This window comes from Eublepharis macularius, chromosome 6 (assembly GCF_028583425.1).
Source record: "Eublepharis macularius isolate TG4126 chromosome 6, MPM_Emac_v1.0, whole genome shotgun sequence".
NCBI classification, from domain to species: domain Eukaryota; kingdom Metazoa; phylum Chordata; class Lepidosauria; order Squamata; family Eublepharidae; genus Eublepharis; species Eublepharis macularius.
This window is the reverse complement of record NC_072795.1, coordinates 11,021,408-11,133,767: the sequence shown is the minus strand read 5'-3', so window position 1 is coordinate 11,133,767 and position 112,360 is coordinate 11,021,408. Positions and strand designations below refer to the sequence as shown.

Sequence of the window (112,360 nt, the reverse complement as noted above, 5' to 3'; positions counted from 1 at the left end):
GATGTTTGTGCATACCTCTTTGCACATCCGCCTCCTTCTTCCCTCATTACGGAGGAAATGCAGACCCGCCAACGCCAGGGGTCCTATGCGGTGCCCATTGACAAGGAGAGCAGGAAGTTGGATTCCTTGGGCAAGAAGCTATACTCTTCTGCTGCCCTCACGCTGAAAATCTCTAACTATTCAGCCATCATGGGGGCGTATCAGATATTCCTTTGGAACCGCATGGCGGCCTTCCTGGAAAAACTCCCAGCAGACCAGAGAGTATTGGCGAAGGTGATCCTCGATGAGGCCCTGAGGCTTTCCCGGCAACAAAAAAATGCGGGCCGTGACACAGTTGACACCTCTGCGAGGGCATTGGCTTCTTCCATCGTCCTGCGCCGGCACTCGTGGCTCCGCACAACTGCGTTGCCAGTGGAGACACGCAATAAGGTGGAGAACCTGCCATTTGAGGGGCAATCCCTGTTTTCTACCAAAACAGATGACTACCTGTCGCAGAAGCGCAAGGATCGTATTACAGCCCGATCCTATGGCATTCTCCTGGCCAGACCACCCACCGAGAATCGTGGCCAGTATCGCCCTGCCCAGGGTTATCGTGGACGACAGCACCAGTACCAGCCGTATCCACGCTATGGTTCCTACCGGCCATTCCAACCACCAGGCTCTTACCAGCGCCGGAAGCCTACCTACCGCCCTCGTCGCGGCCCTCATGCCACCGATACCAAAGAGTCAGCTACGCAACCAAAGCAGTTCTGACTAGGGCTCGAACAGTCTGTCGTGTTTGGAAACAGATTGGCTCAGTTTGCCTCTGCATGGGCGGAGATTACGTCCGATAGTTGGGTTCTTAAAATCGTTACAGTTGGATATAAAATTCAGTTTGATGTTTACCCAGTGTTGTCTCTTCCTGACCACTCATTACAATCCTCTTCTGATAGCTTACAGGCTGAGGTTATAGCGCTATTGGAGAAAGGGGCTGTGAAGGAGGTACTCCCTCAGGACCCCCTCTTAGGTTTTTACTCCAGGATGTTCCTGGTAGACAAAAAGGATGGAGGTGTGCGACCCATCTTAGACCTCCGGGAACTGAATAAATTCGTTCTCGTCAAGCGGTTCAGGATGCTTACCTTGAACACAGTCCTCCAGTTAATGCCCGAGGACATGTGGTTCGCGGTCCTGGATCTCAAGGACGCGTATTTCCATATTGCCATCCATCCTGACCATAGGAAATACCTTAGGTTCCTGTGTAACAATAGGGCCTACCATTACCAGGTACTTCCCTTTGGCCTCTCAACAGCCCCATGAGTTTTTTCTAAATGTATGGCTGTGGTTGTGGCTTATTTAAGACAACGGGGTTGTACCATCTACCCCTATCTTGACGATTGGCTCCTTGCAGCACCCTCTGCTATTGCACTCCTGGCCCAGATTCATACCGTGATGCTCACCTGCTCCAGATTGGGACTTTTGGTTAACTTACAAAAGTCTAACCTTACCCCGTCCAGACGGATACTGTTTATCGGTATGGAACTGGACGGTGACGTAAACAGGGGTTTTCTGCCCAGGGAGCGTGCTTTAAAGATTGGCAGGATGGTGAACCTTCTTTCTAAGTGCAGGTTCCAATCCGTAACGGCTATCCAAAGGCTACTGGGCCTCATGGCCTCTTCTACGGCTGACACCCCTATGGCCCGGTTGCACATGCGACCTCTCCAGCTGTGGTTCCTATCGGTTCATGATTTTGAGCACGATTCCCAGAATAAACGGTATTCCATCCCCAGAGGGATTATCCGGGCCTTACGATGGTGGCTTGATGAGGCTAACCTCCTTGGGGGTGTTGCTTTTGGGTCCATCCAGACCGAGATCACGATCTCGACTGATGCCTCCACGGTAGGATGGGGAGCCCAGTGTGGTGCCCTGAGGGCACATGGGGTTTGGTCAGAGCAGGAAAGGGAAGATCACATTAACCTGCTAGAATTGAGAGCTGTCCGTTATGCCCTTATCGCTTTCGCAGACACACTGCAGCAGAAGGCGGTTCAGGTGCTCACAGACAATTGCACCACGATGTTCTACCTGAACAAGCAAGGGAGCACTACATCCAAGGCCCTCTGCGACGAGGCCGTTCGGATCTGGAACTGGGCCATGGACAGAGGCGTGTTCATTCAGGCGGTCCATATTCCCGGCACCACCGATGTGATCGCAGACAAACTGAGTCGGATGCGATTCGACAGCTACGAATGGACCGGAGCAGACAATTACCTGAACTCCATCTTTTTGGACTGGGGGTTTCCAGACGTAGACCTCTTTGCATCAGAAACCAACAAGAAGGCCCCACGGTTCTGCTCCAGGGGAGGGCTAGGTCACCGCTCCCTGGGGGACGCGTTCCAGATACGCTGGACAGGGCACCTGTTTTATGCCTTCCCTCCGTTCCCACTGCTGTCTCGGGTCGTCAGCAAAATCCAGAGGGATGGGCCACATTTAATTCTGGTGGCCCCCTTCTGGCCCAGACAAGCTTGGTTCCAACATGTCATGCAGCTTTCGCAGGGGTCATATTATCGGTTCGCTCTGAACCCGGACCTTCTGTCCGACAAAGGGGTTTGGTATCACGACCTACCCAAACTCAACCTCACTGCTTGGCACATTCGGGGACGGAGGGGATGTCTGACAGGGTAGCTGAAATTTTGCTGAATGCCCGTAGGGACACCACTCGCAGGTCATACGCAGCTAAATGGAAGCGTTTTGAGGCCTGGGCTGCTGACACCGCAGTTAATGTTTGGGATTGCCAGTTGTCTTCTGTGTTTGAGTTCCTCCTGTCCCTAAAGGATGGGGGACTCTCTAATTCCTCTATTAAAGTCTATTTGGCTGCCATTTCAGCCTTCCACCCTAAAATAGATGGGAAGACAGTGTTCTCTCACAGTTTGTCGAAGTCTTTTTTGAAGGGGTTGTATAATATGTTTCCACAAGTCAAGGAAATTGTTCCCCAATGGTCACTGCAGGTAGTACTGACAGGACTTATGAAATCACCCTTCGAACCACTGGCTACTTGTGATTTAAAATGGTTGTCCTGTAAAGTGGCCTTCCTGATTGCCATTACATCTGCCCGCAGGGTTAGCGAACTTGCTGCCCTGAGGTGGGATTCTCCCTTTTTGAAGGTCCATCAAAATAAGGTGGTTCTCAGGCCGGACCTTCGTTTTAGGCCCAAGGTGTCTACTCAATTTCACACCTCGCAGGACATTGTCCTACCTATCTTTTTTCCTGACCCTTCTGATACCTCTGAACGGGCTTTACATTCCTTGGATGTGAGAAGGGCTATTTTATTTTACCTCCAACGTACATCACAGTTTAAGAGTGCCATACAACTGTTTGTGTGCTATTTTGGGCCCAGGAAGGGAAAGGCTGCTACAGCCCAGTCGATTTCTCGCTGGGTTACTCAGACTGTTAGGGCCTGCTACTCGCATGCTCAGTTACCTTGCCCCTTGGAACTAAAAGCTCATTCCACCAGGGCACAGGCTGCTTCGGCGGCCTTCCTTAGAGGCGTGCCCTTGCAGGACATCTGCAGGGCTGCAACGTGGTCATCTTCTGACACGTTCGCTAAACATTACGCACTAGATGTGTGGGAAAGGAAAGAGGCTGCTGTTGGTAATGCTGTGCTTCAGTCTCTTTTTCGGTGAGAACACATGCCCGCCTCCTGGGTAAGTGGCTTGTGAGTCTCCCATGTGGGGCTGCACAGAAGACGGACAGTGAAAACAGAGTTGCGCTTACCGTAACTACTGTTCATTGACGTCTTCTGTGCAGACACACAACCCTCCCTCCTACCCCGCTGTGTTCTTCCAGATAATGTGAAGGCATTCGGCGGCAAAGGAGAAACTGAGGGGAAAGGGGGCGACGTCGCCCAATGTCGCTCGGGCGGGAAACGGCCACGCATGCGCATTGGGTCGGACGTGCGCCCCCTAGTGGACGTTTGCTAGAAAGAAAAATCCGGTCAGCAGGCCTGCGCAGGCGCAGTCCCATGTGTGTCTGCACAGAAGACGTCAATGAACAGTAGTTACGGTAAGCGCAACTCTGTTTTTTTGCTGCTCCACGTGTATTCCACGCACTCTTCTGTTTTATTTGGATCAGCCTCTGCAAATTGCTCAGTTTTAACAGCCTATGTCTTGGAATAGTTCTCTCTTCAGCCATGTGTCTAATTTTGTAATTTTATATTTACACATATACATATAAATCTACCAATATAGAATACACTTCTTACCCCTCATTAAGTGGGCTTCTGGTGAAGCTTAATGCCAACTGTAGCAAAGTTGCATTTACTGAAGGCTAAGTGTCAGATGTCCCACCAATACAATAATGATAAAACCCATTGCTTGAACAGTGTTTAGTATGCAATCAAAGTCACGTCTGATTATTTAGGGGAGGGAGTAGTTCTAACTTCAAATCTCAGACTTCATATGTGCTTTAACTAAGTCTAAACAAGATGTATTTTAAAACCACAAACAAGTTATAGTCACATATTTAAGCTAGAATATTGTTTGTTTTGATATAAACTGGGACAAAGACAGTTTTATAACTATTAAAACAAATCACAATGCATGTAAAGTGTGTGAGTGTATGGGGGATCACTCTTTCGCTACTTTGATAGATACTTGGGAAATACCAATTTGACACCCCCTCCTCTTTCAGTTCATAAGGTTCTACTTTTAAGCAGGTTTTAATTCTTCAGCCCGGGTAGGGATAATGAGACTTAAAAATGCGGGGAAGGAGCGGAACAAACACAGAAAAATTAGAAGGTGGGGGAAGAAAAGAATGAAGGCATACTAGGTTGGTTGATGGGTTCAGCAACATCTCATGTTTGCCTCAGCCTGGTAGTAGGAGAACTTTCTTTAAAAATTGCTGCTAAAACAAAAGAGGGAGGGGGAAGGAGGACAGCACCAGCAAGACAGAGCTGCTGCTCACTGCTCTGCCTTCCCTACACCCCTAGTGGCTGCAGAACTGCACTAAAAGCAAAATAAACTGGAATGCATTTGGTGAATGTAGCATGTGTCGTGTCTGTGTTCAGTCATGCCATGATTGTTTGTATGTTGTAACCACAATGCTCATTATTAACCTGGTGTATTCTCTCCTTAGTGCAAGTGTTATTTTTGAGACCCAGAGTGGGCCTTTTTGTTATCTTATGGAAATATGCTCCTCTAAGCTAGCACTGACCTTGGAGCACCCAGATGCCAGCTCTTGCTACTTTTCCCAGATGCTGGGATGTATGATTGTATACTGAATGTCTAGCCATAACTAAAAAGGGTTCTCACAGGACCCGTGTATACTGCACGCCAAAACCTTTACATTTATTTGAACGTGGGAAAATCAAGTATAATATAGAACTGCTTGCCTTGCCTTATCACTTCTACCAAGCTCCATGATAGAGTGCAGACCTGAACTGTCAAATCCTGAATAAAGCTTTTCTATTGGAACCAATGTGTGTTCACTGGAGAGGGGCTGAGGGATCTACCTGCCAGGAACTGACAGTGTGATTCCAGCTTCACCGGTCTTCAAGCTGACTTGCATTGCCAGAACTTTGTATTACCAGTCCCCCTCTCAGAGCCCCTGCCTTCACTCCCCATTTCTTACTTTCTCTACAACCATCAAAACATTCATTGATTTATTTCCTGTCTTTCTCATTGAGAGTCAAGGCAGATTACAGGATGTAAACAGTACAATCAAGACAGCATTAGATGACCAATGAACAATGCAACAGGATTAGGAATATAGGTGTACTATAAGTGTACTATAAACAATGCAGAGAGTAGATTACAAGACGATGCAGTAAAAGCAGGTGATACCTACAATAATAATTGCAGTGACTATACTCCTATTTCATTATAAAGCTGTTCCCTTGCACTGTTAATCCTTCAACAGATCTAATCTCTTTTTAAAGACATGGCCTCTTGAACATTACTGGTTTGCACATTCTGCAAAATGACAAAAGTGTGGAAACCTTCCTGGTCTCCTCGGGCAGGCTGTTCACTTCACCTGAGGGTTTGAACTCAGACCCTTCTTGCCACTTTGCCGCTTAAAAGTTTAGCCTGTTGCTGTATCTCCCTCTCCTTTTGCACTCAGGGCCAACCTACAAGTGACGAATGACACAGGTTGGCCACTTGTCGGCTTCCCTCAAGTTTTGATGGGAAATGTAGGCATCCTGATATTACACCTTGGCTCTCCAACTGCTGTCCAATGGACTTTTCAACTGTCACTTGTCCAACATTCCGCCAAGCTGCAAGATCAAGATGCCTACATTTCCCATCAAAACTTGAGGGAAGCTGACAAGTGTCCAACCTGTGTCATTTGTCACTTGTAGTTTGGCCCTTAGTCTCTACCAAGGGAAACAACACACTTAGTTGAGCACTCTAGGCATAGGGATTTAAAGTGGGTCACACACAGAGATCAGACTGACCACATTAGAAATGAAAAGAAGTTTAATAAGAAAATGAAAGGCACACACCAGATCTGCAAACATAACAGACCAAGCAAGAATAAAAGAGAAAGTGATAAATGCAAATCCTCTGATCCCTTTCTCTTACATATATCCCTGCAAGTGGTAATAAGAGACAGACTACTTAACCCTTGAAGGCGTTTACAAAAATCATCCATTACCTTGCTTTCAGTATCTGGAGTTTCCCCTCCCACCGGTGATCTTTGGACCAAACACTCATAGCTGGAGTAAAGATGGATTCCTTCCTTTTCCATACTGTGTATAAATACAGCTAACAGAGCTTCTTCAACATCCTCAGTGGTTTTATTTTTTCACCTTAGCATGCCCCTTGGGGGAGACTTTCTTCCCGTCTGTAATGATGTCCTCTGTGCACATTGGCCTCCTGAACCTTTATAGCTTAGGCTTGACGATGACTAAGGTAGGACTCTGGCTAGGGTCACCTGCATTTCTATGGTGCTGAAGCATTCTGTGCTTGGGAAGTAATTCATACTCATTTACCCCTCCTCTCCCCCACCCACCTCCCCGAAAGCAAGCAAAAGCACCAATATTTAATGCTACTATTACAGTCGGCTGTTGCCCCAAGAATTTTTATAAAACACATGGCATTGATAGTCACCAATCTGAAACTGAAGGAATACAGAGTTTTTCCATACCTCAACAACTAGTATGATAGATGAGGTTCTAAAGGAATACTTGGTAGTGGTTCTGTTCAGAATCTAGGTCTCCCCATTATTTCAGAGATTTCAAAGGGTGCTTCCACATAGAATTGATTTACCATGCATGTTGCCAGTGTGATTGTTGCTCCATTCACATTTGCAACAAATATTTTACATGGCACAGTTCATAGTTGCTTTACTTGCACTAGAAAAGGAGATCGGATATGTTTTGAATTTTCATAATTGAAGAACAGCACTGTGATGTAGGGGTGTGTGATCCAGGATTCATAATCTGGCTTTATAGTGGTATTTATGCTGATCCAGCATCTGGATATAAAGCCATATCTTATAAGAGAATCCTGCATTGGATCCAGGGAACTCGACTCTGCTGGGCTGGGATATTCAGTTGCAGGCAGCTATAGCAGAAATGGGCAGAACTAACTGACAGGAAGAGAGTGGTGCGAAGCTGGTAGGAAGGAGAGCAGTGTGAGGCTGGCATATAGGACAGCTAGTAGGTAGGAGGAGAGCAGAGCAAGGCTGGTGAGGCAGTGAAGGAGGCAGCACCCAGGAGTGACAGATCTGGGAGCCTATCATTGCACTTGGAGGCTTTTCCCTGACTGCCCACTGACTGTTCCAGGCTTGAAGGGTGGGGCTGACTGGCCTTCTCTGACTGACATGGGGCAGATGCCCTTTCTGCACTCTGTGTTGCAGCTGCACCCCAGTCTCTTGCTTAGCTGACACTGCCTGGAGCTTCTCCACAGCCCATCAGCTCTGGCTTTCCTCATTGGATGAGTCAGTGGACTCATCTGCAGCAGCTGGGTTTGCCCTTGCAGCGTGGAGGGGCCATTTGAGGTCACTGATCTAGCAGTCTTCAGGAGGCTGCTGCAGCATGGGCTCTTCCTCCCCTGCAGCCTGGCCTCCGCCATCTTTAATAGCTATTTAATATAGCTACCTGTGATATAATATCACAAGGCCCCTGAATTGAATGCAGTTTGGTTTGCAAACAGGGGAATTCCAGCTAGTAGTTGCTGAGTCCCACCCAGGAGACTCAGGCATGAATGGAATGCAGCATGTAAATGCAGAGTGACCAGTGGTGATTAGTTTACAGTCCTCTCAGCTCCAAATGGAATCCAGAACAAGAAAGGCCTCACAATGTCTTCCCACTTAGCACATTTCTCTCCCTCCTTCTGTGATGAGATCCCCAGCCCATGATTGAGGAGAAATCAATTCACATTATAATTATAAGTTCTTATAATTCATTCCTGGGAAAGGTACATTCCCCAACTAAATTCATCAACTTAGCTCTGGTGGAATCCATTAACAAATTGCCCCTTTGTGCAGTTCCAGGAGAGACTCTGCATTCTCTTTTACACACCCTGGCAACAAGTAATCAAGGTAATCAAACCTTTGTTATTCCCAAGAACTGACTATTGGAGTCTTTGTTTCAACGACTGGGAGGGCTCTCCCACCTCAGGGCGCGCTTTACCATATAAGAATAGTGACCTTGCCCCATTCAAATTGAGTAGAGCATGCTTATTGGAACTGAAGTGCTGTTCCCCTGAGGTTGCCCTAAGCCTCTTGCTCTCTTGGCTGAGGACGCTGGATGTTTGAAGCTACTCCCTTCCTCCGTGGACTGGACTACTGTCCAGGATAGGCAGCTATACTTCCCCTCCCTCCCTCTATTCCAACTTCTGGTTAACTTCCTAGGACTCTCTGTGTGTGTACCCATTTTATTATTTACTCCTGTGTGTGCATGTGTTTTTCTTCAATAAAATATTGCTCTTTGAACTTTTAACGCACCAGTCTCGTCTGCTATCTGGGAAGGGACTCCGTAAAAATTGGTGGAAAAGATTCTGTAGTTACTACCTCTCACACAGCTGTCTTCCTTGCTGCTAATTCCCCCACTCTCTTTTACTTGCAAGGAGACCAATTCAGGTAACACATCTACTGGGATGCAATTCACTTTGAAACAGTGCTGTCTTGGAGCACCAGTAAGTCCAGGGGCCTCCCTGACTTTCAAGCACATGACATAACTTTCTTTCCAGACCCATTAGAAACATTGGCCTGACAGCAACATGCAGGGAAAGACCATGTTGATTTTCTAGTTTAAAAAAGAAGCAGTGTTTTTAAGTGGAAAAATTGGGCTTTGCTCAGACTAGTGCAGCTGTCTTAATAGAGCATATCAGGACATGTGGTCACTGCAGGTGTGTGAATCAGTATACTGCAAAATTGTTTTGTCATAATGCTCAGTCCTCACAAGTAAAGCCAGAAAGGTTCCCCCCCCCCCCCAATGTTTAGAGAATTTAAATACATTCTGGTGGTGGCCGAATAAACAGATCTTGATAACAATGGTAACTTTAGGGAGTGCGCTCCATCAAATCACTTTAACAATAGATTCTTGTTTGGGAAGGATGAAGAGCACATTGCCAGGGGGTAGACAGTAAATAATTGTGGTTGCAGAGTGAATCAGAAGTGTTTTAACAAGGGAAAATAATAACAGTAGCTACTACTGTTGCAATACATTGCATAAGCGAACAAAGAGGAGTAACTTCTCATGTTCTATGCAAAAAAGCAACCATCATTTGGGAGTGGTATATTTTTCAGCAGTGTGTGATGCAAGACCTTTGGATGTGGAGCATTGCAGTGTTAATCACACATTCTTCAAGACAATTATATTTAATGTTGTAGGTTATGGCCCAGCATTTCAGATTACCAATAAGTCACTGATATCATAGCAAATACTCCAGTTGAGATGTGGCATTGGACTGTAAAAGAGATTTTTCCCTTCTCTCCGTCCCCAACTGTGGACTTTCCGTTGAAGGTTGTAGGGAATCTCTTGTGGCATCAAAAGGGGATAGAGGGAGAATGCATTCTCCCCTCCTGATTGGGAGGAACTTAAAACCATTGAAAGGGAATGGAAGATCATACAATATTTGAATGATCCCTGGAACTTTCGGCAGCTGGCCTATGCCTATGTCCAAGAACATTCAATGAACAGCAGTAAAAGATAAGTACAACCCTGCTTTTCTCATTTGCTCCCTTCAAGCAGGGTCTGCTTCATTTGCTGGTCATCGAGAAGGACTCCTTGGTGCAGAGGAGACTGGGCCAACAGCTCTCCTAGAAAGCATTTTGCTCTCACGGCACACACAACTGGCTGCTATCCCCAGGATATGTGTTTGAACTTCCACAGCACCTGACACTGATGACTTTGATGTCTCTCCATTTCTATTCCAACATCTGTATCAGCTTCTGCTTCCATCTAAGGAGCAACCTGTGCTTTAATCTGCCTTATCTATGTTAGTGGTGGGAGATAGAGTACTCCTTCTTCTGGCATTTATTTCACAGAGATGCCTATTTCACAGAGATGCTTTTAAGGTTCCACTGGAAAGTCAGCTGACATATTTATCACCTCACCTTCCTCTTCTAGCCCCAGAGGTCCACAAGAAATTGTCCAGTTGTTCATTAGTGGTCCAGACATTTATTATTCTATCCAGTGGCTTGACAATACTTTTTACTGTTTTAAACTGAATCTTTTCCGGCGCTTCTCAATCTAATTATAAAACCTCTAGGGGACTTTGACAAGTCAGAAACTCCAGCTGGTGCAAAATGCAGCCACCTGGCTATTGGCATGAGCAAGTGTGATATCGTTGTTAGAGCATTAGACTAGGATAAGGGCGACCCAGTTCTCTCTTTGAGGCAGATGACATCTTGTTGGGTGATTCCCACTCTCCATTCAGGGAGGCAGGAAAAAGTTTTCTACATCCTGTCTTCCTAGTAAGAGTCGCCCTATCTTTCAGTTTCATTCCTGCCTCGACAGGGAGAGCAACTTCATCCCAGTGCTGCCTTGCCTTTCAACTGTTTTTCTTCCTTTCCTTCCCTTCTACGTTCCAGAACCTGATTCTTGCTTTGTCTACACCTTTCTACACTACCTCCTCGTTATTCTCTTTCTCTCTGTGCACCTGCTAGAAGGCTTGCAGGGGAAGCTTTCCCCATCATTCCTTTGGCCGCAGTGGCCATTTCATTACAAGACAGAATCGTGGATCAGCAGAACGTGCTCTTCCATCACAATAGGATGGAAAATCGCAGGGGAAGTGATAGATTCCTCCCCAAAGGAGAATTGGAAGCCCCCCTCACCACTGTTCCCCAGCAATAACCCCGGAAACATTAGGGCATACCGCAAGGAAGCCGCAGCTGTGGCCACTCATATTATGAAGAGACCAGAAGCACAAAAGGCACCATTCCTCCCTGAGCAAAGGAAACACAGCAGCCTTTTCTGGCCTTGCCAATGAGGGCAACATTGTCAACCAGCAGGGAGGTAGCTGTGGAGTGGATTTATCCACATCTCTAAGCTAGTCTAGTAGGATTCCCAGGTGCCTGCTGGTGGCGGGCAAACTTCCAGAGATTTGCCCCCTTGTCTGCCAATCGGCCAGCGATCGGCAGGAGGGGGCAAACTCTCAGAGCTTGCACGCCACTGGCAAGCACCTCTGGAGTGTTCGCTGTGCACACGCTCCCACCCATTGTGCTGTGCGCATGCTCCCACCCATTGCACTGGCCACAGGAGCGTTCCTGTTAGACCTCAAACCGGTCGAATCTGAGCCATGCGGAGCGTGGGAGTGCTCCCGTGGCCAGCACGACAACATCACTTCCAGAAGTGACATCACCATGCACTCGGTGTGGTGATGTTACTTCCAGAAGAGAAAGGTAGAGAAAGAAGTATTTTTCTCCCTCTCTCACAATACAAGAACTCGTGAGCAGTCAATGAAATTGCTGAGCAGTCGGGTTAGAATGGATAAAAGGAAGTACTTCTTCACCCAAAGAGTGATTAACACATGGAATTCACTGCCACAGGAGGTGGTGGCAGCTTCAAGCATAGACATCTTCAAGAGGGGATTGGATAAACATATGGAGCAGAGGTCCATCAGTGGCTATTAGCCACAAGGTATAGATGGAACTCTGCCTAGGGCAGTGATGCTCTGTATCTAGTGTCCTTTCCCCACTTACAGACCTCCTGATGACACCTGTTTTTTTTGGCCACTGTGACACAGAGTGTTGGACTGGATGGGCCATTGGCCTGATCCAACATGGCTTCTTTTATGTTCTTATGTTCTCTTATGTTCTTATGTCTCAACCTGTCTGTCCACCATCTTGTTTTAAATGTGTTGTTTTTAATGAATGTGAATTTTTTATTGTATTTTAATTGTATTTTTAATATGTTGGTATCCGCCCTGAGCCCGCTTGTGGGGAGGGTGGAATACAAATTTGAAATAAATAAATAAATAAATTTGTTTTTGTTATCCTAACGAAGGCGTCAGCAAACTTTTATACTAAACAAAGTTATTATGTTTGGCTCAGCAATTTATTAATAAAGAGCCAGTATAAGAAAGCCTGTTTGCATAACTGCATATAAACAGCTTCAATATGACTGAAAATCATGTGTTCATTAATAAGCCATAAAGTTTCTGCTCCCAAACACTGGGTGTTGTGAGTCCTTTATTAGGAAGTGGCACACACGAGGTCTCAAAATAAGTGGTAAGTATACACAGGAGAACCATATATGATTATTTTAAGTGCACAGGCATAAATCTACTCATGAGTCACACTTAGATCATTCCTGGCAATTGTTCATCTCTATGATTTCCCTTTCTATAAAGCATCTCTAAGAAGCCCTTTAATCCCGTAAAAATCTTTTCCTTCCATTCCCTTCACATCCTGATTATTCTATCATCCCACTGCCCCTCCCCAATATAACTTCAAAATTTCACTTCCTTTTTAAAAGAGCCATATTTGGTTCTGTACTGAGCCACATTTGGTGCTAAAGCCATAGGTTGCAGATCCGTGTCCACATGAATGTAATAAATGGGCTTTTTTCATTTTACCTTTTTTCATTTGTTTTGGAAATAAATACATATCCCCTGTGTTTGCTCATTGTCTTTTGCATTGGATTAACTATTTAAAAAGAAGTACCTCAGCAAGAATATCAGGATGAAATCTGAATCCAGACCGCACTATTCTGACAGCCAGTAGAAGAAAGGGAGGGCCAGGAGGGTACTTCTTGCGTGACTGGAGTAGTTTCAGAAAGAGTAGAATCAGGAGACACACCGGCATAGCTATCAAGACTGCCCGTATCCACATAATTATCTTTCTTTCTCTGTCTTGGGTATCCTTCTAAGGCCTCTGGTGGCTCTTCTAATCCTTTGGTCTAAGCCTTCTAAGGTTCTTTGGTTGATGGCCTGTTGTTTTTCTCTCTTTCTATCACCCTTTTATACTCTCCACTTATCAAAATATGTGCATACACAACAGGTGTTCTGACAGCATACCCAAGCACTATAGGAATATGATCCTTCAGGCACATATTAAGTCAGCACACCCTATTGTCAACATAATTAATACTCGTCTGTAGTACTGAAGAAATAGAAGAACCTGCCTTAATGGCTTTGTTAGAAAATCCAGGTGTGTCTACTAATAAGGGAGAATTCCCTTAAAACACTGATATATAGTGTAATTCAACAAATAAAAGGGCATACTTTTGATCAATAGAACCACATGAACTATAGAACTAAAAAGCACAAGGAAACATGTCATAACAGCAGGACTCACAAGTAATAATTTATTGGGTGTGTTGCCAGGGCTCATTTTGAAGGGGAACGTGCCAGAATGCCGTTCCGGTAGTTCATCCAACAGGTCACATGTCAGGTGTCCACACCCACCTCACTTGGCCATTTTGGGCCATTTTGGTGTTGATTGGGGCTGAAACGGCCCGGATCAGGGCCGAAGTGGCCCAGATTGGGTTGGTGCCGAGCGAGGAAACCCTCCCCTGCCTGGCACCGACTTGATCCCGGCCGTTTGCCCCAATGGCCACTTTCGGCCATTTTGGGCCCATTTCTACCAGGATTGGGGCCGAAACAGCTGGGATCAGGTCAGTACCGGGTGGGGGAATGCTCCCTTGCCTGGCACCAACCGATCGACTATTTTGGACCCATTTCTGCCCGACCCGGGTCCTGGCTGTTTCAGCCCCGATCTGGGCCCAAAATGGCCCAGATTGGGGCCAAAATGACCCTGATTGGGTCACTGCCAGGTGGGGGAACATTCTTTCATCTGGTAGCAGCCGAATCCCTGCCATTTCGGGCCCGATCAAATCATTTATGCTAATGACACACTTCTGATTATGTCAAGGGGCATGGCATATGCTAATGAGTTATGCTATTGCGTTCCTGCAGCTCTTTTTCTATGAAATGACCCCTGTGTGTTGCTATCATAAAGAAGCAATTTTTTATTTCACTGCACTGTGGCTGGTTGGTGATGGAGTACTCTCCTATTTGCGTGCAGTGCCAGCACACTGTGCTGGCGCCACTTTGCCAGTAAGTTTCTCGCCATTGTATGTACCCACCAATACTTGTTTTCTTTGGGGTCTATTGTTGTATGAGTTTTCATGTGCTTGAGAAGAAATTCATTGAATCAATGAGTTTTTAGGTGATACAGTTTTTGGTTAAGCACAAATGGATCCTCATTTTTTCCGCTCCCCGCATTGAAAAGAACAGTGTGTGCGTGCATGCGCAGTGCACAGCTGCCCAACCCTCACCTTGATGAGTGCCTTCCACAAGCATTCCTTGGGTCCATAAACAAACAAAAACACATGCAATGGGTCAAAACTCATGAAAACGAAAAGAACCCAAACAAAACGAATCAGTTCAAAGCTTGCACCAGCCCATTAGGAAAAAACAGTAATGGGACAGAATTATTCTGGAACCTCCTGGAACTGAAACTGAAATGAAAATTTTCTTGGTGTACACCCCTAATATCCATACAGCTGCAATGGCTGAATTCTGGTAGCACTGCACCAATTTTCTAGAGTACATTTTGGGTCTTGTTTGAGATGCCCTGAGGATAGAGGAAAGAATGCATTCAGCAAAATTACCTATTTCTTTTTCAACTTTTCCTCTCATCTATTTATTTTTTCAGAAACAACTTATATCCCAATTTAACCTCATTTGCTCAAGTGCACATATATCTCCCCACTTTACAAACGCGTCCAGCTGCATGTTACCAGAAATGCTATCTAAATCTCCCCACATATATACCTGTAAATTACTTCTTCTGTGGCTGTTCACAGACTTCACAAGTACAAATGAGGTTTATGTAATGAAAATTTAGGCCTCAATAATCTGTTTCCTTTTGATGCCATAAAACTGGTTTTGGTTTTGCATATCCTAATTTCTCTAAACATTCTGTGTCCTTGATTTATCCCCTGAAAAAGCAATGGCAGAGGTGGGACAGCTTAAGATGGTGTTGCAGAGTGGCTAAAGATGATCCAGGAAGATCTTGGCGCAAATCTCTTATCTCCCAGGACTTTACCAGGTAGCCTTAGGCATGCAATGGCTCACCTCTCTCCCTCTCACCCTCAGCTTCCAATCTGTAACATAAGGATAATAATAGAAGTCTCTCTTAAGGATTGCAACAAGATAATGTGTGTGAAATGCTTTGAATGATATAAACGTGATATAAATGCTAAGTATTACTATTTTGCTTTTTTGATGTTTGCAGCGTGCAAATTATTCACCACACAGCTGGTTGTTTCACAATTTCTGTTCTATTGTATTGGCTTGCTTGGCTATATGAACACATGTGCAGTTTGAAAACATGTCTGAGTTATGGAAGCTACAGCTATGTACTCATGGATCAGGCCACATTGACATTTTGTATGGGGAATAGTAGTGACCCCTTTTTTTGGCATGTGGGTTCCTGACTTTTTTTTTTTGCGCTTAAGATGGCAACAAAGATGAAGAATTCAGGGTTCTATCTGCAAATAAACACCATTATAGAAAGTATCAGCTTTATAGGCTGAAAATATTTGCTTTGTGTTGACATGCAAATACAAAAATGTAAATATTTTTGAAGTTCCAAATGGAGAGGAAGTAAGTTGTGTTTAAACCCCATAGTACAAAGTTAGCATGGCAGTAATCTTAAGGAACCGTGTTTCCAGTGGAGTTTGGGGCAGAGCCTTCTAGCTCTACACAGTATGTCTGAGTGAGCTCCACATTTCTGCAGGTCCAATCCACTATCATCTGACTCTATTTCCTACTTAAGGTTGCCCACTCCAGCTTGGAAAATTCCTGGAAATTTGAAGAAGGGCAGAGTTTGGGGAGGAGAGGAAGCTCAGTGAGGATTTAATGGAGTGTAGTCCACCCTCCAAATCTGTCATTTTCTCCAGCTGTCATCTGACGAAGAGAGCTGTGGTTCTTGAAAACTTATGCTACAATAAGTTGGTTAGTCTTAAAGGTGCTGCTTAAAGGTGCTGCAACTACAGACTAACATGGCTAACGTCTCTGGGTCTGTTTTCTCCAGGACATCAGTTGTCATTCTGGGAGAACTCCAGGCCCCACATGGAGCAGGGCAGCCCCATTTCTACTGGATTGGTTCCAATTCAACAGCATTGTGTGTCTCACCAGCTTTGGCATGCTTCGATACTGCCTGGAGTCATTTCAAGCTGGCAGGAGGATGAAATAACAGCAAGAAGACCTCACCGGCTGCACAGGCCAAATCCAAAACCGCTGTCACAGCCAAGCTCTTAAAATGCCTTCAGATTCTGCTGCTCCTGAAATAGTCTGCTGTAGCTGCTGCTGATCCACTGATTGTGGACCTTTTAAGAAGGTTAAACAGAGAAGGTCCAACAGAGGCGCTTGGCTCAAAGGAACTTTCTGCTTCTGTTGGGGCATTCCCCAGCCTGGATCAGCTTAGGGAGCCAACTCCTGCCCTGCCTCCTGGCCTGCCTACTCCCACACCGGTATAGGGCTTTATGCTTGAAGTCTGCCACTGCCAGGCTGTGGCAGCCCCCTACTAGCATGGCTACCTGGCTGAATATAGCCTGAGAGCATTGCCAGTGTAAGTCAGGTTTACGACAACGTAAGTGCCAGGTATGTCAGTGTAGGGCCAAGTTGGCTCCCTGTGCATGTTTGTCGTCCCCCCCCTCCCCCGGATTGCACTGTCCGTCACCTAGCTCTGAGAGTGATACCTTTCGGTATTGTCAGATACCTGGAGCCAATGTTGTCTACATAGGCTCTGGAGATGCCCCCAAATCACACATTTTTGGGAAGATGCTATTGTTAGCGGTCAGACTTGCCCTCATGATATTAAGAAGGCTTATGATCATTGAATATCATAAACTCCTCTCCTCATGTGTTTAAAACAAAGACATGCTGCCCGAGCAGGCAGAAATATGGAAGCCGGATCCTGGCTGGGAGATGGAATGTGTTAGCATGTGAGATGACAGGTGAGGTCAGCTCAGCTCCCCCATACCCCGGGGATGTGCTAAGGATCCTGATGCAATAGGGCCTTCCCAGAGTTCCTGAATTAATCACCTCAACATACCCTATCATTCTCCCCTTAACCACTTTCCTATTCTTAGGCAACTGAGGGAGCTGATAGCCTCACCCATCCATACTTTGCAGATCGTCAATCATTATTGATAACTTTAGTTCTGCCTGGGAAGACCTAATCAAACCATCCCAGTTCATTGTCCCACTTCAGAGACAGTTCACCAGCCCTTTGTCTTGCACCAGAGACAACTTCTCAATCCTTTGTCCCACCCTGGGACAAAGGGAACAACCATTAAGTCTTTGTTTTGGGGGCAGAAGATGCAATCTTGCCCCTGAGTACGTTCTATGGTATAATTGGACTGCCCTCCTGCCATAACTGTGTGCATGCCTTTGGATCCAGCATCCACCCTTGAACCTCCGTTCGAGCTCTTCCACCTTGTTCTGCTGGTCACTCAATGCTGTCTCTCCTAGATGCTGTGTTCTGGATGATAAATATCACCCAATCCCTTAAACTCTCTCCACTGCTTTCTAGTTAGCTCTGAGTGTATGCTGTGTGTGTATTGTGTGCTGTTGATCTCTGTTATTTTCAAAAAAAATCCCCTTTTTGGTTGAAACCTCTTTCTGGTCATTGAAAGACACAGACACAGGTGGTGATCCCGATGTTACCCCCTCTCATTGCCTCTCCTTGCACACTAATTCCCCCAACTCAGAAGCAGACCTTCCTCATTGGGTAACAATTATGGTTTTCAAAGCAAGAGATAAATAGTGTCGGTTTGCCATTTCCTGCTCTTCTGTAGCAACCCTGGACTTCCATGGTTGTCTTCCATCCCAGGAACGTCTCCGAATAAGACACAAGACAACCAGAAATCATTAAATAACTGATGAACTTCACAATCTAATTTTATTTAATTTTATTTATATTTAATTTATATTCCGCCCTCCCCACATCAGCAGGCTTATGTCAGCAGGCTGCACTTGGGAGCTGCCCTTGGCTATTTTCATATTGGCAGAACCACTTAAGTTCCAAATGCAGCCAGGAAAAAATTGCTCGTGTTTGTTATTCTCCTGGCACAGGTCTTATACAGGTGAGGTGACAGGCTTCATTGTTCCCCCCTCCTGATCCCCGCACCCTGCTAAAACTAAGTTTTTGGTTGATGGTGCTATACTAAGCTGCCAGTATAGAGATCTCCAGGAATTACAACCAATCTCCAGAAAATGGCTGCTTTGGAGGGTGGACTATAGCATTATACCCTGTTGAGATCCCTTCCCAGGCTCTGCTTCCAAATCTCTTACACGGCGGAGATAAGTGTGTTCAAAGCAACATCATGTAAACACACGAAGCTGCCTCATCCTGAATCAGACCATTGGCCCCTGAAGGTTTCTCCATCCAGATCTCTCATGACCAATTAATAATAATAGCATTTGATTTATGGACTAATTAACGCCCTCTCAGAACAGTTTACAATGTTATTATCGTCACAACAATCATCCTGTGAGGTGGGTGGGTCTGACAGAGTTCTGGGAGAGTTGTGACTGACCCAAGGTCACTCAGTTGGCTTCAAGCAGAGGAGTGAGGAATCAAACCTGCTCTCCAAACTAGAGTCCTGCCGCTCTTAATCACTACACCAAACCACCTGGTCCTTTTAACTGGAGATGCTAGGGACTGAATAGATTGAAGCAGTTACTCTGCTACAGAGTCACAACTCCTCCTTTTCATCATAGCATTATGCCTCAGGGTGCCTGGCAATTCTCCCTACCTAATATGAGTAATCCACCCAACACCTGCCCAACTAGTTATGCTTGAGTCTCATTTGTGTCTCAGAAGGAGCCGGCACAACAATATCCCTGCCCATAATAGCCAGGAATGAATTTCCACCTAGATTGCTGGAGACCTTTCTTCGAGGCTTCATTGCTTTTTCCCATGTATATATTCAATATTCTTTGATTCAGTTTCAAAAAGATTTCTGCAGGCTGCTGAGATTTTCTCTTTCTGGCCAAATATACGTTCAATCCATTTCACAATGGCCAGTGATTGTTTGATTCTATTGGCATTTTTGTAGCATGTAATGGTCTCACTTGGAAAAACTGAAAGAGTGGTCCTCTGTCCAATCTTATCAGTGAGATCTTCACAATCAATATTGTATCTATTATTCAAAAATGTGTTGATTTCATAGAATCATAGTTGGAAGGGGCCTTACAGATCATCTAGTCCAACCCCCTGCCCAATACAGGAACAGCCTAAAGCATCTCTGACAACTATTTTTCCAGCTGCTCCTTGAAGACTGCCAATGAGAGGGAACCCGCCACATCCCTAAGCAGCCAATTCCACTGCTGAACTACTTTTAACATGAAGAAGTTTTTCCTAATATCCAGCTGGTTTCTTCCCTCCTGTAGTTTAAACCCTTTGTTTCTGCTGAAGTGCCACTGTGTGTGAATTCAATAAATGTTCAGTTGTCATGAGTGTATCAATTAAGTCTTATTAGAATTTGGTCCTCTTCCATCCGCTTCCAAGAGAGCAACAAATGCTCTCAGCATCCCTCTCCATCCCCTAGTTAGAAAGCTAGCTAGAATCATGATGGTTGTTGTGGGTTTTCCGGGCTGTATTGCCATGGTCTTGGCATTGTAGTTCCTAACGTTTTGCCAGCAGCTGTAGCTGGCATCTTCAGCTGCTGGCGAAATGTCAGGAACTACAATGCCAAAACCACGGCAATACAGCCCGGAAAACCCACAACAACCATCGTTCTCCGGCCGTGAAAGCCTTCGATAATACATCTAGCTAGAATCCCTGCTCTACCATTGTTGTCAAAATATGGATTTTTTTTAACAGTAAAAACAAGCCATCTATGACTTTTCTTAAATTACACACCATGTATGGATTTCATTCTACAAGCAGCTTCTTCCTTTTTCAGGCTCAGCACTGATTTATAGCTTATGTGTAAAACACCTTCAGTCCTCATTTATAAGTTCCTGAAACTGGAGTAATTTGCAAGTTTTATTAACCTTGCTACTGTTTCCTTCCCCAGGTTTCACATGTTATAAATAATTGCTGATAAACTGTTTCCCAAGAAACTCCACAGCTGATCCTCTCAGCAGGTAAATTTCCTTTTCAGTGTAATCCTGACATCACCACTTTTAACAACACACCATAAGACGAGAAGGCAGATATAACCCAATAATTTATTTAACAAGCAGGCTCCCCTTTGTCTTCAAAAGGCCTACTACTTTGATACCTTGCCAGAACTCTTTACAGAGCCCTTGTGCCTACACAAAAGATTAGGGAAAATGGTATTTCTTAGGGGATAGTGACTGATTTAGATCTGCCTGAATTCTTTCTCCGGGCATGTTGGCAGATAAACAGTAATGGGAAACAGGGAAACTCTGGGACAGCAAATTGAGCAAATTTTAGCAGAAAATTGGATGGAATTTAAATGAATGGAGAAAAGTTTTTTTTAAAGAAATAAGCTGCTCTAATTATTGTTATGGGTCATGAATTCCTGAGGCGAGAAATAGCACAGAGTTTATAATGGTGGGGAGGCATTGTCAACCCAAGCACAGGTTCTGTGTTGACTTCTTTCACTCCTTCTGGCAGCTTGAAGGTGAATGCTCTCAACAGGTTGGTGAGGAATATAAAGAGCTCCATCTTTGCCAACTCTTTCCCCAGACACACACGGGCTCCTGCAAAAGAAGTTAAAGCAAAGCCAGCAAGTGAGTGATACTTATTCCACATTATCTCCAGTACCCAGTATTCATAGCAGTCAATTATAAGTTTGGACTTCTGTATTTACCTGCACCAAAGAGCAAAAAATCTTCTTTATCCACATAATGTCCATCCTTGTCCAAAAAATGATTGGGGTTGAACTTTTGAGGGGTCTCCCATAGCTTGGGATCATAACAAACCGAGTGTATATCTGGAATAATAGTGGTGCCCTGCAAGGAAGAACCAGTACCATCTATGTCAGCAAATTTTGCTTCTGTCCCTCCTTGTCTCCGTACTTATGCTCTTGAAGTTCCCAGAATTCTCTTGGAACTCACTTCTTTAATAATAAAAACATACCATAAGAACATAAGAAGAGCCCTGCTAGATCAGACCCGTAGTCCACGTAGTCCTGTTTCACACAGCAGCCAAACAGCAGCCCTGGAGGGCAAACAGGACATAGAGGCCATGGGCTTCCCTCACTGTTGCCTCCTAGGCACTGACATTCAGAGGTTTGCTGCCCTTTACTTACTATTGCTAATAGCCACTGACAGACCTTTCCTCCGTGGACCTCCTTTTAAAGTCATTTGTGTTTGTGGCCATCACTACGTCCACTGTCAGTGAAGGGACAGGCATTCCCTCCTACTCTGCACCTGTGGGGGGGCATTGCTTCCTGCTCCGTGCCTGATCCAGGCTGGATGAAGGAGGGCAGGAATTGCCTCATGCTCCACTCCTGATCCCTGCCGGGTGAAGTTGGGAGCGGGCATTACCTCCTGCTCTGCGCCTGATCCAGGCTGGGCAAAGGGGGATGGGCATTGCTCTGCTCCTGATTCAGGCCTGGTGAAGGGGGTGGACATTGTCACTTGCTCCTTGCCTGATCCCAGCTGAGTGAAAGGGGGTGGACATTGCTACCTGCTTCGCTTCTGATCCCAGCTGGGTGAAGGGGTGGGTGGGCATTTCCTCCTGCTCCATGGCTGATTCCAGCCAGGTGAAGGGGGGCAGGCATTGCCCCTTGCTCCACTCCTGATCTCAGCTGGGAAAAGGGGGGAAGAGGGCATTGTCACCTGCTCCACATCTGATCCCAGCTGGGTGAAGGCGGGGGTGGGCATTGCCACCTGTCTGCTCCTGATCCCAGCTGGGTGAAGACGGGGAGCAAGGATTGCCACCTGCTTTGCTCCTGTCCCAGCTGGATGAAGGCAAGGAGCAGGCGTTGCCACCTACTCTGCTCCTGATCCCAGCTGAGTGCGGGTGCGGGGCAGGCATTGCTGCCTGCTCTGCGCCTGATTTCGGCCTGGGCTTCCTGTCATGGTCTCTGGAGGACTGGATGCCTCATCTGGGCAGTGAGTTATCTTGAATATGCTTAGCCTTTTATGTAGTAGGATTTTATTAAACTTCTATTGTGCCCTCCCCACAGACAGGCTCAGGGCGGATCACATCATTTAAAAACAATAAACAATTTCACAATATCCATAAAAATTTCATTAAAAACACATTTTTGCTCGATTTATGACAGTAATAAAAATGTTTCCAAGATGGCAGCAGTCACTTTTTTGCTATATTCATCAACAATTGAACAGTAAAAACAGGTTGGTAGGCAGGTCTGATGGGGGAATTTAAAAATCAGTCATTCACCTCCCCCTTCCTACAAGACCAGTGGAGGTCTAGCCCAGCCTCAACCATATACCTGGCAGAACATCTCTGTTTTACAAGCCCCGTGGAAAGATAACAATTTCTGCTGGGCTCTAGTTTTGGTGGACAGAGAGTTTGACCAGGTTGGGGCCAGGACTGAAAAGGCCCTGGCTGTGGTTGAGGCTAGGCAGGTTTCCCTGGAGCCAGGGACAACCAATAGTTGTTTTCCTACTGATTGGAGCATCCTCTGGGGGGTATATAGGGAGAGGTGGTCCCACAGATATGCTTGTCCTAATCTGCTTAGAGCTAATAGTAAGTGGTCATACTTGCCCTCACAATATTAAGGCTTATGAATATGATAATATCATATTCATAATATCAAATAATCTTTTTACACCTATAGTTCCTCCCAGGAAAACCTAATCAAATCTTCCTAGTTCATTGTCCCACCTTGGAGACAGTTCAGCAGCCTTATTGTCTCACCCTGGAGACAGTTTCCCAGTCCTTTGTTCCACCCTGGGAAGAACCATGAAGGCATTGTTTCAGGGCAGAGACTCTCAGTCCTGCCTCAGGGCATATGTTACACAGCATATATGACTGTCCTGCCATGTGCTCAGTGTGTGTGTGTGTCCTGGACCCTCCACACATCCTCAGATGGCATATCTGAGCCCTTCTCCCTCTTGCCATGAAGTACTGGTCACTGAAGCAGCTCTCCCTTGGTCACTCTCAATCTTCTGGACCTGGTAACTATGAAACCAACTCTGCAACTCTCTCCAACTTTCCTCCCTGTTTCTTTTCTAGTTAGCTGTGTGTGTGTGCTGTGTCTTTTATGTGCAATTGATCTGTAATATTCTAAATAAAAAAACCTTTTTGATTGCATATCTGCCTGTTTATTGAAAGGGTTGGCAGGGGAAGAGGCACAATAGGAATACTGTATTTTATTGTTTTCCTTGGTGTTCAGGGTGGTCTCCATTTCTTAAAATGATCCATTGGATTGTATTTGTTCTTGGAACACAGAATTGCAAATATAACAATAGTCTGTACCTTAGGAATGAAAGAACCAAGAATGTTCACGTCCTCCACAGATTCTCTAGGGTTGCCAGCTAATAAGACACATTTGAAACGCTGGATCTCATGAATTGTAGCAAACGTGTAGGGCACTTTCTTCCAATTTTGATAGCTGATTAATTGCGAGGTACCAAAAGCCTCTTCTATCTCCTTCTGGATTTTCTCTAGGGAAAATGTTGGAAAATATAAGCTTTATTTTGGACGGTTCATTTATCTGTGGAAATCATTGTGTGTATGTGTGTGTGTGGTGCCCTCAAGTCATAGCTGACTTATGGCAACCCCTGGTGGGGTTTTCATGGCAAGAAACTATCAGAGGTGGTTTGTCATTGCCTGCCTCTGCAACCCTGGTCTTCGTTGGAGGTCTCCCATCTAATTACTAACCAAGGCCAACCCTGCTTAGCTTCTGAGATCTGATGAGATCAGGCTCACCTGGGCTATCCAGGTCAGGGCATGGAAAGCATTAGGAGATATTTATTCCATGTGAAATTATTTCACGTGGTTACATTTGAAAAACTCAATATACCAGGGGTGGCCAAACTTGCTTAATGTAAGAGTCACATAGAATAAAGGGCAAATGTTTGAGACCTGCAAGACAAGATACACTGAAGTGACTTCAGAGGAAGAAGTGGATTTGGGGAAATGCCCTGAAAGTGACTTCACAAGAAGGGGTGGGGTTTTGGTGCAGTATGATGGAAGTGACATCATCAGAAGGGAGGGAACTTAGGAAGTGCCAACTCCTGACCTTTGACCTGGAAGTGACATCACAAGGGTGGAAAGAGAGAAGGAAGGAAAAAGGGAAAGGGAGGGAGGGAGGGAAAGACATGGAAAGAAAGAAAGCCCTGCACCATGCCTGCCCACCACTGGCCCAGCCGCCTGGCCAAGGGAAGGGGAAGGGATGTGCATGTGTGCCTCAGCAAGCCAGCCGTCTGGCTCCCTGGCTCACATCTTGTTGCAGCTTTTACTGCAGCCAGGTATGTGGGGTCTCTGGACATGAGATCCCTCACTGAGCTATGTGGCTGCGTGCTCTCCTGTCCTGCTCTCTCGTTTCTCCTGGAGACCTCTGGTGTTGAGGAGGAGCTTGCAGTCTTACCTATTTCCCCCTCCTTCCCCACAAAAATAAACTGTACAGCCATGACGATGCTCAGAGACCACCAGGAGCCACATGATATGTCTAGAAGAGCTGCATGTGGCTCTTGAGCTACAGTTTGGCCACACCTGCAATATACACTGACCAATAGCAGTGGATAGAGAATCTTGACCTCTTAAGAGAGACTCATTTGTTCTCTGCTAGCAGTACTCTAGAAGTAAGATAGAAATCTAGAAATAAATGCTGTGCAGATATGGCTAGTTTGCTAAAAGGCAGCAATTTCAACTATCTATTTCCTATACCATCTCTTACCAGTGTTTTGTTATTTCTAGGACTTAAACCTGGTAAGAGCTTTTTGCATTGCTATCCTCTTGTTATATATTGTGCAAGTGGATTTGTATTAGGTACTGTATTAAATTGTTGAGTCTGAGCATTTGCAGATAATATGTGCACAACTAGCAAGAAAGCCCATTGTGGGAAAAAAATTCAATGGGCTCTAGAAAACTGGGGCTGGGGAGGGCTATCAGATGGGGGGGCATGGAAGGGCTGGCAAACAGAGAGGGCATGGAAGGGCTGGCAGGCAGAGGGGACATGGCAGTCAGAGGGGGCATGGAAGGGCTGGCAGGCAGGGGGACATGGAAGGCCTGGCAGGCAGAGGGGAATCGGAAGGGCAGGCAGGGGGCATGGAAGGGCTGGTAGGCAGAGGGGACATGGAAGGGCTGGCAGGCAGAGGGGAATCGGAAGGGCAGGCAGAGGGGGCATGGAAGGGATGGCAGGCAGGGGGCATGGAAGGGCTGGTAGGCAGAGGGGACATGGAAGGGCTGGCAGGTAGAGGGGGCATGAAGGGGCTGGCAGGCAGGGGGCTGAGGAAGGCTGGCTGGAGGGTTCATCTTCCCTCCCCTTTCCCTGGCTCAAATGGGGTTGTAGATTGCAGGGGGCAGCTTGCCCTTCCCTCTCTGTCCCCAGCTCGAGTGGGGCTTTGGAGGGCAGTGGGTGGCTCGCCCTTCCATGGCTCAATTCTGGCTGAGGATCAGCAGGCAGGAAGAAAGCCTTCTCCCTGCCCACCTGCAGGGGGGATGGGTAGGTGCTCTGCCACAGCCCCCCCTCTCTCGCAGGCCAGCTGAGCCGTGGGCAAGGGAGGGGGCAGTGGCCTTCTTCTGCCTCTCCTCTGCCAAGCTGCCCCGCACCGCAACGGTGCAGCAGCCCTGCATTGCAACGTGCTGCCAGGCTGGGTTGCACTACAATGGGCTGGACGAGGCAGCACTGGCTTGCAACACACCGCTAGACCGAGCCATGCTGCAACGGGCAGGGCAGCCCCATGGTGCAGAGCACCGCCAGGCCAGGTAGCCCTATGCCTCAGCAGAAGGCGCCTTCAGGCCACCTTGCAGTGCTTCTCCATTGGCCTTCCAGCCCCTGAGAGGGCAGCCGCCGGCAGCTATCCATTTCAGCCCCATGTGGGCTGGATCAGCTGCAGAAGGCAGTGAGCATTGCTAGGAGCGACTCTCCCTTATCTCCGCTAGGGTCGCACTAATGCTCCTGTGCCTTGGGATCCCAGTGAGTCACAGAAACCCATTTACAGAATTATATAGTAGGATGAGGGGACTGTCAAGTAAAACTCAGTATTTTCCCCTCAACTCCCCAAAACGAATCCCCAAAGGTTATTCCTGCAGTCTGTGCATGCTACTGGGATGTCCTGCAGACTGATAAGTATTCAAAGGCAACAGAAATTGCATCTGAACTCTCCTTAGACTGGGCACTACTTTGGGTTGCTTTGGCAACCTGGCTCGATGTTGATGCCTCTGGCTCCTGTTGTTCTGCAGGATCTGGAATTTGGAACTCGGGGTGAGCAGTGTAGTAGCCAAATTTGCACATGACATGAAATTATTCAGATTGTGAAGAGCCTGCCTGAGGATCTCCCTAAAATGAGTAAGTGGGCAACAACATGGCAAAAGTATAAAGTGATGCATGCTGGACAAAAAAGAAAAAGTCGAAATTGAGATTGAAAGAGATCTTGGGGTTGTAGTGGAAAACTTGATGAAAATGTCTAGCCAGTGTATAGCAGCAGTGAAAAAGGCAAACTCCATGTTAGGAATTATTAGGAAAGGGACTGAAAATAAAACAGCCTATAATGTTATGCCCTTGTAAAAAGTTATGCTGCGGCCTCATTTGGAATACTGTGTACACTTCTGTTCAGTGTATCTCAAAAAGGATACTGCAGAGCTGGAAAACATTCAAAGATTATTAGGGACTGAAACACCTTTCCTATGAGGAAAGGTTGGAGAGTCTGGAAAAAAACAACTAAGAGGAGACAAGATAGAGGTTTGTAAAATTAAGCACAGAGTGGGAAAAGTGGATAGAGAGAGCTTTTGCTCCCTCTCCCATAATGCTAGAGTCAGGCACCCAATGGAATTGTTGAGAAATAGGATCAGAACAGACAAAAGGAAATATTTCTTTACTCAAAGAGTAACTAAACTGTGGAATTCACTGGTAGTGGAGACAGTGATGGCCACAAATATAGATTGCTTTAAAAAGTGACTGATCAGACAGTTTCATGGAGGAGAGGTCCATCAGCGGCTACTAGCCATGGCGGTTGAAGGGACCTTCTATCTTACAGAGGCAGCAAACCTCTGATTCCCAGGGCTGGGAGACAGCAATAGACGAGAGCATCATTTCTTTGCCTTCCAGTATAAATCGGTCGGCTGTTTTGTGAAACTAGAGGGACCGCTGGTCAGATCCAACAGGCTCTATTTATGTTATGTTCAGAGACAGTGCGCTCAATCAAGGACTGAGCAGCAGTTGGGATGCCTGACACTTGGCTGAGGGTGCCATACTCTGCCATCAAGCATGATTCTAGTTTCCAATCATGAAAGAAGAAAAGTAGGCTACCAGTAGACATGGGCACGATCCAAAAAATAATCCCGATTTCGCTGATCGTGATTCCGCGGCGCCGCCGAACCCAGGTACCCGAACTTCACCGTTCAAGTCCCGTTTCCGATACAGAATCGGGAATCGGGAAGGCTGATGCGGCAGGGCGCCCCACGGTTTCCAGCGCTAAAGGAATGGTGGGTGAGAAGGATGGCGGCCATTGGGCCCGGCAGGCCCGTGGAGGTGGTGGCGAGCCGCCTCCCCTCAGGGGGCGGGGGGGGTCTGTCCCCACAGGAGTGTGCCGGTACTGTCACGGGGGGGGAGTTGACATTTGCCCGGTGGGCGGCCTGATTCCCCCCGCTATCGGGGGACCACACCTGAAGAAAGAGAGAGGGAAGAGACTAGAGCCTTAGCCCACCCACCACCATCATCACTCCCCCAGACCAGAGTGACCAGGCACTAGAGTGTGTAATACTGTGTGAGCCCTCAGCCAAGGAGGTGCCCACTGAGCTTGGCCCCAGAGCTAGATGGCAGCCCTGGAAGCAGAGAGAGAGAATAGGAATAGAGCCCAACCCCAGCTGCAACACTCCCCCCCAGACCAGAGCCCTCAGCCGAGGTGCCCACCGAGCTTGGCCCCAGAGCTAGGCGGCAGCCCTGGAACCAGAGGAGATAGCTCCCTATTCCCTAATTCCCTATCCACTGAAGCCCAAAGCTAAAGGTCCCTCTCTCTCTCTCTCTCTTGTGCTTTCTCTCTCCAAAAACGGCAAGCGAGAGCTCGCCTCTGTCCCACTCCACCCGCGAGCGGAAAGTGAAACTTTGTTGCGCAGCATATGGCTGTTTATAAAGCCTGGGTCTGCTACACAGGAGGGCTGTGTTTGGCCGTAAGAGCTGCCTCTCAGGCTTTGCAGGGATGAGATTTGAGTGCCCATGGCTACAGAAGAACACCCCCTTCCCCTGCCCTCCCCTCTCTTCTCCTAAATGGATGAGACGGGCGCATGTTTTTCTGGCTGCTCTGTGGTTGGAAGGAAGCCCTGCTGATCAAGGGAAGCTGGGCTTCCATTCGTGTTTCCAAGGCGACAGAAGGAGGGCAAACAGCTCCGGCATTCCCCAGGCTCCATTTCCACGGGGCTCCATTCCCTCGGGAACAGATGGCTGGCGCCAGACTGTCTGCAGACTGCAATCCCGAACGTAAACCGATCGATCCGATCAAGACCCGATAGAGCGCCCCACCCGAGCGCTGAACCGGGAGCCGTGGACGGAACCGATCAGTCCGGTCCCAATGGCGCAAATGCCAAAATTGGGGCAATTTTCAGTCTGTAATTCTGATCGTGCCCATGTCTAGCTACCAGCATGCAAGATTTAGGTTTCTACATACTAAGGAGACTCCCCAAAATGCTTCTGTAAATTAACCAATATGAAAAGACCCTCTTCCCTAAAAGAGCCAGCAAAAATGAGGGAATGGAGTGGCAGTCTGTTCAATGGAGAATAGGTCTCCTTCTGATATGAGGTCTGTGTTATGGATATTTTTTAAGCTGTTTATGTCCAGTAGCTTGGTTTCCATGGTTTGTTGTTTTATACGCTTGTATTGTTTTTATTTTAAGTGGTGGTGTAGAAATATTCTAAATAAATAAATAAATTCAACCTCTAAGAGCTTATAGAAACCTGGAGGGGGAGATCTAGGTCTGTATGGGGAAATGTTCAAATAGTTTATCTTCTCACTGATTCTTCACAGTACCCAAGCTTGTGCTGATATATTAATTATCCCCTTGGTAGGGACTTTTTAAAGAATTGCTAAGAATAGCGTGACTGTTGTTTACACTGCGCAATTCTGGCTCACCTTGGATATCTGGATGAGTCACCATGAGAAGCAGTGCCCATCGCAGAGTGGCACTGGGTGTATCTGTCCCAGCAACAAGAAAGTCAGAAATACACTGAGCCAGGTTTTCCTCATCGTAAGTTGAAGTGGGGTCATTCTTGCTCTGTTATGGACAACAGGAAAAATGAAACGTTTTCTACAATGATTTTTTTGCTTTTATTCCCAATACACCATCCAAATACCCATAAATTGTTTCTAGAGAGACTGGAGAAAGATATAATGGGATGGACAGTCAGTACAGTTTAGATATACACTGGAGTCAGTACAGTTTACCAATCATTTGTTACCAATCATGCCTGAGTCGGGCCCAGCGGAATCCAAGGTAGTCCCGGACAGGGATCCTTTGTTTGATCCGTATGCGTCCCCCGACAGTCAAACAGTGCAACCCCAAGAATCTCATGTGCCAGCCGAGGCTGGAGCTTCGACGTCTACACCGCCTCTCATCGACCTCAGCAGTGAAGGGACAAGGCCGACGGCTACCGCTCTCCCCTTGATCTCGCTACCCACCCCGTCGGAGTGGGGAGCCAGACCCCGAGAAACGCGAGAGCGCAGGGCCGGAGGGCTTCATCCAAGAGTTTCGATGGACGGACGCCGAAGCCTAGAGACTGTCCCTGAGCTGGATAGCAGCCAACCGTGGCTGTTTTGGAACAGGACGGCCGAACAGACGGACGGGAACACATCTCGCCGCGGCGCCCTGAGTTGGGATTATTCGGAACTTGCCCCATGGAAAGAGTCAACGGAAGTTCCTGAACATAGTTGGGTGCAAATGCAAAGTCGCACCCATGCTGTAGATTCCGGCATCTCGGCAGTGACGGGCCTAGCCAAAGGAATTCTAGCAGCGAGATCACGAGTCGATCAAGGAGATCCTCCGCCTTGGGGGCCGTTTTCCCCGGTGAGTACAACCGAAGGAGGTTCCGTGATGGGGCAACCGGGTCCTAGCCGAATGCAACAGTTGGAAGCTAGGCTGATTGATATGGAGGAAAGTTTGGCTCATGCCATTCACCTAATCTCAGCGATGGGGGCAGGGGAGAGAATCTCACCTGAAGAAATGGCGGTACAAATCGCCACCCTCCAAAGTGTCATGTCCTATCCAGTGGAGGACGCCCCGCAGCAGCCGCTGCCTTCGGGAGAGGGGGAATACTATCCTGGAGAACCGGGAGAGTCGCCCGCGGAACTCCCTAGAAAAGACGAAACCCCGCCGCACGGGGATACTCCAGCTGAGGTACCTGGAGAGACTCCGACGGAAACCCCTAAATCGGACAGGGATCCATCTCCCAAGGAGACTCCAGCGGAGGAGCCTAGAGAGGAGGAAGAAGGGCCAACCCGTCCAACCGAAACGACGGTGATACCCCCCCCCGCTTCTCCAACGACAGTTCGGCCGGATCAGACGGAAGAGCCTCCGGCCCCTTCTGAGGAGGAATTACCGCAACGACCGCTAGAAGTGGTTCCCATTCAACAAACCCCGAGTGCCCCGACGCCACAAGACCAGCCTTTGCGTCCCAGAGACACGACGCCGAGAGGGGCAAGCCCGCGCGGCCCACCACCCATCAGGCCTTCGCCGCTGCGGCCCCTTCCGCTTCGACCGCAACTAACTCCTTCGCAGCAACCGATACGTTTGCCACTTGAGCAGCCCGTAATACCACCTCCGAACCAACCGGTGGGGCCTACACCACTACGACCCCACCAACCCGTCCCTCAGCGGCCGGTCATTACTCAGCCGCACCGGCCACCTCCACCTCAACCGCTACTGCCAGCACCTCCTGTATTGCCACCACCAGCCCGACCGAGATTGCAGCCGCCTGTCCGACCACGACTGCAGCCACCGGCCCAGCCGAGAGCACCACCGCCAGCCCAGCCGAGGCCGCCACCCCCGGCTCAACCGGTGATGCCGCCGCCAGCGCAACCAGCACCGCTACCACAACCGGGTCCCCCCATACCTCAAGTGCCATTGATGCTTCCGACGGACTTCTACCCAGCACCGGCTCCGAGGCAAGACCTCCCGATGGGTTGGGTGAAACTGGAAGCTACTTTTGATGGGGATCCCTCCAAACTGGGATTTTTCCTAGTGCAAGTCGTGCAATTCTTCAACCGGTGGGGACACCTCTTCGGCAGCGAGGCCAGTCAAATTGAACATCTCGGCTCCCGCTTACAAGGCAAAGCAGCGGACTGGTATGTAGGACTATACAATATCGGGGCCCCGGAACTTAATACTCTCCAGGGGTTGGTGGATGCTATTCAAGCGCAATATGAAGACCCCTTAGAGGAAACCAGGGCCCGAACAGAATTGCAAGCCATTAAACAGGGCAGCATGTCGGCGAGAGACTATATCACGAAATTCCGACAATTGGCCGCCAAATGCCCTAGGTGTGAGGAGTCCACCAAAATCATTCTGTTCAAGCAAGGACTAAACCCGAGACTTTTGGACAGAGCCCTCATGCAGGACAATCCCCCTACGTTGTTAGGTTGGATCCAACTTGCATGCGAAGTTGAGAATCGCATTTTGGAAGTCCGTTTGGTTGAACAACAACAACAAACGGGACAAAGAAGACCCTTGACTTTACAGAAGGGAGGACGGGGAGCTGGGTACGCCACCCGTGGAGCGAGAGATGCTAGATGGCAACAAGGGCTGTGTTTGCAATGCGGACAAGCCGGTCACTTTGCAGCACAATGCCCCTACCGGCCTGTGCAAAGACCTCCGCTTCAACTACGGCGCCCAACCCTTGCTCCATTTCCTACTCTCCAACGCCCGATTCCCGCGCCACGCGCGAACAGAGGCCGCGGCGCTTCCCAAAGGCCCGCCTCAGAGAGAGGACTGGAAGCGGAAGAAGTTATGGAATACGACCCCGCTTCCCCAAACGCAGAAGTCAATCCAGAAAGCCCCCAGTCGGGAAACGAGATGGATCTGTCGTAAAAGGGCCCAAACGACAGATCCGCCCCAAGCCCGTCCCTGCACGGAACCGGCCGCCTGGGTCCATCTTATTCATGCCAGTAACTCTAATCAACCCAGAGAGAAAAATGCACATCCGAGTGCAAGCCCTTATCGACTCGGGCTGTTCGAGAGACATCATCGCCCCAGCTCTAGTCAATGGACTAGTCTTACCAACTCGGGAATTACAAAATCCAGTAATCTTTGAACAAATGGATGGCACCAATATGAACCCTGTTACCACTGAGACCATCCCAGTGATCACAGGCATGGGACAACATTGGGAAAAGAGGTCTTTTGTCATCAGCTCCACTGCCAAATACCCGTTAATTCTAGGCAGCAAGTGGCTATGTGATCACAATCCCTACATAGACTGGGCACAAGGATGTATCACCTTCAGTCATGCCAACTGCAAAAATCACCGTTGGAACCAAAACTGGGGCAATGATCCAACTCATACTGAAAAGGCCCTTCTTACTCAAGAAGAAATCAATCAAATACCCGAACCGTATTGGCCTTTTCTAAACGCTTTTTCCGAGGAGGAAGCTGATACTCTACCCCCGCACCGACGAACGGACTGTGCGGTGGAAATTTTACCCGGAGCCTCACTGCCCAAAGGACGACTCTATCCCATGAGTCTCCATGAACGAGAAGAGCTCCGGAAATTCATCGACACCAACCTCCAACGAGGGTTCATCCGCCCAGCCAACAGCCCCCACGCCGCTCCGGTTCTCTTCGTGAAAAAGAAGGATGGGGGACTACGACTGTGCACGGACTTTTGAGGACTTAATGCAGTGTCCACCAACAACGCCTATCCTATACCACTCATCCGAGACCTTCTCAACGTCGTGGCCCAAGGTAAGATCTTTACAAAATTAGACTTAAAAGATGCTTACTTCCACGTCCGTATCAAGGCAGGGGATGAGTGGAAAACTGCATTTAATACGCCCCTCGGACAATATGAATACCTAGTTATGCCTTTTGGATTGACGGGAGCCCCGTCTGTATTTATGTCCATGATAAACGAAGTTCTGCACGAATTTCTGTACAAAGGGGTGGTGGTGTACCTTGATGATGTCTTAATTTATTCAAACACAGAGGAAGAACATATTCAAATGGTACAAAAGGTCCTGGCCACCTTGATGAATAATAAACTACCCATCAAGTTGTCCAAATGTGAATTCCATAAAACCGAACTCACTTACCTTGGGTATTGCATCTCCCAAGAGGGTTTAAAAATGGATCCAACCAAAATACAAGCGATTCAAGAATGGCAAACACCCACCACCCGTAAAGAACTACAATCCTTCCTGGGTTTTGCCAACTTCTATAGAGACTTTATAGCAAATTTCGCCCAAATCACGCTCCCCTTAACAGAATTGTTGAAAACAAAAGATAAAGGGGACCAAGCTAAAAAACCCTCCTCCAAACTACAATGGACCTCCGATTGCCAAACTGCTTTCGAATGCCTGAAAAGGCAATTTGTAACGGAACCCATCCTCTCCCACCCCAACGAACAGTCCCCTTTCGTAGTGCAAGTCGACGCCAGCGATACGGCAATAGGGGGAGTTTTACTGCAGAAGGGGGAGGATGGAAAGTTGCGGCCTTGTGCGTTCTTGTCTAGAAAATTTTCGGAGGCGGAAAGGAATTGGAATGTGTGGGAGAAGGAGGCTTTTGCAGTAAAAGCAGCCCTTACTAATTGGAGACATTGGCTGGAGGGGGCGCGATACCCCTTCGAGGTTTGGACAGATCATAAAAATCTGGAGGCCCTCCGAAGCCCACGCAGACTGAATGCCAAGCAATTGCGATGGGCGGAATTCTTTTCCAAATTCAACTTCACTCTAAATTATCTCCCGGGCAAGACTAACTTTTTGGCGGACGCCCTATCGCGCATGCCCCAACACAGGAGCAAATGGGAGGAGACTGTCGACACGGTCTTCTCGCCTACGCAACTTGGGGGCGTGGTGACTACTCGCAGTCAAGCCAAACAGCCCCTCCTGGCCAACCAGGAGTGGAAATCGAAACTTAAAACTGAGGTGGAAAAGGAGGGGGATAAGGCTCCGCGAAACAAACTGGTCCAATCCCCACAGGGGGATTGGCTAGCTGGGAGCAAGTTTTATGTCCCAGACAGCCTCCGGCTGGAGGTTTTGCAGCGCTGTCATGATGCTCCCACTGCTGGTCATTATGGGTATCTGAAAACATTGCATCTAATCCAAAGGCAGTTCTGGTGGCCGGGCATGCGCAAAGACATTTCCCAATATGTTAGTTCCTGCCCCGTTTGCCTCAGCGCCAAAACCAGAAAAGGAAAACCTCCGGGTCTCCTGCAACCATTGGAAACACCCAACAGACCTTGGGAAATAATATCTATGGACTTTATCACTGATCTACCTATTTCAAAAGGACATAATTGCATTTTAGTCGTGGTAGATCTGTTCTCCAAACAAGCTCATTTTATTCCCTGTACTGCTATACCCACCGCTCGAAAACTAGCAGATTTATTTTTAAAACACATCGTAAAATTACATTCTTTTCCGTCCAAGGTGATTTCGGATCGCGGCGGACAGTTCGTTGCCAACTTCTGGCGGGAGCTTTTGAGAATGTTGAATATTGAGCAAGGCATCAGCTCAAGCCACCACCCACAAACCGACGGACAATCCGAAAAAACAAACCAGATACTAGAACAGTTTCTTCGTTGCTACATTAATTTCCAACAAGATAATTGGGTAGACCTTCTCCCTCTGGCCGAATTCTCATATAACAACAGTGTACACGCTTCAACTGGAGAGGCCCCTTTCAAAATTGTCTATGGAGCTCACTTCAATCCCTTCCCGTTGGACGCTCCCCCTCTCCATTCCTCTAATTTGCCAGATGTATCTTCGTGGTGGGGGGAGGCGGCGCAACAATGGACTCTTATTAAGAAACATCTTGAAAAAGCCAAACTGGATTACAAAAAATACGCAGATCGCCATCGTGTGGCCGAATGGGATTTACAACCTGGAGATCATGTGTATATTTCCACAAAGAACCTGAAACTAGCTCAGACAAGCCGCAAACTCGCTCTGAAATTCCTGGGACCTTTCCCTGTGCGCAAAATAATAAATAAAGTGACTGTTGCTGTAACTTTGCCCAAGAACTTACGCCACGTACACGATACGTTCCATGTCAGTCTTTTAAAAAGAGCTCCTACCGATGACAAGTGGCACATCAAAGCTCCACCCATTCCAACTTTGATTGACGACCAAATACACTATGAGGTGCAACAAATTTTGGACTCTAAACTCAAACGAAATCAGCTTTTTTACCTCATTAGATGGAAGGACTTTGATTCTGGGTACGATGAGTGGGTGAACTCTGTACATGTTCATGCTCCTAGATTAACCAAAGCTTTTCATACTCGCTACCCATATAAACCAGGGGGGGATCTGTTTTAAGGGGGGGCAGAATGTCAGGTCCAGTGTATATCTAAACTGTACTGACTCCAGTGTATATCTAAACTGTACTGACTCCATTTTCTAATGCTTCTAGTGTTTAAGTGCTTTCTTCCCAGGTGCACCAGTTCCCAGGCAGCATTCCCACCGGAGGCGACTGTTTTGTCTAACACCGTTCCACCAAGCATTGGCCTTGAAGGAGAGCAGCTTCCCAGGACTGAGAGATGTTGTTTTGAGAACTGTGGGGGGAGGCAAATCCAGATGGGTATTGTTACTTTGTACCTCATGCTTTGCCCTTCATTGGTAACAATGACTGTGTACCATCCTGAGTCTCCTATTCAGGACAGTGGACTATAATGGACCTTTTCTGCAGTAAAGTTTCCTTGTTCAATCAATGGACTCCTGTTTGCTTTTGAAAGGGAACCTGTAGGAAGAGCCTTATCTAGCCACAAGCTGACAGGACATGATCATCTGAACAGTGAAATAGCTGTCAGCTGGCATTTCATCCATAGATATAAGGCTATATAAAAGCTACAGGAGAAGTATCAGAGCAGTACAGGCTAGTGGGGAAGTTAAAAGATCCATGAGGAAAGATGTCAGAGAAGATTTACTGTGTTCTCTTTTGAAAAGAGAATTGGATTGTGTGGCTATAGACAACATGTATGTGTGTTATATGCCATCAAGTTGCCTCTGACCTATGGCGACCCTATGAATGAAAGACCTCCTAAACATCCTATCATTAACAGACTTTCTCAGATCCTGAAAACTGGAGGACGTGGCTTCTTTTATTGAGTCAAGCCATCTTGTTTTAGGTCTTCCTCTTTTCCTACTGCCTTCTACTTTTCCTAGCATTATTGGCTTTTCCAGAGAATCTTGTCTTCTCATGATGTGACCAAAGTATGATAGCCTTAGTTTTGTTATTTTAGCTTTTAGGGAGAATTCAGGCTTGAGGCTTGATTTGATCCGGTATAGACATCATATATATTTTTAAAATTTTAATTGTGAATTCCTCTTAGCTATGGTGTCTCTGGTAGCGGCCACAGTCCGAATTGTTAGAGGATGGAAAAGGGGATGTTTGTTTCTAGCTTTTGAATCCTTGTATATTAGTGGGGTGGAGTTTTGAATTCACGTTTTGGTTAGGAGCATGGAATAAGAAGGTATCAATAATTCTAAAATTTTCACTATGGGGTGCAAAGAGGGGGTTGTGTCTGCAGTATTACATGCCATACAGTATGAAAAGATTATGAACTACATAGATTACTGTTAGAGATTAATAGTATTTTATATATTTAGTTTAGTAACTTAGCAGAGTATCATAGCAGAGTAATATAGTCAGAAGCATTTAACCCCTTACAAACGTGCATTAATTAATCCTCAGACAAAATTCATAGAAAGATAGAACTTACAGTTTATTGTAGCAGATTTCTCCATAGCAATATCTTCTGGTAATAACAAGGGAAAGATCCTATCTAAAGAGTTACATTCCCTAGGCTAATACCACGGCCTGAAACTAGGCTGCGAGGTTGTAGGTGCAGGTTTGTGGACAAAGAGGAGGGCTCCATGAGGAGCATGGTGGCTTTACATCTTTTCTCTTGGAAGAGCATGAGGGAAGGTGTGAAATCTCCCAAGAGGCATAGAGGCAAGAGAGGAGGAGTCAGTAGGCGTTCCCACCTTAGACAAGAGAGAGGCAGATTGCTAGACTTATACATTACATTCAAAGAGACATGCAGTGCCCCCCAGTGTCCAAAGGCAGGCTGAGTCGCCTATTCCAACACTCCCTCTCGACTCAGAATGTCGTCAGCATTCACAATGTTCAGGTCACTTCGTAGACCTTGGTACTTGTCTCTGGGCAGCGGCTTGCTAAAGATGTCCGCTGTCATTTCTTCAGTGGGACAGTAGTGCAGCTTAATAATTCCTTGTGCTTGAAGTTCCTTCACGAACTGCTGTCGTGTCCCAATATGTCTTGTGCGCGGAGTATTTCCTTCTAAAAGAAAAAGGGCTATACAACTCTGGTTATCTTCTAGCATTTTAACTGGTAAAGGTTCTATAATGCCAAAATCTTTAAGTAACATCAAAAGCATTTGTAAATCTTTGCATGCTTCTGAAGCTGACACAAGTTCTGCTTCAGTGGACGAAAGGGCCACAATTTCTTGTTTACGACTGGCCCAAGTTACAGGTCCATTCCCATAGAAAAACACATAACCAGTAGTGGATTTCCAGTCTGAATTATCTTTAGCCCAATCTGCATCAGCATATCCCAATAGTGTGGGATTTTTACTAGCTGGCAGCCTTAGTTTAGAATCTGCAGTACCCTTTAAATATCTCATTACTCTTTTTACTCCGGTCCAATCATTCACAGTGGGTTTACTTACCCTCCTGGATAGAATACCTACAGCTGTTGCAATGTCAGGTCTTGTTGTCATTCCTAGGTAAAGAAGCTTGCCTATGGCAGTTCTGTACCCGTTGTTCTCTGGTAGAGGCTCATTTGCTTCCTTTTCTTTCAGAAAACCTACTTCCATTGGTGTAGGCATTGGATTGGCATTTTCTAGTCCTAAAACTTTCCAGTAGTTCTAGTATCTTTTGTCTTTGGCTGAGAAGGTAACTGCCATCTGGTTCTCTCTCGATCTGGATCCCCAAATAAAAATTAGCATTGCCCAAGTGTTTCACCTCGACTTCCTTGTTTAGATGAGATATAATTTCAGCCCAATCACTTGAATTTTCATAACAAAGGATAAGATCACCAACATAAGACAAAATAAAAGTCCATCTCTCATTCTTGTATCTACTGTAAAGACAGAGGTCAGCTTTGCCTCGTTTAAAATCTAGATCAAGTAACATTTTGGTCAGTTTATCATTCCAAGATTTGGCAGCTTGCTTAAGACCATAAAGTCCTTTCTGAAGTTTGCATACTAAGTGTTTATTCTGTTCATCTATGAACCCTGGAGGTTGACTCATATACAATTCTTCCTCAATTTCGCCATGTAAAAATGCAGTCTTTATATCCAGGTGTTCTGTTTGCATGTTTCTAGAAGCTGCTATGCTTAAAAGCATCCTGATTGTGCAATATTTTACAACTGGTGCAAAAGTTTGATCATAATCAGTTCCATAAATCTGAGAATATCCTTTGGCTACTACTCTAGCTTTGTATCTCTCAACTGCACCATTCTAATTTTTCTTAGCTTTAAAAACCCATTTACATCCAATAACATTCTTACCCTTAGGTAGTTTTGTGAGAGTCCATGTTTTGTTCTTGTGTAGAGCATCTATTTCCTCTTGTGCTGCTTCCTTCCATTTCTTTGCTTCTGGTTCAGGCATTTGTTGAACCTTGGGCCATGAAGTTGGTTCTTGTTGTGGCGACGACCTTGCAAGGTAGGTCAGTCTCTCGGCTGGAACTCCTCTGTTGACGCGCTGAGAGTGCCTAAGGTCCTGAGTCACCTCTGCCTCCGCAGCGGGCTCTGGCTCCTCAGGCACATCTACTGGCCTGGGAATTTCCGCCTTTATTCTCTCACCTGGTCGGGCTTCTGGTTGCATCTGCTCAGAGGCTGCATCCATTGCCTCATCACCGGGTTGGATATCTGGTCGCATTTGCGTAGCGATGTCATCTGGCCGATACAACAGCAGCTGGCTGTCATCATCCTCTCCCTCTGAAGGGTCACGTGTAGCAGCATTCTGGTTGCTCCTTTGTTGCTCATCAAATTGCACAACTCTGCGTGTAGTAACACTGTTAGTTTCTGGGTTTAAAATCCTATATCCCTTACATCCTGGAGCATATCCTACAAAGATGCCTTCTAAGGCTCTGGGTTCTAGTTTGGATCTCTTTTCTTCTGGTATATGCACATATGCTTTGCATCCAAATACTCTAAGGTGTTCTATGCTTGGCTTCCTATTATGCCATAACTCATAAGGAGTTTTGTTTGTAGCTTTAGTGGGCAATCTGTTTTGTAAGTAGATTGCAGTCAAGGCCGCTTCTCCCCAGTGTCTGTAGGGAAGTCCTGAATCAATTAGCATACATCTGACCATATTCATGATAGAACGATTTTTGCGCTCGGTGACCCCATTCTGTTCGGGGTTATAGGGAACAGTGAATCTATGTTGGATTCCATTTTCCCTGAGAAATCTTTGTGTGGCATGGGAAACGTACTCACCGCCATTGTCGCTTTGAAAGGCTTGAGGTTTCCTGTTGAACTTGTTAGACACCATGGAAACATAATCACGCAGTTTCTGCTCAGTCTGTGATTTTTCTTTCAGCAAATAGCACACTGTATATCTCGAGAAGTCATCAATGAAAGACAATATATAAAGGTTATTTCCTGTTGATGCTGGTTTAATAGGACCACATAAATCAGTATGGATTAGTTCAAGTGGTTGCCTTGAGCACCTTTGGCTTTGTTTGGGAATTGAAGGTCGAGTTGCCTTTCCCTTTATACAACAAACACATAATTCATCATCATTGCCACATGCACTTATATTAATACCTGTTACCAAGTCCTTAGACTGCAGCTCCTTTATGGCTTGCATATCGCGATGTGCAAATCTTCTATGCCAGAGTTCAATTGGTTCTCCTTTTGTAGTAGCTGTTGTTGCCCAGTAGGCCTTTTCTCCTTGGCAGTCCAGTTCAAAGACTCCATTTCTGAGACTACCTGTGGAATATATCTCTCCTTCGCGAGAAACTGTACATTTGTTATTCTCAAAGTGTATAGAAAATCCTTTTTGTGATAGTACAGGTACGCTTAGTAGGTTTGCCTTTAAATCAGGAATGTATAAAACTTCTTCTACTTTAATTATCTTTTTAGAGAAATCATTATTGCTATGAAGCATAATAGAGCCTTTCCCATTAATTTTCACATTTGTCCCGTTAGCCATCATAACGTTCTTAGATGCACTGGTATCTAATTCATAAAACAGATTAATATCTGAAACCATATGGGCTGAGGCGCCACTATCTAAAACCCAGCATTGCGGGCTATCATTTATTCGAGCAATATGAGACACATGATAATTATTATCAGCCTTTGTTTGAGGAAAATCTCTAAAATTACTAGCTCTTGCTTTTGAAAAATCTCTGTTTCTCTCTGCCTGTTGGTTCCTGCTTGCAGCAGTATAATTGTTTCTGCCCTTGTGGCTGTAGCTTCTGTTGCTAAAACACTCCCTCTGGAGGTGACCGGGCTTATTGCATTTGTGGCAGAAAGGAGGAGTCTGCCTTTCTCTAGGATTGGCTCTTTGCCAGTAATCAATTTGCCTAGGTCCTGCCCCTCTGGGTCTGGCCTCTCTGACCATGTAACACGAGTCAGTCTTGCATTTCTTTTCCTGAGGATAAGATCTCTGTTCATTGTACTGTGATCTTATCTGATCTAGCACTTCCTCCAATGTAGCCCTTTTTTCAGTAAGAGACTTTGCTAAACTGGAATAACTCTTTGGTAGTGAGCTTAAAACCAGAGCAATTTTCAAATCTTCATCTCGAATCTGACCAACAGTAGCTAGTTTATCTATTTGATTCAACAAAGATTCAATATGAGCATTCACATCTCCATTATCTCCCATTTTAGTCGAAAACTGCTGTCTGAATAAAGCAATTTGTAGTAGTTGGTCTGACATTTTCAAGAAATCTCAAAGTATTTCTCTAGAAAACTTTACTTTTCCCTCTTTAACTTTTAGTTTTCTGTTTTCCCTCTTTAACTTTTAGTTTCCTGGCTCCAGTTAGCCAAAAGTTTTAAAAAGGAGGTTTCTCTGCTTTTCAGTGCACGTTTGAGGGTAGGGAAAAAGCTGTTAGACTTTTCACCTAATTTCTTTCTTTGTTCCTCGTGAGGTTGCCTGTGAGGGCATTCACGTGCTAATTGAGTCCTTTTGTTCTGCCTGGCTGTTAGACCAGCAGCATCAAGGAAAAAAAAACTTTGCAGTTTAAAACTCTTCACTTCTAGATTCAGCTTTGCAGTTTAAAAAAAACTTTTTTTTTTTGCTTCTTAGATTCAACTATGGGCTTTTCTTTGGCCCTGAGGAACTTATTCAAGACTGGGCTACCATTAACCCTGTTAGAGATTTATGGTATTTTATATATTTAGTTTAGTAACTTAGCAGAGTATCATAGCAGAGTAATATAGTCATAAGCGTTTAACCCCTTACAAACGTGCATTAATTAATCCTCAGACAAAATTCATAGAAAGATAGAACTTACAGTTTATTGTAGCAGATTTCTCCATAGCAATATCTTCTGGTAATAACAAGGGAAAGATCCTATCTAAAGAGTTATATTCTCTAGGCTAATACCACGGCCTGAAACTAGGCTGCGAGGTTGTAGGTGCAGGTTTGTGGACAAAGAGGAGGGCTCCATGAGGAGCATGGTGGCTTTACATCTTTTCTCTTGGAAGAGCATGAGGGAAGGTGTGAAATCTCCCAAGAGGCATAGAGGCAAGAGAGGAGGAGTCAGTAGGCATTCCCACCTTAGACAAGAGAGTGGCAGATTGCTAGACTTATACATTACATTCAAAGAGACATGCAGTGCCCCCCAGTGTCCAAAGGCAGGCTGAGTCGCCTATTCCAACAATTACATCATCACCCTATCATGTGATTTAGTCTGTCTTAATGGCTTGTTTTCCATTTCCTGATGTTCAATCTACCTTTCATTTATAACTGTGATTAACAGCATGATGAATTGGTTCAAGGGTACCAGGGAAAACTAATCTGTCTTTAGAGGAGCTGAGTGTGCTTCCTGCTTTGGAAGAGTGGTTTCTAATCTGCATTTTTCATTGCGGTTTTAGAACCATGGAATACATATAATTGACACACTGTGTAAATGGGTGATGATGTACCTAGGACATAACGAATATTCCATGACCATCTTGCTTGAATTATGTCCTCCTTTAAGCTTCAGACATTATACTTGTATTCACATATTGGTTAAAGGGAGAGGCTGTGCCATCCTAAGCACTCATTTCAGTGGACTTAGAAGGACATAACTCTGCTTACAATAGCCATCTTCTTTACCTCTGTACATGACGGTGTGTGGAAGGAAACTAATCCTTAGTAATTATAGGTGCAGAAGAACTCTGAATACAAGATCATTACCACACATTAATTGTAACCAATACCCTTAGACAAGAAATGAACTCACCCTAATGTTTAGGGGCTCGTTATGCATTTTAAGTTTTTAAATATGTGTGTTTAGCATTAATGCTAAATTCTGTTGCATGAAATTGTAATACGGATGTATATTCATTTAAAAAGAACTAATAATGTGATTGGTTAAATTGGTTAACTGAAACCTGGGAAATACTTTTGGGAGTCTTTTGAAAGGAGAAAGAGGACAGTTAAGAAGTCGACAATTGAGGTATGATAGTTAAAGAATAGCAGTTAAGAGATATCAGTTAGAGTAAAGATAGTTATGGATAAGGCTGAAAAATACAGAATTCTGAAATCTACAGAGTTAGACCAAAGATTTTTACTATTAAAATGCAGTCGTATACAGAACATGTTACAGTTAACAATTTAGTCTTTGTTAAGAATGTCTTAATATGATGCAGTTAATTTTTATGGCTGAGAACAACCTATGTAGGTTGTTTGAGTATTTGAGATTTGAATATTTGAGATGCTTTGTTTTACAAGAAGAAACTGGTGAAGAGCATCTTGCTCTTCCCTCTCATGCATGTTATCCACATACTGAGGATAATTCAGCAAGTGGCTTGTTCTTAAATCGAAACTTCACAATAATCTTAAGTAAAGCTGATATGGCACAGCCAAAGCTGCAGTGTGAAAAAAGTTGTGGCTGGTGGTTGCAGAACAAGGATGTGGAGTAAGGGATTGGTGAAGCAGATCAACTGGATCCAGTAGGCAAAACACCCAACATCAGAGGGAAGTGCTGTTGCCCCGTTTACCTACCACCCTATTGTACTCAGGAGTGTGGAAAAAATCTACCCTCTCTTACTCATTTCATTTTTCTGTGGGGTTATACATTATTTAAAGACAGAGTTTAATAAGGAGAAAATGCTGGGTTTCAAGAACTGTATGCTGATATTATGCAAGGGCCAGAAAATCCTTGAGGTGGTTCTGGAGATGTTGCTCTTTATTCCAAAGAGGGAATGTAATAACGGTTCAAATGAGCTACATTCACAAAGTGGATACTTACTTTCTTCATCTGAAGTAGATAGTAATCGATGAAATCACGTGGATCATGTTGTGCCAGTTGCGCCCTATGCTTTTCTGTCTCTTTCCTTGCAAGTGAAAGCACAACATCTACACCATCAAATACCTTCTTGTACGGCCATGAGATATGTTTCATGAGCCATGGGATCCCTTCATACAACTGCAGGAAAAACAAATGCAAAACCTGCACTTCAGTACACCGCCTGAACATCATGGTCTGAATTAAACTCGAGGGCAATTCTCAGTGCATTAACTATTGTTCATGGGGCCAAATCAAGATGTCTGGATGGTGTCCTAACTTTTTGTTAGTTCTGAGATACCAAAAAGAGGTACACAAGGCAGCCAGTTAGACTGGGGGCGGGGGGGAAGCAGGAATACGTTGCTTAATTCTCCGGTGGTCCTAGGAGTGGGGCAGTCCTTTCTTCAGGGTCAGCTGATTTTGATCCTGGAGGGGAGGGGCTTGTCCCAGGGATTGCCAGTCTTTCTGGCCCTTTCTTTGGAGAAGGATGTCTTTGATGGCGCTGTACAGAGTGCAGCAATTCTGAATGAAGAACAGCATTGAGCTTGCACGTGAAAGGAAGGTGCTCTACTACCCCCCTTCACACTGTATCACTTTGGAGTGATGGCGAGCGATAAAGTAGACAGCCCTAGGTACTCCTAGGTTCTATGACTGCAACCGTGATGGTGAGCAATAGAGTGAACAACCCTAGATACTCCTAGGTTCCATGGCCTCAACTGCGGACTACCACTGAGGTCCCCAACCTTCGGGCTGAGAGGAACCCCCCTCAGACAATCAAAGGGTTCAATTTTGAGTCTGTGGTAACCTGTTACATACACTCCCGGCAACTCCCATAGGCTTGGACGGAGCAGGCTCTAGCAGCAGCAGAGGAGCTGCTCCAATCCCGGCAGCCCTGACTGAACCATGGTAAGACTGATCCAGTGGGGAACAGGGTCTGCAAAAGGAAAGAGAAGGGTGAGAAGAGCAGCAGAAGCCTCAGATCCAGCTCATCCCAAATAAAATGAGCCCTTTTTTATTTCTCTTCCCTTTGGCTGGGATTTCTCAGGTGTTCTTTCATTTCAGTTTTGCTTTCTCCTTTTGCTGGGAAACTTTCTTTTGGCGGGAATGGCAGGCCTAGCCACCTCCCAGACCTCAGAGAGCATAATTGCGACCTAGATTTGTGAACTCCCTAGCCTGGGGTTCCTAGGTGCCTGCTGGTGGTGGGCAAATTCCCCATGCTCACTGATTGCCCAATGATCAGCTGGAGCTGGCAAGCTCCTGGAGGTTGTCCACTTCCAGTGGGCACTCCAGTAAAGTGCCGCACCATGTGGTCCCAACAGGCGTAACGACATCACTCCCGGAAGTGATGTCGCGGTGGCTGTGGGAGCGATGTTGCGCTTCGCTTAGGGTCAATTTTGGTCCCAAACAGGCAGAATCAGCCCCACACAGAGCTTGGGAGTGCTTCTGCAGCCAGTGCAACAACGTCACTTCTGGAAGTGATGTCATTGCACAGGCACCAGAGTACATGCACACTCTGCATGTGAGCAAATGAACGCCGTCTTTAGCAACCAACATGGTGGTGAAATACTGAGTGCTTTGCAAGTGATATTGTATAAAGGAGCCTATGAAGAAGTGAAATACATGACATGGGATGAAATGAATATATACCGGCAAAACTCATAGGCACGGTTGTGACATTCTAAAGGCAGACTTCACAGCACTGGCATCGCTGTGATTTTGCAGCCTCAGTGGCAACATTATAGCATTGAAGGAAAAACTGTTTCAGCATGCTGAGACAACTCACACAACGGGATACCGTCCAAGCGCTTTTGGGCTGTTCATGAATTTACAACATAATTTACTACATAAATTTTGATACTTGGAGATTTTGTCCCCACCAGTGGGACAGCATCATAAATATATGTATTATAATTAATGGATCTGTATGTATGTATTTTTGGCATGATGGAATGGTGCAATAATTTTATGTAATTGATTCATGTATTAGAGCTCTGTTGGCACTTTAATAGTATAAATTGACCAATTGATTGTTCCATTGAATGGTATTTATTGCAGACTCCAGGAAGGGTGGTTTGTAGTGTTGCTAGTGTCTAGTCTCGGGGGAGCCTTTTGTGTTTGTTTTGGGACAAGGTAAGTGCCAGGTCCCTCCTGCTCCCACCAGGAGGTTATAGGGACCTGGCAACCCTTCCCTAGCCTCTTCCTCCTCACAGGGCTTTCAACAGGCTAGTGAAAGGGAGCAAAGGCAGGCCTAGCCACCTGTCAGCAAAGGCAGGCCTAACTACTTCCCAGACTTCAGAGAGTGTAATCTGCCACTGAGATTTGCCAAACTCCCTAGCCTAGGGTTCCCAGGTGCTCGTGAGTGGCAGGCAAACTCCCAAGCGTTTGCCCCCTTCCCTGCTGATTGCCCAGCGATCAGTGGGAGGTGGCAAGTTCCTGGAGGTTGCCCACCTCCAGCAGGCTCCCCAGTAACATGCTGCACGTGCTCCTAACAGGCACAATGACATCACTCTCGGAAGTGATGTTGTCGCATCAGCCATGGGAGCACTCTCGTGCTTCGTTTGAGTGTCACTTCTGAGACTGTCATCATCACAAGTGCATGCAACCTCTGCATGTGAGCAAATGAACACCATGCTGCTCGGACAAGGTAAGTGCCAGGTCCCTACCCCTCCTGCTGGGAGGTTATAGGGACCTGGCAACCCTACCCTAGCCTCATCCTCCTCTCAGGTCTTTCAACAGGCTAGTGAAAGGGAGCAAAGGCAGGCCTAGCCACCTGTCAGCAAAGGCAGGCCTAGCTACATCCCAGGCCTCAGAGAGCATAATCTGCAGCCTGGATTTGCCAAAGTCCCTAGCCTTGGCCTCCTCGCAGGCCTTTCAACAGGCTAGTGAAAGGGGGAAGGTCCAGGGCCTGGTCCTGTCAGGATGCCAAAAGAGAGAGAGAGAGAGAGAGAGAGAGAGAGAGGGAGCTACTGTGACATAGTGGCTAAGTGGCTGTGCACAAATCAGCACTCTGCTGGTTCAAATCCCATAACTGCCATGAGCTCAGCAGGTGACCTCGAGTAAGGCACTCTTCTCAGCCTCAGCTCCACAGCAATATTGGAGGGATAATGATAATACTGACCTTGTACACAGCTCTGATTGGCACTATTTTGCCTAGAAGAGTAGTATCTAAGCGCAGTAGTTGTTATAACAATGCTACTGCCGTTGCTCAGGTCAGAAATAAGCAAGAATTCAAAGAGGTCCTGAAGGAGCACAGATGAGTAGCCTAACAGCTGGACTCCTCAGAGAATAGCAATCTGGGTAACAAAGGGACAGTGGCAGAAGTAGACAAAGGTAAGGTCAGGAAGCAGCCTATCTAGCCCTTTGCTCTTTATTGCCTTTCCCTGAGACGCTGATATCTGTGCTGGCATTAAGTGACATTGCACAGTCCATTCCTTCCAACACAGAGGAGCAAGGATTTATTCAACAGCCTACTGAATTCTGAATAAATCTCTATTTCACAATGGCAGTCCCCCCAGAACAAAGAGGAGGCAAATACCATAGAGAGCACAGCCCTCTGTTAAACTTCCAACCTGAGGACTCTGAGATATCTTATTCTTCCTCAGCCAAGGAGAAAGGGGGACTGTTAGAAGAGTGGAAATTCTGTAGTGCAGCATAGTGACCCTGATGTAAACAAGCCCCCCCCCAGAAGCTGTATACTAGACTGCTTCTTAAGGTGCGGAGGGTACTAGAGATTTCCCATACGGCCAAGGGGAAGGAGGAACCAGGCCTAGATTTCCCAGAGGAGTTGGAGAGGACCCCCCTCCCAACTCAGAGACAACTCCTTCAGGGTTTTCCTCCCAGCAGCCTTTTATGCCTTGGTGAAGGCTGAATGGGAAGCTCTGGCAAAACCCAAAGCTAACCACCCTATTTCTTTTTCTTAGTCTTGTACACTGGTTCCAGAGGCTACTAAGAGGATCCAACTGTCATTGGTGAATGATCCGGTGACCAAGCTGACAGCTAATCCCATGCTGCCCATGGACACATATGGTTTGCCCAAGGACTCCTCTGCTGATGGGATTGAACAAGCTCTGTGCAGAAATTTTGAAGCTTTCACTACATCTCTCAGAGCATCAGCAGCAGCTTTGTGCTTGGGTTTTCAGACCTGACTGCAGTAAAGCAGCAATGTCTTCAAAGAGCTGAAGGATGGAACCAAGAAAATAGCCCTGGCAACAGCCCTTGCAACGAACGTGCTCTTGGATGTTCTGCTATTGTCAGCGAGAACCATGGTTCTCAGTGTGGCAGCCAGGCACAACACTGGGCTTAGGAACTGAGATGTGGACCCTTTGGCCCAAGTCAAAGTAACCGCAGTCCCCTTCAAAGGCATCAACCTGTTTGGAGAAGATCTGGACAAATATCTGGTGGAGGACAAAGAAAAGAAGCAAGTCCTTCCCTCAAAAAAAAAGAGAAGAAGAAGGAAATTCGAGAAAGAGGTTTCAGTCCTTTCGAGAGTCTAAGAATCCTTCCAATATGAGATACATCAGATCATTCAAGGTAAGATAGCAGACCAAACATCAAGAGAAGGGTAGTCCTTCCTCCCTCAACAAATCCAGTTGGAATACTAAGGGGCCGAAGAAGAGAACATCACACTGTCTATAAGTAGCGCGAGACTCACAGATGTCGGCTTCCTCGCGCGATTTTTGATGCCATCTGTTTACAAAACACCACAGACAGTGATTTATGGTGTTTTGTAGTCGGATGGTGTTAAAAACTGTGCGAGGAAGCCGGCAGCCTTCCGTGAGTCTTGCGCTATTTATAGCCAGTGTGGAAACGGCCCTGGTTAACATTGTGTCTCCCTTCCTTGAGAGTCCTCATGTAAGAAGTGTCATGTAGAGAGACTCTTAGAGATAGACTTTCTGTCTGACCAGGCCAGGGCCTCAAAAATCGTGCTCAAGTTAGGTTACAGATAGCAAAGGCTGCACAATTTGGCTGACCAAGGCAAACAGAAGATCCTCTCAACTCACAGCTTTGCCTAGTGTTATGCATGCAGTATATTTTAGGTGTCTGGAATTTGGTGCTTGAAACAAAGAATTATGAGACAGGAGGAGAAAATTGTCTCATGAAAGAAAAGAGTCAGCATATGCTTGACCCAGACACTGATTTCCTCAGGAAGATCTCCACTGCTTAACTACCAAATCAATTAGAGTGCTGGAGTTCTTGGATACCCCAGTGGATGAGAAACCCCAAAGGCCTCTCTGGAGGTAAAAGATCTGGTTACATTTCCAGATTTTGGGGGGGGGGGGATAAGATCAAGAAGGAATAGAGTTTGTTTCAGATTAGTATTTGGTGCAGTAGATCCAAAAGATGGGCAGAGTTACTTAAGAGCTGCTGCAGATTGCGAGAATGAGGTCACCCTGTGCAGGACTCACGGGGCATCAGTGTGCAGCACGTGAGTGTTTGATGGCCACTTCCCATGTTGACCAAGCCTCCATGAGGTGGGCAAGTGAACTGCTCAGTGAGATTCCAACCATGAGTAAAAAACAAGGGGAATGCATTTGTAGGCGAGAGACAGCAGCCACCTTTATGGAAGACACCAGCCTGGACTTGATGGACTTTACTACTAGTGTTATGGCTTCTGTGGTCAAAATTTGTGGCAAAAATGCTTATCAGTTGATACTGCTTCCAAAACGAGCCTCAAATATCCACTTTCTCAGAGACAAGCTCTTGTGGATACTTGCATATCCTGTGTGAGAGACTTATCAACATCTGGGGTGGGCTATAAATAAATGATGATGCACTGGACTGGTTTGAGCTGGGAGCTGCTGGTTGATTTGAATTTTGCTTAATTATCTTTCACCCTGAGACCACTCTTTTTGTAATGAAGTGCTAGGAACCTGGTTCACTTGCATTCAAATGGGACCCTTTCTTTTTTGTCTAGGTGAGCCTTGTACCTAACAAATCTAAGCCATACGAAAGGTGCTGCCTGTGACTCAGTGGTAAAGTATCTGCTTTTCAAGCAGAAGTTTGTAAGCTTAATCCCTGGCATCTCCAATTAAAAGGATTGAGTACTGGTGATGTAAAAGAGAGACTGCTGCCTATGACCCTGGAGAGCTACTGCCAGGCTGAGTAGACAATAATGACTTGAGGGACCACTGGTTTGAAAGGCACCTTCAAATATAGAACAGCAGTGCTTTCTCAACCATGCATTGACACCCCCTGATCTAGGCCCCCTCAACCTCCGGGTTGGGGATAGGGGCCTGGCACTTACCTTGGGGGAGAGGGGTGTGTGCATGCGAAGTGCGCGTGTGAGCGTACGCCCCCACAGGCGCGATGATGTCACTTCAGAAGTGACATCATCGCACAGCCCCTGGGAGTACGTCCAGGCTCCTCAGGGGCTCAAAACGGGCCCAATCCGTGCTGAAATGGGCCCGTTTTTGAGGCACTGCAGAGCACAGGAGCGCTTCTGTGCTCCACAGTGCCTGAAAACGGGCCCGTTTCAGTGCGGATTGGGCCCATTTTTGGTTGCTGTGGAGTGCAGAAGCACTCCTGAGCTCCACAGCGTCTCAAAACGGGCCCAATTTGTGCCGAAACGGGCCCGTTTGGGGGCTCTGTGGAGCACAGGAGTTCTTCTGCGCTCTGCAGTGCCTGAAAATGCACCCGTTTTGCCATGGATTGGGCCCATTTTCAGGCACTGTGGAGCTCAGGAGCACTCCTGTGCTCTGCAGCGTCCCCGATCTGGGCCAAAATGGGCCCGATCCCAGTGGCTGCGGGGGTGCCCACAGGGAAGGTGTGCGCCCTCCCACCTGGGGTCTGGGATCCCTACCCTGATCTCTGCCCAGGACAGCAGACAAAAAAAAAATAGTTGAACTAATTAGTCCCTTGTCTGTAAGAAAGCCTTTCTTGTTTAAAGAGTTGTTGTTAGTGTACCTTTTGCTTTTAAAAACAAATGCTTCAGTTTCCTTAAAGTCTTATGAAGTTCTTCCCTTGTAAATCCCTTAGGGAAAATTAATCTTTGATCTCACTGTTAGTTTAATGAAGAATTCTCATTTCAAATGGAAAATTACTGATGATAATCCTAAAAGAGTGGAGGGGTTGGATTTTAATTCCATTCTGGATTCCATCCTAGTGCAGAGCAAGCTATCTTCCCAGTCTCCTGGCAGCCTTCCATGATTTATAGCCTAGACTTTTGCCTCTGCTCTAAATCCAGCAGGAAAGCAGCCTTGATGAAGAAAGAGGGCAATCTCTTTTGATCACCCTTTACTTCCAAGGAGATATATATCTGGTAAATTCGCAATCCGCTGTGGACTCCACCACGTGATCCCTGCCCAAGACAAGAAAGGAAAAAGCTACTCACAAGATGAAAGAAGGAACCTCCAAATTTTACGCCATTTTCAATGGCTTTAATCAGATTGAGGAATTCCTCATCATCAACAGAATACCGGTGTCCAAAAACCAGACCACATATCACGTTGCAGAGAGAATTAATGATGGGTAATGAAGGGTCAATTGGCTGCCCTGCAAACAAAAGTATACAAAATATAATGCAAAACATTAGCAATTGTTTTACCATTCCTTTTAATACTGAGAGTCAGATTTCCTAGATGAGGAAATATTGAACATGAGATGGCCTCTCTTGATTTTTCTCTCCTACTTTGGTGTCAGATAATGTTTCATTCTAGTTGCATATTGATGACATGGTTCTGTTATCAATAAACCAAACTGGGCTATGACTGATATTCAGTAAGTGGGATTTTTTTTGTAAGAGGGAGCAGTTTAGTATTAATTATTCAAAAAGGCAGTTGTTTTTGGAAACAGATCTAAGAAAGATGAATGAACTGTATATGGGCTTGCCAGGTAACCGCCCTTAAAATTAATATGGGGAAATCACTTGATGAACTTTATTATGCTTCTCAAACTTGATATGCATCTGAGCTTTGAGGAAACTGAAATAAATAAATGGATATATGCGTCTGTCTATCCATCCAATTGGGGAAGATATAACTCATCAGAAAAGAAAACCAGGAGACTCAAAATAAGCCATGGGCTTCAGGATGATTGTGGAGTTGTAGTGCCAAAAATGAAGGGGAGGGGGATAATATCCTCTCTACAAAACAACGGGGGCAGCGTGCAGGAATGCATGCAGGGGTGGGGCAAGCCATGGCAGGCCACCAGTGGGTAATATTGCCCTACAAGCAACAAAGCCTGTTGTGGGAAAAATACAACAGGCTCTAGAAAGGGGAGGGCAGGCAGGTGTACATTCCCTCTTCCTCCATCACTGATCCTGGCCAGATGAAGGCAGGGGGGCGGGCATTGCCACCTGCTCTGTGCCTGATCCTGGCCAAGTGAAGGGGCAGTGGGCGTTGCTACCTGCTCCACTCCTGCTCCCAGTTGGGTGAATGCAGGTGAGTGGGGGTGGGCATTGTCACCTGCTCCCCTCCTAATCCCAGCTGGGAGAAGGGCAGGCAGGCAGTCCCACCTGCTCTGCACCTTATTCCAGCTGGGTGAAGGTGGCGGGTGGGCATTACCACCTGCTCTGCTCCTGATCCTAACTGGGTGAAGGCATGGATGAGCATTGCCAACTAGCTGGGTGAAGGCATGGATGAGCATTGCCAACTGCTCCACTACTGATACCAGCTGGGTGAAGGTGGGGGCTGGCATTGCCACCTGCTCCATTCCTGATCTTGACTGGGTGAAGGGAGTAGAAGGCATTGCCACCTTCTTTGCTCCTGATCTGAGCTGGGTGAAGAGGGGATGGGCATTGCTACCTACTCCACTCCTGATCCCAGCTAGATGAAGGAGGCAGGCAGGCATTGCTACCTGCTCTGCACCTGATCTCAGCTGGGTAAAGGTGGTGGGCAGGCATTGCCACCTGCTTTGCTCCTGATCCCAGCCGGATGAGCAGCCAAAGAAGAGCTACCTCGGGGCACTAGTCAAGTAACAGAAGGCAAAAAGCGCGCCCCCCCCCGAAGTATACAGTCAACAGAAATGAACGAAGTTAACAAAATAATCAAAACTAATTTATATAAAGTGCCAATAGTGCCTCAGAAATCGAAATCAATGAAAACAAATTTAGACATATATACAAATGCAAATTTCAGCAATACGCAATGGTGGAAACATAAATATACAATCCAATATTTAAAGTCCCATTTATCACTTCATGAATATCCAACTGTTAGGAAAAAGGTAGAAGCCTGCAGTATTGCAGTAGATGCAGGACAGTGTTGTTCAGTCCAAACAGCCACGCCTACGGGGATCGCCAGCATCCAAGTGTGGCACTAATCTGTCCAGAAGGGTGGTATATAAGCACACTGTTATTACTACCGAGAGCCTGTTTGGTGTAGTGGTTAAGAGCGCGGTAATCTAGAGAACCGGGTTTGATTCCTCACTCCTCCACTTGAAGCCAGCTGGATGACCTTGTGTCAGTCTCAGCCCCACCCACCTCACAGGGTGTTTTGTTGTGGGGATAATAATGACATACTTTGTAAACCACTCTGAGTGGGTGTTAAGTCATCCTGAAGGGCAGTATATAAGTCGAATGTTGTTGTTGTTGTTGTTGTTGTTGTTGTTGTTGTTGTTGTTATTATTATTATTATTATTAGGTTACCAAAGAAATGCTCATATGAGCAACTGAGATTGGGGGGCTAAAACCAGATTTGCCAAATAAAATGAGGCAATATTTGAATAGTCTTCATAAGCAGATCTTTATATTCCATGGAGAAGGCAGCCAATGCAGCTGCAAAGAAGTATTTTATTAGCTTTTTTTTAGCCTGGCAGTAGCCCCCTACCTTTAGTGTGCTAATCTGGGCATGTGGATCCATGCCATGGTTACCTCAAAGCTAGACTACTGTAATGTACTTTACATGGGTCTTCCTCTTGAAGTCAACCTGGAAACTCCGATTAGTACATAACACAGTAGGCCAATTACTAGTGGATGCCAGGCAGAACACACATGTCACACTAGGCATGTCACACTCCCAGGTCCCAGTGATGTTGCACTGACAGTTAAGAGCATAGGGTATTTACTGGATTCTGCACTGTTAGAAGATAATGGTAGCAAGAAAAGTATGTGGTCCTCTCCTCCTACTGAAGTTCTATCAAAGCCATTTTTCCAAATAATCAACTTTCCAACATCTACCCAGAGCCATTTTCCAACTACCATCTAGGCTTGCTCCTTTGTAGCAATGACTCTTGCTCTTTGCAGTAGTTTGCTGGGAGGGGGGATGAGGAGGGTCCTTCCTTTTCCCAATTCTGCAGGTACTGTAAGATTTTTCAGGCAAGCCTGAAACAGTGACAGATGATGGCTGTGGTAGATACATGGGTTACTGGTTATGTTTTAATTTTTATGATACTTTTGATGTTAATGTCTTGTTGGTAGCTGTGGCTTGTTTTGTAAGCTGCCTTGAACCACCATTTATTGGTGAGAAAGGCACTATAGGATGTTTTATGAAATAAAAAACATCCCCGTAGGAATTGTTTATGTTGGACTTGAGAAAGTATGCCTCCAAGGATTCCTGAGGAAGATAGTTGACCCGCAGTTATTCTTGGTTTATAGGTCTTCGAAACATTCCTTATATTCACTCCTCTTATTCTAGCAATACAGTGAGTGGTTAAAAACATGAGTTGTTCAATTTGTTTAGCTGGCAGGATACATTTCTTCCTTCCTTCCTTTGCAATCATGGACAGAGGGTGGCACTCGGGGAGCAGATGTCTGCTCGCCATTCTTTGGTATGCGGCATCCCTCAGGGGGTAATTATTTCCCTGAAGCTATTTAACATCTATATGCGCCTCCTTGCCTGGTTAGTCTGCAGCTTTGAGCTGGGTTGTCACCAGTATGCGGATGACACTCAGCTCTATCTGCTGATGGACGGCCAGTCTGATTTTGCTCTGGATTCCTTGGCCAAGGGTCTTGAGGCTGTGACAGTATGGTTACATCAGAGTCGCCTGAAATTGAATCCCCTGAAGACGGAAGTTCTGTGTCTGGGTCATGGGGTGATCGAGCTGGGGACCCGGCTACCAGCCTTTGATGGGGTACAATTGAAACCTTCCCTGACAGTAAGGAGCCTGGGTGTGACCTTGGATACCACACTTTCAATGGAGGCCCAGGTCATGACCGTTGCCCGGTCTGCCTTTTTTCATCTTCGACAGGCCAGGCAACAAGCGCCTATTTTTTGCCCCAGGACTTGGCCACAGGGGCTGCACTTGGCCATCTGCTATGCCCATATAAGGACTCCCAATATTTGTTTAAATAGCCTGCTCCTGGACTATTTTAATGACTTAAAAAAAATTATTATTGCTTTTATGACGTTTAATGTATTTTTTGAATCGTGTTAGCCGCCATGAGCCCATCTGTGGGGAGGGTGGGGTATAAATAAAATAAATAAATAAAATAAAATTTGCACGTTCAGAACATCATGAACAGCCATTCCCCAAATATGTCAAAATCATTCCGGTTTTGGAGGGCTACCCTAACTGACTTCTAAGGTGCTATGCAAATTTTGGATCAATCAACATTAGCAAGACTCTTGTGATCAGGTGAGCAAAGGCATCATTTTCTTTAAAACTAGACTTCCCTTAATATACTAATAGGGACTACAAAGGATAATATAATTTAGATTCCTTACAGTATTACAAAATCTAACAAAATCTAATTACTTTGAAATATAGATTGCCTGGAATGGTTTTGGAAACAAACTCTTTTGAATGTCAAAGGTGCTGATCTGTTTTCCCATCAATGCAAACTAGATGCATAGTTTACTTAAGGAACAATCCTGAGTAGGTCTACACTGAAGTACAGCCCATTTTATTTAATTAGCCTTACTCCCAGGAAAATGTTTTTAGAATTGCATCAAAAATGCATCAAGGAACAGCTTTTCTGTCAGAAATTTTAATGAAGAGGTGCCAACATACGTATCTGTGTATTTAGTGAGTGTTGTTCTCTCATAGTCCCACTTTTCTATGATGTCAGCAGTGCTACTTTGGTAGAATCTGATTTGTCATTTGGATTTGCAGTAATCAGTGTGAAAATCCATTGAGCCTTTTTGTGGCTTAAAGGAACAGGGCATGCTGACTGGTCAGTTTGTCTGAACATGGAAGACCTCCAAAGCAGAATTCCAGACAGTTTGTTATGTTGTAGCAAAAGGAAAAGATCATATAATACCTTAAAAACGAATAGTCTGAAGCACTCTGCAAATGCAGAACTAAATTATTTTACACATACAAAATGTAATATACAAGGAGACAACCCACAGAAAAGATTTCTTGAGAATGCAAGCACATACCAGTAAAACATACCCTTTGTACGAGCAAAAGTCTCAACAAGCTGTAGGGCCTCTTCTTGTATTTGGTTCTCCACACCACTCCTACCCAGCCCCAACTTCCGCAGGGTAACAATCCCAAATTTCCTTTGCTGCTTCCAGATGTGACCATTTGAGAATATAATACCTGAGGCCATCAAAAACCAATGAGACACTGTAACTTGTAGAAATCCATGTTAACAATGATTTAACTCCTCAGCCTAGAAACTGTGAAATCTAACATAGTTTATGTCTCAGCATTCAAGAGCTACTCATTGTGTATGGATGGCTGTGTTGATAAAGAATTAGTCTTTGTCTAATACACTGGTCTGTGGTGTACGTTTCAGAACCCAGAGAGGGGACATAGAGACTGAAATGTGGAAATTGTCAGAATGCCTCTTGGGAATTGAGAGAACACCTGAGAGCTGGCATTGTGAACTTTCACTTTGGGGGGAGAGGTTTCAAATTCCCTGGGACACTGACTCTTGTGACCCCTTTCCGCCAGGACAGTGGGCAGTTTCTCTCTGCATCCCTGCAACAAGATGTTTCATCGGAGGAGGAAGAACACTGACTGATGGCTGAGAGTGTGTTTTTCATCTGGCTCTCAACTTGGATCGATTCTGAGAGCAGAACCACAAGTGACAAAAGGCACAGATTGGACACTTGTCTGCTTCCCTCGAGTTTTGATGGGAAATGTAGGCATCCTGGTCTCGCAGCTTCGCTCTCTGACTGCTGTCCAATGGAGTTTTCAACTGTCACTTGTCCAACATTCCGCCAAGCTGCCTACATTTCCCATCAAAACTTGAGGGAAGCAGACAAGTGTCCAATCTGTGCCTTTTGTCACTTGTGGTTCTGCTCTCAGCTGAGGGTCAAACTAGATGTGCGGGTTTTTAAAGAGTTGGGTCTGGGGAACTTGGGTTCCCAATAGCAACCGTGGGGAATTACTGTTAAAAAATAAAGGAGAGCCCAGACTGCCTCAGAACACCACCATGGGGGAAGGAAGGGCTCCTGCCTTCCCCCTAAGCTGTTTTACTGTGTCAGACCCAACTCTTTAAAAGCCTGTATGTTTAGTTTGACCCACAGACTCAATATTTTGGCTCCATGTAGCCAGTAATGTACACATTGTGCACCCATGATCTCTACTTTATGTTTATGGAAATGTCCTTGACACTGTATGGAAATGTACTTGATACTGTACGGATATGGACTTGATACTGATTATACTACGCTTGCACTGTGTAATCTGCCTTGAGTCTCAGTGAGAAAGGCAGACTATAAATGATACAAATAAATAAAATAAATAAATACTGTCCTTTATGATATAAGTTCTGAAATCAACACTATAATCATACTACCAGCTAGACTGTTATAGGTGGCTAGCTGTGTTGGTCTGCAGTAGAACAGAAGGATTTCAGTTCAGTGGCACCTTAGAGACCAACAAGATTTTAGGGTATAAAAGTTTTCAAGAATCAGAGCTCCCTTCATGATGTCTGAAGAAAGGTTCCACCAGCTCGACATTTCTCTATGTACAGTTATATAAGCAGAGATATTATTGTCATATCCAGTGTCCCTTTCTCATAACTATTGTTCTTGCCTCATTATGTCTATTCCCCTATTACCTGGCATCTTTTAACTGTAGATGCCACCCTTCTCTTCTGCACACCCTGTTTCTATCCCTGGCATCTCCAGTTAAAAGTAAGTGTTGAGAAAAATCACTACTCGAGATCCTGGAGTGCTGCTGCCAGTCAGAATGTACAACATTGAGTTTGTTAGAACAATCATCTGACTCAGTAAATAAAAGGATTATAAGACAATAAGAAGAGCCCTGCTTGGTCAGACCAGTGGTCCATCTAGGCCACCGTACTGTTTCACCAGTTACCCTGAAAGGTCAACTAACAGCAGTGGTATTCAGCAGTGGGTAGGCTGGAGAGGGACAAGAGGGTGAAATTCTCTCCTCCACTCAGCAGAGCTGCGCACGTGGAACAGAAAGGAGCGTGGATTTCAGGTGTCTGAACCTCCTTATTTTAGCTCTCTCCAACAGCCTTATTTTAGCTCTCTCTTCTACAAAGCTCCCACTCCCCAAGACTGATCCCAAGAGGTGCAGCAATGCAGAGAAATGCAAGAGAAGGACATCCTCTTCACTCAGAGGGATGGGATACTTACTGCCTGCTGGATGGAGAAATCTCCAACTGGCAGGAACTTTTGTGCTTTTCCTTTTTTAAAAAAATCTTTAATGTTGCTTTTTGATTTTTCTGGAACGAAGACAAGTAAATTGTTTTTACAGGAACCTACCTTTTTCTTTTGTGACAGCCTTATAGAATGGGCTCATTGGTCGCCCAGAGACCATTTCTGAATGCTTTACTAGCCCTTCTTTCATTGCTTTGACTCCAGACAGTATTACCAGAGGCTGAGACCCTGCCCATATAGTGTAAATGTTTCCATATGTCTTTGCTGTCTGCAGTTTGGATAAAAAACAGATAAATGTCACATTCTTTATTTTCAAATCAACATAAGCATTTCTGCCCACCTACATGACTTCGGTCACTTCCATGCTGAACTCTTGCTCCATACCCCCCCCATCCCTGCAGTGTTTTGGGGAGGGGCTTCTGGCAAACAGAGTAGGGATCCTATTCCCCTGGTACTGGTGGAAGATCGCCTGCTTTCACCCTCCACCCCTGCCACCACTCACCTGGCCGGCAGGGGAGAAGAGCACAGGAAGGGGCCTCTCGGGTGGCCTTCCAGGGGTGGCCTGATGACATTACTCCTGGAAGCGACATCATTGCGCCACCCCAAGAGCTTGTGCGCACTTTGCAGTGGGCCAATTTGGGCCACAAACAGGCTGAATCGGGCCAGTCTGCGGCCCAAATTGATCTGTTACAAAGTGTGTGCATGCTCCACCCATGTGATGATGTCGTCTGGAAGTGATCTCACTGGAAGTGGCAACATTGTGTGGGCACAGGGTTGCATGTGCTTTGTGCACAAAAGTGAACATGCCACAGCAAGAGGAAAGGTAAGCCCCAGGTCCCCAACCTCCTGCTGGGATGGTAAGGGGACTTGGCAACCCTAAAACAGAGTCATGTAGTTGCTCGCTTTCTGGGTTTTCCATGGCTCAGCTCTGCAGCTTCCTAGACTTGCTTTTGCACAATCTTTGCTCAAGTACTCAGTGGGTTTGGTTCTAGTGAGTCTGAGAGAATGTGGATTTCCAACCCTCTTCACCCACATGCGGTGCTATCTCCTCTCCATTTCCCCCATGCTTCCCATTACCCCCAGTCGCTGGTGCTCTAACATTATAGCAATTAAACTGCTTCTTTAAAAAAAACCCAACAACCTCAGTCTATACAACTTTGCTTTGTAATTAGATTGACTACATGCCTGGGAGTCGGTATGATATACTTTAACTTGGATAGTGTGATGGGCATCTTGATCTATATATTCTCTTGTACGGTTCAACTCCTGGTCAGGTATAGTATCAAAAGTTCTAGACTGACTCTTAATAGACAGTTCATTAGTGCAGCTGAAGAAACAGATTTATTGTTATTTAATTATGAGCATTTCTATTTTTTTTTTATAAAAATTTTTATTGGTGAGAATAACATTCAAATTTAATACATGCAATCACTTAATATCTAATTAACCCTATCCCCCACCCTTTTCCTCCCCCTCCCTATCGACTTCCAACAGCTTTCCAACCCTTAACCCCTCTTATTACTTAATGAAATTCCTTACTCTAAGCACATTTCATTACATTGTTTTGAGAGTTTTAATGAGTGCTATCAAGATGAATCTTAGTTGACTTGATGTTATTCATTTTAATTAATTAGGTGGAGTTTCCAATAATTTCATGTCAAGGACAAGCATGTGTTTATTTGTTGTTCCTAACTGTCACCTTCTTTATAAAAGGTGCCATGTCTAATCAGTCTTTTTGCTCATGGATTACAGTCAAAGGAGACCTTATATTTTAGGGTTGTGCAACCCCAAAAGATTCAGGGTTCCTAATTCCGGTTTACCCAGAGCAGGAAAAAATTCAGGTAAACTGGAAACCTGAAGTGGCAAGCTGCTTTGGGTTTGGGTATTTAAGCCAATTCGGAATTATTAGGGAAGATTTGGCCATTGTTTCCAATGGGAAACGCTACTCCTGGCTATCCGGGGCCCTGGGGGGCATTTTCTTCCCTAATAACACCAAACTTGCAGGGGACCCTCTCCCAACCCTCCTCCCATGGCCACCCAAGTTTCAGGGAGATTGGACTTCAGGGGGGCATCTTATGCCCCCCACAAAGGTCCCCCAGCCACATTATTCCCTGAGAACTAACTTCACACCAAAGAATCACGATAAGAAAAACTTGATTAAAAATACACAAAACCGTATGAAGCAAGTGAGTGAGCAACTAGAAGTGAACTACTGATCAACCTCCAACAATACAGCCCAAACTAAATGATTAGCTTCACTCCAGAGAGTCATCCACTGAATTATACCGAAATCAAACTGAGCCATGTGTTGAAAACTAGTGGGCCCTTCCAGGAGGCTAGGGGTGGCATTTTGCAATCAAAATGCACCAAACATGCAGGGGTCCCTCTCCCAATCCTCTTCCCATGGCCACCCAAGAATCAGGGAGATTGGACTTTGGGGGGACATGTTATGCCCCCCCCAAGAAGGTTGACTACCCCAGCCACCCCACTTGTTTGTTTCTATTGTGGGAAAATCCAGACTCCCACAGTAGAAACTTGTGGAATGTGGCATCCATGGCCACAGGCAGAAACCCTCTTTCAATCAACCCCCCAGACACCCAACAAAATCAAAGACAAACTCCCCCAAATTCCCCAGCACCCCAGAGCAGGCTGGCCAGCCACTCCCCGTGGTTCTCTATGACAAGAACTGTACTGGCCTGCAGGTTCCCAGTACTGGTGCTGGGAGGTGGTCTGGCTCCAATACCCAGTCCAAGGCTGAGACTCTAGGGGCTAGGCAAGGCGTGGTCATTCAGTCCAAGGTTGGGGTTCCAGCAGGCAGGCTAGGTGAAGTCAGGCAGTCCATGGTTGGAGTTCCAATCAGTCTGGCTAGGCAAGGTCAGGCAGTCCGAGATCAGGGTTCCAGCAGGCAGGTTAGGCAAGGTCAGGCAATCCAAGGTCAGAGGTCCAGTAGTCAGGCTTTCAGGGACCAGGCATGTGAGACAGAGTGAATGGCTTCACAGCAATTGTACACATTGCATCCACACCCAGCAGTCTCTCTTGACTGGTTTTATAGCCCCAGGGCTAAGAGCAGTGAGTGCAGCCAATTGCTTGGGAAAGCATCCTGTATTTACTCTTTCTCATCATCAGGGGGAAGCTGGCGCCAGCTCAGGAGGCATGCACTTTGCTTCCTTGCCTGCAGTTCCATTCTCAGCTTTCTTCTTCATCGCTCTAAGGTTAGAAGTGAAGCTGGAGGGCTGGGGCCAGCTAACTGAGTCTCACCTGCTGGATCAGAGCTAGAGGGTGTTGGCTCTGCTTCAGCTGTTGGTTGTCCCCTGCTGATCAGCACCCTGCTGATGAGCTTCTGTTAGCTCCCCTTCTCCTGAGGAGTCCTTAGCTTGTGGTAGTTCCAGGCTGGCTGCACGGGGCTCCCCTTCCCCTGAGGAGTCTTCACTATCACTGAGCCCTGGCTGAATCATGACAAGAACTTTTAAAATGTCTTTCCCAGGGGCAATTATGCAAAGAGCAGGCTTGCCACAGCAGAGGCACACTCCTGAATGCATGTTCATCCCTGGGAAAGCATGAGAGAAGCAAAGACACATCCCAAAATTCCCCAGCACCCCCAGAACAGGCTGGCTGGCCACTCTCCATGCTTCTCAATGGGGCCAACCATCGCAACTGAGAATCACACACACACAAATAATTAAAAAAATAATTTCTTGGTAACAGCATTAAAAACATCACATCACTGTTAAATCACAATGTACAGTCCCAGATTAAATCAATCCCCACCATCACACCAGATAATCAAAACCACACCGAAAACACAACAAAAAACACAAGAAAAATAATTTTTAAAAATTTTATTTGAATTTCAGTTCTTGGATTTCTGGGAACAGCGTTAATAGCACATTCAAATCACAACATACAGTCCCACCTTGAAACAAAATATAACATCACACCAGATAATCACACCCATTTTTTTTTTTGAATTTCAGTTCCTGGATTTTTGGGAACAGCATTAATGGCACATTCAAATCACAACATACAGTCCCACCTTGAAACAAAACCTAATATCTCCCCAGCAAATCACACATCAAAAGTAATTTTTTTGAATTTCAGTTCTTGGATTTCTGGCCCGCCCTCCCTCAAGCGAGCAGAGGGCGGGTAACAGCGTACAACAACAACATCAGTACAACATTAATTACACCCTCACCCAACAGCGCTAAAGTGGCTCAAAAGGAACTGCACCACAGTATCACATCCATTCCACTCAAACTGAACTGAACCAAGGGACACTCTTGCAACTTAGTCTAGCAGAACCATTGTCATTTCCTGTAGCCAGGCTCTGAGTTCAGCCAGTGGGGAAACACCACAGAGCAGAACAAGAAAATACCAAGACACAAGCACTACACAATGGCATTTGCGGAGCACAGTAGCTGAGGTCTCTCCCCCCCACCCCACCAGCTTCAGGCTGAAAACTGCCTGGGAAGAACTGTTTGGATCTAGCCTTCATTATCAGCTGGCACCTGCCCACACCATCCCTCCCTGCTCCTCACACCCCTTCAATGAGAACATCTAAGAGCAGCAACATTTAACAGCATTTAACAAAATTTAACAGCATTTAAGATAAACAACAGTTAACAAACAGCATCTAACAGCATTTTAAAACATTTGACAACAGTAAACAACAACATGCATAGCTTTGTTTGGCTGCTTCCCTGGGTTTCCAGTTGTGTTAAAGTTTACCCAGCCTAGCCGGTCTCTCCCCGTCTTCCCATTCCAATGGCAATGCCAATCAATATTTCTGGGGCCTCTATTCACATTTTACAGAAAAAAATTGTACCTACAAGGACTGAGCCAATACTGCTGCATTCTGTGCGTGTGTGTGGTTGGAGGGCTGGCCAAATTGCAGGATGCATCCCTTATGACACTGAGTTCCACCCTCCTCCTCCTGGTGCTCTAACTAATTTTAATTGTGGGAAGAGCGCTATTCCCCAGACTCGCAGAGGATGCAGGCCATAAGGGCTTACCTCAGTTGCTCTGGAAGTCCAGTCCTCAGAAATCGAAGAGCCATATGTTGACCTTCAGGAAGACCAACTGCTCAACTCTCCATGGGAGAAGGCAAGAGTGATGTGAGCTGACAATGTTGCCCATGTGAGAAAAGACACGCTTGCTCTCCACGCTTGTCAGAGGGCATGAGAGGAGCTGCTGCACCTCAAGGGAGAGGTCTAGCCAGACTGCCTCCTTCTTGGCCCAGTAGCTCAGCGGATCGGTGGACAGCAACTTGCAGGGCTCTGTGAGGTAATCCCTGACCATTGTCTCTGTCAAATTCTGTCTCATGCGACTCACGATCCCAGAGGGCCCGAGGGCCCACTGGAGCATCTCCATCTCCATGGACATCCCGACAGTGGCTGTGGGGGGAGCCTGCTCAGAAGGGGCATGAGGGGGACCCGCAGAACTGGGCCGCTGCCTGTCCCCACTGATGACAGGTGGCCCCTCTTGGCCTGCCTACGCCTCACCCATGCACAGAAGGCATCTCTGGCGCACGTGAGGTTCCTGTCCCGCTCGGCAAAAGTGCCCTTGATGCGCAGGTCACACACGGTTGCCAACACGTACAACTCCTTCTCCATGACAGGCTTTAACTTGGCATCTATGCCCTGCTGCAGCCTTCTCACAAGTGCACGCACTCCTGGATACAAGTCTGCATGTGGTGCATCTGGGTCCAGAAAGGAGGCCATTGAACTCTGGAGCGTGTGCAGCAGAGGAATGACCAGACCTAGGGTCGCTGTGTCAGACAAGACTGCCATAGTGAAGTCCTTGAAGGGCTTCAGGACCTCCACTGCCTGGGAGATGGTGAGCCAATCCTCTCGGTTGAACTCACCCACCTGTCTCCAAGTGTTGCTCTCCAAGAGCCATGCCTGGAGGGTGGCCTGCTGCTCCACCAATCACTCAAGCATGGTGCAAGTGGAGTTCCAGCAAGTTGGCACATAAGTGATCAGGTGATGCTCTGGCATGCTTGTCCCAGCCTGCTTCTGGCGCAGTTCATGAGTGGACCTCACGCTGCATGAGAAGTGACCCGTGAGTCTCCGACATTTCTGCAGGAGACACTGGAGCTCATGGGTTGTGGGGTCCTGGGGTTCCCTGGGGGAGCCCAAACCAAGTGCATCCTTCACCATGAGGTGAAGTTTGCGGGCCGCACAGTAAATGCGCTCCTGGCCCAACTGCTGCACTGCTGCCCTCATGTTGTGGCCACCATCTGTCACCATACATCCCATGGTAATACCGCTCTGGCCTATCCAGTCATCCATCTCCCTCCTCAAGGTGGCTGCGATGTTCTCTGCCGTGTGTGCCACATCAAGAACCTTGGCATTTCTTTATGAAAATGTATTGCCCATTTCACCATCTGTACTTTTACTGCTTCATCTTCAGTATGCCATTTTAGAAGTATTTTGTAAATCTTTGAAATTTCTTTCTTACCTTCTTGTAAAATCACTTCTTCTAGCTCTGAATTTTCCACTCTTATTCCTCCCTTTAAACAGTCTGAATTATAAAGATCTCTGATCTGCCTATATTGGAACCAACCATAACAAGGAGACAACTCTTCTTCTGTTTTTATTTTTAACATTGTATATTGCATTTGTGTTATCTCCTTGTAAGTTAAACATTGTTGTTCATTATCAACAGCTCTCGGATCTATTACTTCATAAGGTACCACCCATGAAGGGATTCCATCTTGCATATAAACCTTGTATTTCTTCCAGGTAGTGAAAAGGCTTCTTCGGATGTAATGATGCAAAAACATAGAGTCCGCTTTTACTTTATCATACCACAAATATGCATGTCATCCAAATAATTTTTTATGTCCCTCCAAAGCCAGCAATTTACGATCTTTTAACGTTATCCAGTCTTTTAACCATGCCAAACATATTGCTTCGTAGTACAGTCTTATATTTGGCAGTTGCAAATCACCTCTTTCTTTCGAATCTTGTAATGCTTTCATTTTCACACGTGGTTTCTTGCCTGCCCACACGAAGTCTGAAATTTTCCTTCGCCATTTATCAAATTGTTTGGAGTCCCGGATAATTGGAATTGTTTGCAACAAAAACATCACACGCGGTAACACATTCATCTTTACTGCTGCTATTCTTCCCAACCATGACAAATTTAATTTATTCCATTTTATCAAGTCTCTCTCTATTTGAAGCCATAGTTTCTCATAGTTGTTTTTAAATAAATCTATATTTTTTGCAGTCAGTTCGATGCCAAGATATTTTACTTTGTTGGTTACCTCACATTCCGTTATCTCCATTAGTTCTTGTTGTTTTTGCTTAGTCATATTCTTACACAATATCTTCGACTTCTTTTTGTTCACATAAAATCCCGCCAGATCTCCAAATTCCTTTATTTTATCTATTATTTTTGGCATGTTGTCTATTGGATCATCTACTATTAACATTATATCATCCGCAAAAGCTCTGACCTTATAGGAAAAGTCCTTTATTTTTATGCCACGGATTGTATCGTCCTCTCGTATTTGAATCAGCAATATTTCCAAGATCAAAATAAACAACAATGGAGACAAAGGGCAACCTTGCCTTGTGCCTTTGCTTATTTTCAGTTCTTTAGTCAAATCATCATTCACTACAATCGCTGCACATTGGTCTTTATATATTTCTTTAATCGCTTGTATGAACTTTTCTCCCATTTGCAGCTTTTCCATAGTGGCAAACATAAAATCCCAGTTCAGATTGTCAAATGCTTTTTCTGCGTCCACGAAAAAGAAACCAACTTCTCTATCACAGTGCTTGTCATAATATTCAATAGCGTTTATTACTGTCCTTAAGTTGTCTTTGATTTGTCTGTTAGGTAGAAATCCAGCCTGTTCTTCTGCAATAAATTCCAGCAGCCATCCCTTTATCCTCTCCGCCAGAACTTTTGCAAATATTTTATAGTCATTGTTCAACAACGAAATTGGCCAATAATTTTTAACATTGGTCAAATCCTGTCCGTCTTTCGGAATCAACGATATGTTGGCTTCATTCCATGAATCAGGAATCTTTTGGCCTTGCATAGCTTCGTTCATTACCTCTCTTAAAAAAGGTGCCAATTCATTAGCCATCATTTTATAGAACTTTGCCGTTATTCCATCCGGTCCCGGTGCTTTCCCTAATTTTGTTGTTTGTATAGCCTCTTTTATTTCTTCCTCTGTCACTTCTCTATTTAATTTTTCCTTCCATTCCTCTGACATCGTTGGAAGCTTCATTCTCTCCAAGTATTCCGCTATTGAATCTCTGTTTACCTCTTTTTTCTGGTATAATTTTGCGTAGAATTTATAAAAAGCTTTACTGATAGCTGGTTGATCCAACACTATTTTGTCCTCTTCTCGGATCTTAATTATAGTTTTCTTCTCTTTTTTCTTTTTTAATTGCCAAGCTAAATATTTGCTAGGTTTGTTTGCACCTTCAAATGATTTTTGGTTCATTTTTTTCAAATTCCACTCCAATTCTTTATTGTTCATTGCCGTCAATTGTTCCTGCAATATTTTTATGTCCTGATATATTCGCTTCTTCCCTGGTCTTTTCTTAAGTTGTGTCTCTTTAACTTTAATTTTTTCCATTATTTCTTTTCTCTTTTCTTCTTTTCTCCTTCTATCTCTTGCATTCAAGTCCATCAGTATTCCTCTTATCACCGCTTTGTAAGTATCCCATACCTTATAAGTTGACATGTCCTTGTTTATGTTATATTGTATAAAGAACTTGGTCTCCCTTCGTAGCAATGCCATATTATCTTCTGTGTGCAATAAGTCCTCATTTATCCTCCATCCTCTTCATTTAGTGTTTTTTCCAAATTTCCACATAATTAGATTATGATCTGAGCTTACCTTGGGCATTATCTCCACGTCCTTAGTCCATATCGCCAGTTCCTTGGAAGCCCAGATCATGTCAATTCTTGATAGTGTAAAATGTCTTGCAGAATAAAATGTATATTGTCTGTTTTTGGGGTTTTGTCTCCTCCATACATCCTCCAGACTTTCTTGTTCTTTAACCTCAAAAAAAGATTTTGGCAAAAGTCCTCCTTTTTTATGTGCACTTTTAGTTCACTGTCCGTCTTCTGTGCAGCCTCACATGGGACTGCGCCTGCGCAGGCCTGCCGACCGGAATTTTTCTTTCTAGCCAACGTCCACTAGGGGGCGCACGTACGCACCAATGCGCATGCACGGCTTTTCCCGCCCAAGCGACATTGGGCGACGTCACCCCCTTCCCCTCAGTTTCTTCTTTGCTGCCGACCGGTGAAGATCTAGCTGTCCACTGTGAGAAGAAACGCCATTTTGAGAGTGAGATCGTTCATCTTTCTGTCAGAGTATGTCTGAGAAGTCGCTGTTTAAGTGCTGTTCGACCTGTTCCACGAAAATGACGAGAACGGATGGCCATTCCATTTGTCTCGAGTGCTTGGGTGAAGGACACATCGTTGAGAGATGTGAGCATTGTCAACGGTTCACGCCCAAAGCCAGGGTTGAGAGGGCAAACATGTTGAATGCCTTGCTTTGGAGGAGGGCTATGCGGGCATCAGGAGCCCCTGATACCCCTGGGGGACCACCACCAGTTAGTGGGACAGCCAAAACCCCTTCGGTGGTCGGAAAATCCATTCCTAGCTCCGCTTCCACCTCTCGCTCCCGCTCGCCAGATTGGATCCAACAAGCCCCGACTCCACCCTCGGATCCGAAAGACGCTTCGGGCTCCGCTTCGGATCGCGCAAAACCGCCTCAATCGGAGCCGACTCGGAAGCGGTGACACCGCTCCAAGTCTCCCTTGAGGTCGGAACCACTGGCTACGTCGACTCCGAAGGTGCGCAGGACTTCATCGGCCCCTGAGCCGTCGGATCCAACACTGGAACCAACATCATCGATTCCAAAGTACGCGGAGCCGACTTGCCTCAGCCTCGTCCCAAAGCCTAGTGCCAGGTCGGAACCAAAGTCGTCAGATCCGTTGCCTATTTTGACACCTCTGGATCCGATGGAATGGAGTCGAAGCACTGAACAGGGCTTCGCCTCCAAAGGCGAGAAGAAGGCCAAAAAGAAGTCGAAGCACAGACAATCGACTTCCGTCCAAACTGATGAGGTGCTCTGGGAGAAGCCCGCGACCCCTTCACCGCACCTGTTGCCCCCGTCGTACCGTTCCTCTGATGATGACGGTGACCTGCCCGATGCTCCACCTCGTGTGACCCAGAAGTGGTCTACTGGCGACTACCCTGGTAGAGAGAACCTGCCTTATCACTTGCCTAGGAGTGGATATGACAGGGAGGGCTCCCTCTATGCAAGGTCTCACAGATCCTACTCTCCGTCTTTTGGCAGAGAATATTGGGGTGACACTCGGAGTGAGTTCTCCCACTATGGCTCTCCCGGGCATGTTTCGCCCTACCGGCAGCCTGAGTCTTACCAAGGTCCAAGCCCTAGCCCTCCGTCTGACCCGTCACCTGATGACATCATTATTGGGACTGGTCGTATTTCACCTTCGGAAGACTACCGGCTCTATACTGAGCAGATGATCCGAATGGCCTGTTCTTTGGACATCGAGATTTCGGCTGTGGATCTGAAACCAAAGGATAAGGTCCTGCAGTATGTCCAGTCTGGGAATCCTCCAACCATTGCATTCCTGTTCACTGAAGGTTTGGTGGAAATCATCAACACAATCTGTGAGAAGCCAGCCTCAGTTTACCCAACATCTCGTAAACTAGAAGCTCTGTACAAGACAAGAGATGACGTCTGTTCATATCTCTTTGCGCATCCACCGCCTTCTTCCCTCATTACTGAGGAGATGCAGACCCGTCAACGCCAAGGGTCCTATGCTGTACCCATCGACAAGGAGAGCAGAAAGCTCGATTCGTTGGGCAAGAAATTATATTCCTCTGCTGCCCTAACACTCAAGATCTCTAACTACTTGGCCATCATGGGTGCCTATCAAATTTTCCTCTGGAATCGCATGGCGGTTTTCATGGAGAAGCTTCCGGCAGACCAGAGAGTGTTGGCGAAGGTAGTGCTTGATGAGGCCCTACGACTGTCACGGCAACAGATAAATGCTGGCCGCGACACAGTTGACACCTCTGCTAGAGCCTTGGCATCATCTATCGTGCTCCGCAGACACTCGTGGCTCCGCACAACTGCACTGCCTGTCGAGACACGAAACAAAGTGGAAAATCTGCCTTTTGAGGGTCAGTCGCTGTTTTCCTCGAAAACGGATGAATACCTGTCGCAGAAACGTAAAGATTGGCTGACAGCCCGTTCCTACAGTATTCTCCCAACCAGGCCATTCACCGAGAATCGATTCCATTATCGTTCCTCACAGGGCTATCGTGGTCGACAGCAGAGATATCAGCCGTATCCACGTTATGGGTCCTACAGGCAGTTCCAGCCGCCTGTGAGCTCTTTCCAGCGCCGGAGGCCTAGCTACCGCCCACGTCGCGGTCAACAAGCCCACGATGCTAAAGAGTCAGCAACTCAACCGAAACAGTTCTGACTAGAATTTGAACAATCTGTCGTGTTCGGTAACAGATTGGCTCAGTTTGCCTCAGCATGGGCAGAAATTACCACTGATAGTTGGGTGCTTAACATTGTTACAGTTGGTTATAAAATTCAGTTTGATGTTTATCCAGTGTTGTCTCTTCCTGACCACTCAGTACAATCCTCTTCTGATAAGTTACAGGCTGAGGTTGTAGCACTGCTGGAGAAGGGAGCCATACAGGAGGTACTCCCTCAGGACCCCCTCTTGGGTTTTTACTCTAGGATGTTCCTTGTAGACAAGAAGGATGGAGGCGTATGGCCCATCTTAGATCTGAGAGAATTGAATAAATTCGTTCTCGTAAAGCGGTTCAGAATGCTGACCTTAAATACAGTCCTCCAATTAATGCCTGAGGATATGTGGTTTGCTGTCCTGGATCTCAGGGACGCATACTTCCACATTGCCATCCACCCTAGTCATAGGAGATACCTTAGGTTCATTTGTAACAGTAAGGCCTACCATTATCAGGTACTCCCTTTTGGATTGTCAACAGCCCCCCAGGTTTTTTTCTAAATGTATGGCTGTTGTAGTGGCATACTTGAGGGAACAAGGTTTTACCGTCTATCCCTATCTTGACGATTGGCTTTTGGCAGCACCCTCTGCTGATGCACTCCTGGCCCAAATTAATAAGGTGATGCTCACCTGCTCCAGGTTAGGACTTTTGGTTAATCTAAAAAAATCTAACCTTACCCCGTCCAGGAGAATACTGTTTATTGGTATGGAACTAGATGGCAATGTAAATAGAGGTTTTCTGCCCAGGGAACGTGCACTAAAGATTGGCAGGATGGTGAACCTCTTCTCGAGATGTAGGTTCCAGTCGGTAACAGCTATCCAGAGACTGCTAGGCCTTATGGCCTCTTCTACGGCAGTTACCCCTATGGCCCGGTTGCACATGCGACCTCTCCAACTGTGGTTCCTATCTGTTCATGATTTTGAACACGAATCCCAGAACAAGCGGTACTCCATCCCTAGAGGGGTTCTCCGTACCTTACGTTGGTGGCTTAATGAGTCTAACCTCCTTGGGGGTATTGCATTTGGGTCCATCCAAACCGAGATCACGATCTCGACTGATGCCTCCACGATAGGATGGGGAGCCCAGTGTGGAACCCTTAGGGTACATGGGGTTTGGTCAGAGCAGGAAAGGGAAGATCACATTAACCTGCTAGAATTGAGAGCGGTCTGTTATGCCCTTATCGCATTCGCAGACACGCTGCAACAGAAATCCGGTCAGGTACTCACGGACAATTGCACCACCATGTTCTACCTGAACAAGCAAGGGGGCACTACCTCCAAGGCCCTCTGTGACGAGGCCGTTCGGATTTGGAAATGGACCATGGACAGAGGCGTGTTCATTCATGCGGTCCATATTTCTGGCACCACCAATGTCATCGCGGACAAACTGAGTCGCATGCGATCCGACAGCTACGAATGGACCATAGCAGACGGCTACCTGAACGCCATCTTTTTGGACTGGGGGTTCCCAGACATAGACCTCTTTGCATCGGAAGACAACAGGAAGGCCCCACGATTTTGCTCCAGGGAAGGTCTAGGTCACCGCTCCCTCAGGGACGCGTTCCAGATACGCTGGACAGGGCACCTGTTTTATGCCTTCCCTCCATTCCCGCTGTTGTCTCGAATTGTCAGCAAAATTCAGAGGGATGGGCCTCACATGATTTTAGTGACACCCTTTTGGCCCAGAAAAGCTTGGTTCCAACATGTCATGCAGCTTTCACAGGGGTCATATTATCGGTTCCCTCTGAACCCGGACCTTCTGTCCGACAAAGGGTGTGGTATCACGACCTACCCAAACTGAGCGTCACTGCTTGGCACATTCTGGGGCGGAAGGGATGTCTGATAGAGTAGCTGAGATTTTGCTGAATGTACGTAGGGACACCACTCACAGATCATACTCTGCTAAATGGAAGTGTTTTGAAGCCTGGGCTAATAACAGAGGGCTGAATGTTTGGGATTGCCATCTGTCATCTGTTTTTGAGTTCCTTCTGTCTCTAAAGAATGGGGGACTCTCTAATTCCTCTATTAAAGTTTATTTGGCGGCTATTTCAGCCTTCCACCCCAAGATAGATGGGAAAACAGTTTTCTCCCACAGTTTGTCGAAGTACTTTTTGAAAGGGTTGTATAACATGTTTCCACAGGTCAAGGAAATTGTTCCCCAATGGTCACTGCAAGTAGTATTGGCGGGGCTTATGAAATCACCCTTCAAACCGCTGGCTACTTGTGAATTAAAATGGTTGTTCTGGAAAGTGGCTTTCTTGGTCGCCATTACATCTGCCCGCAGAGTTAGCGAGTTGGCGGCCCTAAGGTGGGATCCTCCTTTTTTGAAGGTCCATCAAAATAAAGTAGTTCTGAGACCTGACCTTCGTTTTTGACCCAAAGTCTCCACTCAATTTCATACCTCACAAGACACTGTCCTGCCTATCTTTTTTCCTGACCCTTCTGATAACTCTGAAAGGGCATTACATTCCTTGGATGTGAGAAGGGCTATTTTATTTTACCTTCACCGTACTTCACAGTTTAGATGTGCCAAACAACTGTTTGTGTGCTATTGTGGGCCCAGGAAGGGAAAAGCTGCTACAGCTCAATCAATTTCTCGCTGGGTTACTCAGACTGTTAGGGCCTGCTACTCGCATGCTAAGTTACCTTGCCCTTTGGAAGTAAAAGCTCATTCCAGCAGAGCGCAAGCTGCCTCTGCGGCCTTCCTTAGAGGCGTGCCCTTGCAAGACATCTGCAGGGCTCCAACGTGGTCGTCTTCTGACACGTTTGCTAAGCATTATGCACTAGATGTGTGGGAAAGGAAAGAGGCTGCTGTTGGTCAAGCAGTACTTCAGTCTCTTTTTCAGTGAGAACACATGCCCGCCTCCTGGGTAAGTGGCTTGTGAGTCTCCCATGTGGGGCTGCACAGAAGATGGACAGTGAAAACAGAGTTGCGCTTACCGTAACTACTGTTCATTGACGTCTTCTGTGCAGACACACAACCCTCCCTCCTACCCCACTGTGTTCTTCCAGGTAATGTGAAGGCATTCGGCGGCAAAGGAGAAACTGAGGGGAAGGGGGCGACGTCGCCCAATGTCGCTCGGGTGGGAAAAGCCGCGCATGTGCATTGGTGCGTACGTGCACCCCCTAGTGGACGTTGGCTAGAAAGAAAAATTCCGGTCGGCAGGCCTGCGCAGGCGCAGTCCCATGTGTGTCTGCACAGAAGACGTCAATGAACAGTAGTTACGGTAAGCGCAACTCTGTTATTTCTTGTCTTCTTCCAAGTTTGTAACTCCATTGAAGTCACCTGCCAAGATTATTTGATTATAGGTCAGTTCATCTAACTGTTTCTGTAAGTCCTTGAAAAAATTTTCTTTTGCACCTTTAGGTGCATAGATTCCCATCACCAGCATCTTCTTTGAATTCCAAATTATTTCCACTGCTATGTACATGGCATCTGTATTACATAAAACTAATTTAGGCTGTAGCTCCTCTTTTATATACAATACAACTCCTCTCTTCTTCTTTTTGGAGGCCACTACAAATTCATTTCCAAGTTTTGCAAGTTTCAAATATTTTACATCCTGTTTTTTAATATGTGTCTCTTGCAAACACACTATATTACATTTTTGTTTTACAAGCCAGTGGAATATAGTCTTACGTTTAGAAGGTGAATTCAGTCCATTTACATTCCAAGATATAACTTTACACTCCATGATCAAAGTTTAGTACCTTTTGGTAAGTCTTTCTCATTGTCTTTAATAAAAATTTCCATTTCCTGGCCAGATCTGATATTCCTCCTGATTCCACCAAATTCAAAAGCTAGCCCTTCAGGTATTTCCCATCTGTATCTGATTTTCAAATCTTTTAACATCTGGACCAGCTCTCTGTACTTTTTCCTTTCCAACAACACCGATCTGGGCAGCTCTTTCATGATTCTCACTGTTTTCCCATCGACTTCCAATGGATCTTGAAATTGTTTACTTACTATTGACTCTCTAATACTTCTAGTTGTAAATTGCACAATCATATCTCTTGGTAATTTCCTTTGAGCCGCGAATTTTGAATTAATCCTGTATGCCACGTCCAGAAATGCTGCTCTCTCTCATCATATTCTAAACCGTATTCAGTTGTTATTGGGAGTCATTGAATGTGTTCTGAGGTAAAATGCACTTCCCACCATAGCAAAGCATGTGTAAAGCTAGTCATTTATAAAAATGTTGAACAGAACAGTTCCCAGGACCAATCTCTGAGGCACTCCACTTGTCACTCCTCTCCAAGATGGCAAGGAACTATTAACAAGCCCTGTTTGGGTGCTATCTGTCAACCAGTTACAGATCCACCTAACAGTTATAGGATCCAAACCACATTTTACCAACTTGTCAATAAGAATATTATGTAGAACCTTATCAATAGCCTTACTGAAATTGAGAGAGACTATTTCTACAGTGAGTTCTTCTAGTACCTTTGGATGCATCTGGCCCTGAGGACTTAGGTTCATTTAAAGAAACTAGGTGTTTATGTACTACCCCTATGCTGATCATAGGCTACTGTCATGTATGCCATACATCCATGCCATTGTTGTGTTGTATGCCATCACTGTATTTTGACTTTTATATTGAGAATGATGTAGACAATTCTACCATTGTGGTCTGCTGCATTTACACTGCATTTTATATTATCATACTGTATCTTATGCATTATATAAGCAGACTCCTGAGGGTGTCCAAACTGCTAATATTACTTGCCAAAGGAGCTAGCAAGCTCTTCCTTATCTCTAAGAAATATGCACTTTCATTTCTGTGTGGCCTTGGCTGAGAGCTTGCAGCTGGGTTCTGAACTGTATCTGTTTCACAGACAAGAAGATTCCACTGTGTACCTTATCTCAGACTAAACTGCTTTTGGTTCCCATGTAACTTTTTAGGCTTTCACGCCTAAATGCAAGAGGGGGGTGGCAGGAGAATATCTCTCTGTATCTATCACTAGTCCTACTGTTTGCCTAGTTACTTCTGTCAACTGCTACCTATGAGTGAACACCTAAACTGTATGTCTCTCTAAGTTTCTTCAAACAATGCACCTGCCTGCTTGCTGTAAGGGACTTGGGGATCTAACTGCCAGGGATTGTCACCCTAGGACTGACAGCTACTTTTAAGAATGACACCAAGGGAAGGTCCTCCATCACAACATCCCCATACTAAATCATGGATAATCTGTGTCTTACAGGGATCTTACAGGGAAGTCCTCCTCAGTATTAGAAAATCCTCTGTAAAACGCTCCTTCTCAAAGTTCATTTAGCTTGCTCAGTTTATACACTTGATTTAATCCAAACTAGGTCAAATATTCAGACTACTTTGCCTATATGCTTTCATTATTTAGCAATTAAATCCTGAGGTAGAGCACACCTAATGTTGGAATATATTCATTATATATATTAAAGTTGGTATTTAGTAATTATATACATTAAAGTTGGCATATTACTTATATTATTATTCTTGTTCTTAGTTCTTTATATTAATTATGTATTAATGTTGGTATATATTAAGAATAGTTTTAAAATGTATTGGTTTATAATAGCTCAATTTTTCTTGACGTTCCTACACACATTGTAAACTATTCATTTTGAACATTACAGTATGTACACATACAGTGATTTGGAAGGGCAAAAGTAACAGATTTTTGCAATTTTTAGAAATTCAGTGGCCTTTCTGCATATAAGAGTGTAACTAAATATGTTGAGTGAACAGATCATTACTACATAGATTTAGATAAACAAAATTATTATTGAATCAACTTGTGCTGGATAATGGATACAAAATGTATTGTCGAAGGCTTTCACGGCCGGAGAACGATGGTTGTTGTGGGTTTTCCGGGCTGTATTGCCGTGGTCTTGGCATTGTAGTTCCTGACGTTTGTGCATGTAATGGATACAAAAATTCCTGAAAATTTTGTAATTTCCTGTAAACATAGAATAATAGAATCATAGAGTTGGAAGGGGCCATACAGACCATCTAGTCCAACCCCCTGCCCAGTGCAGGATCAGCCTAAAGCATCTCTGACAAGTAATCATCCAGCCTCTTCTTGAAAACTGCCAGTGAGGGGGAGCTCACCACCTTCCTACGCAGCTGATTCCACTTTTGAACTACTCTGACCGTGAAAAAGTTTTTCCTAATATCCAGCCGGTACCTTTGTGCATGTAATTTAAGCCCATTGCTTTGGGTCCTACCCTCTGCTGCCAACTGGAACAGCTCCTTGCCCTCCTCCAAATGACAGCCTTTCAGATATTTAAAGAGATCAATCATGTCCCCCCTCAACCTCCTCTTCTCCAAACTAAACATTCCCAAGGCCCTCAGCCTTTCCTCGTAGGGCTCAGCCTCCAGACCCCTGATCATCCTCATCACTCTCCTCTGCACCCTCTCGATTTTGTCCACATCCTTTTTAAAGTGAGGCCTCCAGAACTGCACACAATACTCCAGGTGCGGCCTGACCAAGGTAGTATAGAGAGGGGCTATGACCTCCTGCGATTTCGACGCTATGGCCCCTTTGATACAACCCAAGATTGAATTAGCTTTTTTTGCCACCACATCACACTGACTGCTGATATTTAGTTTACAGTCCACTCTTACCCCTGGATCCCTTTCACATATACTACTGCCCAGAAGTGTATCCCCCATCCAGTATTTGTGTTTCCCATTTTTGTGGCCTAGATGTAATACTGTGCAGTTGTCTTTGTTAAATTGCATCCTATTCACAGCTGCCCACTTCTCCAGAGTATTCAGGTCTTGAATTTTAATTCTATCTTCTTGGGTGTTTGCTACTCCTCCCAATTTGGTATCATCAGCAAATTAAATGAGCAGCCCTTCCACTCCTTCATCCAGATCACTGATAAAAATATTGAAAAGTACCGGGCCCAACACCGAGCCCTGCGGCACCCCACTGGACACCTCCCTCCAATCTGATGAAACGCCGTTGACCACCACTCTTTGGGTGCGGTCCTCTAACCAGTTCCCTATCCACCAAACTGTCCTATAGTCCAGTCCACAGTCTTCCAGTTTGCCCATCAGAATGTCATGGGGGATCTTATCAAAAGCTTTACTGAAATCCAGATAAATCACGTCAACAGAGTTCCCCTGATCAAGTAAGCTGGTCACTCGATCAAAGAAGGAAACCAGGTTGGTCTGGCAAGATCTGTTAGGAACAAAACCATGCTGACTTCCTCGGATCACTGAGCGGTCCTTCAGATGCTTACAGATTGATCCCTTTAAAATCTGCTCGAATGTCTTCCCAGCAACAGAAGTCAGACTGACTGACCTGTAGTTTCTCGGGTCATCCTTCTTCCTTTTTCTTAAAGACTGGGATAACATTCGCTCTTCTCCAATCTTGTGGCACATCCCCAGACCTCCAGGAGGCCTTGAAGATGATGGACAGGGGTTCTGCAAGTTCTCTAGAAAATTCTTTGAGCACTCTTGGGTGCACCCCGTCCGGCCCAGGGGATTTGTATTCATCCAGTGCAGCCAGATGCCTCTCCACAACCTCTCTGTCAGTGTCAATTAGCCACTCAGGTGTCCTGCCACATCTTCTACTATCTCTAGATGTGCCTGAGTTCTTCAGGGAGAAAACAGAGGCAAAAAAGTCATTAAGCCTGTCTGCTTTTTCTCTGTCCTGCATCAGAGTTTCTCCATCTACTCCCAACAGCGGTCCAATTGCCTCTTTTACCTTGCGTTTGCTTCTCACATATCTGTAGAAGTTTTTCTTATTGTAGCGAGCCCTCCTGGCCAGACCCAGCTCGTACTGAGCTTTGGCCTCTCTGATGGCTGATCTGCAGTACCTAGTAACCCTCATATACTCCTCTTTAGAGGTCTGTCCTTCTCGCCATTTCCTGAACATTTCCTTTTTCTCCCTTAGCTTATTCTGGAGCTCTCTGTACATCCACATCGGTTTCTTGGAGCCCTTACCATGTTTCCGTCTTGCTGGGATAGTGAGGGCTTGAGCTTGCAAAAGCTCATGTTTGAGAATGGCCCACCCTTCACTCGCTCCTTTTCCTTCCAGCACACTCCCCCATGGAATGACTCTCATCAAGCCTCTGAGTTCATCGAAGTTGGCCCTACGAAAATCTAACCTACGAGTCTGGCTACGAACTTCCTTGGCTCCCCACAGCAACTGGAATTCAAGAAGGACATGGTCACTTCCCCCTAAGGTCCCCACCACCTTCATCTCATCTACCAATTCTTCCCTGTTGGTTAATATCAAGTCTAGTATGGCCGAACCCCTTGTAGCTTCCTCCACCTTTTGAAAAAGGAAGTTATCGGCCAGGCAGGTCAGGAAATTGCCTGATATATGACGCTTTGCTGAGCCTGTCTCCCAGCACACATCGGGGAAGTTGAAATCACCCATAATTACAAGGTTCTGATGTCTGGATATTCTACCAATCTGTTCAAAGAGGGCAGCATACATTTCTTCTCGCTGGTCAGGTGGTCTGTAGCAGACTCCAACAATAATACCTTTTGTCCTTCCTCCCCTTATTTCTACCCATATGCTTTCCACCGGGCTGTCCGCCCCATTCTCCATAACTTCTTGACAATCAAGCCCTCTCCTCACATACAACGCCACTCCACCTCCTCTTTTACCCTTCCGGTTTTTCTTGAACAACTCATACCCATCCACTAGCATATTCCAGTCATGGGCATCATCCCACCAAGTCTCAGTAATTCCTACTATATCGTAGCCCTCTCTTTGCAATAGAAGTTCAAGCTCTTCTTTCTTATTACCCATACTTTGGGCATTGGTATATAGACACTTGTAGCCTTGTACCTTTGTTTGACCTGTCCTACCCAGGTGGGTCCCCACTGTTTTCACTTTGTCATTGAAATCACCATGTTGATCGTCCCCTTCCACTGGCGGCATCAGTTTAAAGCTCTCCTGATGAAGTTCTCCAGGTTCATTCCAAATGTTTTCTTCCCTACCCTTGAGAGGTGAAGCTCATCATGTGCTAGAAGGCCTTCTCTAAGAAAACCTATCCCATGGTCCCAGAACCCAAAGCGCTCCTGCCGGCACCACCATCTCAGCCAACGAGTCACCTCAAGTATGGTCCGCTCCCTGCACATTCCTCTTCCTATGACTGGAAGGATAGAAGAGAATACCACCTGAGTCCCCAATGTCTTCAACTGCCTTCCAAGAGCTTCATAATCCTCTTTAATTCTTGCGACAGGATTCGCACCCGTGTCGTTCGTTCCCACATGAATCAGCATAAACGGGTACTTATCAGCAGGTTTGATGAGTTTCGGCAGCCGGTCGGTAATATCCTGAATTCTGCCCCCCGGTAAGCAACACATCTCTCTGAATAGGGGATCTGGCCTAGAGACATGGTGTTCCATACCCATGAGCAAAGAGTCCCCGACGACTACCACCTTCCATTTTTTCCACTTCTGTGTGGCCCCATGTCCTCTGCACACCCTCTTCCAGATCTTTGCGGTTCTCCTTCCACTCTCATCTCCATCACCATCTCTAGCACTTCAAAATGATTCTTGAGCTCAAGTGGACCAGAGCATCCTCTTTGTTGACGTCTTCGAGTTTTTACCGTAGATCTGAGAGGAAGCTCAGAAGGGAGATTGACTCTTTCTTCTCCTCCTTGACTTTCCTCTTCTTGGCTGTGCAGAGCCCCCAGGCTCTTGTCAATAAACTCCTCTCCCTCCTTGATCTCCTGAAGGGTGGTGATCCTCTCCTCTAGGCTCTGAACCTTTTCTTCCAAAAGTCTGACCAGCTTACACTTCTGGCAAGTGAACTCCGTCTTCTCTTCTGGGAGGAAAACAAACATGGCACACTCCATGCAGGTGACTGCGAAGGGGGCTTCAGTAGACATGATTGCCTTCCAAATATATACCTAGAGTACCAGCAGTACCAGTATACCAGCAGAATTTCGGGTCCCCCAGGCAGATCCCCAGGCTAAGAGCCCCAGGCCAAGAGCCCTTTAACTCTCGCCCTTCGGCACACGCCAAAGGCTCATGCCTCTGGCAAGGAGAATCTTTTTGTTTCAAAAGGTCACTTCCTGCCTAGCCCAGCAGGGCCCCAGGACAGTAGGGGGCGGGGCTTGTAACCAAGAGCAACAGCAACCAGCAGGAAACAACAGCAATTCACACAGTCCCCAACAGCCCCACACAGAACTTAACCAGAACCACTCTCTAGCAAGCTACACAGAACCCACTCACCCTTAGCTTCTCACACAGTAGCCAGGAAATGCAAAGGGCAAAAGGCAGAAAGACAACAACCCCTCAACTTCTAGCAGCAGCTCTCCACCATTGGAGAGTAATTGATGGCTACTTTGGTGGCCTTCAATTACTGTAGCATTTCTGTTAATTTTAGCACATTATGCTTTACATTTCTAAAAAAAAAATTAAATGATGCCTGTTATAGGTAGAATATAACTCATTCTATGGCTATAAGAATATGTTATGGGAATTGTGATCTTGAACAAATTGAGGCTATTGCCATGTCCCCAGTGATAGATTTTTTTTTAAAAAAACTTATCTTTCAATATGGAAAATGACCTGTAATATTTCAACAAAAACCATTACTTGGATGCAATTTTCATTTGCCAAGTTTTATTGATTTAACATGGAATGATGGTGTAGCCTCTAAAAGTCAGGCAGCATTACAGATAGGCAAAGATTAGGATTTGGAAATGTAAGAAAATAAGCAACATTATACACCAACCAGAATCAGATGTTTGGATTTCCCAAGACAACATAGAGATTGCACAGCTGAAATCAGAAGAAAAAGAATAGGCTGTGCAATGGATGTTCATAAACTTCTCATTCCCATCTTGGGATGTGCCCATGACACTTGTATCAGGAGGACAGTCTAAGATTGGGGCTGTTGCTGTTCAACCCCATTGCCTTTCCCAGCTGTCTATAAAACCCATTTGCTGAATCTGGAATGTGTTGTGGTGAGAAATAATTCATTATAATCTCCATTTGTTTTTGTTATCCTAACAAAGGGGTCAGCAAACTTTTATATTAAACAAAGTTGTTATGTTTGGCTCAGCAATTTATTAATAAGGAGCCAGTGTAGGAAAGCCTGTTTGCATAACTGAATATATACAACTTTAACATAACTGAAAATCAAGCGTTCATTAATAAGCCATAAAGTTTCTGCAACCCAAACACTGGTTGTTGTGAGTCCTTTATTAGGAAGTGGCACACACGAGGTCTCAAAAAAAGGTCTAAGTATACACAGGAGAACCATATGTGATTATTTTAAGTGCACAGGCATAAATCTGCTTATGGTTCACACTTAGATTCCTGGCAACAGTTCATCTTTATCGTTTCCCTTTCTATAAAATCCTGTAAAAATCTTTGCCTGCTATTCTGCTCACATACCACTCCCTCCAATATACATTAACTTAAAAGTTTCACTTCCTTTGTAAAAGAGCCATATTTAGTTCTGTACCAAGCCACATGGCCCAAAAGCCATAGATTGCAAACCCCTGTCTGAATGAATGAAATCAATGGGCCCGTTTTCATTTGTTCTGGAAATAAATACACATCCCCAATGTCTGCTCATTGTCTTTTTCATCAGATTAACTATTTATAAAGAAGTACCTCAGCAAGAATACCAGGACGAAATCTGAATCCAGACCACACCAGGTTGACAGCTGATAGAAGCATGGGAGGGCCAGGAGGATACTTCTTCCGCTCCTTGAGTAGTTTCATAAAGAGTAGAATCAGGAGACACGCCAGCACAGGTATCAAGATCGCCTGTACCCACATAATTATCCTTCTTTCTCTGCCTTGGTATCTTTCTAAGGAATGGATTGAATGCTCTTTGGTTGATGACCTGTTGTTTTTCTTGAGAGATGTTACTGCTTCTCTTCTTCTATCACCCTTTTATACTCTCCATTTATCAAAGACATGTGCACACAGCAAGTTTTCTGAAAGCAAACCCCAGCTCTATAATAATGTGATCCTCCAGGCACATAGTATGCCAGCACACCCCATTGTCAACATAATTGCAGTACTGAAAAAAATAGAAGGAACTGCCATGATTGCTTTGTTAGAAAATCTAGCTATGTCTACTAATAGGGAAGCGACTAGGATCTCATTCCCCCAATGGGTGCTTCAGTTTTATACTTTATCCTAATACAGCTTTTACTGTGAATTCTAATATTTCATACAGTATTGCCTTATTATTAGATTTTAGTCTCTATATTTGTTCTTTATCCATTTGTAGAAGGGGTTCCAAGGTATAGCGAAGTCTTCTTCCATTTGTCCTTTCATTAAAGAAGTTAATTTATCCATTTTTGCAATTTCCATTATCTTCACTGTTAATTCTTCTTGCTGCGGTATTGTTTGTCACTTCCAGTATGACGCAAATAATATTCTAGCTGCAGTTGCCTCATGGATTATAAAGTACATATGTTCTTTACTCATATCTGGCATACAATTTAACAAAAATATCTCTGGTTTAAAAGGAATTGAAATCTGTAAAATAGTTTGTATTAAAGTATGTACCATTATCCAAAATCTATGTACCTCTTTACAGGACCACCACATATGAAAAAATGTCCCTGTATGTTTCCCACATTTCCAATGGGCGCTTTCATCCTCTGCCCTCAGTTACCTGGCTGGCGGAGGAGGAACGCACAGGAAAGGGCCTCCCAAGCACGCACCTGAGATGGTGCAACATTGTCACTGATGTGATTGCACCGCCCCAGGAGCACTTGCCACATTCGCCAATTTGGGTTCTGAATTAGCCAAATAGGGCCTGTTTGAAGCCCAAATCAGCCTGTTCTGAAGGCAAGAAGAAGGTAAGAGCCAGGTCTCCCCCACTCCCACTGAGAGGGTGAGGGGACCTGGCAACCCTAGTAGCAATCAATATTGGTAGCAATATCAGTAGCAATTAATATCATTATATTTTTCTGGCCCATTTAGCTGAGATAGACTTTGATAGTATTGTCTTGTGCTGATTTTAGGCATTTTTGAAAATAGGTCCTGGAGATTAGGAGATTGGTAAGGATAACAAGAAAAGGGAACAGAAAGCACAACCCTGCAGGAAAAGGGTAACTAAAGAGGTTGGAGCAAAAAAAGAATTAAGTATGACTAAAAATGTGATACAAATAATTAAAACACTGAATATATAATTTAATTAAACAAGTAAAACTGCATAAGTTTAATCAATAGAACAGCATGGGTCCTGACTGGAACCCTCTGGAAGAGTGCAGAAAGCTTATATAATTCAGTTTTCATTGGCCCCTGATAGACTTCCATGCTCGGTACAAGATGGTGATTTAAAGTTGAGAGCCCTAAATGGCTTGGGGGTATAGTACCTTAAGGACTATCTTCTCATATATTACCAGATCTAAGTGAATATCCAGGTATGAGGCCTTACTGTAGGAATCAACTTCCTCTGACTTAAGGTTGGCAGGAACACATGGGAGGGTGTCTGTCATGGACCAACCTGGTCCAGTGGAGCAGAGAGACTCAGAGGACTCTTCTGAGGAAGAGGCAGCTGGTGAACCTGACCCAGATCCACAGCCAGTGGCAGAGGCACTGCAGGAGGAGGCAGGCTCTGAAGGCTCAGATACTGATCCACAGCCAGGTCCCAGCACATCAGTTCCTCAGCTTCCCAGCCCTGGGCTGGCAACAGAAAGCCAGGTGCAGGCCAGCTCTCCCCCTTCATCACCAGAGCCTCGGGAGCGCTGCCAGAGGAGGGCTAGAAGAGCCCTCCAAGCCAGAAGGCGCAGTGCCAGGCTAGCAGCACAGCACCGGCCCAGCATCGTTAGTGATGATGAGTGCTTGCAGGAGCAGGACTGAGACAGCCGGCAGGTGCTTGCTATAGCACAAGCAGCTGAGCACTGTGAGGCTTAAAAGCAGCCGAAGAGGGAGTGGCTGCGTGGAAGCAATGAGTCCGCTCACTACTGACCTTGCTGCTGTTTGGAACTGATTCTCTTGTCCCTGACCTTGGCCTGTTCCTGTGGATGTGTTTTTGGAATCTCCCTTTGGACTTGAAGCCGTGAGTGTGCCCAGTTGGTGCCTGAACCTTGGAACTGGGTGCGGCCCTGCTCGGACAACTTGGGAGTTATCCCTTGCCTGCTGCCAGTGTGAGTCTGCATCGGGACAGTTTGCTTCCACCTCAAACCAATTCACATTCCTCCAGCTGTGGGATGGAGGAGGCTTCCGGGCCTGTTGCTATGGCTACACAAAGCCAGGTGTTACAGGCTCAGATAATGCAGCTCACCCAAGCTTTGGCTGCAATTCAACAGCAACTAACAGCCCACTCCACACCCCCACGGGGAAAATGCCCTGTGAGTGTGCCAGAAAAGTTTGCTGGAGACATAGAAGAATTTCCTGCTTTCCTTGCTCAATAGGGGTGTGCAAGCCAAAAATTTTCGGCTATAGCAGAAAGTAGAAAGCCGAAAGAAGATTCTCTATCGTTAAAGCCGAAAGCCGAAACAAGAATCTCTTTCGGCTTTCGGGATTCTTTCGGCATTATTTCGGCATTCATTCGGCTTTTTTCTATGGGAAAATGCCTCCGTCTTCCAGGACGCCTGGAGGAGGCATTTTCCCACCGAATAAGCCCAAAATTGGTGGGGACCTTCCTCTAACCCTTCTCTAACAACCACCCAAGTTTCAGACAGATTGAACTTTGGGGGGCCATGTTATGGCCCCCCAAAGCAGGTCCCCCCATCCTCCCATAAGAAAGCGAAGGAGCAGCATATTGTTAGCATGCTGCTGCTCATCTTTCTTCATTATTTCCTATGGGGAAAAAATGAAGAGGCAGGCTTCCTTTGCCAGGGGTGGCATTTTGCATGCAAAATGCCCCCTCACCCTCAGGGGCCCTTCTCCCACCCCTCCTCCCACCCCCCACCAAGGCTCAGCCTGCTCCCACTTGGGGGGGCCATTTCATGGCCTCCCCAAGTAGGTGCTCTAATCTCTACCACTGACAGCTGGGGGAGGCTTGTGTTGCCAGGGGTGGCATTTTGCATGCAAAATGCCCCCCAACCCTCAGGGGCCCTTCTCCCACCCCTCCTCCCACCCCCCACCCAGGCTCAGCCTGCTCCCACTTGGGGGGGGCATTTTATGGCCTCCCCAAGTAGGTGCTCTGCTCTCATCTCTACCACTGACAGCTGGGGGAGGCTTGTCTTGCCAGGGGTGGCATTTTGCAAGCAAAATGCCCCCCAGCCCTCTGGGGCCCTTCTCCCACCCTTCCTCCCACCCCCCACCAAGGCTCAGACTGCTCCCACTTGGGGGGGGGCATTTCATGGCCTCCCCAAGTAGGTCCTCTCAGCCCCTAAAGTCCACCCCTTACAGCCCCACACAAACCCAATTCCCCCCCAGCTGCCACACACAGACCCAAATCCCCACATTAGCCCCTCACAGACCCAAATCCACCCCCACCTGCCCCACACCCATAACCCCAGGAACAGGCTGGCAAAGGCCAGCCCTCTCCCTTTGTTCCCTATGCTGGGAACTTCTAAACTCTCTTTCCCTGGGCAATTCTGCACAGCCCAGGGGTGCCACAATGGTGGGCACACTTCTGAGTGCCAGCTGGTCCCTGTGAAAGAGCACCTGAACCACAGACACCCTCCCTCAAATTCCCCCACCACCTACAGAGATGGCTGGCCAGCCAGCCCCATTGTTCCCTATGATGGGAACCAACTGCACAACAAAGAATAAAACAAGAACAACACAAAATAAAGTTTTAAAAAAATTATTTTCTCCCTTCCAAAGTACAAGTAGGCAAAGCATTATGACACATTACACCAGCAGTCCCCCACACAGAAAAATTAAAACAAAACTCACTTAACATCAGAGAACCACAAAACACGATTCCTGTCAAAAACACTTTATTTCTTGAACAGCTTTAGGTTACACAGCAGGGGGGAACACCAAAGGGCATGGCAGCACTATCTTACACAAAAATAACACAACTCACTTAACATCAGAGAATCACAAAAGCACAATTCCTGTCAAAAACACTTTATTTCTTGAACAGCTTTAGGCTACACAGCAGGGGGGGGGACACCAAAGGGCATGGAAGCAGTATCTTACACAAAAATAACACAACTCACTTCACATTAAAGAATCACCCCAAAAAATTGCTGTCAAAAGCACTTTATTTCTGTAACTGCTTTAGGTTACACAGTAGGAAGGCACCACAGAGCAGGAAAGCAGTGTACTACACAAAAATAACACAACTCACTTCACATCAGAGAATCACACAAACACAATTGCTGTCAAAAACGGTGAAGTGGGTTGTATTATTTTTTGTAGTACATTGCTATCATGCCCTGTTGTGCCCTCCTACTGTGTAACCTAAAGCTGTTCAAGAAATAAAGTGTTTTTGACAGGAATTGTGCTTTGTGATTCTCTGATGTTAAGTGAGTTGTGTTATTTTTGTGTAAGATAGTGCTGCCATGCCCTTTGGTGTTCCCTTCCCTGAGGGCTTGGGGGCATTTTGCATGCAAAATGCCACCCCTGGCAACACAAGCCTCCCCCAGCTGTCAGTGGTAGAGATTAGAGCACCTACTTGGGGAGGCCATGAAATGGCCCCCCCAAGTGGGAGCAGGCTGAGCCTTGGTGGGGGGTGGGAGGAGGGGTGGGAGAAGGGCCCCTGAGGGTGAGGGGGCATTTTGCATGCAAAATGCCACCCCTGGCAAAGGAAGCCTGCTTCTTCATTTTTTCCCCATAGGAAATAATGAAGAAGATGAGTAGCAGCATGCTAACAATATGCTGCTCCTTCGCTTTCTTATGGGAGGATGGGGGGACCTGCTTTGGGGGGCCATAACATGGCCCCCCAAAGTCCAATCTGTCTGAAACTTGGGTGGTTGTTAGAGAAGGGTTAGAGGAAGGTCCCCACCAATTTTGGGCTTATTCGGTGGGAAAATGCCTCCCCCAGACGTCCGGGAAGACGGAGGCATTTTCCCATTGAAAAGCCGAAAGAAAGCCGAAAGAATCCCGAAACGTTTCGGCTTTTTTCTTTCGGCTACCCGAAACGTTTCGGCATTCCCCGAAAGAAGCCGAAACACTTTTGTTTCGGCATTCTTTCGGCATTCTGAATGCCGAAACGCACATCCCTATTGCTCAATGTAAATTGTATATAGAACTTCGTAATCATGACTTTCCCAATGAGAGAACGAAGGTGTGCTTCATTTTGAGCCTCTTAAAGGGGCAGGCAGCCAGATGGGCTACTCCACTGCTGATTGCTGACTCACGTCTGTTAAATAACTTTGCTGACTTTGTGACTCACCTGAGCATGATATTTGACAACCCTTTGAAGGCTGAGAAGGCTAACCAGCGTATTAGGAACCTCAAACAGGGGAAGGGAACGGTGGCCACCTATACAACAGAGTTTCAGCTGATAGCTCTGGACCTGGGCTGGAATGAAGCTGCCCTAATAGACCAGTACCTTGAGGGGTTGTTTGAAGAGGTATTAGATGAGGTGGCCAGGGTGGAGCGGCCTGTGACTCTCCAGGCATTAATCTTACTGTGCATGAGGATTGATGGACGGTTGGAGAGTCGGAGACAGGCACAGAAAGCGGCCTGGCCACGGTAGAAAACATGCTGGTCTCCCCCTGCTCCAGTGGGGGATGGTGCTCCTGGTAGGCAAGAGAGGGAAGAAGGGTCCCCAAGAATGAGGACTACTCATCCTCACTTATCCGAAGAAGAGAAAAGCAGACGCCATGCTCTGAATCTCTGCCTGTACTGTGGAGGTGTGGGGCATTATACCAGTTGCTGTCCAGAGAAGGAAAACCGTCCTACCACCAGCAACCAACCCCAAGCCTCAACCCAACACAGGTCATCAGAGGGGTGGCATGTTGCCGGAACCGATGACCTACCCAGCGGTCCTCGACACCTTCTGATGCCAGTAAGGCTGCAGTTGCCAGATGCATGTTGGCTCTTGGTGTACGCAATGATAGATTCTGGTGCATCCCAGTGTTATATGGACGCCCAGTTTGCTACCTAGCATCGAATCCCCTTGAAACCTAAAGGGACACCCAGCTTAGTGGAGGCCATTGATGGCCGACTACTGCGTTCGGGGCCCATCACACAGGAAACTGAAACGCTGCTCCTACAGTTGCAACATCACCAGGAACGCCTTTGTTTTGATATAGCTACAATGCCTCATTTTCCCATCGTGTTGGGGATGTCTTGGTTGGAACTCCACAATCCAATCATCAATTGGACTAAACAGGAATTACAGTTTGAAGACCCATGCCCACATAAGCTTCACCCAGCTGCCCTGGGGGCAGCTACCTACCCAGCATTGCCAGGCCTCCCAGAAAAATATGCAGATCTCCGGGATGTATTTGAGGAAAAAGGAGCTGATCAGTTACCACCCCATTGACCATATGATTGTGCCATCAATCTGCTGCCTGGAGCCCCTTTACCAGCAGGTCGGCTATATCCCCTATCGGAGCCTGAACTTGTGGCCCTCCGGGATTTCCTGACTAAAAATCTACAGAGGGGATTCATTCGTCCTTCTACCTCACCCACTTCTGCTCCTGTCCTGTTTGTAAAAAAGAAAAGTGGGGAGTTACGGCTATGTAATGATTATCGGGCACTAAACAAGATCACCATCAGGGACCGTTACCCCCTTCCCCTTATTCCGGAGCTGCTAGAGCGTCTGAGGGGAGCCAAGGTGTATACAAAGCTGGATCTCCGTGGTGCCTACAACCTGGTGCGCATACGTCCGGGCGATGAGTGGAAAACCGCTTTTGCCACCAGATACGGCCAGTTTGAGTACCTGGTAATGCCATTTGGTTTGTGTAATGCGCCCGCTGTCTTCCAGCGTTTGATGAATGATATATTCCGAGATCTCCTTGACAAGTTCCTCATAATTTATTTAGATGACATCCTAATTTATTCTCAGGATGCAGCAAGCCATACTAAGCATGTGCGTGTGGTTCTGCATCCGCTCCGACAACATGGCCTTTATGCCAAACTTGAAAAATGTGCCTTTGACCTCCCATCTGTAGAATTTCTGGGACACCAGATTTCCCCTCAAGGGATTGCTATGGACCCCCAGAAAGTCCAAGCCGTGCTATCCTGGCAAGCACCGCGCAATCGTAAAGATGTTCAATGTTTCCTTGGATTCGCAAACTACTACAGACAATTTATTCCTGAGTTTGCCTCCCTAGCAGTACTTCTGACAAGGCTGTTACGCCCCCAAGAGCCGTTTCACTGGACACCAGAAGCTCAACAGGCCTTTCAAAATTTGAAAACCCACTTTGCCACTGAACCACTCCTGAGGTGCCCAGATCCTAGCCTGCCCTTTGTAGTTGAGACAGATGCCTCCAGCACAGCTATTGGAGCAGTGTTATTGCAACAAGGGATGACTACCAAGACCGTGCAACCATGTGCCTTCTACTCCAGGCAGCTCACACCAGCCGAGCAAAATTACATCATCTGGGAGCGGGAGCTATTGGCTATTAAAGTTGCATTTGAAGTGTGGCGTCATCACCTGGAGGGCGCTCGTCACCCTGTTCAGGTTCGTACAGATCACCGCAATCTGGAGCACCTACAGACAGCGCGGCGGCTGAATCAAAGACAGATTCGGTGGTCTCTGTTTTTTTCCAGATTTAATTTCACTGTTTCTTATATTCCAAGCTCGCAAAATAAGCGGGCAGATGCCCTCTCCAGGAAACCTGAGTATGCTGCCCCACTGACAGGGGAACGACCTCTAGCTACTATCTTGCCACCGGATAACTTTGCAGCGGTGCAACCCATGACACCTCTCAGAGAGAGGATAAAGACACAGCAACAACGAGATCCCTTTGCAATGAAACAACTTCAGGCACTCCAGGACTCCCTGGGAACAGTACATACAGACTTTGCGGAGCAGATGGGGCTGCTCACCCACCGTGGCAGGGTCTATGTACCATTAGGACCTTTACGGTCAGAAATTCTACATCTGATGCATGATGCCAAACCAGCTGGACACTTTGGGCGGCACAAGACCCTACACCTATTGACTCGAGAGTTTTGGTGGCCTCGGGCCGAAGTCGATGTCTCTCGATATGTGGCATCATGTGAGACCTACCGATGGGCCAAAGACCAGCCTGGAAAACCTCCTGGCCTGCTACAACCATTGCCAACTCCTGCAGGACCCTGGCAAGCTCTGTCTATGGATTTCATCACTGATCTCCCCAGATCTAATGGCCACACAAGCATCCTGGTGGTAGTGGATCTACTCACAAAGATGGCACATTTTATTCCCTGTACAGGCCTTCCCTCTGCTTGTGAAACGGCCCAGCTATATTTGCATAACATTTTCCGACTCCATGGACTGCCTGTTCACCTGATTTCGGATAGAGGAGTCCAGCTCACCTCGCGGTTTTGGCGTGCCCTACACTCCCTCCTAGGGACCCAAGTACACCTCTCCTCAGCATACCACCCACAGTCGGATGGCCAAACCGAACGTACGAATGCCACGCTCGAACAGTACTTATGGTGTTATGTCAGCCATCAACAGGATAACTGGGGGGCATTGTTGCCCTTGGCAGAATTTGCTTACAATAATGCAGTACACTCCTCCACCCACCAAACATCGTTCATGGCCAACTACGGCTACGACCCCCGGTTCTTCCCTCCAGTCGCACCCGATTCAATGGTTTCGTTGGCTAATGATCTTGTCCAGGAGCTTCAAGCCCTCCATCAAGTCCTCCAGGAACAGTTACAGCAGGCCAAACAAGCATATAAAGCAGCTGCTGACCGGAAACGGCGACCGGGGGAGACCCTGAAGGTTGGGGATCAGGTCTGGCTCTCAACCCGGCATTTAAAGAGCCTGCGACCATCTCGAAAACTGGACACCAGATTCATAGGCCCATTCCCCATCATAGACCAAATCAATCCAGTGGCCTACTGGTTACAACTTCCACCTGCACTTCGGATCCACCCTGTCTTTCATCGTTCCCTGCTAGTCCCAGTTTCCCCTCCAGATCCTGCACGCCCCTCTGCAGCCCCGCCACCACTGGTCATGGTACAGGGACATGAGGAATTTGAGGTCGCACAGATTCTGGACTCCCGATGGCGACAGGGACGCCTCCAATACCTAGTTGACTGGAAAGGGTATGGACCTGAGGAACGGTCATGGGAACCCGCCTGTAATATCCATGCCCCAACCCTGCTCCGTCGGTTTCATCAGGCATATCCGCAAAAGCCGGGTCCTCGCTCAGATGGGGAGGGGACCCATGGGGAGGGGGATGATGTCATGGACCAACCTGGCCCAGTGGAGCAGAGAGACTCAGAGGACTCTTCTGAGAAAGAGGCAGCTGGTGAACCTGACCCAGATCCACAGCCAGTGGCAGAGGCACTGCAGGAGGAGGCAGGCTCTGAAGGCTCAGATACTGATCCACAGCCAGGTCCCAGCACATCGGTTCCTCAGCTTCCCAGCCCTGGGCTGGCAACAGAAAGCCAGGTGCAGGCCAGCTCTCCCCCTTCATCACCAGAGCCTTGGGAGCGCTGCCAGAGGAGGGCTAGAAGAGCCCTCCAAGCCAGAAGGCGCAGTGCCAGGCTAGCAGCACAGCACCGGCCCAGCATCATTAGTGATGATGAGTGCTTGCAGGAGCAGGACTGAGACAGCAGGCAGGTGCTTGCTATAGCACAAGCAGCTGAGCACTGTGAGGCTTAAAAGCAGCCGAAGAGGGAGTGGCTGCGTGGAAGTAACAAGTCCACTCACTACTGACCTTGCTGCTGTTTGGAACTGATTCTCTTGTCCCTGACCTTGGCCTGTTCCTGTGGATGTGTTTTTGGAATCTCCCTTTGGACTTGAAGCCGTGAGTGTGCCCAGTTGGTGCCTGAACCTTGGAACTGGGTGCGGCCCTGCTCGGACAACTTGGGAGTTATCCCTTGCCTGCTGCCAGTGTGAGTCTGCATCGGGACAGTGTCTTCGATTGCCCCCATTCTGTGGAATTCCTTCCTGAGGAAGCTTTGCAGGTTTCCCAGAAAGAAAACATTTTTTATTATGGGAGGTTTAGTTGACTGCTTGGTAATGATACTGTTTTACTGCTTTTTACTATATCTATTAGGGTGTGCATAATGAAAAAACAGCTGAAAATATACACAGAAATCACTAGTTTGGCTCATTAAAGTGATTTTTGGAACAGTGGAACAAATTTGGGAAACAAGGCTGTAACAATTCCCCCCGGCTGAACAGTTTGTGTGTTTCATTTCGGTTCTTACTATGCAGATACTGCACACGCAGGCCAGGCCATGTGTGTGGAGCAGGCATCCAGCAGCATTTCGTTTTCCTTAAGAGCAAGTCTGTCTCTGCACTCATAAATGAAGCCACCAATTGAACCCAAAAGGGAGAGACTGGGGCCTTAGTGTTAACTCTGTTGATGGGAAGGGGATATGCAAAGCACTCATGAGTGCATTTTTTCTTTAGTGCTTCCTGGGCAATGGCATTGGCATTGATTGGCTTGCTTACTGTCAGGGGGGAAAGAGTTGTTGTCTGCATGTGCTCTGGAGATGCCCCCAAATCACACATTTCTGTCAAGGTGTTATTCTTAGCAGTCAGACTTGCCCTCATGATATTAAGAAGGCTTATGATTACAGAGTATCCAAATCCCTCTCCTCATGTGTTTAAAACACAGACATGTTGCCCAATCCGGGAGATGGAACGTGTTGGCAAGTAAGATGACAGGCAAGGCCAGCTTAGCCTCACCCCCACACTCTGGAGAAGTACTAAGGATCCTGATACAATAGGGCCTTCCCAGAGTTTTTGAGTTAATCACCGGAATACTTCCCTTAACCACTTTCCTATTTTTAAGCAACCAAGGGAGCGGATAGCCTCACCCATCCATACTTTGTGGATCATCAATCATTTTTTATTAACTTTAATGGATTCGGTTTCGTTTTCACAGCCATGTCGGACGCTCCTCTCGGCAGGTCCGAGAGGAAGCAGCCGAGCCGCCTGGCCGGGCGGCTGATCTGTAAAGGTTAGCTCCCAGACTCTCAGGCAGGGAGTCTGAGTCCGGGACGCGGCGGGAAGAGCCCTCTGACAGATCGAGGCAGGGGGTAAATCACCCGTTTGTCCCTATGGAGGCCGGCAGACGAGCGCGGCACCCAGTGTGTTGCCGGGCTATGGAAAACGGCAAGGAGCAGGATTAGGCGAAAGCCTGCAAGTAAGCGAATCCCTTCTGTTATTACAAGCGCATGCAAGGAGTGGTGGGGTCTGAAGGTTAGAAGACTCGGATTTTTCCCCCCTCATAGAGTCTCGGAAGATTGGCGGTTTCCCCCCCCCCTAAAATGGCAGCGAAAAAGCAGAGTCCTTCTCTTGGCAAGTCAGTTACGGGGGCCTTGCAGAGGGGCGAGACGCTTGAGGAACTGGTCAAAAGAGCGGTTATGGAAGCCATAAAACCCTTTGTTGACAAGCTGAATGAAACAGATCAAAGGGTGGGCTTAATTGAAAGCGATGTGAAAGCCATTAAAGAAGCAGCGGGGGGGGGGCAGAGAAGTCTGCCCGGGAAAGTGCATCACTTACGAGAGCAACGAACAGGGAATTAAAGTTGGTGGAAAACCAGCTGATCGGACTGCAAGTGGAGCGAACACAAACCATTTTGCGTCTCCAGAATGTTAAAGAGGAGGAAAAAGAGGATTTATGGGATCTCGCCTCGGAACTTTTAGCGACACCCGCGAGGGCAACTAAAGAAGAAGTGAAAAGCGCCATTTTGGGAGTCCGTCGGGCATCTTCAAAATATGCAATGAAGCGGCAGCTGCCTTGCGAGATTGTTATCAAGTTTTCATCTAGGAGGGTCCGGGACAGTATCCTATATAATTCATACAATGCGGAATTGGACTTTCTGGGAAATAAAGTCAAGATATTGAAGGACGTTCCATTTTTAGTGCGGAAGAAAAGATTTAAGTACAAGATGTTGGCAGCTCTTTTGAGGGAACGGGATATAAAGTACAAATGGCTACTCCCGGAAGGAATCGGGTTTAGTTATAAAGATAAAGCTTACAAGATTAATTCGGAAGAGCAGCTAAGGGATTTTGTGGATAAAAATCCAGAATTTGGACCAGACACCAAGCAAAAAGAAGAGGATCCGAAGCCTGAAGGGAGGGGGGAGGCAATGAGCGCTCCGGTGGTAGCTGCGCAGAGGGAATTGCGCCCGAGGCCCAGGGGAGGGAAAAAGATTTAATTTGAACTGTAATTTGTAATTTGTATGATCAACCACTCCGTCACTATTTTATTAAGCTATTTTTTACTATGGCAGTATGAAGGGAAAGCATTGAAATGTAGTGTTTAGTGTTTGTAGGTCACCTTCCCCTTTTTTCCACCCCTCCTTCCCTTTCTCTTTTTTTTCCCTTTCTTTCCCATCCCTTGTGCTATTGTAGTCTTTTGTAGTTACTGTCTTGTAGGTTATGTATGTAGTAGTTTTGTATGTTAGACATTGAAAAATAAAAAATATTATAAAAAAAAAATTATTGATAACTTTAATACTGTCTGGGAAGACCTAATCAAACCTTCTTAGTTCATTGTTCCACTTTGGAGATGGTTTGCCAGCAGTTTGTCTCGCCCTAGAGACAACTTCTCAATCCTTTGTTCCACCCAGTGAACAACCATTAAGTCTTTGTTTTGGGGGTAGAAGAAGCAGTCTTGCCCCTGGGTATGTTCCGTGGTATACTTAGACTGCCCCTCCACCATAACTGTGTGCATGCCATCAGATCCAGCATCCACCCTCAAATCTCCATTCGAGCTTTTCTGCCTTGATGTGCTGGTCGCTCAAAGCGCTCTCTCCCAGATGTCATCTTCTGGATGATAAATATCGCCCAGTCCCTCAAACTCTATCCACTGCTTTCTAGTTTGCTCTGAGTGTATGCTGTGTGTGTTTTGTGAGCAGTTTATCTTCATTACTTTCAGTAAAAATCCCCTTTTTTTGGTCGAAACCTCTGTCAGGCCATTGAAAGAGTTCTCTAGCCGGGACAATTGTCATATACCTAGATGGAGATTGAGAAGTTCCTCATTGTTCTTATGTGCAGTCTCACATTAGGACTGCACATGCACGTAGTTCTGGCAACCAAAGAAAGATTTCAAACCTACTTTAGAGCTCCATTAGGGGTTGCTTCTCCAAAGTTATGTAGAGACCCATTTTCCCACCCAAATGGGCACATGACTATCCCAGACTAGCAACCCCTTTCCCTCAGTTCTCTCTTAGCCATCATGAGTAGAAGAGCTTAACTCTTGATCTCTGTTCATTCATTTTTGTGTGTATTTTCTTCAGGTTGTTGTATCTTCTATTTTTGACTTTGGCTTGCTTATGACTTCATCTTTGTTTTCTGATTTGGCTTCTGGATTATGGACTCTTTGTCCAGTTTTGATGGCCTCTGTGAGGCTAAGGCCTTGTTTAAGAAGTGTACCCAGTGTGGTACCAAAATGACTCAATCTGATCAACACGATTTGTGTCTTCTATGCCTGGGATAGGGGACACAATGTGGGTGCCTGCTCGAATGTCAACAGTTCACTCCCAAGGCCAGAAAGAGATTGCTCTTTGACTGAAGGCCCCGTTGTGGGAGTCAGTACTGTCTGGCGCTGATACTGTGGCAGCAAAAATATCTGCTGTGAAATAGTGCATGCCCATATTGGATCCAAAGGCAGCTAGAGCTTCTGCTACTCCAGACCGACACTCCAGAGCTGGATCCATGGCTTCATCGAGGTCGGCAGTGGCTTCATCGAAGTCACAGACCATGCACTCCATTGGATCCAAGGCATTTATTGAGACCACCTATGAAAAAATCTAAACATTCATCTCGATCAGAGTTAAAGCTCATTTGGAGTTGTGCTTCTCAAGTAGATCCTGAAGAGGACGATGTGGTCCTTGTTCCTCCTAGGACCCCATCTCTGCACCTTCAGTTTCTTGAACCTCCTTATTGGAAAGCAAGCTCCAAGAAGTAGAAGTGCCCCAACCGCAAGAGACTGGTGACTGGAGATATGATTCGAGTACAGAGGCAGAATCTTCTGCTTGAGAGGAACTGGCCCTGGTTATGGATCCAAGAGTAGCACGTAGTCAAAGATGGTCTTCAAGAGCTTGCTCACCAGCTCTGTAGCAACATAGCCACTATGGATTCGACTGCTAACGTTCACTGGATCCGAGGCCTTCATATGCAGCACAACACCATCATGCCTGCTCCTTCTCCTACTATTGCTAGTGGCCTTGGATGCCTGTCTGAGTTTGAGGCTCTACATCCAAGACCATCGATCTTCTCAGGGAGGGCTTGGCTGCCACCCCCATCACCGGTGCAACTCCAGGCACCATATGAGTCAGATGAAGTTGATACTCTCCCCCCCTGTTGTTCAATCTTTACATGCACCCCCTTGACCAGTTGGTACGGAGTTTCAGACTGGGTTGTCACCAGTATGTGGATGACACCCAGTTGTATCTGTTGATGGACAGCCAACCTGACTCTGCTCCTGACACTCTAATTAGAGCTTTAGAAGTTGTGTCTGGATGGGTGAAACAGAGTAGACTGAAGTTGAATCCTGCAAAGACAGATATTCTGTACTTGGGCCGTGGGGTGATGGATGTGGGGATCCAGCTCCTGGCCGTTGATGGGGCACCACGTGCCCATTCTATCAGTCAGGAGTCTTTATGTGATGCTGAACTCCTCTGTATCAATGGAGGCCAAGGTCGTGGCAGTTGCCTGGTCTGCCTTTTTCTATCTTTGGCAGGCCAGGCAGCTTGCCCCCTATCTTTCAACCCATGATCTAACAACAGTGATCCATGCAGTGGTCACTTCCAAATTAGACTACTGTAGCAGCAGCTACACTGGCTTCCCATGGAACAGATGGCCAAGGCCCAGGACTTAGATATCATTTCTTCTGCTCATCAAGCCCATGGCAAACTCCTAGGTAGGCTGTATGGTGACACTCCATCATCAGTTGCTTTTCCGATTGTAGAGGGGCTGGATGATGTAATTCTTAAGATCTGGGAAAGACCAGCCGAGCTGCTGGCAACTTCAAACATCTATCCGCATGCCTTCCATATTGCTGGATTGGACAACTCCAGAGCGGATGTTTTGAGCAGAGTTCTAAGTGCTAATCATGAATGGTCCCTAAAGGAGGCCTACCTCAATCACATTTTTGTCCAATGGGGTGTTCTGGATGTGGACCTGTTTGCTATTGCTTCCATGGCCAAAACACTGGTGTTCTCCAGGGCAGAGAGTGATCTCAATCCATAGGGGATGCGTTTCAGCACACATAGGCAGGACATCTGTTTTACATATTCCTGCTGATTCCATTAATACCCAGGGTGCAATGCAAGAAAAAGCAGGACAACACAGACTGTATCTTAGTAGCCCCCTTCTGGACCAGGCAAATATGGCTGCCAAGGTTACTAGGGCTGTCCAAATGGACTTACATCCCATTGCCAACAGTCCCAGACATTTTCAGTTGCAGGGAACTGTACCGCCACAATTCCAACACACTTCATTTGACAGCATGGCACGTTTACCCTGAGACTTATCTTTCATTAGAGGTACCGAGGGTTCTTCTTAATGCTAGAAGACCCTCAACAAGAAAGTCCTATAAATTAAAATGGAAGCAATTTGTACACCGGGTGAAAGACAAAAACATTTCTCCAACAGATTGCTTTTTGCACAGTATTCTGGAATACTTATGCACTCTAAAATCTGATAGCTTGGCTTCTTCTTTGATTAAGGTACATTTTGTGGCCATTTCGGCCTTTCATGCTCAGGTTGAGGGCAAGATGGTGTTCTCACACCAAACCTGCCATCAGTTTTTGAAGGGGATGCTCAACTTACATCCCCCTGTGTCACCTTCTGTTCCTCAATGGTCTCTATCACTGGTTTTCTCACAGCTCATGCTACCCCTTTTTGAACCTATAGCAACATGCTTGCTGGAATAGTTATCCCTAAAAGTGAGTTTTCTGGTAGTGATCACTTCAGCTAGAAGGGTTAGTGAGCATCAGCACATAGGACTGTTCCCCCATTCCTTAAGATTCATAGCAACAGAGTAGTCCTTGGATCTAGTCTCCAGTTTTTGCCAAAGGTCCTTTCCCTTTTTCATCTGATTCAGGATATCTCGTTTCCTGTGTTTTCTCCTAACCCGAAATTGAAGGCAGAAAAGGCACTCTTTGGATCTTAAAAGAATATCATCATTTTATTTACATAGGATGTCCAGGGTCTGAGTCCCAGCCCCCAGACTTGCCAGGAGGGAGCAGTGGGAGGCAACCAGGAGGCAGCAGCCCTACCACCCCAGCCAGCAACCAGGTACAGAACCTGCCCACTCCAGGGGGAAGAGGCAAAAGGCCCAAGCCTCAGAGGGCTGGGGGGAGCAGGGAGAGACCAGCCAGTCCCACCCTCCAGGGGGAAGAGAGGGGGCTAAGCAGGCCAGAGGAAAAGGGCCAAGGCAGGGGGAATAGGGACCCAGCAGCAGCCCAAACAGAGCCCATACCAGCCAAGGAGGAGAAGCAGCCACTACAGCCCAGAGCCACACCCCAGCTAGAGGACAGTAGCCTGGCTCAGGAGTTGCTAGGAGCCAAGCCCCTCCAGGTGGAGCTGCCACAGGCATTCTGGGGGAGGAGATGGGTAGCCCCGCCCAGCATCAATGAGCAGGCAGCCCAGAAGCTGGCCAGGGCAATTCCTCGCGAGCAAGGCCAGGGAAGCTCAGCAGCACAAAATCCGGCTGGGGCAGCTCCTCGTGAGCAAGACCAGGCATGCTTAGTAGCACAGAAGCTGGCTGGGGCAGCTCCTCGTGAGCAAGGCCGAGGAGACCTCAGCTGGGGATGGCTCACATTCAACCCCACCCTGCCAGCAAGGCAAGGAAGCCTAGAAGGGATTAGTGATAGGAGGGAAACACCTGAGGGAAGGCAGAGCTGGGCCAAGTCAGGAGAGGGAACAAGCCTGGAAGGAGGGCGGGGTGGAGAAAGGAAACCCTATAAAGGGTGGCTGGGAAGAGCTCTGAGGTGGTGGGTGTGAGTAAGGAGTGATGGTGTGGAGTGAGAGCAGTGTGAGAGGGGAGGCTTGGAGGAGAGTTCTGGGAGGATGCGATGATGGAGGACGCAGGGGGTAAGCAGGCCAGATTGAGCAGGCCAGCGAGTGGACTGAGAGGGAGTCAGGGTGATGTATACCACCCCTCCTTCCACAGAGCAGGGTCCTGCAGCATCCCTGGCACCCCTTTGACGTCAGGGCCGGCCCAGCCAGCGCCTTGCCCAGCGGCGGCAGCGACAAGCCCTGACATAGGACACAAGAGTTTTGTACTGATTGTCATTTGATTGTGTGTTTTGGAGGACCAGATAAAGGTAAATGGGCGTCTGCTCAGATAATTTCCAGATAGATTGTCACTGCTATTCAAACAGCTTATCAACAAGCTGGTGTTCAATGTCTGTTGCCTGTCAGAGCACACTCAACTGGATCTCAGGCCTCCTCCTTGGCCTTCTTAAGGGATGAACCTGTGTCTCATATTTGCAAGGCTGCTACTTGGTCTTTCTCAAACACATTTGTAAAGCACTATGCAGTTGATGTTGAAACTTCACAGGATGTAGCAGTAGCAAGACCTGTCTTACAGTTTACATAATAAAGAATGTATAATTTACATTATGCTGCTGGCTTGTGACACATGATTTAAAGCACTTTATAATGTATTTTGTGTGTGTGTGTGTGTGTGTGTGTGTATACACACACACACATATAATACACACCTATTATCCAACATTTCTGGTTATAATCTATCTTTTGAAGTTCATTCTGATTCACACACTTTAACAAATAATAATGGCAGGTTGTCTCATGGTTGTTATATACCTTGAGATACTCATCTCGCCTCCTTATTATGTGTAGCTTGGTAATCTCCCAGTGTGGGACTGCACAGAAGAACAACGATGAAAACAGGGGTGTACATACCTGTAACTATTGTTTGTTGTTGTCCTTCTGTGCAGCCCCCACATTGGGACTGCACATGTGCAAGCCAGCCACAGAGAGATTTTCCTAGCTTTGAAGTTTTTAAGGGGGTGCTCAGCCTCCACTGTGCAAGCACAGAGACCTCCCTGCCAAAACGGGGATGACGAGGCTGAGCACCCCTAGCTTTCCCTCAGTTCTTTTGCCACCATTGAGAGAGGTTCTTCTAGTAGTTCATACTGTTTTTTAATCATTGTAATGTCTTAATCGTCTTCAAAAAGATGACACAGATGAATGAGCATGATCTTTGCCTTATTTGTCTCGGTGAAGGTCATAATGTGCCTACTTGTTGACACTGTCAGAAGTTCACTCCTAAGGCAAGGAGTGATTGGGCTTCTCGCTTAAAAGCAGCATTATGGAAGAAAGTGCTGCAAGGCCCACAAAAACCAGCAGCACAAAAATCTGCTGCAAAGGGGCCACTGTCTGCTACCAATCAGCCTGTATTGGTTTCATCCGGGCGCTCTCTGGATCCAATGAAACATCGATCCTTGGTTCCACTACCATCTCTCTCTGATTTTCGTTCCAGTGCCAGTGAGCCTTTGCTGAGCCACTCTTCGAAATGCAAGAAATATCATTCTTCAGACAACAATCAGCCAAAATGGGCATCTTCTGAACCACCTGCTCAAAAGATCAAGTCTAAGAGTAAGCACTCAAGAAAATCTACTCCATTCTCCATCCTTGCTTCCACCCATTATCTTAGAAGATGATGTTCTGGATTCAGCTTATACCTCATTGCCGCCATGAACACCTTCTTTTCACAAAGGAAAGGCTGGTCCCAGCCTTACTTTTGGAATCACCCCCAGTTCTGTTTGCCAGCTGTGCTGCAACTTCTCAACAGCCAACAGTATCACACTGGCACAAACAAGTTGGCCTATCAACTCAAACATTTCCATCTTGACCATCAGTTCCGGGAATGGGAGGTGTGAACAATTGGCAAGATTTTCTTAACTGGCTTCAATCCGCTCCAGTTTTACCACCGTTCCAAACACCTCCTTTGTTTCTGATGACTCCAGTTCTGGAACCCACACCTTTTTCTTCAGTTCCAATGAGATCTTCAGTTCTGAACCCTGTGGATCTGACCCTAACGAACCCGGACCTTCTTCAGTTCTGCAGCATTGCCCCAGACATAACATAGCCGACTTTTCAGATTCAGATGAGGAAGAAGAGCTTGAATCACGTTCAGATGTTGCCTCTGATTTAGCTTCTGATCCTTCTCCAGAGGAGATGGGGGGTGGGGTGACACTGGGTCCAGCTCACATAATGAAGATTACCAACTCTTTTCAGAGTAGCTGCTTCATATGGCCAGAGTGTTACATCTCGACATCTCTTCTTTGACCTCTAAACCCAAAAGTAAGGTTTTACAAGCCCTATACTCCAAAGCTCCTGTGCTGACTGCTTTCCCACCAGTGGAGGATCTTTTTGATATTGCCCATACTGTTTGGCAAACTCCAGCAGTGGTTCCAGTGACTTCCAGGAAGATTGAGAAGTATTATAAACTGAACCAACAGCACTGTCCATTCCTGTTTAATCCTCCTTGTCCATCTTCTTTAGTGGCTGAAGAGGTTCAGGCACGATACCAATACGACACTCTCTCAGCTCCTGCTGACAGAAAAAGAAGGAAGTTGGACACTGTTGGACGGAAAGTTTACTCTTCTGCTGTGTTTAATTTCAGATTTGTGCACTATCAGACAATTATGAGGTCATATAACTTCTACCTATGGAAGAGATTCTCAATTTTAATACAAGATCTTCCAGATGATTGGCAAGCCTTAGTGCAGGAAGAGGCTACCAGGCTCACAAAGCAGCAGATAAACAGCAGGGAAGCACTCTGCTGATTGTTTTGTGAGATCTATGGCATTAGCCATTGTCATGCATTGTCATGCATGGTTAAGATCCACAGCACTTCCTCTCAATAAGAAGGGTCACACTGAGGATTTTCCCTTTGAAGGTGCCCTTTTCTTTGTTGAAAAGACTAATGATTCTTTAACCCAGATGAAGAAGAATCATCAGACAGCTAAATCGCTTGGCGTGATTGCTCCACAGCATCCCCAACAATTTAGGCCTAGTTTTCAAGGGTTACAGTCTTATCAACATTGTTTAGGAAGGTACCAATATCACCAACCATATGGTCCTTCATCCAAGAGGGCACCAAGACCTAGAGGGAAAGAGAACCAACTTCATTCACCCAAACCATCTGTACTGTAAGCAGTCAGCCTGGCCTCCACCATCTTTAATAGCTATTTTAATATGGCTACTTGTGATATTAAATGTCACCAGGCCTCTGGATTTAAAATGGCAGCTTGTATTGCAGCCAGAGGACCTCCAGCTAACAGTTGCTGCATCCCGCCCGGGAGACCCAGGCAGGAATGGAATGCCGCACAGGAATGCAGAGTGATCAGTGGTGATTGGATTTACAGGCTCCTCAGCCCCTAAGGAATCCAGAGCAACAAAGGTCTCACAGAGTCATCCACACTTAACACATTCCTTTCCCTCCTCCTGTGATGAGATCTCCTGTCCTTGATTGAGGAGTTAATCAAATGGCATTCATAAGTATTTACAGTTCATTCCTGGGAAGGTACATTCCCCAACTAAATCCATCAACTTAGCTCTGGTGGACTTCATTAGCAAATTGCCCTTTTGTGCAGAGCTTGGGCAAGATTTGCATTCTCTTTCACACACCCCGGCAGCTACCAATCAAGGTAATCAAACCTTTTGTTAATCCCAGGAACTGGCAAACCCAAAAAAAGGGGGGGGGAGGAGCTTCCTTCACGGAACTACTCAAAGGGGAAGGAAAAGGAAGTGTGCCACACAATAAGGGGATAACTGAATTCTCTAAGGAGACTGTATACATTTAATAATTCAACAAGTGAGTTATACCCTATGTAGTAAATATCCACTAAAGGTGCTAAATCAAATTAAAGTGAGAGAGTACAGTCCCAGGGATTATATAATCAAAGTTCAGACGGCTGTATGTTGACCACGACGTCGCGTAGTCACGAGGGGAAGCACCCATAGCACTTCCAACATATTGCAATATGCTGAATGACCTTGCTGTTTGTGAAAAGCCACCCCAACGGTGTTGTATTTTGTATCAGATGCTGGAAGTGTAAATTAATGTGGGCCTGATGAAAGAGTACCTCTGAAACGAGCAAATTGGGATTGGACCAGTACTGCTCGTTGCCGCTGCTACGGGTGCTTCCCCTCGTGACTACGCGACGTCGTGGTCAACATACAGCCATCTGAACTTTGATTATATAATCCCTGGGACTGTACTCTCTCACTTTAATTTGATTTAGCACCTTTAGTGGATATTTACTACATAGGGTATAACTCACTTGTTGAATTATTAAATGTATACAGTCTCCTTAGAGAATTCAGTTACCCCTTATTGTGTGGCACACTTCCTTTTCCTTCCCCTTTGAGTAGTTCCATGAAGGAAGCTCCTCCCTCCCTTTTTTTGGTTTGCCAGTTCCTGGGATTAACAAAAGGTTTGATTACCTTGATTGGTAGCTGCCGGGGTGTGTGAAAGAGAATGCAAAATACAGTCTCCTTAAAGAATTCAGTTATCCCCTTATTGTGTGGCACGCTTCCTTTTCCTTCCCCTTTGAGTAATCCCAGGAACTAACCATTGGAGACTTTGTTCTAGCAGCTAGGTGAGCTATCCCACCTCAGGGCATGTTTTACCCTATAAAAGTAGTGCCCTGGTCTCATTCAAATTGTACATGCTTACCGGATCCAAAAGCGCTGTTTCCTTAAGGTTTAACTTAAGCTTCTTGCTCTCCTGTCCGAGGACGCTGCCATTTGAAGCTACTCTCTTCTCCCACGGACTGGATTACTCTTCAGGATAGGCAGATATACTCATTCCCCTCTCTCTATCCCAACTTCTAGCTAGCTTCCTAGGACTCTCTGTGTGAGTAACCATTTCCCCTCTGCATTTCTGTGTGTGTGTGCATGCATTTGTCCTTCCAAATAAAGATTATTTGGAACTTAAGCAACAGCCTCATTTGCTATTTTGGGAAGGGACTCTGTAAACATTGGTGAACAAGATTCTGTTCTGTTTCTGACCCTTATGGGTTTTACTCCAGGTATTTTCTGGTCAAAAAGAAAGATGGTGGGATCCGCCCCATCCTTGACCGGTGAGGTCTAAATAAGTTTATTAAAGCACAAAAGTTTCATATGCTCACTCTATCTACTATTCTTCAATTCATAGAGGCTAATCTTTGATATGCTATTATTCATTTACAGGATGCATATTTCCATATAGCCATTCACCTAACTACTGACATCCTCCTCCATTGGTTTTAATTTTTCTTTATGTAAACTATGAACAATAACATAAAAACTATAGACAACGAACATAAAGGATAAAAAATGTTCTAAAAAAAGAAAAAGAAATCATTAAACTAAACTACAGATTGAGTTTGGATTTTCTCCACCACAAATATAGATCATTTTCAGAATCTCACTTATTCTAAGTTAAACATAAAAGCCCTCTTTTTTTCTATTGTTCATGGTTCTTAATCCATAAATCCAGATGCCATCAAATCCTTATTATCTATTTCATGTAAAAAGTCTATAAACGGTTTCCATTCAGTCAAAAATGTAACTAATGTCTTTTCCCTAATCAGTGAAGTAAGTTTTGCCATTGACGCAAACTCCAGTACTTTTATCCACCATTCGCTGTTGGCAATGTTGGAGTTTTCCACTTTTGAGCATAGAGTACTCTTGCCACCGTAATCAAATATAAAAACAAAGTTCCAAAGCTACTTTCCAACTGGCTGTCTATTATTCCCAACAAAAAAACCTGTTTTCAACTGGATTCTAATCTTCAAAATCTTCTGAATCTATGATTGTATCTGTAACCAGAAATTCTTTGCTTTCTTACATGTCCACTAAATGAAAAAATGTCCCTTCTTGTTTAGCACATTTCCAACATACATTTGAAGTACCCTTATACATTCTAGCCAATTTTTCAGGAGTCATATACCAACGATACATTATCTTGTAGAAATTTTCTTTGATACTAGAGCTCAATGTAAATTTCAACCCCCTTGTCCACGTAATTTCCCATTGCTCCATTAATATGTCATGTCCACAATTATTTGCCCATTTAATCATACATCCTTTTACTTGCTCTTCTTCTGTCTCAAACCTCAACAAAAGTTTATACATTTTAGAAATAACACGTTCATCATTTGTACAGAGTGCAATTTCAAATTCAGTTTTAGATTGCTCAAAGTCATATTGACTCTGGTCTAGTTTAAGTCTCTCCGAGATTTGCATATAAGGAAACCACTGACAAGCATGCCCTTCTGCTGCTAAATCCTTTATTGATTTAATTTTAACTTGACCTTGAGAAAATTCCAACAAGTCATGATATGTTAACCATTTAGTTGAACTCACCATTTCCCTTCTAAAATGAGCTTCTTGCAATGACAACCAGAGGTATTTTCGAATAAAACCTAGGTTTGTATTTATTTCATACTCTCAAAATGGCACGCCTTACATAATGATTATTAAACTCTGCATTGGCATTAACTTTGTCATACCATAGATACCTGTGCCATCCAAATTTTAGGTCGTACCCTTCAAGGTCCAATAGTCTTCTATTTTTTAACATTATCTATTCCTTCATCCAAACTAAACGGTTGGCTGCAAAATATAATCTCAAATCTGGTAGACCCAAACCTCCTCTTTCCTTTGTATTCTGTAGAACTTTAAGTTTAACCCTCCTCCGTTAGTGAGTAGCTCTTTATACTCTCAATGTGGGACTGCACAGAAGGACGATGATGAAATCAGGGTTAAATCTACCTGTAACTGTTATTCAAGTATCTTCTGTGCAGGCACACATTCCCTCCCTCCTACCTCGGTGTGAGTGTTTTTTAATGGTATTCTTCTCAGTGGCTTAGGAGAAGTGAGGGAAGCTAGGGCGCTCAGCCTCATCATCCCTATTTTGATGGGAAGGTCTCTGCGCTTGCACAGTGGAGGCTGAGCATCTTCTTAAAGACTTTAAAGTTAGAAAAATCTCTCTGTGGCTGGCCTGCACAAGCACAGTGCCAGTGGGTGCTTGCACAGAAGATACTCAATGAACAACAATTACAGGTATGTGCAACCTTGTTTTCATTGAATTCTTCTGTGCAGGAACACATGCCTCCCCCCTCCCCTGCTGTGAACTCTCTGGTTATGTCCAGTTTGTAGCTTGTGGCAGCTCAGGAGAACTGAGGGAAGGGGGTCACTCTTCTGGGATAGATATGTGCCCATTTGGGCAGGAAAATGGGTCTCTACATGACTTTGGAGAAGTGGTCCCTAATGGAGCTCTAAAGTAGCAAGTGATATGGGAAGAGCAACAAACAAATAGATTGGCCTGTGCAATCAGATACATGTGCCAGGTAGGGGATAGGCATGGGCACGAACAGCATTATGAACAGAAAAAACCAACGAATAGCCCAATCTGCTGTTCTCGAACAAGCTGTTTGTGAGGCCCCATCCTAAACGAACAGGTGGTTGTTGCAAGCCTCGTTTGTTGCCTTTGGCAGCTGTTCGGCAAGCTAGACAGTCTGGCACCTGCTGCAATCAATCCCCTTGGCAACTGGAGGGAGGGAGGGACTGAACTCTGTCCGAACTCCATCTGGCTTTCCTTCTGGCTTTAACCCTTCAAAGTACTTCCAGCAGAGAGTCCCGTTTTTGCCACTGTGAAGAAAAAATGACAGCCAACAGGGAGACTCGTGGATCATGCCCATCCCGGGGTGCAATCTCTCTGAAACTTGGGGGGTCTTCAGAGGACAGTGAGGACTATGTCCCCTGCAAATTTGGTGGGTATTGGACATTGGGAAGGTCACTTTTGCAACCCCTCAAACTAGCTGCCACCAGACACTGCTGTTTTTGCCAGGACATGGTCCTTTAAACTATCAGCTGGCAGTTGATAGTTTAAAAGGATCTTTAAAGGGCCAGGTAAGTGGGATTGAGGGGAGGAGGGCTAAGTGGGGGGGGGTTGGGGGGATGATTCTGGCCCCCACGAACAACAAACAATGAACATGTCCAAGAACAGTTCATGTTCGTCCATGTTTGTTGTTCGTTGTTTGTGGATGGCACTAAACGACGAACAGGGTGTTTGGTTTCCCCCCCCGTTCGTGCCCATGTCTAGTAGGGGATTCCAACTTTGACCATTCCTTTACATAAGGAAAGAAAAAAACTCCATGCAAACAGAAAATCAGTATATCGGAAAGAAGTTTCAGCCCCCCTTTTTGCTTCTTTGTCATCTTAAGCACAGTTAAATCATTAGCTTCAATGGTCTTAACTTGGCTTACAAGCTGCTACTGCAAAGATCCAAGGAAGAAGCCTGGCTTCCTCTCCCGTACATCACCTAACACCCTCGAGGTGAAAATGCACACAGCTTCCCCGTCTTCACCCTTTTCTTCCAGTCTCTTTGTATTCACATTCCTGCTAAATGCTAAACCTACAAGCAAGGAGGGGATGGCTCCATTTTTGATTGAGTCACAAAGTACGTATTTTAAAATGATAATTCTGTGACCCTCGCTACTGTCTCTCCAATTTTGCTGCAAAAGCAAGCCGACCTTGGAGCAATGCTGGGGCCTCTCATCACTTGCAATCCATTTGGAGGATCCACATCAGTCAAGGCCAGAAATGCCTTCGCAAAAGGCAATGTCTTCAAGCTCCTCACCCCCTTTTTCTTTGCAGGGAGTTTTCAGTTAGGGCATCATTTGACCCCCCCCCCCAGGTGGCCTGTGTGGACTTCTCTGGGCTAGCTAAAGCTAGCCCACCTGAAGTGCCCCGGCTCTTTCTGCGTGGCTTGCTACACAAAAAGGGCTCTTTAAATGTTAACCCCCCTCCCTCCAAGTGGTCTGTGGTGACTTTTCTGGGGCTAGCCTGCCCAAAATGCCCTGGCTCTTTCCGTGTGGAAAGGGCTCTTTAAATGTTAACATCCCCCTCCACATGGCATGTGGGGACTTCCCTAGGCTGCAAAGTGTGGAACGAAGACAGGCATGAGGCCACCTTGGGGAGTGCAGGGAATAGGAAGTAAAGGATGGACTCACCTCTGGCTAGCCCAGGAAATCTGTTGCTTTGCTCCCTGCCTCAGGCCAGGGAATTGAGGAACGAGGCAGCTCCTCCTGGGCAATGAGACACAGGACCTACTTCTGTTTTTTGCACGACGAGGCTCAGTGGCTTCTAAAAAGCCTGAGCTGCACGAGAGGAAACAGAATGAAGTGGGCGGGGCCAGCAGACACGTGATCTCTTTAGAGATCATGTGATCTGTTTGGAGAACTGCTGAAACACCGTTCCTGAGCATTCCATTCCTGAGCATTCTGGCAGAAAAAAAGCCCTGGTTCATCTTCATTCTTCTGTGCAGCCCTGCATGGGACTGCATGTGCGCAGGCCAGCTGACGCTTTCTAGAGCTCCAAAGTGGCCGTTGCTCACGAGCCTCACAGCAACCGTTCCCACCTAAATGGTCATGTGATCTAACGGTGAGCAACAGCCCCTTCCCTCAGTTCTCTTCTTGCCGCCGCTTGAGGAGGAACTTTGCTCTTGAACTCCATTTCATTAGTGTTTTCTCTGGTGACTTCTTCGTTTTTTGACTTTGGACGGTTATTGATTACGATTTCTTGGATTACGGATTGGATTGGACATCTTCGGTGTGTATTAACTTGGCCTGTTTGATGATGTGTTTTGGATTTGCTCCTCTGAACCTTGATCACCTTGGTATATCTTTGAAGGCACTTTTTAAGCACTGTACTCAGTGTAATATGAAGATGACCCATACTGATGCCCATGACCTCTGCCTGTTTTGTTTGGGTGAGGGGCACAATGTGACGGCATGTAAGATCTGCCAGAACTTTATTCCCAAAGTCAGGCATGATAAAAGCCAATGTCTGAGAGCTTCATCGTGGAACAAAGTGCTGGAAGGGGGAGATGTGTTTAGGTCTCCTTCACCTAAGAAGCATGCACCACAGTCGGTATCAAGGGCAGGTTCAGTTTTGGTGGCTGCCGAGCGACAATCCAGAGCTGGTTCCATGGTTTCATCCAGGTCAGTTCCAACATCGGATCCTATATGTAAGGTGTCGAGTTCTGTGAGGTCGACTTTGACATCGGGTCCATTAGGCAGACCACTGAGTTCTGTGAGATCGGTTCAGGCATTGGATCCAACTGGAAAAATTCCGAAGTGCAGTTCGAAATCGAGGTCTGCATCGGAACCGCTGGCCAAGAAGCCTAAGAAGTCAAAGCACTCTTCTTGGGAGGCTACAGGTTTTGCCCATTGCTCTCATTCACCAATGCCATCACCCACCAAGGATGTGATACTGGTAACTCCTCGTACCTCGTCGCTGCATCTAAACTCTCTGAGCCATTCAATGTCAGAAGGGGAGATCTCAGATCTGAGGGAAAGGTCGGAACCGAGTTGATGGGCTAGGACCATGGATACTGAGGCCAAGCATTCATGCTGCCGTGAACAGGATGCACTGATTGAGTCATCTCCATGTCGGATCTGCCAGCATTCTAGCTCTTCGGTATGGTCTCATCGGAGCAGGCATGCCTCAAGAGAGAGGACCACATCAGAACGGAGAAGATATCTCTCGACCCACAGTCAACATGCCTGCTGTGTCTCAGTTCCATATCATTGTCAGTTGCAGGATGACTATGTAGATCCGAGGCCTTCGGGCTCGAGGGAGCATAGGTGGTTGCTCCCTCCATTTCCTGAAACATTGTCGGTATCAGAAGAGGGGAATATTTTGGTGTAGTGGTTAAGAGCATGGGACTCTAATCTGGAGAGCTGGGTTTGATTCCCCACTCCTCCACTTGAAGCCAGCTGGGTGACCTTGGGCTAGTCACAGTTTTCTGGAGCTCTCTCAACCCCACCCACCTCACAAGGTGTTTTGTTATGGGAATAATAATAGCATACTTTGTAAACCACTCTGAGTGGGCATCAAGTTGTCCTGAAGGGTGGTATATAAATCGGTTGTTGTTGTTGTTGTTGTTGTTATATCAAGATGAACTGCTCTAATGTTGGTTCCAAGTCATTTTCAGATTCTTCTCCTGACAAGAATGTGGGTCCAACTGCTAGTTCACCATTTGAAGACCTCCGATTGTATGCAGAGCAGATGACTCCAATGGCAAAGGCTTTGGACATTTATATGTTATCAGCTACTACGAGGATGAAGGATAAGTTACTCTGTCGGATGTATGGTGATGCTCTGGCAGTAGTAGGATTTCCCACATTGGAGGGATTGGAAGAAATTATGCACAAGGTGTGGAAGACCCCTGCTGAGTTGTCTGCTATGTCAAAGAGAGTGGAACAGATGTATAAAATTAAGCAGGGTACGTGGCAGGCACTAATAAAGCACCCACCTTCATCCTCTCTAGAGGCGGAGGAGATTCAGCACCGTAAGGCAGGTTCTCACTCTGTCCCACCTGACAAGGAGGGCAAGAAGTTGGATACCCTGGGCAGAAGGCAGTACACAGTCTCAGCCTTAAATATGCGAATTGCCAACAATCAGACGATAATGGCTGGGTATCAGCTATATCTATGGGAGAAACTACCATTGTATATTTCTGACCTCCTAGAAGACAAGAAGGAAGTGGTATCGTTGCTCCAGACAGAGACTGTACGGTTATCCAAGCAGCAAATGAATGCAGGTAGCCATGCGATGGATACTTCAGCCAGGGGTATGGCGAGTGCAGTACTTCTGAGAAGGCATACCTGGCTCCATTCTACAGCCCTTTTAGTGGAGACAAAGGCAAAAATTGAGAGCTTACCTTTTGAGGGAAATCAACTGTTTTCTTCTGTGACTGACGAGGCTCTGACAAAGAAAAAGGAAAACAGGCAGACGGCAAAGTCTTTGGGGGTGACAGCCGCTGATAGGCCATCCTACAAACCAAGGTATTTCCCCAGGCACACCCCATATCACTATTATGGGAAGAGTCAGCAATGTTAATACTTCCAGCATCAGTCCCAGAGATAGTATTCTGCCTCTCAGCAATCGAGGATACGTAGGCAGTACAAGCCTCGTTCGTCTCATGTGCCTGCTCACCAGAAAGATCCTCAAAGCACTGCAAAACAGTTCTGAAGGGAGCAGGCAAACTCTAGTCCCTTGTTTGGAGACCGATTAGCACCTTTCCTCCCTGAACGGAAGTCAATAACGACTGACTTGTGGGTCTTGACCATTGTGAACAGTGAGAGTTTGCTGAACTACCTAAATGTGTTTGGCCAGCAGTGGCAGTTAATAATACATTGCCTGAGTTGGCCAAGGGGGCTATGGAAGGAGTAAAAGTTGATGATTTAAAACCAGGTTTCTTCTTTGATTTCACCTGTGAACAGGAACTGTTTTCAGCCAGTGCGTACCATACAGCACCTGTTGGGATACATGGCATCTACTATGTCAGTGGTACCCTTTGCCAGACTACGGATGAGACCATTACAGAACTGGTTTGTTAGAAAATATAAGCCCTCAGAACATGCACCTTCAGTGAGGTTTTCAATACCAAGGGGGGTTGTCCGTTCTCTGGCATGGTGGGTTGATGATCACAATCTGTTTAAAGGAATGGCCTTTGGCTATACTCATTATGATGTGGTTGTAACAACAGATGCCTCCCTGGCGGGTTGGGGTGCGCACTGTAATGGTATGTTCGTTCAGGGTAGTTGGTCTGAAAAGGAATGAGGGGGTTACACATTAACCTATTGGAATTGAGAGCTATACGATTTGCACTTGTTTCACTTGCAGGCTTCCTATGAAACAAGACTGTATTGGTGCAAACGGACAACACCACTGCGATGTACTATGTAAATCGTCAAGGTGGTATGGCATCCCTAAAGCTCTGCAAAGAAGCTGTGACTCTATGGCACTGGGCAAATGCAAACACCGTGTTTGTTCAGGCAATCCACATTGCGGGTACAGACAATGTAAAAGTGGATGTTCTGAGCACAGTTGTTGTATCGAACCACGAATGGGAATTAAACAACAAATACCTGATTCCTATTTTCCACCGGTGGGGTACACCAGAGATAGATGTGTTTGCGATATCAGGCAATGCAAAAACTGGGGTGTTTTGCTCCAGGGCAGGAAGCGACCGTCTGTCCATTGGGGACGCATTCCAGATCACATGGAAAAATGGCCTTCATTATATGTTTCCCCCAATCCCTCTCTTAACAAGAGTCCTATGCAAAATAGAGAGGGAAAATACCAATTGTATACTAATAGCACCATTCTGGACCAGGCAGGTGTGGTTGCCCAAACTTCTACAGCTGTCCAAACAGATATATGTCAGGTTGCCAAGACAGTCAGATTTACTGTACAA

General features: G+C 46.2%; 1 protein-coding gene across 1 annotated transcript; it reads right to left on the bottom strand.

Moving 5' to 3' along the window:
* Nucleotides 1–20,704: 20,704 nt before the first annotated feature.
* On the bottom strand, nucleotides 20,705–64,405 carry LOC129332001 (cytochrome P450 2C26-like). The gene is made up of 10 exons (XM_054982739.1): nucleotides 64,118–64,405; nucleotides 58,725–58,887; nucleotides 56,431–56,580; nucleotides 51,491–51,651; nucleotides 44,125–44,301; nucleotides 41,364–41,366; nucleotides 29,613–29,754; nucleotides 23,800–23,987; nucleotides 21,218–21,359; nucleotides 20,705–21,107 (listed from the first exon to the last, which is right to left on the bottom strand). Exons 1-10 carry the CDS (start codon nucleotides 64,403–64,405, stop codon nucleotides 20,917–20,919), a joined length of 1,605 nt encoding a protein of 534 aa, XP_054838714.1. The 3' UTR covers nucleotides 20,705–20,916.
* Between the last annotated feature and the right edge of the window lie 47,955 nt (nucleotides 64,406–112,360).

Bases quoted from the DNA above. Each gene is read 5' to 3' on its own strand.
- LOC129332001 (XM_054982739.1), bottom strand. From the start codon at position 64,405: ATGGCAGTCTTGTCTGACACAGCGACCCTAGGTCTGGTCATTCCTCTG. The intron at 44,302-51,490 runs GTGAGTAGCTTT...TTTTTCCTGCAG, and splicing joins GAGGTTCCTTCTTTCATCTT to TTGTATGAAGGGATCCCATG. The intron at 21,360-23,799 runs GTACAGACTATT...TCTTCCTTGCAG, and splicing joins TTGGTTCTTTCATTCCTAAG to GGCACCACTATTATTCCAGA.